The sequence below is a fragment of the Amphiura filiformis genome, chromosome 1, assembly GCF_039555335.1.
Source record: "Amphiura filiformis chromosome 1, Afil_fr2py, whole genome shotgun sequence".
In the NCBI taxonomy this organism is placed as follows: Eukaryota; Metazoa; Echinodermata; class Ophiuroidea; order Amphilepidida; family Amphiuridae; genus Amphiura; species Amphiura filiformis.
In genome coordinates, this window is record NC_092628.1 from 57,855,238 (window position 1) to 57,999,416 (window position 144,179).

The 144,179-nt window shown below is 36.1% G+C and overlaps 4 protein-coding genes and 1 long non-coding RNA gene across 5 annotated transcripts; 2 read left to right on the top strand and 3 right to left on the bottom strand.

Moving 5' to 3' along the window:
- Window positions 1–8,785: 8,785 nt before the first annotated feature.
- On the top strand, window positions 8,786–80,477 carry LOC140149652 (tyrosine-protein kinase SYK-like). Its single transcript, XM_072171735.1, has 17 exons — window positions 8,786–8,885; window positions 31,923–32,881; window positions 44,392–44,555; window positions 50,454–50,592; window positions 51,488–51,575; window positions 53,335–53,433; window positions 58,557–58,687; window positions 62,703–62,838; window positions 64,313–64,339; window positions 68,755–68,913; window positions 70,131–70,240; window positions 70,628–70,694; window positions 71,109–71,190; window positions 73,222–73,414; window positions 74,242–74,382; window positions 75,000–75,112; window positions 76,570–80,477. The coding sequence occupies exons 2-17, from the start codon at window positions 32,876–32,878 to the stop codon at window positions 76,673–76,675; spliced, it is 1,761 nt and encodes a 586-aa protein (XP_072027836.1). The 5' UTR covers window positions 8,786–8,885; window positions 31,923–32,875; the 3' UTR covers window positions 76,676–80,477.
- An 11,553-nt stretch (window positions 80,478–92,030) lies between these two features.
- On the bottom strand, window positions 92,031–95,443 carry LOC140166628 (medium-chain acyl-CoA ligase ACSF2, mitochondrial-like). The gene is made up of 7 exons (XM_072190129.1): window positions 95,299–95,443; window positions 94,803–94,857; window positions 94,489–94,575; window positions 94,245–94,297; window positions 93,065–93,122; window positions 92,637–92,705; window positions 92,031–92,266 (listed from the first exon to the last, which is right to left on the bottom strand). Exons 1-7 carry the CDS (start codon window positions 95,418–95,420, stop codon window positions 92,216–92,218), a joined length of 495 nt encoding a protein of 164 aa, XP_072046230.1. The 5' UTR covers window positions 95,421–95,443; the 3' UTR covers window positions 92,031–92,215.
- Window positions 95,444–96,051: 608 nt separating this feature from the next.
- LOC140166638 (uncharacterized) lies at window positions 96,052–98,121 on the bottom strand. Its single transcript, XR_011860895.1, has 3 exons — window positions 98,028–98,121; window positions 97,210–97,280; window positions 96,052–96,152 (listed from the first exon to the last, which is right to left on the bottom strand). It is a non-coding gene; the product is annotated as an uncharacterized lncRNA (long non-coding RNA).
- Window positions 98,122–105,473: 7,352 nt separating this feature from the next.
- Window positions 105,474–110,323, bottom strand: LOC140161926 (medium-chain acyl-CoA ligase ACSF2, mitochondrial-like). The gene is made up of 7 exons (XM_072185224.1): window positions 110,113–110,323; window positions 108,324–108,452; window positions 107,178–107,231; window positions 106,780–106,892; window positions 106,431–106,481; window positions 106,110–106,227; window positions 105,474–105,500 (listed from the first exon to the last, which is right to left on the bottom strand). The coding sequence occupies exons 1-7, from the start codon at window positions 110,284–110,286 to the stop codon at window positions 105,474–105,476; spliced, it is 666 nt and encodes a 221-aa protein (XP_072041325.1). The 5' UTR covers window positions 110,287–110,323.
- Window positions 110,324–134,978: 24,655 nt separating this feature from the next.
- Window positions 134,979–142,829, top strand: LOC140161937 (protein sidekick-like). The gene is made up of 8 exons (XM_072185234.1): window positions 134,979–135,042; window positions 135,423–135,782; window positions 136,409–136,726; window positions 137,253–137,561; window positions 139,029–139,316; window positions 140,077–140,190; window positions 140,714–140,840; window positions 141,552–142,829. The coding sequence occupies exons 1-8, from the start codon at window positions 134,979–134,981 to the stop codon at window positions 141,862–141,864; spliced, it is 1,893 nt and encodes a 630-aa protein (XP_072041335.1). The 3' UTR covers window positions 141,865–142,829.
- The last annotated feature ends 1,350 nt before the right edge of the window (window positions 142,830–144,179 follow it).

Sequence of the window (144,179 nt, forward strand, 5' to 3'; positions counted from 1 at the left end):
AATCACTTGGTGAAAGATGTATTGTTCCATTCCACTCGCCGTTCCGGCTCGTGGAATGGAACAATCCATCTTTCACCTCGTGATTATATTTCGACCATCACACTCATAGACAGTTAATATTTGTATACTATGACTTTTCAAGTAATACTATCTACTGCTGACATAGACATTGATAGTATGCTGGTATTGTTATCTACTGCTGATAAAGGTCTTGATGCCATACTGGTATAATTGATATCTACTGCTGATAGAGACATCGGGCCATGTGTCAAAAGTTGGGACCCTCTTTCGTGACATACTTTTTTCATTCCTGTAAAGAATAGATGATTACACTGACTTACACCTAAAGTCAATATTCAGGGCGTACTAGAAGATAATACAGGGTGAAACAGTTAACTTTTAAATAAGAACACATGGTATAGTTTGGGAATGCCTATTTCTTTTCAGAACCAATTTAAATATATATATTTCACAATCTGAGGTGGTCAAAATCAAACAGGGCTTGAAAATGCCCACCAGAAAATATATATGTATAGTGATGCTTGCCTTTTACTGTACAGGGTGATCAAAATGTTCTTTGTCATTATACTAAATTAATAAGTCAAAAATATTAATGGGCAAGTGGACTACGGAGAAGTTTACCTCTGCTGCTGAGGCATCGGTGATTTACTAGTATATTAATGCTAATATTAACTATGTACTGATGATAGAGTCATTGATGACATAGGCCTACTGGTATTTCTATCTATATCTATCTATCTACTGCTGATGATGACTGACCATGCTTACTAGTATATACTAATATTGCTATCTACTGCTGATAGTGGCATTGATGACATACTGGTATTGCTGCCTACTGCTGATGGAGGCATCGATGATTTACTAGGAAATACTAATGCTATCTACTGATAATAGAGGTATTGATGGCATACTGGAATTGCTATCTATCTACTACTGATAGAGGCATCTATTATAGAGACATTGGTGACATTTTGAATACTATTATTGCTATCTTCCACTGGTGGGTACATCGATGACTTACTAGTATAATAATTATACTAATATTGCTGTTATTGCTATCTACCGCTGATAGAAGCATCGATGACTTACTAGCGTATACTAATATTGCTATCTACTGCTGATAGATACTGGTATTGCTATCTGCTGCTGATTTACTAGTATATATACTAATATTGCTATCTACTGCTGATAGAGGCATTGATGACAGGCCCGTACGCAGGATTTCATGGGGGGGGGGGGGTGCTGATTTTGAAAAAGTGGACTTTTTTCCAAGGGGGGGGGGCAATGTTATGAAAAGTGGACTTTCTTCCCAAAATTTGGACCTTTTTGTACAAAAAGGCGTAAAAACTGTGAAAAATTATGAAATTTTGAGACTTTTTGTATACTTTTCCAAATTTTTTTTGGGGGGGTGCGTCGCACGGGCCTGATTGATGATATCATGGTATATAATTGCTCTTTGCTGCTGATAGAGGCATCGGTGACTATTTCACTATGCAATATCTACTGCTGATAGAGGCATTGATGACATACTGGTACTGCTATCTACTGCTGATAGAGGCATTGATGACTTTTACACTAATACCGTAAACGTTCGCCTAATGGCGCTATGGGCTCCCTTGACATTACTGGAATTTTAGACACAAACAAAGAGTGCCCTCCCATAAAAAATCTCGCCAGCAAATAAGGGCACATACCCTTAATTCTTGTTGGGATTTTTAGAGGAGGAGCTCTCCATTTGTACATGAAATTTACCCCAAGGCAAAGGAGCTCAGGTACGCCATTATAGGCGAACGTTTACGGTATTGCTATAATACTGCTGGTATGAGGTATTGATGATATACTGGTATTGCGCTCAACTGCTGATAGAGGCAACGATGACTTTATACTAATAGATCTATCAGCAGTAGATACGAGAGGTACCGGTATTGATTACATAATGGTATTCACCTACTGCTGATAGATGCATGACATACTATTGCTATCTGCTGCTGATTTACTAGTATATACTAATATCGCTATCTACTGCTGATAGTGGCATTGATGACATACCGGTAATGCTGCCTACTGCTGATGGAGGCATCGATGACTTACTATGATGGCATACTGATATTGCTATCTACTGCTGATAGTGGCATTGATGGCATATACTAGTATTGATATCTACTGCTGATAGAGGCTTCGATGACTTAATACTATATAGGAAATACTAATATTGCTATCTACTGATAAAAGAGTATAGATTGCATACTGGTATTGCTATCTATCTACTGCTGATAGATGCATCTATATTATAGAGGCATTGATGGCATAGGCCCTACTAGATACTGGTATTGCTATCTACTGCTGGTGGATGCATCGATGACTTACTAGTACATACTAATATTGCTGTCATTGCTATCTACTACTGATAGAGGCACTGGTGACATACCATTATTGCTATCTACTGATGATAGAGGCACCGATGACTTACTAATATATGTGACCCGTTCTGACAAAACCAGGAACAAGTCGCATTTTTGACATTTCATTATTTGAATATAATTGTAAGCACTAGACAATAAGCTTTAAAATAACACCAAAATAGCATCAATACTTTTCAAAATATGGATAATTTTGTAAATGATACCTTGATATTTTTCGCAAATTGATATGATCTGAGTAATTGACCAATTAGTTTCCTGCCTTACACAGGATTGAATAAGGATTATCATAGTTCAACTGTTATTTATTGATTAAATAAAACCTCTTTTTAATTATTACACACTTAAAAATAGGTAGTCAAAAATATCAACCCTTTTACGGGGTCAATTTTATTTAACCCTATTCGTGGTTAAAACAACCACGGTCGGGGTCATTTTCAGTAGTTTGACATCATATTAAATTGACCCTTAATATAATCATTTTTCGACCCACGTTCCGGGTCATTTTCTAACCGGGACCCCTGAATATAGTAATTTCAACCACGTAATGGGTCGTTTTCTAATCTTGACCCCTGAATATAGTCATTTTTGACACTAATAGGGTTATTTTTCAACTGACTATACTGGGGGTCAAATCAATTTTTGACCCTAAATATAGTCATTTTTAACCATAATTTGGATCAATTTTTTCACTAGATCTTCGGTGTATAGTTGACCCTAAAAATGGGTTCAAAATGACTACATTAGAGTCGTTTTTGACTACCTATTTTTAAGTGTGTACTTTCAAGGATTTCAAAGTCCACTGTATCCCACAGTCAAATACCATAAAATTAAGAATTCCAACATTTGATTTTTGTTTTATTAAATTGTCATCTCAAAAACATGTCTGGCGACCTCTTCCGGGTTTTGTTGGAGCTGGTCCTATAATACTAATAGTAATGTTGCACTGCTGATAGAGTCATTGATTACATACTGGTATTGTTATTATATCTGCTGCTGATCATGGCATACCAGTATTTTTGCTATCTACTGCTGATAGAGGCATCGATGACTTACTAGTAGTATACTAATAGTAGGCCCAATGTTGCTATATACAGAGAGTCATTGTTGACATACTGGTATTACTATATATCTACTGCTGATAGAGGCATATATGACTTAATTACTATCTACTGCTGATAGAGGCACTGATAACTTACTACGGTATATATTGCTATACCTAAACTGCTGATAGTGGCATTGATGACATACCGTAAAATGGGGTAACTTTGACCACTTTTCAGAGTTTTTAAACCACTGCTTCCAAACAAAACCAATTATATTTCTAATTAACTCTTTTTTTATGACATTAGGGTTCCCCACTACACTTTGATGTTGAAAAAGGTTTTTTAATAATTTTGCAAAGGTGCCCTTGGGGTTAAAAATAGCATGACCAAAGTTACCCCGCATTTGGGGCAACTTTGGTCAGAGTATTACATTCCATGAAGGAAAAAAAATCAGAAAAATTGATCTTCGCTGTATATGGGCAAGTTGTTGTTTTTTGTGACATTTTACCCCTTGTAAAATTAATCAAGCACACATCCTGGCTCACAAATATCGATTTTTATTTTTTCTGAAAAAAATGTAAAAAAATGCTCATTTTTGGTCAAAAATCCTGAGTTTTTCATAAATTTTGAGGAAATTGGACATGATCGACTATTATTTCTTCCAAATATATTTCTCAACAAATTAACACCAAATATGACTAAAAACAATATTGCTGTACGAAAATATGACCATTTCAAAAAATATATTTGGCCGACCAAAGTTACCCCACTGACCGAAGTTACCCCATTTTACGGTACTTGCTGCCTACTGCTGATGGAGGCTTCATTGACTTACTAGGAAATATACTGATAATAGAGGTATTGATGGCATACTGGTATTGCTATCCATCTACTGCCGATAGAGGCATCTATTATTGAGGCATTGATGACATAAGCTGACATACTGGATACTGGTATTGCTAAATCACGCTGATGGATGCCTTACTAGTATATATATACTGTTATTGCTATCTACTGCTGATATTGGCATTGATGACATACCAGTATTGCTATCTACTGCTGATAGAGGCATCGATGACTTACTAGTAGGCCTATACTAGGCTATAATAGTAATGTTGCTATCTACTGCTGATAGTCATTGATGACATACTGATATTGCTCTTTAACGCTGATAAAGGCATCGATGACTTACTAGCGTATATAATAATGTTGCTATCTACTGCTGATAGAGGCATTAATGACATCCTGGTATATTATTGGTCTCTGCTGCTGATAGAGGCATCGATGACTTACTAGTATAATTATAGTATTTTATAACATTCGGCAGCGAATAACCAAATTAAAATTCTATACCGAAATGGTGTAGGCTTAAATTGAAGGGTTTAAAAATTACAGAAAAGGAACATTTACTACCCTCTGTCATGATTTTGAGGTATTGATGATATACTGGTATTGCTCTCAACTGCTGATAGAGGCAACGATGACTATATACTAATATTCCTACCTACTGCTGATGATATAGAGGCATTGATGACATACTGGTGTATAGCTATCTACTGCTGATAGGGCATCGATGATTTACTACACACTTAAAAATAGGTAGTCAAAAATGACCCAAAAGTAGTCATTTTTGACCCCATATGCAGGGTCAACTATGCACCAAACCCATTGAAGTCATTTTTGACCCGGTACATGAAGTCAAATATTTGACCCAAATTGTAGTTAAAAATAACTACATTTAGGGTCAAAAAATGATTTACCCCTAACAGAGTCAGTTGAAAAATAACCCTATTAGTGTCAAAAATGACTTTATCCGGGGGTCATTATTAGAAAATTACCCTTAACGTAGTTGAAATGACTACATTCAGGAGTCCCGGTTTGAAAATGACCCCGGAACGTGGGTCAAAAATTGACTATATTTGGGGTCATTTAAATATGACCCATTTAGGGGTCAATTTAATATGATGTCAACAACTGAAAATGACCCCTATGGTGGTCAAATTTGACTTCATCAGGGTTATTTCAAATTGACCCCCTAAATTAGTCAATATGATGACTACCTATTTTTAAGTTCCGGGGTCATTTTAAACCGGAACCCCTGAATGTAGTCATTTCAACTACGTTAGGGGTAATTTTCTAATAATGACCCCCGGATATAGTCATTTTTTGAAGGGTTATTTTTCAACTGACTCTGTTAGGGGTGAAATCATTTTTTGACCCTAAATGTAGTCATTTTAACTACGTTTGGGTCAAATCATTTGACTTCATGTACCGGGTCAAAAATGACTTCAATGGGTTTGGTGCATAGTTGACCCTGCATATGGGTCAAAAATGACTAGGCCCCTAAGGGTCATTTTTGACTACCTATTTTTAAGTGTGTATGACTTACAAGTAATATTATATTATTACACCATATAAATATTTATTAGATAATCTAAACATCATTTGGTTTATTATACGGTATTCTGATAGAGGCATTGATGGCATACTGGTGCTATCTACTGCTGATGGAGGCATTGATGACATACTGGTATTGCTACTGCTGATGGAGGCATCGATGATAATTATACTGGTATTGCTAATATCTACTGCTGATAGAGGCATTGATGACATACTGGTATTGCTACTGCTGATGGAGGCATCGATGATAATTATACTGGTATTGCTAATATCTACTGCTGATGGAGGCATTGATGACATACTGGTATTGCTACTGTTGATGGAGGCATCGATGATAATTATACTGGTATTGCTAATATCTACTGCTGATGGAGGCATTGATGACATACTGGTATTGCTACTGTTGATGGAGGCATCGATGATAATTATACTGGTATTGCTAATATCTACTGCTGATAGAGGCATTGATGACATACTCAGTGAAATTCCTATCTACTGCTGATAGAGGCATTGATGACGTACTAGTATATTGATGTTGATTGATTTCTCATCAGAAAATATAATTACGAGGTATAGATTTAAAAAAAATTAAAGCCATAAAATGTGTTTGATCAATTTTTTGCAAACCTGATTTTTAGGCATATATTATGTTTACGTATGCCCTTATAGTAGGATTCAACCAAATTTTACTTTTAAGACAACAGAGCCAGTATATTTATGTATCAAGTGAAAGTCATGATCTCCAAGTTATAGCCTATAGAACGCCACAGGTAAGCGTCTAAGATAGTAAGTGAATTTTCTTTCATTTTACTTTATTAGTTTGACTTAATATGATCAAAAAATTCCCTGACAGCTGTTACTAATGATGTTTTGTAATATTAGGCAAAGAAATTTGACCTAAATCGTATAGGCCTATGCCTATGGGAGAACAGAGAGATTGCCTACTCTGTCATGATTCGGACCGATGTTCCTTTCAACAGGAAAGTTGAGAAAGACATGATTATTATTATTATTATTATTATTTATTTTTTTGAGTCTACCCAAAGATTCGCCTGTCGTGTTATTCTTCAGTCTTGGAACCTCTCCCATGAGGACCTTCTCTTGGATTCCGACCTGCCTCTTCTTAGTAAGCGTCGTGATGTTGCTTCTCTGTGTCACTTATTTAAAATCTTTGCCATGCAATCTTTGTTCTTCTCCTAACCCTTTCCAGCCTCATCCCAGACCCGGTCTTCGAAACCTCAATTCCCGCGCTGTTCAAGTTCCTTTCCGCCGGCTTTCATTGTCCCAGAGATCATTTTATCCGTTTGCCTCCTCCATCTGGAATTATCTCCCTGAGGCTATTGTCAATGCTTCTTCCCTCCAGGCTTCCAATTGGCCATCCATGCAGTCCCACCTCTCTAACCAGTTCTCATAATTTATTTTTTGTTTTATTTTTATTCTGTATTGATTATATGTATTTTCTAGTAATGTTTTGATTTTAATGTAAGGGCAATCCTTCAATTTATTGTGTAGTCAATATTGGATCTGCCTGGCCTTGTGCCAAATGATATAAATAAATAAATAAATAAAAAAAGAAATGAAATTTGACGGTGCGGCAGATAATGCCTGTGAATTTTAGGCCTAGGTTTGAAAAAAAATTAACCAAACGAAAATAAATTATATGATGGCTTTCAATTTGCCGACATTGGCCTGTGGATCAGAGTCGCATTTAACAAGTGTTCCTTTTTCTTTTCCTCCTCCTTTTTTTTATCTCTCTGTCAAAACCTTCATTCTTTTTTCTTCTTTTTTCCCCTTTTTTTTGGTTATAGGCCTAAATAGGGCCATTGATATGCGGGCTTTTTTCATTCATGGCTGTTTGAAGCGATCATGACATTTGGGTATTTCCCTCTATTGAATCTTCTTGTAATTTACATGTAGAATAACAATCCTTCTTTTATTGGAGGGCGTGCTCCTCTGCATCCAGAAAAAGAAAACCTGCAAAAAGCAAAAGCCAGAAAAAAATTACTGGGCAAGCAATTTCCTGGTACCCGGTCACGTGACTTGGCTGTTGCCAAATTTTCGAACTCAAATTAGCCAAATTTACTGGATTTTCAATCACGGAACAGGCTCTTTACACGGTTGTGATTTTTATATTGAGTAGATTCAGTTTAGATAAAACGAAATAGACACTCAAGTAGATAAATAAGCAAATAAGTAATTATAAAATAAATGAGTATGTGAAATATTAAATAAGTGGACGAATAAATGAATGTTATAATAAAACAAAAAACTTCAAGTAAATGAGTGGGCTGTTTTTTCATTCTGTGTGAAATGAATGAAACGTTTAATATTCCTTGAGTCATACTTTGAACATAGTACAAGCAAGACAGACCCGTGGGGGGGGGGGGTGCTGATTTTGACCTGATTTGTTTGCTTGCTATGCTAGCAAAGTCTGACATTTTGGGACTTTTTTGTATAGGCCTACTTTTCCAAATTTGGGGGGGGGGGACCCTCCCCCTGCGTACGGGCCTAAATATAGAGCTCTTAGTAAGGAATATGTTTAATGAAATATGCTCAATGTAAGGCTGCGTGTGGGCCGGATCCCCGGGCCGGATCGGAGGAGTGGCCTCGGGATCCCGGGAGTGGAAGGTGATTTGAAAAAAAAACCCACAGCTACAGCATCAACAACAGTATAAAAATTGGATTCAATTGTGATCGTCCAGATATAACACTCTGTGAAAGTTTTTTAAGGCCTATAATAAAATAGTAAAAATACACACTGGCCTATGTGAATACACTAGCACTTCCAGCCTTTGCACTGGGTTACGCCCATGCAGTGATTTTTACTGGCGTATTTAGTGGCAAGCGAATGACTACAAGCTGGCAACCTAGTTAAATTGTACATCACTTCCGCAATGTACATTATTTAGGCTGACGGCTGTTTTGCTACAAACGGGAAAAAATAGATTTTTATTAATTACCAAATCGTTGCAATTTTTTTGTGATATATACCATAAAGGTGAGTTTTTGTGCATGCTATGCCAGTCAATGCATTCATTTGTAAGGCAGATATCCGCCATTTTAAGGCTTTTTTTCGCCGGTGTTTGGTGGATAAATTTGCACTGCACTGCACTGATAAGGCGTAAAATCCTCGCATTGTCTGCGGGAAAATAAATGTAAATACACTAATTTCTGGACCCGGAAATAAAATCATCGAGGTTTATATGGTATATTATTACAAGCTGATTTTAATGCATGATCTTGGTATTTTCCACGACCTAGCGTCTGTTAGTTAAGAAGATTTTGAGGTGAAATTAATATTCTCTTCCTGGTCTGAAATTGGTGTATTTGTATGCATATTACATTTTGTATTATGACATGGATAGGTTGAATGGTTGTGACCTTATTTTCTTGCAAGATATCCAACATGCATTATGAATGATGCAGTGTTAGTGTAGTTAACAAAATCTACCATCATTAAAAGTTATCCCCATCAAATGTATGTTATTCTCGGGGTTATTCTAATTTCTATGTGCCGGGTAAGTGTATGTGTGTAACATGGTAAATTTAGATCATAAAGATGTGTTGTGTGTGGGTTTACATGTAACATAAACATGGTCATACATGATGGTCATGGTTTACCTACGACTATGTGCATAACGTTATAAGGGAGGGTGGTGCAATAAATATGTGTACCGGGGTGGTGAATTATAGGGGGCAAGCATTTTGGCAGGTCAAAAGGGGGGTCAAGCAATTTTTGGCAGGTTGAAAGGGGGGAGGGCAAGCCATTTTGGGCACCGTTTCTGTAAAATACGCTCTAAAAGAAGGTGGGTGTACATTGTAGGATAACGTTAGGAACATGTTAATGCAAAATTTCCTGCTCGCTGCGCTCGCAATATGATAAGAAATATTTGTAAGGGGGGGCAAAGATTTTTGCTACATTGAAAGGGGGGTGCAAATGTTTTTTGGCATGGCCAAAGGGGAGGGGGGCAAGCAATTTTGAGAATTTACCACCCCGGGGTACACATAATTATTGCACCACCCCTAATTGAAATACTCGTATTAAATAGAATGTACCGTACATGCATGTACCCACCTAATCACATTCATGACCATGCATGTCATTTCGGACGTTGCCAGGTGGTATGTGCCGTGCATTCTCTAAATTCAATAAATTTCTATCGTCAACCGTGTAATTGAATGCCAGGATTATTTTGAAATTTTAAAATGCTTGAAATATCACAAACAAATAGGCCTATGTTAATAAATAATATAAATACAAGCTATACCGTTGGGGTTCGATAATGAACCCCATAAAACTAACCGAGTATATGGAAAATGCCATAAATTTTCCAGCCCTGAGTACCGCCCTACAAAAATGCATCGACCTCGTGTATGAAATTAAATGTACGCATGCGCCCTTTTGTGCCGATCGCCGTGATTGGGAAACCCCGCACAGGCGCACAATTGCTATTTTTAGACACAGAAATTCCCTCTGAGCCCTGAAGCAACACAAACAAAGTTAGACTCTACCATCAAATTATTGGCTAAATACGTACCGTAGTAATATTGAAGGGCCTGTAGCCCTGTAGTGGAGGCTAACGGTAACACTTTTGCTGCCTTCCGTTATATCATTCATCCCATTACGCACTATGTAATACTTGATCAAAACTGTCGGTGGGAACCACGAACATGACAAACCAGGAAGTAGGATTGAGAATTCTGCCTGGGCAATTTGCGTGTACACATATTTTCTATGGGTTCACATCAACTTCAGGCCAAGTTGCCCTAGATTTCCCGCTGGCAGTAAAAGCTTCCCGGTAATAAGATTACCGAATTACCCACTTTTTCCCGCTGTGCTGGGAGGAAAAGCCGACGATCAATTGAAAATTTGGACCTTTTGAAGATATGGATTTTTTCGCAAAAGACCTAATGTTTTGTGTTTGTTTTGGGGAAAAAATCCATATCTACAATACGAAAGGTCAAAATTTTCAATTGATCGTCGGCTTTTCATCCCACCTACATACACTTTAAGTACATATCATCAGATTTATAAAGTTTACAGTACGGTAGCCTACTGTATCAAAAATATAAATTTTTAATCATTTGCCATAAAATGTGTATTACATGTACATTGCGAATTTCAAAAAATCTAAATTATTTGATATCAGAAGGTCATTCTTCGTACCGGTATTCAGAATGCAATTCGATTTGTCTGATGTGCTCTAATGTCACATAATAAATACTGTCCAAATGTTCATACCACATCCCTTAAGCGTATGAGCACAGGGTTCGAATTTGTTAAAAAAATTTGTGTGACAACATGTACAAGTAGGACCATGCAATCATGATATGTATTTGCTACACTGCCATCTGCCGATGCATGCATATTTTAGTTTGACTTTGAGCTCTTGAGGTTCAGACTTTCAGTGCACGTGTGTAGAATTGGTACTTGAGAAATCTAGCCATAAATTTGCTCACTGATAGCTTCACAATACATTTAAGGCTATCGAAAGCGATGAAACATGACATCATGTAAAGCAATGGAAGTTCGAAATTAAACGGCTGTTCACAACAGGCGATCGCATCTAAATGTTGTTAAAATTGCACTTCAGCTTAATCTTAGAATGTTCAATAGGAAACGTTGCTCTTAAAGGAGTATTAATTTCGTGATCCTAGCATCCTCTTTTTTGACATTTTTCAGTAGATATCCAAAAGTTGCCATGCCTAATTATTGGCCCCAAATAGTTCTACCTACAGCCACAAAGAAACTGTTTGAAATGCTTAGCAAATGATGAAAATATACATTTCTGTATAATTTTGGGACAAAATAGCTGTCTCATTTGACCTTTGTGAACTTTGCAAATGATATATCACTGCCAGCAATAACATAAAAACACATTTTGACAGTTCAGAAGTAATGTTTGAAACATGATTGTTCAAAATTGAGAACCATGTAAGATTGCAACTGTTTCATTAATTGTACCATTTCTTCAAATTTATGTTGAAAATTCCGTCAAAAAATGTCCTCTCCGAATTCAGGCTCGTAATCCATAGTTAAAATTGACCCAAGACTAAAATTAGATTTTCTTGAAAAACACTAATTAATATATCTAGTACTAGTAGTACAAACTCATAATAAACACTAAGTCCACTCACACTTACTTTCCATACGTATCATATGTTTGAAAGTTGGAAGTCAGGGTTCCGTCAAAATGTGTCCTCTCTGAAAAATTGGACATACAGAAACATGTACATCATAGACACATTTCTGGCATACATGTAACTTGAAAATCTGAACACTTGACGCCTAATTTTTTTACAGATTTCCTATTTGACCCATCTACAACTCAAAAAGAAATAACTTGAGGGAAAACTAAACACTTCATTTTTCACCCCCAGTGAGACAATCTGTGTTCCCTGATTGTAAAACAACCCATCAACAGAATATTTAACATGCATCATGTATGGAACTTAACTTTTTTTGTCACTCGCCATCGCCAATCGGGCGAGGTCATAAAATTTACCGGTCCCGCAGTCAAAACAAAATTTTACCCATCCAATAATTGCGATCGCCATAACAGAGCTGAGTCACAGTCGTGTTTCCAACATTTCCTGGGCAGCGCACATGATGACGGTTAGGTCTGAAAACAATTACCAATCAGGCAAGTTTTACTCCAGAGCTTCGTCCATATTCTACTTCGGTAAAAGGTCACCCCACGTAAAGTCAGTGTGTAAACAAAAGTTACGCATGACCCCACAATGAAAAGTTCCATTATTTTCTGAATGGTTGAAATTAAAGGTCAAAGTTTATGTTGTCAATTTGGGGGGGGGGTCCCTATAACAAGTAAAATCTTTTGAGATTTAACCGAAATCAGCCACTGTTGATCAAGTAATTTTCAACACAGTTTACTTTGTCTCAATGAGCGTAAGCAAAACTTCGCTTTGAGCAGCTGGTTTCAATAAGCTTATACTTCAAACTGATAGTGCCTGTTACATTATTTTGTTATATTTAAGCTTTTTGATATAATTATCAATACTTTTGTCATTTCTATGTGAGATTTTATGCATGATTTTGTCTTTAATCATGTTTTCTGGACTACCAAAGTTGGTTGATCAACGTGAAATGTTACGAACGGGTGTTATTTTGTAAGTTTCACATGAACTGACACGCCAGCTTTTCACACATTCCTGATGGCCTCTGTGACTCGGCGTACATAGGGAGAGTGATATCATATGCCCCTTGGGGCAGTCAGTCCGTTGTTTGGGTTTGGGATGATGTTGCTTGCTGAAAGGGAAACTCCACGCACAGTTGGTGTAACTGTAACCACAGATGGCAAGCGATTTCTGTTTGTGGTACATTTCCCATTCCAGTTGTCCACTGTCAGAGGATAGGGTTTTGGCATGGTGGGTCAAAGTTCTGATAACCCCTAATTTGTGTTCAAATGGCTGGTGACTCGCAAAGTTAAGATATTGATCTGTGTGTGTGCACTTTATGTACACACCAAAGGATAGGGAGCCGACGGCGTCTGCGTTGTGGGAGATGGCCGATGGGAGTATATAACATGGAAGTGGAGTTTTAGACTCATCATGTTCAACGGTGAATTTGATTGAGTCGTGAATGGAGTTCAGATGGTGAGTAAAATTGTCAACCTGAGAACGCTCAATAATCACCATGGTGTTCTCGACATATCTCCCAAAATAACGGGATGGGTTATGAGAGGAAGCGATGCCTTTTTCCTCAAAGTTGGCGATTATGGGATTCGCCTGTGGATCCATCGCATCTCCCTCTCGTTGGATGTAGTATTTTCTATCATAAAAGTAATACACGGTCTTTAAGGCAAGTGCTGAGTAAGTCTGTAACTTTTTGAGGGTTGAGGTCAGCAGTCCTAGAATCGAAAGTGTCATTGGCTGTGAGCAGATCATTGACAATCAGTGAATCACCAAGCTTTCTTCCACCGGTACACTGGTGAATAAAGTGCAATTACGTTGTATGAGACAAGACATTTGCTAGTACTAAGTTTGAAAGTCCAGTGTAGAAATTAAGTGGTAATCCGGGCATCCTGACACCCAGATTTGCCATCAGACAACCAGAAATTCACTGCAGGTTATCCGTCGGACACCCACACTTTTTTTCACCTTCGTGCAGTATTAAAATGCTAAAAAGATTTAGTCTGTAATTAGTCCCGATAATTTATTAAGCTTACGAAAAATCACATTGCTTTCCAGTTCTGTCTAGTCTTCGTACTCCTCATAGCTTTCAAGTTTCAAACCACCGGCCACCGCATCCCCAGATACTTAGCAAGGGCTCAAGTGTGCGCTGTGTGGCCTTCTTTTAGTCCAAACTAGTACTTTGACTTCGTTATTGTGTTATTATCATGTTGACCTTTGGCCTGTGAGAAAGGGACTTCCCGCAAGTTGACCTATCTATATCCACTGAACATTGCCTTTCATACATGATACACTTGTTTTGAACTGTGCCTTTGGAGTTGTGACATATTGGTATGGTAACAAAAACGTTGTTGCTGGGTCGCGGGCTTGGACACGTGCATGAGCTGCTCAGTGGAAAATCAAAATGTTGAGGCAACTGTCCATAAGCACCTTCATTGGTGGGCACAATGAGTACCGCCAGTGATGATGAGGCTTCGACATCAGCCAAAAAAAGAGCCAATGATCGTCTTTATGACCAGAACAAAAGAGGTTTTGGCGGATATAAAAAAAACGTATACGGATTACCAAAAACTCTGGCGGATGACCAGATTTCATGACCTGGTCATCCGCCAGATAACCTGATTTTTTTTTCTTAATTTGTACACTGACTGAGACAGTTTATTGACAAGTTCTTCACTGTTCTTTAGATCTGTCTACTGGACAAGAGGAGACAAGATATTGGCTACATATTGGCCTTGTTGTAGGTAATAGGCCCTCTACTTGCAATGATTGGTCACAGAGGGCAGGCTGGCGTGTGCACCTTTGGGAAGCCGTAGAACTTCCAGCACAACCACGGTAGTAGGAATAGGATACAACTGTTTGTGACATTTTAAGTCAATAGCCTCCTCCTCTTAAAATAGTTTTTAGTTGCTCTACTAGTTTTATATTTAGCTGTGGTTCCTTGCTTTTTATGTAGCAATAAAAGGACTAAAATGCAATTGTTCAGAATGCTAATTTTTGTGCTGACATCATTAAAATTGTGGGTTACTAATAGATTGGCTAAAATGTAATTAGAAAACTTGTTTCATGCTTACCTGATGCCACATAAAATGACACTAGTAATAATTAGTGCATGCAAAATATCAATAAATCAGACACATGTGTACGTACATGTATGTAAGTTATTGAGAATTAAGTATGCTACTATAGTTTTCGGCAAGGTTCTTCAGCGGTCCGCTGATTTGGGGCTGAATAAAACGTAAACATAGAAGTGGAGTTTTGATTGAATCACGTCATCATCACATCGGCGCCTCATTCGCTGATCAAGCTGCGTAGTATCATGTGATCTAGTTCTTTTTACACAATTTGTATGATAGGGCTTGGCCGCTTGTCAAAAGTACCAAAGATACGAAAATGGGAACTATAATGTTTGTGGCATATCCCCAATGGTTATTTTCCCAGGCTATAAAGTGCAAGTTGGGCTTTGCAGCTTAATACAGGGGTGTGAGAGTTCAGTTTTTAAGCTGATTTCAGCTTTTTTATTGCCAAAATGTATGTGTTTTCTTTTATTTTCACCAATATTTGGCATTTTTGCCCTGAATTGACGATGTTTTTCTGCTTTTTAGTAATTTTCCTCTTTTTTGTCTGAATTCAAGTTGAATTAAAAAAAACCCAGTATATTGACCTGATAATTAGAGTAAATTTGATGTCCGAGTATTAATTATAATTATATAATCAAATTGGTAGGATTTTGTTGTCCCATTCAATCCCATGTGGTAAACCATATGGTTGATTCCTTAATAAACAATGTCATTTTGGATAATAGGAGCTATGGTTTTTCTGTCATTTTTTACCAATTGCATGGTTTTTCTGTAATTTTTAACCAATTGCATGAAGTAAGTCTAGGGGATGATAATTACGGATAACAGTAGAGTCGGTTAAAAATTGTCTGGTACCGTATCTAATAACAAACAAGTTGCAGATCTATGATACTCATGATTGGCCCTTTCCCAACCCTTACCATGTATTAGAAGAGCAATGTTCCAAATGACAGGTAAGTCTGACAAATTGACCTAATCCTTGGGTGTGACTTAAGGTTTTGCTTGATAATTACACTCAGACACTAAATGGTTGGCCTGCAAGACTAAAATAGCCCTGTTCTCTATCAGCAAGTTATTATGAATGACATGACCAACCCATAACACCTCTTCTCAGGGAAGTATTAAATTTCCTATTTTCTTTACATGCAGAGAGTGAGCTTATAATAGGGGGCCTTTTTAAGCAAAATAAAGATAATGTTTTTTTCCACCAAAATATTTTATTAAAAAAAATTAAGTACCGTATTGCTGTTATAAACAGAACAATATTCTTACACAAAGCTTGGACTACATTGTATACATTTCTATTGTAGCCAAATTTGGGACTGTGTGTAGTACGATATATGTACACAAAGTTTCTGTAGAAATAATGGTGTCCTTAATATGGACCTATAATTTGTGCCCTGGTCACATAAAGGGGCATTATAAGATTTCATCAAAATTGTACATTCAATGTTGGTAAAAGTCCAGTTTTAATGTAGACAATTGTTTGTCCAAATATATACTAATCAGTGTCTGAAATATAGTTTGAGCTTTTCAAATTCAGTCAGTGTCTTTGTGTAAGATTTTGTAATAAAGATCTGGAATGTAATTCCACAAAACAGTTCAATTCGCTGCCAATTCATAGTACATGTTAGTACCGGTATACAAATATTAACTGTCTGTGAGTGTGATGGTTGAAATATAATCACAAGGTGAAAGATGGATTGTAAATACAATACATCTTTCACCGAGTGATTATATTTCGACCATTACACAAATTTAAGACAGTTAATATTTGTATTATATCACTCATACATGTATTTAAATTCTATATTACCGGATACATTTGTTCCATTTTAAGCGCCCATACCCCAATAAGCGCCCACCCAGGGTATTTTCAATTTGCTAAAGGGTACAATCAATGTTGAAATGACTGATAGACGTTGATACAGTGAAATAGCTTGAGGATTTGAAGTCCTGTGTAAACTTGCAATACATTGACTGCATCAGAAAAGCTACTAGAACGTCTCGGGACCCTATTCACAAATAAACGGCCCTTACAAAAAAATTAGGTAAACCGGGTAAAAAATAAGCACCCACCCAAAATGACTTTGTAAAGCGCCCTGGGCACATATTGGAATGAATACGGTACTAAAATACTATTTAAGGTAGTAATTTTCATCAACATATAACACCATGTTTTGCCATGATATACTTCACATTCTGGGTCCACCCATAACTAAATTAAGCGAGTCTAAGTGTCGGCGACGGCTTGGCGCAGGCGCACTCTGGCGCAGCACTATGATGGCAAAATCTATCACACGGAGATGCTGATGGTAAAAATGATAAATGGTTATCAACCAATGAACTGTCTAGAATATACATTTTGGTACAAAAATGATCAATTCGTCAAATGTTTTTCAGGGCTAAAGTTAAAAGCAAATTTGTTTCTGGACACATAGCAGATTGGGACTTTTTTATGATTTTGCTGAATAATGAATAACATTTCTTTTAAAAAAAGGGAGCATTTGTATGCATGATTTTGTGAACTCAGATTACAAGAGCTAGGAATAGCTAGGAATGAATACCAGACTCATTCTCAAGTGAAGGTCATTTCAGATCATCCCAAAGTCACGTCACATGGTTTAGGACTACAGATAACTTTCCCAACCATGCATGTGATATGGGGATGATTTGAAGTGACCACCACTTGAGATTAGTCTAGTATTCATTCCTAGATTATATCAAAAGAGACATACATTAGCAGCCGACAGGTGCATCCTTTTGATATGGATGTAAACATATTCAAGTCTTGGGTGAAGTAACTATATGGTATCATGTCCAAAATGTCATACCGTACCAAGTAAAGGTAAACTACATGTATCATGTCCGAAATGTCATACCAAGCAAACCCAAAGGCACACTGAGTGCAAGATAATTTTCCATACCCTATCGTGCCTGAACCGAATAACAAACTAGAGCTGTTGTGGCTAAAGAGCCACAAATATCAGGTGTGGATTTGATGACCTCTGCATGACCTTTGCCCTCAACCATTATTACAAACACTTTACTTTCTTCTCACATTTAGGTGGTTTTTCTGACAATGGTAACTATAGAGGGCAATTTAACTGGATGACCTGACCGATTACTCCTACTAACATCCAGATCACCTTTTAGACCTCAACCCTTGCAAGCATCTTATTACTTTTAAACCACTGGTCCTTCTGAACAACTTTCTATAGTAATTGGAAGGTAATTTGGACAAATGTGACACATCACATCAAAATCAACCACTTGTCTTCAAAAATGAAAATGGAGATTTAAAAAAAACCCTAGGATAATCTGCTATATTTAGGTTGTCCGAAGGAAAAGACCTTATAGACCAGGTTAAAACTGAGCTAAGTACCACTTGGAGAACCAGAAATTCTCATATGGTTTATCTGGACCAGTTTTGCATGGGGAACAATAATTTGTTGGGTAAAAAGCCCGTATCCTGAGAACTTTTCCGTGAGGGCGCTTTTTTCAAAATGGCCGCCAAAATCCAATGTATATGGTTAAATTAGTCACTTTAGGGCATATTTAACCAGATTTTGAATTTTTATTGATAGCAATAATGTACTACTAAGTCTGGTTATTAATATGAAGGTGACAGGAGTCACAGCTGAGGGCGCTTTTTTTCAAAATGGCCACCAAAATCAATGAAAAACATATATATGGTTAAATTAGCCACATTAGGGGCATATTTAACCAGATTTTGGTTTTTATTGATAGCAATAATGTATAATAAGTCAGGTTATTAATATGAAGGTAACATGAGTTCACAGCTGAGGGCGCTTTTTTTTCAAAATGGCCGCCAAAATGAATGAAAAACATATATATGGTTAAATTAGTCACTTTAGGGGGCATATTTAAACAGATTTTGGACTTTTATTGATGGCAATAATGTACTACTAAGTCAGGTTATTAATATGAAGGTAACGGGAGGTCACAGCTGTGGGCGCTTTTTTTTTCAAAATGGCCGCCAAAATCAATGAAAAGCATATATATTGTTAAATTAGTCACTTAAGTGGTATACTTCATCAGATTTTGGATGTTGTTATTGATAGCGGTAAAGCCTTACTAGGTCAGATTATTAATACTGAGGTAATAGGATGTCACAGGCGAGGGTGTTTTTTTTTCAAAATGGCCGACAAAATTGAACTGGAAAGTATGATATCAACAAAAAGCGTCATAAAATGTTACTAAAGTTGAAAAAAGTAATAGTTGTCTTTGCCTTTTGAAGTTATAATGAAGTACTTCAGGGTGGTATATGTAGATTCTGATTTAAAATGGCTGCAATGATGACTACCAGAATTGCCTTTATGTATTAAATAAGACCCCAAAAAGGCAACTTGTAGGCCCTACACTAGAATGCCGCAAAAGTGTTGCTTACAGTGTTATAAATTGTCCGTTTTTGCATGATGCATTTATCTTTGTTTTAATCCTCATGATCACTCAAATCGCTATTATCTGAAAAACCTTCATAGTCATTCTCTACCAATAGTTCTTGGACGTCCTCAGGCATTACCGTTTCAACCCACTTAGGTTCCATATTTTCGTTCCACCCATTGTGTTTCCACCATCGTATACAGTGACATCTGCTGCTCTCCACTCTCTTGCAATGAAATTTGCGCAAAGGATATGCAGCGCCAGCGCCTGCTTACATGGTGGTAGTAAAGATATATCTGCAATATTTTTATCTTTTGAAAACTTTCGATCAAAGATATCATATCTTGCTTCATTGACATCTTTGTCCTTCATTCCGTATAGAAGTGAAACGTTCTCCTCTAGCTCTTTGCATAAACTTTCTGACGGAAAATCCAATGCCTTCCTGTATTTGCCAGTGTTTGTGTCCAGAATTACTCTGTCTCCATCATGAATGAAATGGGATAAAGCAATGACTGCAATGTCTATGTCTCCCGCATGTGAACGGATGATTGCTATACCCTCGTTGTTATTCCTCACTGAATGCTTTGCATGCAAGATGACCTTTGTGTAATCTTCTTCCTGATTACTGCTAAGATCGGGAATCAAAATAGCATCTTGTTTTGTGACACGAAGGCCTTTAAATTGAGCGATATTGACTTAACAGCAGCTCAGAAGTCATCCCTGATTGGATTTCATGCATTCACTGGCAATGATTACAACTCAGCTTTTTTCGCAAGGGGAAGCGTTAGTGCTGGAAGCTTCTGGAGTCAAAGCCAAATTTTGTGGACACATTCTGCAACATTGGAGTATTAGATTTTCCGATAGAAAGTTTATGCAAAGAGCTAAAGGAGAACGTTTCACTTCTATACGGAGTGAAGGGCAAAGATGTCAACGAAGCAAGATACGATATCTTTGATCGAACGTTTTCAAAAGATAAAAAGATTGCAGATATATCCTTACTACCGCCATGTAAGCAGGCGCTGGCGCTTCATATCCTTCACGCAAAAAGTCACAGACAGCTATTACTTTTTTCAACTTAAGTAACATTTCCTGGACGCTTTTCGTTGATATCATACTTTCCTTCAATTTTGTCGGCCATTTTGAAAAAAGCACCCTTGCCTGTGACATCATATTACCTCCGTATTAATAATCTTGTAATGACCTAGTAATGCTTTACCGCTATCAATAACATAACAACATCCAAAATCTGATGAAGTATACCACTTAAGTGACTAATTTAAAAATATGCTTTTCATTGATTTTGGCGGCCATTTTGAAAAAAGCGCCCACAGCTGTGACCTCCTGTTACATTCATATTAATAACCCGACTTAGTAGTACATTATTGCTATCAATAAAAATCCACAATCTGGTTAAATATGCCCTAAAGTGACTAATTTAACCATATATATTGGATTTTGTGCCATTTTGAAAAAAGCGCCTCACGGAAAAGTTCTCAGGTTTCGTGCTTTTTACCCAACAAATTCTTGTTCCCCATGCAAAACTGGTCCAGATAAACCATATGAGAATTTCTGGTTCTCCAAGTGGTACTTAGCTCAGTTTTAACCTGGTCTATTATGGCTTCTTGAGTTGTGTGTCCGTCAATGTGTGGGGTTGTGTTTGTCCATCTGTCAACAATTTTGTAAGGCTTTTTGGTCTCATGAATAGTTCAAATCCTATTGCAACCAAACTTGGGTCATAACTGCACTATGGGAACCCTCATCTATTGGTGGTGTTCAAGGTCATAAAGAGGTCAAAGGTCATTTGAGATCAACTTGTAAATAGGCTGAAAATACAAAATCTGGTCTCACATGAACAGTTTACATGCACTTACAACCAAACTTGAGGCAAAGCTGCATTATGGGAGATTTCATGTAATGGTGGTGTTCAAGGTCATACTGAAGTCAAAGGTCATTTGAGGTCAACTTGTAAATGGGTTGATCAGCCCGGCTGAAAATACAAAATGTAGTCTCACATGAACAGTTCGCATCCAATTGCAACCAAACTTAGCAAAAGCTGCATTATTGAAGCTTTCATTTATTGGTAGTGTTCAAGGTCACATTCTGTGATACTGAGATCAAAGGTCATTTGAGGTCAACTTGTAAATTGGCTGAAAAAAAAAAAGGGTTTCATAACAATGCACAAAGATGTTTCACATGATATTTATGTGTAGTGTTCACTACCCATATCTACGAACGACCTATCCGGGACCGCCATCCCTATTGTTAGCTTTAAATGACACCTTATAAGGGTGGTGCCCGGGCACGTTGTCCCCTGCCCCTAGTTATGCCACTGGTAATCACCACGGTAGGCACGAATATCATTATCAGGCATGCATGTGAGTGATGTGACCCCAGATGATCTCTGAATGACCTTTGACCTTGTCCAGTACACATAGTCACATGCTACTCCAAAATTGTCATTTTCCTGAGCAATTTTGTAGCCAAAGGGATCATTTTTACCCAAGCCAATGTAAACAATGCATAACTCTTTAAAAGGTAGCTGTTCTAAGGACCAATTTTGGTAATCATAACACATTGTTTGACAGAATAACCCCAATACCGACTCTTGCTTGACCTTCAATTTGTCCCCAGTCTGAATACATCAGTAAAGAGCTCAGGTCATGTAGCATGTAATTTGGAGTAGAAATATCATTTTTAATAAAAATTCACAAAATGACCCCTGTAACCCCAACGTGACCCTTGACCCAATCTGTGTTCACCCTATATAAACCTTGGTCCAGCGATTCTAACCAGGTGATCATCATACTAGCATGTAAGATTTTTATAAATTGTAAGAAGTAGCATTTCAAAGATTTTTATTTACATGACCTCTAATACCCCACATGACCTTTGACCCCTATTTGTTAACATCACAAAATATTCATCCATCATTTTAGTGTGGCATATATTTCAGCCCATGAACCAGATTTGCATGGGCAGTTTGTTGTACAAGTTATTGGGTAGGCAGGCACTTATAGGGGCATGTGCAGTTAATGGAACAAATCTGGTACATCTACTTGCTTCACCTGGCTGATACACTTCCTCAACACAATTTGATAATTGCAAATAAGCGAAGCAATTGACAGCCTGTTTGTAAACTGAACACTTGCAGATCCATTTGCACGAAAACCCTGAAAGGCTGGGAAATCTTGAATTTCCTATTTACCTTGATGCAGCATGCAAAATTTGACCTTTTTAAAAAGTGGATGGGAATAGACTGTAATTAAATTGTAACCAATAGACCTGTACTACTATGTTCATACAATAGCTCATGAAATCTATTGAGATCGTAACTTTCAATTTTTTTTATTAAAAGCAGTTCCGGGCTTGGATAGCAACGTTTGCACAGTATTTTTTCTGGGACATGAGATCACATCAGACATATTGAATTGCATTCTAAATACGAGGAATATCCTTCTGATATCAAATAATTTTGATTTTTTGAAATTCTCGATATACCAGTTAGTAAAATAAATTTGTTATTTTGATATTTAACCGTCTTCAAGTAAACTGAATTAATCTAATGATATGTTTTTTAACTGTATGTAGCTGGGAGGAAAAGCCAGCGGTCATTTAAAAATTTTGATCTTTGGTATTGAATTAGGTAGTGAGGTACATATTTTCCCCAAAAGACCTAAAAGTTTTAGCCCATTGTTCAAAAATGATATTAAATGGTAGTGTAATGATGTGTCTCCTGCCAAATTTTGGGATTCAAGTATGTATCTAAGGCTTGTGAGTTTGTTTGTTTAGTTCCAATGCGATTCTTAGCCAGTTTTCAGTGGTGATCTGACCACCCTCCATGGCACTGATACCTAGCCAATTTTCAGTGCAGATCTGACTGCGACTATGTCCCACCCTCTTTGTGTTAATGATTCTTAGCCAATTTTCAGTGCCAGTCTGACCCACCCTCCTGAAAATGATACTGATTTTTTGCCAATATTCAGTTCTGATATGTCCCACCCTCTGTGGCACTTTATAGCCAATTTTCAGTGCGGATTTGACTGTGACTGACAATCCCTGGCCAACGCTCCATGGCCCTCCCTCCATGTTAATGATTCTTAGCCAATTTACAGTACCGTACTGATCTAACCCACCCTCCCTGTCATGATATATGACCATGGGCTACCCTCTATAGCACTGATTCGTAACCAATTTTCAATGCAGATCTGACTGCAACTGACCCTTCATGGCCCACCATTTGCTAGCCAATTTTCTATATGCCGACCTGACCTATGTCCATACAGTAAAGTTTGTTCGGCTAATATAAGGCGGAAATTATTCGGTTTTTATTACTGCGCGCGTCAATCAAGTCCCAACCCACACTCGCGAAAATTCACATAAGCTTGCGCCAGGCTCGCATTACGCAACGCACAACTAGCGTAAGCATTGCGCCCAGCTGCGTGCATGCCATTCTATATCAATACATGGTGTTATGAGTCTTATATTTTCCGCCTTATATAAACTGAACAAACTTTAGTATCGGACATGTACAAAATTAAACTTTCCATACACAGTACTATAACACAGTACAAAATGAAGAAATGATCTTGCGCAAGTGACTGCTAGTCTATCTTTTTCATGATGCTTTCAGGCTATATACATGCGCGTGTCAATCAAGTCCCAACCCACACTCGCGAAAATTCACATAAGCTTGCGCCAGGCTCGCATTACGCAATGCACAACTAGCGTAAGCATTGCGCCCAGCTGCGTGCATGCCATTCTATATCAATACATGGTGTTATGAGTCTTATATTTTCCGCCTTTATATTTAAACCGAACAAACTTTAGTATCGGACATGTACAAAATTAAACTTTCCATACACAGTACTAAATACACAGTACCCTTCATGGCCTTCACCGCACTGATTCTAGCCAATTTTCAGTGTAGATGTGACTCCAGACCCTCCATGGCACTAATTGTATCTTAATTTTCAGTTCCGATCTGACCCACTCGTTATGGCAGTAATTTCTTAATTTTCAGTGCTGAGTTGACCCAGCCTTGTCATTGATTCTAGCCAACTTTCAGCGGCAAATCTGTTAAGTTGAGAATAGAATAGTTATCTTCCAAGTTACATGGTTACATCATACATGTCCATCCATGAGTATTATGATAACAATCTTTCTCAATTTGCTTTTGGCCATGTCTGTGTGAAATATCTTGATATAATTTTCAATTACAAGTTTACAAGCCTGCGGTCACTGCTAAATCTGCCATTGATCTTCCCCACCCATCCCTAGTCCCATCGAGTTAGGTTATCCTAATAGTTCGGAAGCTTTCAAGGCACACACATGCACCAAGCCATGACGGTAACGCTTGACATGCATACGACCCACTCACTGCCTTGGCAAGGATTAACTTGCAAGATCATTTCATGATACTGTATCACCCTCCTCAGGGAGTTATTCTACATGTATATTGTATACAATGTTGTAGAAATGTCAGAATAATCAATGATCCTGCATCTTATTCCCACTCTCCCTTAACCCCTATAAACCTTAAAGGAACTTTGTGCGATCTGCTGAGGACCAAACAAATTCGTAAAATTTTCTGAAGTCACTTAAAAATGGTTGATGAATTGGGGAAATACACTTCAACCATTTTCTTTGCAAAAGTATCAACAAAAATCACATCCCCTTTGAAATCACATCCCCTATTGGATTTGCTCCTAATTTGTTATGCCCAGCCCAGGGATAAAGGATTAAGATTTATCTCTCTAAAAACATACTGTCTAGCCGACTCACTTCATAGGTTAGTTAAAATACATTGGAAAATATTCTAAAAGTGCACAAATAATGAACATATGTATGGGCAATAATGTAGTTTGGGATTTGGATCGATCCTTGAATGTTCTTTCCAAACTAGGAAGCATGATTCCTTTTACATAGTAATGTGCTTGTAATTAGTGTTTGCAACATGGAAGAGGTTTAATATTGTTGCTGACTATCAGCACATATAAGAGCAGAGCTAATCCATGCTGGATGCTTAAGAGTTCGCAAAAAGGACTTGTGCTTCCTATTTTACCTACCAGTACCATTCAAAACGGTGTTTTTTTTGGCCAATTTTAATTTCTTTTTGCAAATTTTGAGAGACCCTGGACCTAAGCCAAGTGCTGCAATCATTCATGGTTGATTTTTTTTTTTTAATTGGAAAAAACAGATTTGTAACTTGTGTTTATTTCAGAATCTATTGAAGATATAGAAATGTGTACACTACAAATGCATTTTTAGATCTTTAATAGATAATGAAGTGACCACAAGTTATGTGGACATACATGTACATGTACGTGTAGGCCTATACTCTAATTTTTTTCTAACGTTGCAATTTTCAAAAGGGTCTGATGCAAAAGGGTCTGATATTCAACTTGGTCCACACTCCACATGTTTACACAATAATATTCCCTTTTTGATATACATGTAATGTATGTATCTCATATTGTACACTATGAGCATGCACAAGCCTCAAGGTGACATTGCACAGATTAATTGAAAAAAATAATGATTAAACCTTAGAATTGCAAGCTTGTTTAAAACCAAATTTCTTCCAGGATAGATAATTTGACATACATATTTTTCTGACGGCAATGTGTGTAGAGTTGTCTGTCAGCAGCAATTTTTAAAGTGGTACCCAAAGGCAGAGGATGTTATGATAGATATGTATGATCCAACTACCCTGCTGAAATGTCAAAAATCTCTACTAAGATCATGAAATAACTTTTAACACATCCGTAGCTTTAATGCTCTTGCAACTAATAAGCCTTTTATGGTATTTATCCCCCTCCACTAAATTTTCAAACGTTGATGTGGTCAAGCCATCAAATACATGTAGAGGTTTGTAAGTTGATCTCAAGAAAAGTCCAATTGTAGTTGAAATGTGTGGGCTTAATATTGGTGCAATTTAAATCTTCAGAATATTGAGGTGTCAACAAGGGTGATTTTAAGCGGGCGACGGGCGCCGTTTGGCCCCCAGTAACCATGCCAAAGTGGCCCCTGGTTCAAGCTCTCTTATTTTCACCCTTGGGTGTCAAAGGTCACATGTGTCAGATCATAGGCTATTGAGGATAGCTAATCAAATAGGCTCTTTAACCTCTATTTCTTCCAGGATAGATAATTTAAGATTTTTCACAATACCCTTAAAAGAGTTTGATCAACTTCCAAAAATGGCAGTCGGTATGGCTGATCATCTCCGTCAACCATTTTGGAAGTGATCTCTACCCCCACTAAAGACAGTCTGTTGAATACTCTCTCCAAAGTGAAAAGGGCGAGATGGCCGAGTGGTTAAGGCGTTGCGCTGCCGGCCGGGAGATACGATCGACGAGGGTTCGAGCCTTGGGCTTGCCTTAGGTGAAAATTAAGTTCAATTATTTAATTTCAGAATTTAATTGAAGGATTTCTTCTCGCCCCCATACACTGCTTAGCACGTGCAGATATAGGTAGTGTATGTGCTTCGTCCGTGATTCGGAAGTCACGTAAAGCCGTTGGTCCCGTGTTCAGGAAGAGTCAAACCCTGTGAACGTTAAGTGTCGGAGCTATTCGAAAAGAGAAGGGGGACCATCCCCAGTTCTGATATCTGCAATCAATCCTAGGTTCCAGGATCGTGCATAGGTTAAAAAAACTGCACGTTAAGCCCGTGCGACAATACTCAATTTGAGGTATGCACGTATATAGGAAGAAGAAGAAGAAGAAAAGGGTGTACTACGTACACTTCCTTGCACCAGATTCTAACTTCCATTTTATATAATTCAAATGCAAGTCTGCTGGGTTACAATTATTAACATTCAATATACATACATACGTCTCTATGTGTGGATCTCAATTAAGGGAACAACCACAGCTGTGTGCATCCTGTATGTCCAAGGTACAAAGTAGCCTATTGTTAATTACTAACATAAACATATGACATGTGTATATAGTTTTCAGAAACTCCTTTCGCACTGGTCGACCCTGCTCTGCATCGTGATTATCGCGTAAAAAGTCACAAGTGGGTCATGCAATGCTATGCAGCTTGTTTGGCAAACGAGGTGCAGATATTTCATGGATATGATTCAATAAGCCTGAATCAGAACAATACATGTACTTCCATATTAACGCTGTACTACATATACATACAGCTATACATACTAAAATCGGCATTTAAGAAAGCTGATGAACAGTATCTGTTATTATGGCAATATATCTGGTATTATGGCAATATATCGCAAGTTAATTGGCATTTAGGATTAGAAAATGAATTTTAAATATTTTTAGGAAGCTCTATATTGCTGGACCCATCTACATGTAGAAGAGCAAATGATACTTACTCTATCATTCACTTTTGCTATTTTTTCCATTAAATGTAATGGACATTTCAAAATACCAAGAAGGTATAACCCTGTGTGGTATCAAATGAAAGAGGAAAGAATAAAAATATTTCCTCAACCAGGGATCACACTGCGCCTAAGACTGGTCAATATTCACATTTTGGATCATTCTCGAATTAAATAGCTCACATCTAAACAAGGTTTGACCCATCAAGTGGTGTCAAATGAAAGAAAAACAGGTAAAGAGTACAATTACCGTATTTGTTCAATTAACTGCCCAAAGTCATTTTGGGTGGGCGCTTATTTTTTACATTGACAATGCGTAAAAAAGGTGCAAAATATTCATCCATCATCATCAGTGTATCATACATGTATGTTTCAGACCATGATTCTGATTTTATTACATGGGCAGTTAATAAACTAACATCACACTTGTTGTAAAGTCACTTGATGGGCGTTTATAGGGGCATGGTGGTTAATGGAATAAATACGGTACAGTATTAGCCAGTTGCAGCACCTTTGTGTAGCTGGCTCCAGTTTTATGACTCTGCAACTCCCGCTCTAGTTAGTTTGTGTGACACTTTGTGGGCACTTGAGCCTTTTGTTTAAAATAAAATAATAAAAATAAATGTTGGCATTTATGCAGCACCTGTCACATGTATCAAAGCGCTTTACATTTACTCCGCTGGCGCTGTCGTTATACTTAACTGCCATACAATGCCCAAGGCATGCTCAGAACATTGGGTGATATTCATAACAGCTTCCCATTTCACCCCTGGATAGAGAGAGGCAAGTGAAGTAAAGCACCTCGCCCTAGTGCACAACAGGATGGCACACCTGGGACTCAAACTCACAATCCTGTGATTGAGAGATAGATCTAGATAGAGAGATAGAGCCTGTACCGCTGCACCACCTTCAAGAGATTGGGAGATTAGTGTTGAGGAGTGGGAGCAGCAATGGAATTGGGACTGTATTACTTAAAGGCCAACTTTTAAAACTTGCATCTTGCAGACAATCCTCTTGAGGCGGTACAAGCCTTTTGGGTAACCAGAAAGAACTACCGTACAGTTTTTAACGCCATTATATTAGGCTTTAAATGCTGCTATCAAGACATCTGTGGTGTTGGCACCAATTGTGGATACTTCAGATGGGATCTGCAAGTCATGCAGATATAGGTATTCATGTTCCTTTGGATCCACTAGCACCATAAAAAAGGTGGCTGGCTACATGTTTCATGCACACAACATTTTAACCCCAATCGCTCAATTTAGTTCGCAATATACAATGTTACATACATGTACCTAAAAATACCCCAGAGTAAATTGCTGGACCTCTCAAGAGGGTTCAATAGAGCAGGTGTCCTGTGGCCTAGTTGTACAGCAATACCCTAAGGCTAGTAACAGCCCCATGGGGAAACTCTAGGTTTGCAGTGAATGGGGACTATATCACCCTGATTATAGAGCTGTACGCCTCATTGTACCTAAGATTGGCGTGATTCTCTGGGGGAATTTCTTGGTCACAGTGAATAGGTGATGGCCTTGTTGTATGCTGGCACTGTCATATTTGGATAATTTAGTGGCATTGAGCATGAAATCATCTGCCTACAGGGCATGTTTGTGTATCATTGGTTTGTTGTGTTGTTACCTGTATGCATCAGGGTTTAAATGAAGCTGTTTAAAAATATGTTTGAATCTTGAATCTTGAATCTAGGATGTCTCTGGTCATAATAGATGAAGAATGGATCTAGATGTGCCAACATTTTATAAATGGGTTATTCTAGTTATATACCCCTATGGAAGACATGAACTTTATAATCTTCCACACAGGTAGTGTGAATTTCAAATACGCTTACCTGAATGGGTGACTGCATTTGGAATCTACCCCCCCCCCTTTCCCTTATGTGGGAGATTAAGGTGATGTCTTCCATAGGGAGTTTGTGGGTTTCAGCTGTTGATGACATTTTTAAAAATGAACAAAATGTTAAACTGCAGAATTTGAAAGTTCCAATGAACTTGAACATCTTCACCATGATATCATGTGAGAATGTGTTTATGTGTACAAAATGTATGAAGCAACCCCATCTGTAAAAAGATCTATCTCCCTCGTTCCTTTCTTCCCTCCCTCCTCCCCTCCATTCCTCTGATCTTAAACCATCCCTCCTCTGATCCTTCCACATCCACCTTATATCCCTTCTTCCTTTCTTTTGTTAGTCCAACTAGTATGACCTGTTTTTTTTGTGTTAATATTCTTAGTCACAAATTATTTACTCAATTTCTAATCAAGCAAGAAATGCAAACTGCGAACAGGATTCATCTTCCTTTTCTTGCATGATCTGAGATTGAGTAGATGTCCATCACTATGAAAAGAGCAGATTCATCTAGTTGGACTCTCTCTTCTCTTTCCCCTCTTTCTCCCAGTGTAAGATTGCTCCTGCCACTTCACTGTTTCACTCAATTTTCTCTTTTCACCTATATGCAAGACATGTGCCTTTTCATTTAAAAAAACTGAAGTCAACTGTACTTTTTAAGAAACATAAATAATTGAAACAAAAATACCTTTTACATCATTGAGATGAAATTGGCAGCAACCAGAAACCCCCGGCAGAAACCAAGTGTTTTATGAAATGTTAAAAGGACTTTGTGATCCTATCACAGATTTGACTTGAATCATACAATCAGTTGATAAAACTTTTAATGCCAGCAATATGCATGCAGATGGTTCAATCAATGTAGCAAAGTCAGCTGCTAGAAAGGTCGCTAGATTTCACATTAGACTGATGTGCCTGGGAGATTTCCTTGAGCCATTTGAAGGGGAATACCTATTTCCTATGTTGGTATTGGATGGCAACCCTTGAAATTGAATGTTTCCTGAATAAGTGATTATAAGCAAATGCCTGGCCGGGATTGACCCCTAATGCTAAACTCTTGCTATATATTATGATTTGACATGATATGTGGAGATAGGATAGGAACCTTGTCCTGTTCACGGATCTGCCTTTCTGTTCTTCAATTGATGAGGTGTTGCAATAAGTCAGATTGGATCAAGTAGTTTGTGTTTATTGGAAAAGAAGCCTGCAATATATGTTACGCATGTCATTTTTATTTTTGAATGAATTCTTTGTAATATTACACAGTATGTTTTTTAAGGTGAATAAATCAAATCAGGTTTGCTTGAATTCTCTCAGCAGATATAAGGACACCAACGAATGATTTAATGAATACATTGCAGTGGGTTAAACTTGATCAAAGATGGCATAATACTCTATTAATGACTGTTTTCAAATGTTTAAAGAATGAATATCCATCATACTTATCTTCTCAATTTGATTTTGTTCATGATAACCATAATCATATAACTAGAAATCATACTTCTAATACATTGATTGTACCAAAATTTAAATCAAATTCAGGTCAACGTACGTTTCACGTCAGGGCAGCCTATGCATGGAATTCTTTGCCACCGACAGTAAGAGCTCAGATGGAAAATATGACTTTAGGCCAATTTCAGTCAAAAATTAAAGAAATTTAGGCCTGTCTTTATCTACATTTTGTTTATTTGCTTGCTTGATTTTTGTATTTATATAATTATTGTATTTCTGTATTTTAAATCATGGTATTTATAATTATCTTGTAGTTGATGATACTTATTTGTAATACTAGTATATTGTAAATACATTATTAATACTGTATATGCTATTTTTGTTGCTATAACATGTATACAATGAGGGCCTGCTTGAAAAGCAGTGCTTGTCACTGAAGCAGTATTACCCTCAATAAAGAAAGAATAAATAAATAAAAAAAAATAAATAAATCTAGGTATGTAATTCAATTAATATGTATCCCAAGAGAATGTGAGTTATGTTTGCAGTTGATCCTATTAAAGATCACATACATGTAGATGCCTTTCTGGTCTTTGATCATGTAAGAAGTTTGTTATCAGATCATATTCTGCATGATTGCAAATCTGCCCTGAAAATAGACTTGCTGTTTAATGAGATATCTTATTGTCCCATTACATCTGTTGATGAAGCTTAATGTTTCTGTTTTTTTTTTATTTCCTCAGATTAAATCTACTGGCTGGTAACAATGCAGAACATCACCATTGCAAGTATGAAGTGAGACCTGTGTTTAAACAGTCTTTCCTGCCAGTCACGTCAATATTGAATGACCCAGATTGGAAAGTAACAAGCATGCAGTCTCTACCATGCACATTGCCTTAGTGAGCTGGATGAACTGTGGAAGTGAACTGCACCACCTACATTTTGTTGTATGGCCTAGGGATGGGAAGAACTACTGAAGCCTAGCTCATAAGGCTCTCTTTCCACTTCAAGATTCATGGGGGGATACGCCTGTGTGAATTTGGTTCATTCTTTCAGTGGATGCTTGCTAGGAACAACCTGTCTCGTAGATCCTGGTGGTAGTGAAGCCACAAGAGGGACGTGGTACCATAGACTTGTATTTCATTCTTGGATCTACAAAATGTAAAGAGTTAACTACATTGTGTAGTGGAACGGCGACAAGCCACACATACCAAACTGTTACACTGCTATGTTTGTTTTTGAATTGGGGACGTCAATGTGTAGAGAAGCAGTAGCATCATGAGTCGAGCATCGCGTTCTTGCATCGACCCTTGCTCTGTCCGGTATTATCATGGACGAATCACAAGGGAGGAGGCGGAAACTAGACTCCGCAGAGCTGGGTGCATGCAAGGCTTGTTCCTGTTGAGAGAGAGCGCAGGGAAAGAAGGAGTTACGCACTGTCACTATGTTTTGAAGGAAAATTTACCATTATGCCATTGAGAGGCAACATGGGGACGGTATGGTAGCCATCAAAGATGGCAAGCGATTTGTGGGACCTGTAGAGCTAGCTAAACATTATGAAACCCAGGAGGATGGGTTATTGTGCAGACTAAGAGAATCATGTACACTACGGCAAGGAGAGGAAGCTAGGCCATATAAGGGCATGTCATATATGGGCATGGAGGACTAAATTATCAAGGTAGCCAAAAAGCAGGGAATGACGGTGAGTAGTTTTGCAAGTTCTTCTAATTGTGTGTGTATTTGTGTGTGTGTGTGGTGGGGCAGGGGTAAAATCCATCAAACAAGGAGGAAAGTGTGTTCTCACACTTGGGTCAGTCCATATCAAAACAGATTGAGTGTACACCCACCCTCTTGGATTTTGCTCTCCTTTGGCTCAGGGTACCTTTCATGGACCCCTAGGTGAGGTCACAAGAAAAAATTCAAATTCAATTTCGTTTCGAATGGCGGGCCATCTAAGTTTGGCGACCTTGACCAAAATTGGGAATTTAAGGTGTCCAAATGACAAAGCGCTCTCTTTGAGAGGCATTTTCTTCTTAATTAAATCAGTTGTGACCCTCTTTTTGAATGTGGTCACTCACTGGCTGTGTCTGAAATGCCTAATGTCAAAAAAGATTGATTTTGGAATTTCGTTGGGATTTCAGGGGGGGTCAAAATCAGCACTTCGTACTGTTCAATCAAATTATCTTTGATTTTGAAGGACCCATGATAATGTCACAGTGCACTTATAGGTCCTAATTATGTTCAGAATGGATTAACCATGTGCCAATGTCTATGAGCAATTCAAAAAAGAGAAATTTCTAGACCCCTACAGAATTTTAGGCCCCCCTAAAGTGGTTCAGCCACAAATGGCGCTTAAAATCGGCAAATTTTGACACCTAATAATTTTAGGTGTACACCAGATATGAATTTCTAGTCTTTTGCATCTGAAAGAATGTAGTCTAATGTTACTAGGAACATAAGATTTGTTTTGTATTTTTTGTGTTTTGATACTAAGTTGATGGTCCCAAAAATCCCAATTTTTGACTAATTACAGGTTATGGGTAGCCTACAAAATGTCAATTTCAACATACCCTTTTTTCTATTTTTGATCACTTTATAGCAAATTGTCTTATTTATCCCGTTATTACACATTTAACAACGTCCGATTTTGGTGTCTAACTATGTTTTCTTGCATGAGAAATACAACTACGCAACTTAAAAAACTGTACAAGGAACCAATGACCTCCTTATTACAATATGGATGCTTTTGGCAGCCATGTTGCAAAAGAGGGTCATCGGTTCCTTGTATAGTTTATTAATTTGCTTAGTTATATTTCTCATGCAAGAAAACATATATAATAAATTACCAAAATCAGACGTTGTTAACTATGGTCAGAATTCAAAAAAGGTCGTTGACCTATGAACATTTTTTCGTCATAGCGCCTCCTGAAAGGTCTGACTCATAACAAACTATACATTTTGGAATCCTCATGACCATACGAGTAATTTGATATATTACTTGACATAATTGGGAGCATTCTGAAAATTTGACCCCATAACCTGTACTTTGCATGTGCATCGTTGCCAGGAAGTGCATTTTTGACCCCCTTAAAGATCCATACAGAGGATTAGAAAGTAGTTTTTTCTTATTACTTGACTCAAGAGCAAGTTGAAATATCAGGATAAATAATACAAATGGCTATAAAGTGATCAAAAATATAAAAAAATATCATACTAAAATTGGCATTTTGTACCGTATCCTGTATGCATAGTATGTTAGGCAAAATGACTATTTTGAAAGCGCCAACTTAATACTAAAACACAAAATACAAAACAAATCCTATGTTCCTAGTAACATTCAACTACATTCTTTCAGATGAAAAAGACTAGAAATTCATATCTGGTGTACACCTAAAGTTATTAGGGGTCAAAATTTGCTGATTTTAAGTGCCATTTGTGGCTGAACCACTTTAGGGGTTGCCTAAAATTCTGTAGGGGTCTAGAAATTTCTCTTTTTTTGAATTGCTCATAGACATTGGCATAATTAGGACCTATACATGTAAGTGCACTGTGACATTATCATGGGTCCTTCAAAATCAAGATAATTTGATTGAACAGTACGAAGTGCTGATTTTGACCCCTCTGAAATCCCAAACGAAATTCAAATCTATCTTTTTGGCATTAGGTATTTCAGACACAGCCAGTGAGTGACCACATTCAAAAAGAGGATCACAACTGATTCAATTAAGAAGAAAGTGCCCTCAAAGAGAGCACTTTGTCATTTGGACCCCTTAAATTCCCAATTTTGGTTGAGGTCGCCAAACTTTGATTGCCCGCCATTCGCAAACTAAATGGAATTTGAATTTTTTCTTGTGACCTCACCTAGGGATCCATGAAAGGTACCCTGAGCCAAAGGAGAGCAAAATCCAAGAGGGTGGGTGTACACTCAATCTGTTTTGATATGGACTGACCCACTTGCAAGTCCACAGATCCATAGAGACCTCAGTCTGATGACCATGTTCTTGTTTCATGTTCAATCAGGGATATCAATTCTTCCAGATAGTTGATTATACCCTTACCCTACCAATATCAACTGATCAGATTATATCCTTCCCCAACTACAGGCCCACCCGTAATATTAAGTTGCTCATCATACCTTTACCTCCTAATACATTTTCTTCCCTAATTATTAAGGAGCTGTGCAATAATAATGAGGCCGGGGGGGGGGGATAAAAATTTCCGAACGACCCGCCAAAAATTGTTTGCCCCCTCTCAGCCTGCCAAAAATCGCTACCCCCTCATGCCCGCCAAAAAAAAAATCTTTGCCCCCTTTTACACATGCCAAAATTTTGGGATCCCAATTTGCAAACCTTAATGTTCTAGATGTGACACGATCTGGTCCATGGGGGCTAAAGGAGGCATTTTTGAAACTTGAGTTCCTGTAATTATTACATTCTACATGTACATGTACATACAATAGGCTATCATTTACTGAAAACACCAAAGGTCTAGCATATTTGGTTCTAAAGTTATGAAGTTTTTTGATATCTATTTTTTTATATATTTTACTGTTTTTTAACTCCATATTTTTACCTTTATCTCAGTTTCAAATTGGCCGCCTTTGGCCCCCATGGACCAGATCGTGTCACATGTTTCGAGTGCAGCAAGCAGGAAAATTTGCATGTATTAAAGCGTTTCCGTACAGTTTTCATAAGCCTTTTAGAGCGTTTTATTTAAAAGGCGCACTATGAATGTGTGCCAAAAATCGCTTCCCCCCCCCCCTCGGCCCACCAAAAATTGTTTGCCCCCCTCTCGGCCACCAAAAAATCTTTGCCCCCCTCCCCTTTACACATGCCAAATTTTTGGGATCGCAATTTGCAAACCTTAAATGGTCTAAATGTGTCGAGTGCAGCAAGCAGTTTTCGTAAGCCTTTTTATAGCGTTTTATTTAAAAGGCGCACCATGAATTTTGGCTCCAATTTGCGTTTTTTGACATTTTTGAAAAAATATAATTTTTTTTCGCAGATTTGGAGAGTCCCTGGACCTAACATCAAGTGCTACCATCATATAAAAAAAAAAAAAAAAAAAAAAAAAAAGATACAAAAAAATTACAAGTTTGTATCCAAATAGGACCAATTTGTAACTTGTGTTTTTTTATTTTTAATTTTCTTATTTTTTTTTTTTTTTTCCCTATTTTTTAAAATGATGGTTGCACTTGATGTTAGGTCCAGGGACTGTCCAAATCCACAAAAAAATTTTTTTAAATCACACAAAAAAAAAGAAAGACATTTTTTTATTTTTTTTATTTTTTTTTTAGATTTTATGCTTTTTTGGCGGAAATCACGGATTTTTGTGTTTTTGGGAAATCGGTGCATTTTTTGGCCTCCAAAATTGCGTAATCTTAGCAGGCCTAATACGTACTTTATGGTACGTACTACAGGTCTGCAATCAGTGGCAGCACTATGGGGAAAGGGGGATTCGTCCCCCCAAATATTTTTCTTGCCCCCTCCCCTGTTTGCCTCCCACCCCACTTTTAAAGCCTTGTCAGCCTTAAAAACCAAATCTTTTTACAGTAACTTTACGCAAAAATTTGGTGATTTTGCTATCCCTGAAATTCACTTTGTCCCCCCTCCAATAACCCAAAAAAATTCCTGGCACTTGCCTGCAAAATAAAATCATGTAGATGTATTGTAAGTTCGATTTCATCTTGCGTTTTAAAAAAATGACCAAAAAATAACTTAACATACATTTTGTAATCCTGTACATTGTACATTTTGATACTTGTAGTACATCATCTATGAATTTGCACCAGAAACTTGTGCAGTTATTGTGCATGTGTACAGGGCTGTATACATTTGTAGGTCCGGTATAGGTCTAAAATATTTCGGCAGCCAAAGACAAATTGGGGCAGCCAAAATTGGCACATATCCAAAAACAATAAAATTTTGCAGATCTTCATTTCAAATGGCACATTCTTATTTTTAAAATCTTAAGAACCAGTACAATCTTATGGAACACAGAAAAATATTACGGAATGGAGTAAAAGCGGAAAACACAGAAAATGTGGATCAAAGACAAACTTTGCAAAATTGTGAATAATTTTGAATAATGTACAGCATACATTCAGCAATTTGTATGTATTTCACAGTATCTGGACAGTACAAACCATGAATACAAATAATCATAACATTTGGATGAAATATTAATAAATCCCTTGCAATGTCAAACAATGATTGCAGCCACTCCATGCCCGTAATCATAGCATGATTTGCGATTTAGAAACAAGTTAACCAGTTGAAACCAGCTTGCAAGATGCAACATGATGGGAAAGGCCTGTGACAAACAAGTGTCACATGACTTGGGAGGGGAAACCACTAGATGCTGACATTATTTCTTTTGTATTGCAAGTGTGTCCCACAACAAGCGTATGATTTTATAAAACTACACAAGTACGCATGATTTGAAAAAAAAAAGAAGCTGGAATCACGCCACGCTAAAGTTTTAAGCAGCTTGTCGCTAAAGGTTGTAGCTTCTTCGAAGTACCCACAAACCCCCACCAGTGTTGCACCGGCAGGATACAGCCAGTAGGTATTAATAATATGGGTACCCATATGATGACAGCCTATATGACGGAGATGACTCGGTTAGCTTTGGACACAGCATTGGATGTACAAGACATTTTTTATGCCTAGCATTATCAGCTTGCACTACTTGATTTTTGTTACATTTGCACACTTCACTGTATTACATGTACATGTAGTCTATGGCATAAAATTGCTACACATTTCCAAAATTGCATAGCAAAGTGGTCAAAATTGAGTATTTTGCTGCGAGATACCGGCTATGGCCAACGCAACACTGTTTGGACAGTCAGAGAGAAGGGCACCACAGAGGGTGCATGAGCATTGTGCCTATTTTCAGTAGCATGCAGCCTATTCCATCCATTGGGAGTTGTTCGGCTAGTACAATTGGGTTGCCCGATTAGATCTCAGATGACTATTTATTCTAGTCAATCACCTATTGATCCCAGTAATTCGACTCTAGATCGATTAATACAGTCCATTCAGCCATTATGAATGGACAGCTTTGGGTAAGCGACCATGCAAGTGGACAGCATCCGACACAACCCTGTATTCTCAGTCAGCCAAGGGCTCCCCCAGTGGATGGGACAGTTAGTGTGTTTCTGTAGCAGTCAGGGTATAGCTACGCTGGCCAGCCGGCACTACTAATGATGGCTGACCGACACATGCACACAAAAATTTTTTTTCATCATTTAAAAAAGAAAGAGCGAAAAAACCCCAACATTTTTAGGGGGTGATACCCCAGTAGCCTATTCCTTGATCCTTCACATTTATTAGAAAGACTGCCCAGAGGCTATGCTCTAATTCATGAATTGGATAGTAAATTTAGCTGGCACTCGGCTTGAGCTAGTTGGTAGCAGTACAGGGGGGTAGAGGGCGTTAGTCTGACACGCCACTAGTCCGACACTCCGTTAGTCCGACACGCCACTAGTCCGAATCTGAAATGCACTGCACCAGTCCGACACGCCGCTAGTCTGAATCTAAGATACACTCTGCCAGTTCGACAAGCCGCAAGTCCGAAAATGAAAACCACTGCGCTAGTCCGAAACTGAAAACCACTGCGGAGGCTGATCGGTTTAATCACGGACGGACATTTTCAAAATTGATAGAAAAACAGCCTGGTAAAAAACAACTGCTGACGTTTACTTCATTGTTTTATGTTTTATGATGAAGAGTATCATTAGCCCTATTGAAAATTTAAAAAAATTGGCAGGTATGATTTGTTACTAAAAATAGAACGAAAGAAATGTTTGCGTCACGGATGGATGAGATAGCAATAGGTTCCCCTACTTTTCAGTACTCTTTTGTCATTTCTATCTAATCAATACTTACCAATACTTTCCAGGACAATAGTAGCCAAGATACATGGTTTGATTACCTGATAAACAGATATTGGAAACAAGCTTCATCTTTTGCAGGAGAATGTGACAAATTTTGTCATGGACGGACACTTTTGAGTGTCACGGACGGACACAAATGCTAACCAGAGGAGCAACTTTTAAAATTGTCATTTATTTACCCCTTACATGTAGTTGAAGCAGCTCCAGTAACTGCACATTGCCATGGAAAAATTATCTTGCAACTCCAAACTTTTTCTGAGTTATGACAGCAAATTAAATATCCATATTTGTCACGGACGGACAAATGTGTGTGTTTAAATTTTCCTCAAGAGTTGATCAACAAGGGACCCTTAATTCTTCAGATAGTCTATCATAGACCCCCCTAAAGTTGCTCCATATGGCCGAAGTCTGTGTAAAGAACTTCACTCCACCAAGTACCATATCTAACAGCCCCAAATAATCAACAGTAAAAGTGAAATAGACCCCCTGAAATTGCCCCAAAATGACTGTGTACCAATATTGAAGGTAATTCACAGTCCTCATAGAGTAATGTATCATTATCAGTAGTGAATCAAGCAACAATGAAAGTGAACTAAAGGCATCTGTTGCTTTATATATGTTTAACTAGTTAATGTTAGTAGCTATGCAAAGATCAAGAGATTGTACATCTTTAAAATAGACCCCCCTGAAATTCTCCCAAAATGGCCAGGGACCAATATTCCTGACACAAAGTACCACTTTCAGTAGTGAATAAAGTAACAATGAAAGTGAACTGAAGGCATCTTTTGCTGTATATATGTTCTACCAATTAATGTTTGTTGCTTTGCAAAGATTGAGCATCAAGAGATTGGTCACCTTTCAAATAGACTCCCCGAAATTAAAATGTCCGTCCGTGACACTTATTTTGTCTGTCCGTGACAAATTTTAAATTGAAGATTTATCTTTTAAATTAATGGTGCCTTTGTTAAAGATCATTCCTGCATGGGAAAGGGCATAAATGAGATTGATACTTAATCTACATGTAGCTATATCTCACCAAACTTGAAAATGTAACATTAACTTGAAAATGTTGCTATTTGAATTGGCCATATATGTCCGTCTGTGACACACATTACTTACACCCCTTCGGCAATAATGGGTTGTTCCAGAATACTGGATGGATGCATTTTCAACTTATTTTTTCATAGTTCCAGTTAATAGAGATATTGACCAAAACTGTGAGGTATGTTTCAATATCAATATTAGAAATTTAATTTTTCAGACCAATGCCAACTCTAAACCGATCGGCCTCTGCGCTAGTCTAAATTTGGAAAAACTCAGTCCGACACTGCACTAGTCCGAATCTAAAAAAACACTGCGCTAGTCCCAAACTTTCTTTTTTTAAAAACTTGTACAATTTCAGACTTACTGAAAAATTTGATGGACAACCAAAAACATTTCCTTTGTTGTCTTACGGATAAAGCCTTTTTTTCATTATTCTAAAGTGTTCCCTGCTGTCCCCGGTCCCAGGGTGTTTTTGCTCTTTTGCCATGCATAAAACAATGTAAAGTTGGAAATTGCAAGACTTTATGCAAACCAACTGTGTTCTAAATTATTCTTGCCCCTAAAATCAATGATACAGACACATTGAAGATCCATGCCTTTATGTTGCACTTTTTACAAAGGTTTCTTAGGGGGAAAAGAGTGCTTTTATTTTTAAATTATTTTTTGGAGACACATTCAATTTATATGATTTTATTTGGTTTCATTAAAATACACACTAAATTTGTATAATTGTTTTTGGAAATTGTATATTTCGATATTTCCCAAGGTATACAATGTACATTTTGTACACACACATTTTTACTGCATCATGGCAGATGTGTAATAATCCGTACATGTATCTGTGAAATAAATTTCACAGTATGTATGACAATTTATCAAATCTAAACATTTATTTCTTGAAAATAATTCATTGTGTATACTGGAAATTTGTTATCCCACAAATGTCCGATTTTGTAACCCTTTCAATACGAATAGCAAATTCTTTGTTTTGATTAGAAAATTAGCATAAATATAGCAGGTAATTCATTCATCCAGAGGTCTAGATGAAACATCGTTTTTTAAAAGGTCATCGCAGAACACCGCATGCTCTGTGCATGGAACAAGATCCCAGATGTCCTCAAGTTCCTTATATCAATTTGTATTTAGCCCACAGAGGTTGAGAATCAGCCAAGTTGACAGCTCAAATGCACACAGCAATTTGTACATGTTATGACTCGATCCTCGTTATGCAGCATGTACAGAGAGCTACATTTGTGTGTGCAGCGTACTAAATAGTGCATGTACACTGCACATTGGGGCTTTTGTAACCGGTATTATCAGTGTCATCAATTGAGGATGCCATGTACGAAAGATAAATGCAGGGATACTTCTGATCAAGAATTTATAGCACCATTGCATCAATTTTCCATTGAATTTGAGAATCAGATACTGTATATTTTACTGACTTAATGCGCAGATACCATTAAATATTTGTAGATTGCTAATTTTATTTAAACAAAAAAATGTTTGTGTAAAAATAATTTCAAATTGCAGGCAATTTTTCTTCAATGTTATTTAAAATATTATTTCCATTTAAAATTTCTTTTGAAAAGATCTGTTCACACTTAACATTCAGATATAGGCTAGGTTTCGAACATAAACAAAACTATAATTATGATATTTTTAAAACAGCAGTGATATATGTAAGTGTCCCTACAATATAAATTTGTTCTGCCAGACATGTTTAGTTATATCTGCAGATGTTCATTGAATCCAGCAATAGATGAAAATGAATTCAGGGATTAAAATTACTGTTTTTGCTGGGCTAAATTACATTTTGGTGTTCCGGACCTCTGAATTAAAAACACATTTGGTACATTGTACAACCTTAACAATTAGAAAAAAAATTGCAGTGAATAAAATAATTGACCAGTCATTTTTAAAATTGTAATTTAACCAATGTTGGAGGATATACAAACTTGAGATAATCTAGAAGATTTAGCACAAAGATCTGTATATAATTTGTCATTTTCATCATTAATGATATCTGTCAACACTCACCAAATGACCCTTGTATTGAAAACAACCAAATTCACAAGTTACCTAGAAGCAGGGACCCGTAGTTCTTTCTGAATTAGTGATGAAACACATTCAAATTGTAATTGCGTAGAATGTCTGGCAGTGTGCGCATCATTTGTGGTGCAACACATCATTCGTAGTGATGGCACACCAAATAGTTGCAGAGTTTAACAAAATATTAATTGCTATGTAAATTGAATAGAATTAGAAATGTATGTGCAAACATAGGCCAACTGGGCAGTTCTAGGTCTTTAATAAATCCATGAGCTTTTGGGGAGGGGGCTGTGCTCCTGGACCCTTGCCAGGGGGATTCCACTCGCTTCACTCTCAGAGTGGCACCTGAAAAATTACATACTGGTGCTCAAGTTGAAATAACTTGATAATTGGGATGTTGGGGTTTGGGCAGCTCTTGGCCACAATTCCATGAGCTTTTGTGGGTACCGTCCTCCTGGACCCCTGTCAGGGCATTGCCTCAAAACCCCACTAGAGGTCCTAAGGTGGCCCCTGGGCCCCAGTTAGTCGTTCCACTGACATCCACTGAAATTACATCACATTGCTCAGTTCAGAAGGTCTGATGTAGAAATTTAAATGATTTGATGTTGTTTGGGTATGTTAAAGCTAATTTATAAATATAATACATCACAGTGGCCGAGCGGAACGGGCTAGGACTCATAATCTGAAGGTTGCGGGTTCGAGCCCCTGCGAAGCCATCGTGTTGTGCCCTTGAGTAAGGCACTTTATCTCGATTACTCCTCTCCACCCAGGTGTGAAATGGGGAGCTGTTATGAATTCTGTCCATTGAGCGCCGCCCAAAGGTATGAGCATGCCTTGGGCATTGTATGGCTGCTGACATATTCTAATGACGGCGGAATAAATGTAAAGCGCTTTGGTACATGTTCACATGTGAAAGGCGCTGCATAAATACCAACATTTATGTGGACATACCCATTGTCTATACGATGCATAAAATAGTAATAAACCCGATCTGAGTCAGAATGCACAAAAAATGAGTTTAATGTCTTTCATACAGTAGTACATGGAGCTAGCAGACACTATTGTTACAAACTTGGTCTACAATTTAAACTTCAATACAGTGTAGGCCTTGTAAGAGACAGAAGGTTTATGAGGTCTGTGGGAACAAAGGGAAGGTACATCAGATCACAGATGCAATTGATGAGCAGATGTGATGTGATCAATCAAATCATGTCTTTTGTCACACAATTTAATGTTCAATATTTTATTCAATGTTCTTCTTCATACATTTTGTAGGTGTAGGCAACACTGCTGAAATTGTGTTTTTTTTTGTACCTAATAAAAATGTCTTTGGCCCTTCTTTACTAGTGCATTATATACATGTAGGGGGAAATTTAATTTTGTGTGTTTTTGTTATAGCCTACTTTTCATAGAGTGGTATGATACATGAGTCCCTGAGCGCTAAAGGATGCAATGTGCAAAATGGGCTATGAAAAGAAAGATGTGGTCTTTGGATGACCAATGACTCAATGTACATAATGTAGGAGGTCATTTTGGTGGCAATTAACATTTACCATACTACAAACTGCAAAGATAGCCTTCTCTACTAATAGTGTACTACATGTTTTAAGAAAGCCGCACAAAATGCAAAATCTTACAAACCTTTTTTCATCTAGACTTCATGATGATACCTTAGATCTTGTATCACATTTACACTGGTACAAAAAATGTACTTTTAAAAATGATTTGATTTGGGAAGCAAGGTCTCTATATATACCGTGTTCATTCCAATACGTGCCCAGGGCGCTTAACAAAGTCATTTTGGGTGGGCGCTTATTTTTTACCTGGAGTACTTCACAAGGGGTGTTTATTAGAGACGAATTCACATACGTTATAAAAGGGTCCCGAGATGTTCTGGTAGCTTTTCAGATGCAGAAAATGTATTGCAAATTTACACAGGACTTGTAGTCCTCCAGCTATTTCACTGTATCGACGTCTATCTGTCACTTCAACATTAATGGTAGTATATATGTTACCCTTTAGGAAATTAAAAATACACTGGGTGGGCACTTATTGGGGGCATGGGCGCTTATTGGAACAAATACGGTAATAAGAATATTTAAGTCAGTGTATAGCTGATGATAGCTGATACCAGTTGTGTGTTTGCCACAGCCTCTGCAATGGGATTTAATTATATTGTTGAATTTATTGAGTTTTGTTTTTGTTTACCATTACAGCAACACCAAATCCAGAAAGCCATGTCACAACAACATCGAGAGCAGTTCGTAAAGCTGATGAAGAGCCTTATGCACAAAGAACAGCCCTGGTTTCATGGGATCCTGGACAGGGAAGAAGCTGAACAGAGAATTATCAAATCAGGCCTTCAAGAAGGCAAATTTTTGTAAGTGTATGGTCATGTATGTAAATGTGTGTACACCTGCAGACGAGAAAGCAACTAAAAAAGGATTTTCAGGGGGGGGGCTCTTAAATGGGATGTGAAATTTGCCCCAAGACAAAGGAGCTCATGTGTGCCATTAACCTAACAGGACCAAGTACTACAAAATACTACTTGATATATGCACTGTTCGTGCGTGTATCCCATATGGTGTGATGACGCAATCGCCCTAAGTGATATATAGGCATGGTTTCGCTGGCCAGCGAAGCCCAATTCCCGTGGCAAGGTGTCGCCGACCCAGTGCTTGGCATGCGAGGGGTCTCGGGTTCGAATCCCACCCAGAGCAAACAACTTCTTTCTTTCTTTTCTCTCTTTATTCCTTCCTTCTTTCCATTCCCGTCGCGAAAAAGCCATGAGGGGGTTAGGTTACCACTATCGAAACTCAGTATAGGCTCAATTAACCCTAACAGGACCAAGTACTACAAAATACTACTTGATATATGCGCTGTTCGTGCGTGCATCCCACGTGGTGTGATGACGCAATCGCCCTAAGTGATATATAGGCACGGTTTCACTGGCTAGCGAAGCCCAAGACCCGTGGCAAGGTGTCACCGACCCAGTGCTTGGCATGCAAGGGGTCTCGGGTTCGAATCCCACCCAGAGCAAACAACTTGTTTCTTTCTTTTCTCTCTTTATTCCTTCCTTCTTTCCCTTCCCGTCGCGAAAAAGCCATGAGGGGGTTAGGGTTAGGTGAATCTTTACGGTATATACATAATTATGTGTGCCAACAAGATCCCCAAAACTTTTTGCTGGAAAATTAAGTTAATGGAGGTCTTTAGTATTTCAAACTTGTTCGGATTTGGGATCTTATGGCACAGCCTGTTATGAGGATTCAAAGTTTACACAAGGGCACGCTTCATCAAAACTAGTATTTCGCACACCATCATGATCCCAACCTTTTGTTTTTGTAATATAACCTATTACTATAGGGTTAGGATTAGGGCTTAGGTTATAGGATGGGGTTTGGACAAAGTTTAGGGTTTGGGTTTATAACTAATAAACAATTGGTTTTTTTTCGGACTAATGACCCTTCAGACTATCGACCTGTAAGCATTAAGTGTGTTTATACATTGTCTATCGGCAGGAGCTATAGGCTCCTCAATACAAGTTGCATAGTGTGCAATGGATCCGACCGGGGGGCCACTCAACTTAAATTTTGGTAGGGGTGTGTGGCACGGAGGGCCGAACTTTGGGAACTAAGAACTGATTTTTGGGCAAAATAGGGGCTTGATGAACTGAAATTTCAACATTTGTGTGGGGTTCTGTGAACTAAATTGGGCCAAATTATAGGGTTTGGAGCTAAAGAAATTCAAATTTTTTTTCCAAATTTGAGGCAAAAAGCTACAATTTGCAAAGTTTGAGGCTCAATGAACTGGTGTACATATATGATGCAAATGTGGGTCTTCAGGAACTGCCGGAGAACCTGAAAAAGGGACCATTGACCGCTGCACATAACCATACCACCTTAAAATGTGAGTGACCCCACGTCCCCGGGGTCTGACCCCCACCCTTTTTATTTTTGCTCCACCCTTTTTATCAGTGTCCTTTATACTGAAAATTGCCATATCCCACCCTTTTTACAACAATCATCTTGTAAAAGATGAACAAGTTTTTTTAATATTTCAATGTTTATAATTTTTATTCATTTCAGCAAACAAATTAAGAAAATCAGCAACAAATCACAAAAAGGCAGCAAAAATTAGAAATACAAAAGAGATGAACAAGTTTTGATATACCCTACGCCTGCTTTATACAAATAAGAAATATAGTTAGTTTTTTTTAGAGAACCCTATTAGAGCAATGGCCTATAAACTTGTACAACTTCAAGACTAGACTGGTAAAAGCAACATCAAATGTGTTTTGATCATGGAAAAAGCCATACAAGTTTTTGCTCAAAAATTTTAATACCAAAGTGATGTTCCCTTTGAGAAATTGACAAATCCATTATATGTCACTCTCATCCTTTATATAATGCCACCCTTGTAAATGAAAAAGTGAGACCCCTGGCCTTTCTCCAGTTTTTAGAATGTGAAAGGGGCATGTTTTTCTAATGCATGGACTACACACTATGAATTGGCTTGTCATTTTTATAAACATGATAAAACAATAGTACAAACAAATAGAACAAATACAATCAAAAGTTTCAAACATTTTACACAATTACAATCTTTTCAACATACGTAGATACATGTTGAAATGTTTCAAGTGTAGCCGTTTAGTAATATATTTTTTAATTTATAAAATCTGAACACCTTCATACTGATTTCAAGAGCCAGTCTTCTAACACAACCATGGTGAATACATTTGATTATAGTAAATGAAATGTTAATGATTCTAATGTAAAATATCATTGTATTTATTCCCACATACATGTGGTTAGGAAAAGACAACATTGTTGGCTTTGATTAAGTTAGCCAACAGGCCTGCCATATGAAAGGACAACAAACGTAACATGCTGCAATTAATGAACTTATAATTGCATCAACATCCAAAGCGATTTCCAGGAATCCTGCCTTGTGGTTTTATTTGTTGATCGCTATGACATGTGTCACACTGAGTGACCTGGTATATTTTCACATTTAGAATTTTTTTGATTTTCTCATCAGATGTTGCATCATTCTATTCACTCTCACAAGCTTATTGATTTCATATCATTTGGAGAATCCATCCACAAATAAAATATGCAAATGTATAGGCCTAATTAATTCCTAGGTATTAAAAGAATATTAGGTTCAAAATGCAGATGTGCCATCTGTCCCAGATGTATTATTCAGATGAAGAGTTCGAATGCAAAAGATGATATTCGCAATTTTCAAATTTGTTTTGCATTTTTAAAAGGCCACCACACCAATATCTGCCCTGTAACGCTAGCTTTTTAATTGACACCCTTTATGTATGTAATTTCTAAATGAAATGTATATTTTTTAAACTGAACGAAAATAGCACTTTTATGGGTTTTTTTGTATTATTTTTATTTGATGAGTTAAATTTGCTGTCTCAAATCAAGAGAATTGGATATCACCTTTTTTCTCTGAACTTTACAAATGGTAGTAATTTTTTTTTGGACAAACACTCCTGTCATGCTTTATGGTTAAAATAGTATTTAAAGTTGGAGGCAAGTTTAGAGTTTGGGTTCAGGTATACACCTTAACATTTTTTGATGTTTGATATTTTAAAGCAATTTTACAACAGTTGGGAATTTGTTTAATGATGCATACATTTTACATGGCATTCTTTTGGTTAATTTATTAATTAAGAAAGATGGAATTCATGTTTTCCTGTTTTGTTAAAAAACATGCTTTTATAAAAGCTTTTAGGTATTTTTCACTTAAGAGACCTGTATACATGCTTGTAAATGGAATTCTACGGTATTGTAACATTTCAATAAAAAATAAGATTTGTAATTTCTTTTCCACAAAATATTAATTTTCACTGTCAGATATGTCCCCTTTTAGTTTTGTGCTGAACAAATGAGGTAAAACAAAGAAAAATACTATTTAATTTTAGTGTTGTGAACATCTTGTATAAAGTACAGTGTTATGAACATTCATTTATAAAATTGATGAACTTGTTTACGGATGTTATGAACATTATTTACATATTTGGCTAATATTTTGATTGTATGAATTAAACAACAGGGCATTATTGTTTTATTAAATATTGCAGATAAAGCCTTGATTTTTGCAATTATGTAAAAATCAGAATTTTTACAAAATTAATATTGAGGGCATCATCATCAGCATATTTACAATATTGCTTTTATTATTATCACTAATAATTAATAGAGCATGTTTGGCTATCATTAGTTTCGTTAAAAAATAAACATCACATAAAATTGAAACAACAATTGTTTTAGGCTTCAATCACAGGGGATTTTTGCACCAATATGCATGGACTATAAATAAATTGCCACAAAAATGCACTTTATCCCTAGCAGCATACATTGACCATTAGTATCATTGAAATCAAAAAATTGCATTGCACAGTGCTCATCTACATGTATCTGAATATCAAAAATTAAACATGATGAAATTTGCAATGCCTGTATCTCACATTGGGCCATCAGTATGAGTTGAAAATAAAATGACACAAAAATAACTGTTTTATGGACTGCTGAAAATAAAACTTGATGAAAATTGCAGGATAACAATAGCTTTGTTATTGTCCATGGTTGGACCATCAATGTATTTGCCTATGTGTCATCACAGGGCATTGTATTGTCAGAGAGATCTATTATAAGAGATAGGGATGTCAAAATCAGATAGGAATTATTGCAAGATATATAATGTTTAATGACACTGAAAAAATGATATTAATAATTGCACTTTTTGTATTGGGTTAGAAGGCATAAAAACAGGTGGTCCATTTGGTAGGAATTATGGGTGTTATTTGTTCAGTATTTTATAAATAATAATATTAATATTATTTTTATTATTATTATCATGTTTTTATTTTATTGAGAGAGAAAAAAGGTAACACATTACAAAGTAACCATATTGGAAAATCACCCCCACATTTTGACAAATTTGAGTCAACAATTATGCTACCCATGAAAGCCAAAACAGTTTGTCCTTTGGCCTGCTTGGATGGTATACATGGTCAAATATTAACTGTATGAGCTTGATGGATGAAATTGAAATATAATCACAAGATGAAAGATGAATTGTTCCATTCCACAAGCCAGAACAGCAAGTGGAATGGAACAATACATATTTTACCAAGTGATCATATCATATTTTGTTCATTTCGAAAATTTAAAGCAATATTATTTGTTTTATTTCACACATTCATAAATTCAATAACATTTCAAGAATGTTTCTTATTTTACAACACTACATACATGTACATCCAAGTTCTACTGTGACCTAATTAATTTTAACCAGAGTTCACGTATGTGTGATAATAATATTAGACGATGGCTACTATTGCTAATTTTAATAGAAAGTGATATATTTTGCAGATTTCCTTTTACAAAGCATACTGCGAACTGTGCAGCGTGTATTATTTTTCTTAAAGTCCTATGCACATGCTTGACGTCATGCGTGTTTATGTGATGATTAACGCTGAAAAGCAACCTTGCAAAACATTATAGTACCTTTAATCGTGAGATTTTCCATGTACCGTATTTCTCGAATAGTCGCCCCTTCAAATAAAGGCTCAACCACTTTTTTCAACAAAGATGTTTCAAAAATGCTGATATTTCCATGCTATCTTGTGTAGTAAACTTACCAAGTTGCACACATGATCAATAATAGCGTTGATAATCGGCGAACATCTGGAAGTGAACTAGAAGTCAGTGTTCTTAAGTTCATAGTTCAGCATTTCAGCGTGAGTTTTAAGCTTACCTGAATAATCGTTCTAAAAATGACCTCTTATAAACGCCCCACTTTTGGAAAATGCAATGCCCCCGGGGGTGTCTATTCGAGGAAATACAGTAAATGTGTAGTTTATCACCAATCATCACTTGTTATCACAGGCACTTGCTATTTAAAATAAAATTTGCATATAAGACGTGTTTCCAATTATTATTATAATCAATATTGATCTTAAGATATTGATTGTCCATTCATACTTGCCCGGATGTGCGATCGCGGGGTAGGGAAAACAAAGGAAATTCATGTTTTTTATTGATGTTACTTGTTAGTTATTGTTGTTATTTTGATGAAATAAGAATCGGAAAAATGTTCTGGTATGTATGAACGGTCGGCCCCTTGGGCGTAAACAACCGAGTAGTCAAGAAAATATATGAATGAACCCCTAATTCATACCAAAACTCAAAAGTTATTTCAAATAACTTGCATAATAACTAACCAACTTGTGTGTGTTTTTTGTTTCCTTGCACAGAGTTAGAGAACGGAAGGAGGTTGGCAGCTTTGCCTTATCATTATGCTTTCAGAATTCTGTATACCATTATAGAATAGATAAAGACTGTACAGGACAACTATCAATCAAAGATGGACCCAAATTTGACACATTACTCATGGTAAGATTGATTGATTGAGTAGAATGAAAGGAAAATGTTGTGACTGGAATGAAAAAAGAGACAAGTCTCACTGCATGCAATATAATAGGTAGATCCAGGATTTGATCCAAATAAAAAAATTGTTGGGCCTGAGAGACCAAAATTACCTATTATTTACCAGAGATGCCAGTTTTCAGGTTTTAACCTGAATTCAGGCTTTTTGTGAGTTCAAATTCCCGTGTTTTTATTTATTTTCAGCCTGTTTTGGGGCTTTTTGGCCTGCATTCACACACTTTTCAGGTTTTTTGAGTGAAACTGACTGGCAACTCTGATTTACTCATAAAGCATTATTTTGCGAACTCTTGCAGATTTGATAGGCCAACCCCCTTTACACACCCTAATATGCCCTGATTTGAGGTGTTTTTTTTTATAGAACAATAGTTTTTAATAAATGAGTGAACCACCAGACTTCATCAGGCAGGTGACCAGTCCAGTGGGTCAGTTGCCTGATGAAGTCTGATGGTTCCAGTCGCAACGTAGCAAAGTTTTATTTCCAAAACCTTAATAGTTTTTAATGTATAATTACCTAGCTGGCTTTTCAGTGTCATTTTGTTCAATTCAGTTTGTTGTATGTTCTTTTAAGCCACAGAAATTTGAAAACAAGTGATTTCCCAATTTTTGTCTGTCATTGGACATGGATTAGAGAATGCACAATTTTTTAAAGGCAAAGAAAAATTTTCAGTTACATTTTCAGCAAGGTAGTCAATCAGTGGCTGTAGAAATGATATATTTTATTGTGATCTATATGTTTCTGGTGAAATAATTGAGTAACGTCTAAATGATACATCACATTAGAAAATTGAATCATAGCAAACGAACAAATTCATAACTTTTGTTTGCTTCCTACCTATTACAGATGGTTGACCATTATGAACAGAAGAAAGATGGGCTTTTATGCACTCTTGGAGGACCCTGCTCTGATCCTCGTAGAAGGAGACATTCAGGTGAGCCTTCAGGGCAACAGTTTATTTGTAGGTCTGCAAACAAAATAGAAAATGAGTATTTCATGAATGCTCTTTAAGAATTATTGTTGATGTTAAAGTCTGTCCAAACCTGTAAGTGACACGATCCAGTATAGGTGAGTTGTTTCTATAGGGACATTATTTTGCCCTCAATGAGCGACACTCAAACATGGTGGAGTCGGGAATATCTCTTTGGAAAATACTGGGGAAATGAAAGTCCAATTTTGATTGATTTTTTGGCACATGTATCCTGTCAAATAGGAGAAATTTTGAAATTAAAATTAAATTAAAAATTGATACCATCGAATTTGAAAAAATAAGAAAAACTCATTTATGTTGATTGCCTCACACAACATAATCCACTCAAGCCAAAGTTGGGAAATATGAACTTGGGATATATAGGCAAAAACAAGGGTACAGAAATGGACATCTAAAATAATTAGCATAAAAAGCATTGGCGTAGCTATCTTTGATATTTTGAGTTTTAGTGGTGATTGGGGCAAGAGTTGAGGTATACCCAGTGATGCTGTAAATTATAATGATCCTTTGAAATTGGCCAATCAGCACCTGACTTCCATGTTTGTTGATAGGACCTGCTCACTGTCTAAGGCTTTGAAAATAGGAAACTTGAATTTTGAACTTTGTTTCAAAGTATTCATATTTCCAGACTTCCAAGAACATGCTTCAAGACCCACGTCAACAAGCATTTTGGTAACACTATAACAAATAATGAACAGGTGATTGCCTCTTCGATCATCCACTGAATTTTATTGATTGCTGCCTCAAAATGCTTGCTGAGAAGGGGCTACAGCAAGAATTTCAAATGAATGAAGACCATGTGATGAACGCCCACATTCCTCAACAGTAACAATATGCCCAGGTTATTGGACATGTCCTGGGCGCAGCGGACACATGCAATTATGCGTTCGTCTAAAATGACGCATTGTGTTCATTCATTTAAAATTGTGACGGTAAGTACATGTACATCCACATACCCTGTAAGGATCACTCCATATATTCTAATTCTGTATAATATTCATTATTGCAGAAATATATTAAAAGTATGTGCTGAATTGGCACATTAGTTAAGTTTGTTAACAACCTCATCTAGCCTTAAAATCATTGCCATCTTTGTACTAGTATGCATGTTTGTACTCAATCAAGCAAAGAGAAAATTAATTATGGCCTGCCTGTCAAACATTTTGGTGAAATTCAGATATTTGGTATTGTTATTAAACCAATTTCACAAAAGATTTAATGGAACAGAATATCTCAAATTCTAAGAGATTCTAGTGTATGTTGCTAAAAAGAAACTGAATTTGATCGGAAGAATTTGATCAGAAGTGTCCTATGTCAAAGATACATTCTTTCTGGTTGTAAGGTGCAATCCTGTGATCAATGACAACCACACAGTACATGCAGCTTTGCAAAAATGAAAATGTCTTGTGTGAGAATAAACTATGACCATTAATTAGAGTTTCAATCATTGAACATGTAACATGTGTCATTTGAAATGGGCAATAACTGGAGAAGAGCAGAAGTCTTATACAGGCATGATAGTTATTTACCAAGATCAGGTTTTAATTGATTGATTCTTGCTTTGCTTGATTGCAGTTGCCATTCCCTGCTTGCTTATTAGCTTGCTTGCTTGCTTGCTTTTTACATCCATAGTTAAATCCTCTTATTCCATAATGACAAAACCATTGCTTTGAATTCCCTCCTATGTACCTAACTATTCAAGATATGGGTCCATCATCTCATCAAATGAACGGCAACAAATCATCATCGGAAGGTAACCTAGGAGCACTGCGCAAGTCTGATTCTGAGTATACCCATAAACGTAAGCCATGATTGATTCATAAAAGGCTTCACACCAAATTATACAAAGTCATTTACATCTGATGTAATCAATCGGGACAGGGTATTCCCTCTCATTGGTGGGTCAAGCTACAGGTTCATCGGGATAAAGGATAAACATGGGCTTTCCATATGGAATTTAAAACTGTACATCAGATGTAAAGTGCTTTTCTATTTCTTTGTCTTGGACAAGTTTCATTTCACCGTGGGAGGCAGATGTACAATTGCAAGGAATAAATAAGTTATTATTTGTCTGGATTCAAACTGGTGACCTTTGTGCAACAAAGGGTGCTAGTATAGATAAGTCTAAGCTCCATGCATTAATCCACAGAGAGCTTGTCCTACATATATTCCTAGCAGATCATAAGCAAGAAGTTTTGTGAAGGTCTGTGATTCAAATCCAGTCACATAATTGTGGATCTACTTATTCTTTGTATGTTAGTTCATAGGCCTCCTAAAGGAGAGTGGATTGGTCATTTAATGAACCAAAACAACTTTCATTTTGAAGGAATGTGGCATGTCATGCATCCGAGTGACATATATTTTGTCATTTTGTACGAACAAAATACTAATATTTAGATATCCTAACCAGAAGGGTCTGAGAAATACTGCATGTCAAATGAGTCTGCAATCTTACTACAACGCTGTCCTATAAGCAATTTGACCTAAAACAAATTATCTTCATAGGTCCAGCATAATAAACAAGAATGTTCAATGACCAATCAATCTTTCTTATAGCCAAAATAACAATTTCTCGATCATGAGAGGATGTACCTTCTGCGTTAGCGTACTTTTCATAAGAATAACACGATCGCCTGACCTGCATGACCGAACCTTGACCTTGCCTAGCAACGACCGTGTGATTGGTCAATTCTCAAAAGCTGTGTTTGCGCCGTAAGTGCCGGTATTTGCGTAGTACGCTCGGCGCAAATAACTGTGCATACCCGAGTTGGCTCTCGTGATTGAGAATTTAATATTTTGGCTATAACATTCAAAACCTTGCTAAATACTTTTTTACTTTTTCTGCATTTTCTTGCGTATAGAAATTATCGGTAATTCTGATTTACCCAGATAAAAAGTGTTTGATAAAATTTTGCACCACAAATTGATTCTAAACCACAACATTTCATACTTTGATTTGATTGCAATTTTCCTTCCACAAAGCTACCTCACAAATCTGGCACAATGGTCTGGCTTTGAATGAGGTTCAAAAAGCATCTTGCCACCTGCCAACAACCATTAGCCATACAAACAGATGGGCTGGATACCTAAATGGGATGCCAAAAGTGAACTAGAGTGCAAAAGCTATAAAAATGATCCTCCTAAAAGACCTAATGTTTATTAAAAACAACTTTGAATTCTTTCTGGAACTTATGCGAAAAAAATTTTGGGATGTTTATACCATTTTATGGCCTTCATGATTGTGATATTCTTAGAGAGTTTTCTTCAAGGTGTTCAGGTAATTTGGTTCCCCCATATATAGTAGTTCTTGTGAAAGATTTGATTTTGATACCCTCCAGAGGAGTCCCCATTTTACCATTTATAGTTCCAAATGTTTACGCATGTGAGAGCATGAAAAGTCAACCAAATTCCATAACTCTGCCCCATACCTTAAGTTGAAACTCTTGAAACACAGAGAAAACTCAAGTCCAAAGCTACAAGAGCTACAAGAATATTGTTAAGAAAGAGTCAAGGTCAAAGATAGAATGAATAAATTTGAAATGGTTGCTGAAGCAGCATGGCATGTTTAGAAGCAGACTTATGCAGTGCACTACATTTGAATTTGATAACTTGGCACTCTACTGACTGAACATATCACCTGGTGTATGGTTTGACTAACTTTACTTCCAGTGGTAACAGAATGAGAAGAATAACGTGCAGTGATGGTAATATGTGACCATCCACCACAAATGAGCTATCTGATGTCAACATTTTCACTTTTTGAGATATTGGACAGTCAACTTTTCCTCAAAATAAGCTTTACATTGACATAGTCTGTATATCTACCTCATGTCACCGGCACTAGTTTTAAAGTTTAGCGTGTTCTGCATTAGCTTAGCGTTACTTGGTGCATGTACATAATTTTACGCGAGCAATCAACGTGCCGCGTATGTATATGCAAGAAACTATGCAAGCCAATGCAGCACACGCTGAACATCAAAGCTAGTGCCTGTGACTCAAGGTAGATATACAGACTATAGATTACACATCCCTGTTGCTTGTTTACAGGGTACTGAAAATCAGTAGAAGCATTGGGAAATTCTTTCTATTGTTTTCTGAGAGGTTCTGTGGACCATATCTCAAAACAAGCTCTACCTAAATTACAGCCCATTGCGGTGGATGGTCACATGTACTTGACAATGTCAATGGAAGCTTGCTCTATCACAGAAGCATTCAACGAGTGCATGGGAACACTTGAAATTTAAAATATTGGGGGTAGGGAGTACATTCCGTTATATTTGCTTGTTGCACGTGGCCCTGGGATAATAAGTGAACCTTAGCATTGTGTTCTGTTATGCTTGTTTAAGCCTTTCCTTATCTGCCATTATTGTAATGCTTGTTTCTAGTCAACCCTTATGCTATGTAACGCTTTTTTCTAGTCAACCCATTCCTTATATATATCAATTACTCTTTATTCCCAACACATTCACAGGGAAAGGTATGGGTAATGCTTGTTTCTAAGCTATTTGCTTATGCTATGTAATGCTTGTTTCTAGGCTATTTGCTCATGCCATATAATGCTTGTTTCTAGTCTACCCTCTCCTTATGCTATGTAATGCTTGCTTCCAGTCTACCCTTTAATGATTGTTTCTAGTCTACCCTTTCCTTATACTATGTTTATAATGCTTGCTTCCAGTCTACCCTTTAACGCTTGTTTCTTGTCTACCCTTTCCTTATGCTATGCAATGCTTGTTTCTAGTATACCTTTTCCTTATGCTATGCAATGCTTGTTTCTAGTGTATCCTTTTCAAATAATATCTTGAAAGGTCAGTGCATCTCTGATCAACTTGTATACAACCTTGATTCCAGCTTTTTTTTATTTGCATGGTGCTAATTGTTGATCCAATTCTTTAAGATATTAACAGTTAATTTCATTTTCAACATTTTGTTCAGTATAACTATGATTCCAGCATTTTAGTTGGCTAACTGTTTGATTGATTATTCAACCACAGTCTTAACCTTTCATCTATATAGTTGGAAATTAATTTGTTTGGAACATTATGCCAACTGACAAAAATCTAAAAAAGTGGAAAAGTCAAATTTCCCATTTTACCATTTGCAAAAAGGTTGTGGAATATTAATAGCATGTTTCTTTATGAAAGTGTGTTGGTACAAGAATACACATAAGTATCAACTAAAATTGTAAGCATCTTGCTATGACCTCACTCCTGTTATTTTGTTGCATTGCATTTTGTGCATACAGCTTATCTACATTGCCCATCTGATCACCTTATTTGAGATCATAATTTTATTTTAAAACATAGGAGGCAGCTTCATAAGAGTGTTTTGACAAATCAACACTAATGAACAGCATTCCAGTACATTATTTTGGATACTGTTAGAAAATAACAGCTCCCAACAGTCATGCTTTTCAGCACAGTATTTATTCAGATTATCAGTTATGTAGCACCACATGATATCTCTGTATGATGCTGCTTGCTGTAGCTCTGGATCTCTAACTTTCAGTTCTGAAACATAAGTCCCAAAAACACCACTTTATATGTTATTATTAATCCAAGCAAAATTCTCAACAGGACCACCCAATTTAGATGGCAAATAGCTTAATTACTGTGTATATGTGATGCTGCCTCCTATGTGTACATTGTACGAACTAAAATCTAGGTTGCCTAAGTTGAGTGATTTTGTTTTTTAATTGTTTTTTTTTTCATGGTTCACTTAAACCATCTAAACTTTAATTCATAGTGATACTAATAAGTAAAACACTAAAGTCGCTTGTCCCTGCATTTGTTGCTCCATGCTACCACTTAACAGATACCAATCAAATTTCATTGTATTTCATGACAGTGACAGTGCAAACTTAACTGTATACGGTACTAATTTTTCAACTTTTTTTGATGAGCTCTCTGTGTTGATATAATGGTATTAATTAACAGATTTTGTTTTAATTTTTTGTTTTTTTGTTTCATTCATTTTCACTTCATATTGCAGTAACCATTGAGGTGTGGTATTATTATTTGTTTTGTTTTAACCATGTCTGCTTTTATCAATCCCCTTGCTTTCAATTCATTCATACTAAAAGGACCAACCAGTCCCGACCCATCACAGGATCCAACGACTCCGTTGGTACCGTCGGCGGTAAGCATATCATGCATGGCAATATTCACAAGTTGTAGGGATAATGTTCTGAATCTGCTCTAGCTCTGATATGTATAAGTATGTTCATGTGTGGTTTCATTTCATTGGGAATATGGTAGAATGTGTTTTGTATGTTATTCTTGCATTCTCCTGATGATGCAATTTGCCATAAGAGAAGAATAATGTGCTCAGTTGCTGGGTATAGAGTTAACAGCCACAATGGCAAAATCAGTCATCTACCAATTTCATTTGTAAGAATGTCACTTGGTCAAGTAATATAGAGACTTCATATTTTTCATAATTTGAAGAGCTATGTTTAGCTGAATATTCTATTAAATTTATACTTGAAATTTGTAATATAGCAACATTTGAAAGTTGCATTCATTTCAATAGATTGATTCACAAATTGAACAAACCATAAAACATTTTTGAGATTCCTGGATTTTATACATGAATGACATACTTCTTCACATACTCCCCCCAGCTTTATATACTTTCCCAGAAAATAGTACTCATTTGATTGGAGAATAGAAAATTTTATAGCAATGATTAAGGTAACGTCTCATTCGTTTTAAGTTGTTTTATTTCCATCATAATCTAATCCAAGAAAAGTCATGAATGATCACACTAACAATAAACATATGAGAGCCAGACCATGTATTCACAGAACAGTCTATCCTACATCTTTATTGCACAGTGGTATTTCTCTCTAGGTGGTTGCTGTGTATAACATAGTCTGTATTTTTGTATGATTTCTTATTTCTTGTATATATGTGTGTGTGTATATAGCGGCCTTTGCTCGTGGACCAACAACGTACCATCACAACAATGTGGAATTCAATCCAATTGAAGGCAGATTAGACAGATTACCTAACAGAACTCCACCTTCCCCACCCTATATAGGTGCATCCCAACATGATGTAAGTTCATATCAACATTATACACACTCATTCATATTAGCTCATTTTGACATCATACATACATGCTTTTAGGCAAATAAACAAACCAAGTTTGATTCCTGTAGACAGACATTGCCTTTTGAAGTGTGATTAACAACTTCAGGAATGCTTGTCTGGGTGTCTTCAAGAAGAGCTTTCAAAGAGCTGTTTGCATCAATGTCAAACAGCAAAAAAGGACAACAGCTCATTATTTTAAATTTGTTCAGAACAGGTTAACTTAAAGACACAATTTTGTGCAGTTGAACCAATTTTGTTCAGAACAGGTTATAAAGACTCAATTTTGTGCAGTTTTTGTTTATCACTGAAACCAAAGTGAAGAGAATATCATGCATCTAATATACGGTACATAGAATTCAAGCAGTTTTATCAGTTTATACAAGAAACAGCGTATACTGACTGAAACATTGATGGACTAAATTCACATCAACATGTAGACTACTAGGAAAGCCAATATGTGACATGATCAAGGGAAATGAGTCGGATGTCGCTAATATTGATTTTGAGATATTGGCAAAGAAAGTGTTAAAATTCTTTTGTTTTATATTGTTTTCAGCGATTGATAAATTGACATAACTTTGCAAAAAAACGACGTATCAAACTCATTTTCGACCAGGGTCGACATGTGATTCATTCCACTTGATCATGTCACATATTGTGATAATTTTCGGATATACATACAGTTTTCTACTTATTTTAAAAGGATTCCAATTACAAAAGTACAATTAAATTACAATAATTTAGCTTTTGGTAAGGGAGATTTGTTCCTTTGATCTGCTTGCTCAATATAATATGATGTGCTGTAAAGATTGATTCCACTGCACTGGCTACCAATAAGGAAACATTCTATGTTACCATCAGTATATACTGAAATACTGATGAAGCAAATGTTTGCTGACAATGGCCATTACAGCAACAAGTATTATATAAATATTTGTAAGAAAAATAACATGAAATAATGCAATTGGTATTTCCCATAAGCCTTTAAAACATTTTACTTGGTATATCCCGATGCCGACAGGTAGGTAAAAAAATGAACGGGTCAAAAGTTTTTGCATGGTAATAAACAGACACAACGCAACTCCTACTTTAAAGGTTACAAAGTGAGGGACTAGCTGTAAACTATTCTCCCTAATTAAAATATAGTAAGCACCCCTGTAAACTGATCTTACTTGCATCAGTTAAGCTCCCCCTTTAATTGCAGTTTAAACTTGGAAAATTAATGTGAATGCTATTTAATCGCCAAAAAATATCTTGGCACAGAGTTGCAATAGAAGTTCTTTGGGTATTATTGCTATTTTCTGTCCTATTTCACTTACGTTAAAATGGCAAAACTTTAAAAATATACCGTTTTGAATATGGTAATTATTATGCGTCCATTTTGATACTTATATTCCTAATGCACTAATTAGCTTGGATACGGTACTTGGGTTATTGCCATGTGTACCTTATGTGTAACAGATATCCATGATAGAGAATGTAAGTTACTCAAGAAGGTCTATAGTATTTACCAAAATGTTGAAAAAGAACAACCCGGTGTATGTAGGCCTATATTGCAAGGAAGAGTTTAAAATCTTGAGCGTGTATTTTCAGGTTACACATATATGCAAGGGTTTGTTGTCACTTTACTCTTTCTGATCTTTAATACTTAAATGACAAGAAATTTGAATCTTGATGGATAAAAACAAATATAATTGTTCATTTATTTTGCTGGCTCATACACTTTGTAATCTTTACATAGAGGAGTATAATAGTGGTTGTGCATTCATCTTAATATTTCTGCATGATAACAAACAGTGTCACGATAGTGGCAGTATTTCTTCAGAACTACTAGCTCTTATTGAACTCAAGTGCATGCTGTTGGTTTTGGTTAATGTAATGATTATAACATTGTACATAGTAGCCTTTGTTTTCAAATAGCTTGTCTTTTGCAAGTTGTAATATATGTAGTAATATTGGTGTCTTTGTGTGTGTTATTTAATTACTTTCCCACCAGAGGAAGTGCTGTTGTCTTTGCTTTGCCATGGTACAATTTAATCTTGAATAATTAGGAATATTTAATAATTCAAAATTAAATCCAGCAGTTGGATTCAACTTTCATCTGTTATCCTCAGAATAATTTTGCTTTTTTAAAGCACATACTTTATAGATGTATGAGGAATTAATTTTGAGCTTATATTAGTTGCAGAGTCCTGACTTGCATTTAATACTATAAATCACTCAATTGTAGATGGCTACATATGACAAAGGCTCAGTTATTTAACAAAAGCATATGTAAATTGAAACATGAGACATTTTCCCACACAATGGCTAAACATTTTTCAAAAGTATGGTCAACAGAAATTGACAAAATAAAGAACCTTGTATTTCTCGAACTTGGAAGACTTTTTGATTATACAGACTGTAGTTGCTCTCATGCAACCCTGGCAAATTATATGCCATATTCAAGTTAGATTAAAGAGCAATATAAATATGGGCATAACCAAATTAAACTTTGCAAGTTTGTTTTCTGTTTGTAGGAATAATTCATATTCCAAAGATCAAACTCAAAATATTACTTAAGATATCACATACTTGGCAATCCTGTCGGAAGTGTCGTATTTAAAATTTTACATTTTCTCTGAAATCTTTGATAACATCTGTACTATTCAAGCACTGGTTTTCCTTCTGTTTCATATCCAACGATCTATTGAGAGCACTTCAAAACAAGAATGGTTATTATTTATATGCATGATAATTGGTGTGAGGTTTCTCGTTCTTGATTTGTGAGTTATAATGTTAACAAGTTGTGCATCACTGCACCTACAATTCTGAGAAGTAAGATAAATTAATGTGGCAATAGTGTAACATGATACTTTGTATTCCCAGCAGTAGCCTTGGCAATATATCAGTTGGAGCAAATCCAGTAACATTCAAATATGAATATTGATCTATTAATGATAAGAAAAATTAATACATTTTGATATTTGCTGAAGGAAAGATAACAATCAGCTGTCATGTTCTGTAATATTTACATAGTGCAATGCAAGAAATGTTAAAATATATACTAGGCTATTACCCGACCTTGGCAGTTTGTAGATGCATAGAGTTAGGGTTTGATGGTTGGTAGACATTTCCACAAAGTATTTGTATGTTGTGGCCATTGGTGGATTAAGTTGCTAATGATGCTAGGGTAGTAAATTTAAAACATTTAAATTTGAAAAAAATCTTCCACTAAAGAATAAAAGTCCCCATAGGTCTGCACAGTCAACAAAGTTTCCATTTAGAGTACTTATTAATGGCCCACCCTGCCTCAATATAACAAGCGAACTTGTTGGTTATCTGGGACCCATTCAGTTACTTGGGTGTTAATAAAAGAGATTGACCATGGTGGAGTAAGAAAGCATACCCCCAGAGTTGGACCCCAGAGTTGGGTCCCCAAAGTTGAGTCCCCAGGGTAATCACCCACCAACAAATGCAAACTTGCTCTAGCTTGGACCAAGTCACCTGCCTACCATGCAAACTGTCAGCAGTGGCGTAGGTAGGGGGAAAGGGAGGGCACATGCCCTGGACGCTGCCCTAGAAGGGTGCCAAATTGACCAATTCAGCACCCCTAGTCAAAATTTGTGCAAGCTTTAATTGTGCACATACTTAAATTATTTGAAAGACTGTTTTAAGATCGCAATTCAAATTGATCATAACCAAGGTGGTTGTATTTCGGCTTCAGGAATGGGGGAGGGGGGATTCTGTATCCTTTCCCTAAGGTGCTACAACCCCTAACTATGCCACTGCCTGTCAGGTCCATGGACATGGGCAGGCACTCTCAGACCAATTCAATCACAGACAGCGTATTATTAAATAATATTGTTTCAATAATGGTTTGTAAAAGGTGTGATGTATGTATATAAAAATATCAATTATAATTTACAGTTAAGATTTATGAATCAAATTTCTGTTCTTAAAGTAAATTTCATGCTACCTCAATATTTCTTACATATAGCCTCAGTTGTACCCGCCGTTACCTTCAGAAGGAGCAGTTGGAGGAACACCACCTGTATTGCCACCTGGCAGAACCAAGCAACAAGCTTCAAATTTGAGAGACATCTTAGATAGAGATTGGGGTGATGAACCAACAGGTAAGGATCTTTACCAGTGTCACATTGGGCTATTCCATTTAAAATCCATACTACCCCTGTGGAAGATTTAGCTAAACTCTTCTACGGAGGGAGTATGAGTTTTGAATAGAATAGAATAGAATAGACAATTGAGTAGCTTCCATTTGAAATACTCACTCCAGTTGTGGAAGATATAGGTAAAACCATACTACAGGGGGAGTATGAGTTTCAGAATGATTGACACTGACCAATTGCATTTGAAAAACATACTCCTCCTGTAGACGATATTTCCAAAATCTTCCACAGGGGTAAGGTGGATTTTGGATGGGATAGCCCATTGCTGGTATAAATGTATGTAAGTAACTAAAGAAATATTGTCAGTCAATTCAGATAATTTATGCTTTGTTCATTTTATTTTTAAAAAGACGGTCCATATGACTACAAACAACACATACACATACAGTTTGTTAGCCCCCTCTTGAAAACTAAATTAGAACATACATGCATTGTACTAAGCATGTACGCAGTGTATGGCACATGCATGCAATCTTCTGGACTGTGTTATACACCTTTGTGTTAAGTCATTTTTTAATGAGTCTTTCTATTTTTCATGTACATGTAAAGTCTATGGATATGCAGATAAAAGGAGGGAAGTGGTGCTGTAAATTCATTTCAGGCACATATATTAAAGGTCCATTAAAAAAGAACTGCATACTATTATGCAACAAAATTTACACATAATGCAATTTGAGCAGGTATGAGTATAATTAAATACTTCTTAAGAGAGGGCTATACATGTATATCCAAAACAAAAAATGTCATATACTGTACCTTAGTGGTTATGAAAGATAGGTGAATGATTGGATATATGTAAATTCTGTATCAATCCACAATGTTATGAGTCTTGCCAATTATGAGTTGAACAAAGTATACAAGTGGTGAGTTGAAACTGCATTCCATTTATGATCCTGATGAAGAGATATTGGTGAGATCTCAAAGCAGTAAGATTGCTTTTTTCCCTTCAAATTTTGGCGATTTAAAAAAAATGTAAACATACTGTCTCATGTTGATACATACCTGATTCTTCATCACTTCTTGCATGTGTACAATGTATATTGTCTATAGCACAAAGCACAAAAATGTAAAATGTCACCATGTGAAGGCTGGTTTTCACAAATCACATCATATTTGTTCACTTTTATGTTTCTTGTATGTTCAAATATACAGCTACTGCTTTCGTACAACTTTCATAAGTACCGTGATCTATTGTTATAGATGAAAAAGATGTCACATTGATAACCTGTAATAATGCAAGAGCAGAAACTTTTTCAAAAAATTCCAAAATAAAGCATGTTTCATAATTAGTTCAGTGCATTCACATATAGTTACTTTGTAAAGTAGTGGTATTCCTCAAGGTTGTTGTTTTAGGTCCTTGTAAGATGTATGCATGATATTTGTCTGACGTTAAATTGTTGTTATTTTGTATTATTTACAGAACCAGCAACACCTACTATTCCAGAACGTATGCATTTCCATATTTATTTTTGCATAACACTAACAAACAACTAATAACTAACAGCTACTGTAACTTTTTCTTGCATTTGACTGCCAACAAGCAGATGAATATATGATTGATAAAATGCAATGGTACTTGGACTATAAATTGGAAGCATTTTGGAAAACACTTTTTTTAACTTGGCAAAATACCTTGACAATTGCAAAAGTAGACATTTAAATTTTTACATCTTGACATAGATTAGAGATTCAGAAAATAGAAACAGATATTATTACCAAACAAAAAAACATCACATCATTATCAAGAAAACACTTTATTCACATGCATGTTTTTTACAAACTAACTGGCTTAGAAGAATTGTTGTAGCTATAGAACTAACTCAAAATTAACATGTATAACAACTACAGGGTGTTAATGTTGCAATAAAAAGGACCTGTGTAATGTGGCAGCCTCATTTGTTTGTGCAAGGAGTTCTTACATCCTGATTGACTTGATTTGTGGAAACTGAAGGTTCTGATTCAAAGCTTCATAGGTTTGCAAAAATGCAACTATACCATAAATACTAGGGTTGCACAGCTTTGTTAGTAGTCAATTTTTCGGCACCAACTAGTCACAAATATACGACCTGCTGGAGGTCACAATCTGAATAAAAGCTAAAGGTAGCTTAGTGTTCGAAATGGGCTATTCCAATACATACACCCCATATGGAAAATAGGGTTTACCTGAATGGATGACTTTGTTTGAAATCTGTATCTCCTGTGTGGGAGATAAAGGTCATGTCTTCCATTGGGGGTATGTATTTCAACTGCAATAGCCCATTGGAATATATACATGATAGTAATAATAACCAGACTTATAGGGCCAAAGCAAAGGCATCAAGGCACTTTACAGAACAAGATGTGTCCATATGGACATTTGGTTTCCTTGAGACAATAGCATCCCTGTGTGATACATGTAAGATCAAAGTTAGTTTACAAAGGCAGTCACTTTGTGCCGCATTGCACACGTACAGATGCGCAACCTTTGATCATGTGCGTATTACATGCGGATGCTACTGTCTTGAGAAAGGCAAGGAATAGTTCAGTTTTTACGTAATTCTTAAAAAGGAGGGCATAGCTAATTCAATGACTGCACTTTTAACCAATCAGATGACAGGAATCTATATATGAGGTATATAATTTTTTCTATAACACAATAGATAGTTAACTGTCACCCGGTCATATTCAAAAGCTATGACAGCTGTTAATAGATGTGACAATGGCTATAGTGGATTTAGTCGTGCAAGCTTACATAATACCATAAAAATGTTTCTGTTAGAAGGTGCCATTATGTGGTTTTGTAACTAACCACTATAAAATGTATTCCAATTGAATAACCTAAATACTTAATCAGAAGTCTACATCTCAGGTACACTCCTGAAGGGAAGCAATTATACACAATAAAACAATAATTGATTGAGGAAGCTCATATCAAACCCATAATTTCCTTCTCCATATGGATCTCAAAGTGGCATCAAATTTGGTTCTCATTCGTGTAATTCAATCTAGGTTAGGATTCCAAGCATATTCACAGGTGTATGGGTACCATAAGAGCATGCAGATGTTGACAGATTTCACATACTTTGTTCCTGAAAGGAAACTTAACACATCAAATAAATCTTATACTATAGTCTATATCTACCTCGAGTCACCGGCACTAGCTTTGAAGTTCAGCATGTTCTGCATTAGCTTAGTGTTACTTGGTGCGTGTACATATATGAGATCAACTGCCGCATATGTACACGCAAGAAACCACTCTAAGCCAACGCATCACATGCTAAACTTCAAAGCTAGTCCTGGTGACTCAAGGTAGATAGACTATAGGATGTAGTTTGCATGCTATCTGGTGGAAAGCTAGCTACATTTATGCACCAAATAATGCAGTAAAATGCCAGCTTTGACAAAGTAACTCACATATTCATTACTTGCCCTTTTACCATTGTAACAACTTGCATTTGCACCTGGGCACAATGGGAGAACAATGCCAGTGCATTGAAAGGTTAACCCAGGTTAAATAAGAATGAAATAAATAAATAAATAAATTTGGAGACTTTATAGGTGATGGATAAAATCCCTGTTCTACTGGCGGAAGGACTTGCCATGTAGGGTCGGTCAGCCCCAATTTTTTTTTTCTAAAAGAAGCTTAAGACCCTAAAAAGCCATGAAAGCTTGAAAAAGCTGAAAAATTCAAACATTTTTTGAAAATGTTCTGAAATTTTGTAACAAATTTTAGTCAAAATCAAGTTTTGAGCAAAAAACAGCTATTTTAATTTCATAAAGCTGAAAAGAATCCCCACAACACAAAGTTTTGGTTGGTCGGTTTGGTCCCGTAAAACAGGGTTTTTTCCTCGTCACCTTAGCTGAATTTTAAATACTAACTATACTAATGTTACATTTGCAAAAGCAATTTCAGCACATTTGCTTCAATACCTTCTTTTTTTCAGAAACACCAAAGCAAAGAGTTTGATCTGCTGAAGTCTTTGCTCAAAGAGTTTGATCTACTAAAATTTTTGCTCAAAGAGTTTGATCTACTAAAATTTTTGCTCAAAGAGTTTGATCTACCAAAGTCTTCGCGCAAAGAGTTTGATATACCAAAGTCTTTGCTCAAAGAGCAATTTGTTGTCTTTAAAGAAAGCTAGTCAGAACTCATCCAATATCTACTAAAATTTTTGCTCAAAGAGTTTGATCTACCAAAGTCTTCGCGCAAAGAGTTTGATATACCAAAGTCTTTGCTCAAAGAGCAATTTGTTGTTAAAAGAAAGCTAGTCAGAACTCATCCAATATTGCATTTCAAGATGTCACAAACAGGAAAATCCAAATTTCAAATAAATCTAGAACACTAGATATCCACATCATTTGGATTGTTTGGATATGCCCATAGGAATTGATTTGAGACAATGGATTGTGCTGATGTGGAAAAGCAACTTGTTGCATCTACCAATACAAGTATATTATCATCTACAAAAAGCAGTTGTATCTGTGTGACCAAACCTGTGATGTGGTCAAGCACATGGGTCTTTTGTTGAGCAATAAAATTGAAATTTTTCATTCCACAATAAGTATTTTCGCCCGATTACAGGAAACAATGTTCTGATAAGTGAACTGAAAAAGTGAAAGTAACATGTTTTGGCCATACTAATTTAACAAAATGACTCACTTCTAAAGGGGCACTACTTCATGATCCAAAGCCTCATTGCCTAACTTACTCCAAAAAAGTTGAGAATGTTATACCTTCACACACCTACAATCCGCATCAAAAATGAGTTGAGACACTTACGGAAAATGTCCACTATATTTTGGCCTTATTTTCGTTATTTCATTAATACATGCTGAAAAGGAGGTTTCTTACAACACACTCGCAAATTCAAGGTTCACAAGTTTTTTTTGTATATCTATTGAAGCATACCCTAAAAAGAGGATGCTAAAATAATGGAATGCCCCTTTAATCCTTACCAGCTGCACTAACTTTATTAATTAACAAATGCATTGTGGGAAAAATGTGTTCATGATACTAATTTCATTTTATCTAATGTATATTGGATTCTAATGCAATCATTCCATATATGTGGTGTGATCAAGGAAAATCAGTCTGAAGTCGGGCATATTCAATTTTCAGTTTTTACATGATTGTATATTAAGGCATTTGCAAAGCTACATTTTGCAGAAAACCCCATAGAAATTGAACATTTAGTTCCAAAGATATGAACAGTTGAAGTGTTTCCAAAAGAAAAGTCCGCAAAAGAAATTATTTCCTTTGCTTGGCTGTATCTGAAAATCAATATTTCAGACTTCTGACTGATTTTGCTTGGTTGCATCACATAATGGAATTTTTCTTTTCCTGTAACCACATGAGCTTTTGTATGTATTTGATACCAAATGTGGAGCTGGTTAAGTATTGGATTAGGCACATTGCATAAATCAGATTGTTATATAGTCGTCCACATTTTAATATAATTTTATTATTAAATTAAGAAGGCAGTCTAAATGCGCCAATTGGATGTAACAAAACTGAAATTGAATCTGACAGTCCATTCACCTTATCCATTGAATAATATTTCCACAATGCCTACATCCTTTATTTGCGATCCTTATTAGTTGTGTCTTGCATTGTCTTATAGGAGGAATTATTTTAGCCAGCTTCTTAATTTGATTGCTGAGACACATGAGCAAGTAAGCGATAGTAGAAAATAATCAAGAAGTAACTTGTGTCATGCCCTGGAATGGCTCTCAATCCGGAAATGCTGAGGGTGCTGGTTGGATCTCCACCGTTTCTGATTTTGTTTCACTCTCTTAAGTTTATTATAATGTCTTTGTTCAAGTTTCCTTTTCCATTTAGATAACATTTTTAACCATGAATTCCACAATTTTCTTTGCCAATTTCAGAGGAGCCAAGTCCTAGGAAAAATGGCAACCCACCACCTATTGATGACAACAGAGAGTACCCAGCACGGAATGCCCAGGAAGATATATATAACGAAGTAGCAAAGTCAAAGCAAACTAAGAAACTAGATTATCGTAATCTAGACTTAGCAGAACCTATTGGTAAGTTGTTAGGTCACTTATTAACTATGAGAATATACGGGCCCCAATTTAGTGTTCTGTTAAATTTGATCAGCATCCCTCCAGAAAATGGAGCAGAACCTTTCTTATCCCGTAAAGCTTCGTCTACAAGCATATAGAGTGTTTTTGATGAAAGCCAAATTAATACCAAACAGCCGTAAATATGTCAATACAACAAATAGGTCTTACAATAATACTTGTTTGTAAACCAATTGTATCTGTAATTTATTTGCTTAAACTCCATAATGTTATAATTTTGTTTATGGTGTGCACCTTGATTAATTGAGCTTTCATCAAAAACACCCTATATGCTTGTAGATGAGGTTTTACGGTATGTCATCATATCATTGGACAAGATCCTTATATCAACGCTTGTAGCTAAAACTGGTTTTATCCACTTCAAGGGTATTTATATTTGTTCCTCCCCTTTGGCATAAACTTGGACATGGTCAGGTGTCCATGGCCTAGGGATTTTTTTTTCAGAAACAATCAAATGTTTAAACATATAAAACAAACAAAAGCCCTCTATATTAAGTATATAATTGTGTGATAAATGGATTTTTCATCAGATGCATGTTGATGCATTTCATAGTTATCAAAAAGGATATTTTAGTAAATTATCTTTCCCCTCAATCAGATTTGTAGATTTCTAATGATTACCCTTGTATAGTGAGTGTTTTCATCTCTTCAATTAACAAGCTAGAAACAACATATCATTGCTAATATTTGTTGGGAATTCACACTAACAGGACACAACTCAATTACACAGATGTGTAACTTTGTGGACTATACTTAATGTGACTGGTGACTGGAAGTCTGCACTGGAACAGAACAGTGTCATTTGCAGTGGTAACAGCTGCTTAATGAAAATGGGGAATGAATTACAGCTGTTGTTGACTGGACTTAATGATGGCAATTGATCAACTTGTAGAGTGTTAAGCTTTTAACAAAAATGGAACAATATAAAATCAAATCACAGAAAATCAGTGAATGTGTGCTAATGGGACCAAATGAAGCGGATGTTGTCCAGTGCCAATTTGCAGCAGATGATAATATATATATGCATGATGGTTATATAGTATTGTAATTTCATCTTTTTCTAAGAGTTTATATCTTGGTATATTACCTTAGTACAATCCTAATTGTTCTGTATCCATTATTTGTTAAAATAATAATTATTGTTTTGTCTTGTTTCATAGGCAAAGGCAACTTTGGCTCAGTGTTAAAAGGAACTTATAAAATGCAAGGTCGCTTAATCCCCGTAGCTGTCAAGACACTCAAGACAGAAAGCGGTATACCCAATTCAAAGGTAAGCAACAAGTTCAACCATCTTGTGAGGAGGGGCATATTTATGCATTTGTATCTGAGAGTGAATTAATTTTTGCATTATTCTGCTGTAACATGCAAAGCATTTCATTTCAACCTTGCAAAGTATCAAAATATTTAAAAAACCCATGAATTTAAAGTTTGTATTAGAGACAAGTATGAATTTCATTGCTCACTCACTATCCTAGAATGGGGAAACAAGAAAACCATAAAAAATTCTTGTGTGATAGTTTCATGTTTGGACAACTTCAAATAATCTTCTATTTGTCTTCAATTTTCAAATAAACAAAGTGTCAAGTGCCATTGTGAAAGATTGTTTCATATTCCAAGAAGTAACATGATATAACAATATGTTTTGTTTTTCTTTCAGCCTGAGATTATCAAAGAAGCTGAAATCATGGCAGGTTTAGATCATCCACATATTGTGAGAATGATAGGTAAGAATTCAAAAAACAATACAAATGGAGACTGAAATCTATGTACACATAAAAAATGACATAAGTACATCTTCAAGGCTGAAATTTTGAGACGCAACCCATCGAACGGGATCGATGTTTTAAAATCGCCCTGATTTGAACCCATGTTACTATATTATTGACTAAACCATTATCTCTAAAAAGCCTAAATTTGTTTGTTTACTTAGTGACAAAATGAAGAAAATTTCCACTGTAATATTTGTCTGTGAATGGACCTTTTTCCCATAGAAAATTAAGATGGAAAAAGATAACAAGTTTGAGAGGGCCATGGCAACCATTCCCATGGTAAAGATTGCTCTTGTGTAGTCTGCTAGATTTCTGTTCTTTGTGGAGTGTATTTTGAATCTAATGATTGGTATCTATTTTTTCTTACAGGTATCTGTGAAGGTGCAGAAATGATGTTAGTTTTAGAACTTGCCGAATTAGGTCCACTTCACAAATATTTAAAGAAGCATACGTAAGTTACCAACGTGTTATTCTATAATTGTTAATTAAAAGTAAGATGGCTTTGTATTAAACATAACCTGTATAATTCTGGAACAAAATAGCCTTTGATCAGTTCTTACTTTATTTTTGCCCTTTAATGCCATTTTGATGTGCAGTTCAAAATGAAAGTATGGAGCCAATAGTAATATATTAATGCAGCTCTTGAAAATAATTAAAATGAATGATTTTAAGACATACTGAAATAAAAAACAAAAGCTTATATGTGACGTGTCATGCAGGCCTGTGAAATCTCCGCTACAGAGCGGAAATCTGCTTTTTTCTGACCGATTTCAATTTCCCCTTTTCAAAACTGAAAAGTGTGTCTGTGTACTTCTGATAGCATTACATGTGTGTCGCAATAAAAACAACTGGGAAATGAGATTAACGATGCTTGAAAGGTCATGAACCCGGCCCATACCCGGGTCATGAAACGCAGGTCATATCGTTATGAATTCGGCAGACGGCTGAATCCAAATTCGGCTTTTGGTAAATTCATTTTACGCATGCATTACATTTGAATTAGAGAACAAGGGATCAATGTTGTACATAATAGAGGGCAGCATATCAATTTTTTAACGGAGAGCAGATCATAACAGCATAATAAGTAATCAAAAGAGGGCGACATACAGGGTTAGCTAATGGTGTATCGCAGTGCGGTCAACGACGATAACCGTTAAAAAATCGATATGCTGCCCTCTATAGGTAAAGCACAGATCCCTTGTTCTCTAATTCAAAAATAATGCATGCGTAAAATGAATTTACCAAAAGCCGAATCTGGATTCGGCCGTCTGCCGAATTCATAACGATATATAACATCATCGCGATATTCTTTGATTCCTCGTTCTTACTCATTGTGTAATATGTTTGTTTGGGAACTGCACCCATCGGAATGAGTTTAAAATGTCGTTGTGGTACCTGTGGGGAAAATACGTGATTGTTCGTAAGCGATTTTCAATCCGAACCATCCATCGGAAGTTTCACATTTGATTTCATAAAAATCATATGGAATTAAGAGAAGATACATCATGGCTACCATAAAATGTAATTTTGTCGAGCGACACTCACATTTAGGCCATGAAATGGAAGCTTATAATCTTCAATTTATTGATGGTGAAATACGCGCGGTATAGCATTGAATTTGTACTGTAGTTTGGTAGGTAAATTTTCCGATTTTTTTCGAAACCCACTGGTTGGTAAATTTTCCGCTTTTTTTTTAAAGCCATTTCACAGGCCTGGTCATGTCAAAAGCAGACACTTTAGGGCAGGATCGTAAATGGAGAAATAGCCAAAAATCTGCCCGGGGGTGAATTTTTCACAATTTGGGTTTGTTGCGAATTTGTGATATTATTGATGTTAAAAATATTGTCTGATAGTTTCAGACCAGAATATAACTGGCATCTTGTATTTTTTTTTAGACACGTTTCAAGGTAAATCCTAATCTCAACATTGTCAATAATATTTTTAAAGGCCGATATCTCAATTTCCAATTTTATAATACCATAACTTACGATCTCAATATCTTCGCTTAGGAATGCCCTATTTCATTGGGGCAAACAGCGTTGTGGAGCAAAATATCTCTATATTTAAGATATTAAAAACCTCAAAATTGATAACCTGCCCAAAAGTGTCTGCTTTTGACATGACACGTCACATATAAATAAAAATATACTTACCATTTATAAGAAGTGTCTAATGTCAGAAGCTACAGAACTCCAAAATAACCAAGCCACAGGTATAGTTAGCATGTATTACTAATGCTTGAATAGGGTTTTACATAATTGTCATGAAAGTATATCATTGCTGTCCTCATATTAGAAATTTATCTCTTTAAGGTTGGTATACATCACTGAATGGTAAGGTTGCTGCAAACTTGATGTATGGATGCATAAGGGGAAGGGAGAAAACAATCAGTAGCTTGTATTTCTTATTTGTCAAATTGCATAGTAGGTATATTTTTTGCAATGTTTTGATGGTACTTGCATACTTCTTCTTTTCCCTACAGTGACATGAGTATAAGGAATGTGCTAGAGCTTATGCTCCAGGTTGCTAGAGGCATGCAGTACCTCGAAGAGGAAGCCAATTTTGTACATAGAGATTTAGCTGCCAGAAATGTGCTGCTTGTTGACGAGACTTTTGCCAAGATAAGTGACTTTGGGATGTCCAAGGCATTGGGGCTGGATAGCCAGTACTATGTGGTAAGTGAAATCATGGCAACATAGTCTAAAGTTGATCCTGAGGTATTGGGTAATAGTGAATATGCTAACACAGTTTAGGGAAGTATTATCAATTACGATTATACATTAGAGTTCCCTGTGCTTCTCAATGCAATGCAGAACTAAATTGATTTAGAATTTTTTACCTCCCCGTTTTCTTTTATCTTAGTATAATTATGTTCTTATGCAATGGTATATTGTATGTTAACCCCAGACACTTTTCTGATTGGTTGATAACTTGAAATGCTCATTTCAATTGCCAATTCGGACTAGGCTTTAAACTATTTATGGTCAAACTTGCATTTGCAGATGATCTTATTAATACCCTCCTTGATTGGTTCAAATTTGGCACAATCTTCAGTTTGGCCAATCGGCAGGTAGTTCTTATGGGGTTAATTGCCACAATCTTCGCATCCAGCCATATCTCCGTCCTTATCCATTTCTTTGACACCGTGCTCAAACCTGCAATGCTCCGAATCCAAGATTAAGGCATCCTTGGTGTCAAAATGTTGTCCACTAGCTTAATTATTTGCAAAGTTAAATAGTGTGCAGAATATGAGCTAATTCCTTCAGTGACATGTAGTCAAAATGAAGCCATAACCAAGGGGAAAAGGTAGCGGGCCCACTAATTCATAAGTTCTTGCTCTATGCTGATGAGGCAACCAACATCACTGACATTGGCCCAAATTATTTTGAACTTAACAAACATTGTTGTTGGTTTCCCCGTTTACTTTGATGTTAATGTTAAAATGTGAATTTTAAAATAATTTGTTAACACTGTTAATATGTACTGTTTGTATTCCCACCAGGCTGAAACTGCAGGCAAGTGGCCACTCAAGTGGTACGCCCCTGAATGTATATACAGGTTCCGATTCAGCAGTAAAAGTGATGTGTGGAGTTATGGTGTTACACTATGGGAAGCACTATCATATGGCAAGAAGCCTTATGCTGTAAGTAACAAGTTTCCTCTTGGGGGATTGTTTTCAGGATTTCACAGTCCTTGAATTTGAAAACACCTTGTCAAGCCCTTGAAAAGTCCTGGAAATTTGCACAAGGTCCTTGAAAATTGGAATTTTACCTAAAATATAATTTTGACAACATTTGGGGAGTGGAGAGGAGCTGTCACTTTCGTTAATACGTGCCGCATGGAGAGCCACATCATGATTTTTGTTTTGTGATAAGTCCTTGAAAATAATGCGTTCGGACCTTGGAAGTCCTTGAAAAGTCCTTTAATTTTAGGCTTCAAGGTGCTGGAACCCTGGGTTTTAAACACAACAAAGTAAACCAAGACATTTTTGACAGTACGCATTCCAGACATTTCATAATCATTTAATTACAAGTGATGCATACTAGATAATGTATTGCCAAGTACATAAGTGCAAAAGCCTACCGCCAAAAAAGACTTTGTTCAAATTTGTACATGTAATGTTTTTTGTAGAAAGTGATTATTACAGTAAAATAATATACACTGTACATAATACTTTATACTCAAACAGTTCTGTATATTCTGATGTAAAATAAGCCTAAAAGACTAATTTGCAGTATTGTATTGATTTTTCCTTGACAGAACATGAAAGGCCAAGAGCTGATGCAGTATATAGAAAAAGATCAGAGGTTACACAAACCCGAGAGATGTCCTGAAGAAGTCTATGAACTCATGAGAAGTTGCTGGTTATTCAAGTAAGTATCAGCTTAGTATGGGATGGACAACAGGAGCAATCTTTGATACATTGTTTGGCCCTTTAACTTTCTTGTAGAGGATATACCAATCAGAGAAGATGTAAGAAAAGGAGGGAGAACAGAATAATATCCTTGATATAATCCTGTAGGTAATCCTGTCGCATCTGTTCATAGTCATATACTTTCAAGTAGTTAGACATCTACTTGAAAGTAGCCTTTAATCATGTTGATGTGATGTGTGTGTTGCTGATCACGGTTGATTAATCTGCACTCCAGAATTGGGAAATATTCCAATGTTTCTATGGAGAATTCCTTGAAAAGTATGACACGTGTGTGTTAAGTACTTGCTACTGCGATAGGATACCATGTGTGGATACTACAAGAAAGAAAAGTAGTTTTGTAAAAATTCCCACAAAATCTGCCCATTTTGGAACATAAATTAATTAACTTTTAGGATTTTGTTAGAAAAGGGAGGATTGTTGATCATATTTATTTGATCGTTTTATATATACTCCTGTCATTTCCTGCAAATATAATGAAGATATTTTGATAATTGAAAATATTTTCTATCATAAATTGTAGAGGTTGAAAGTGTCAACAGGCGACAGAAATTATAATTTGGCATGGAATTTTTGTCATATTTTATCTGAAATATAACTGGATGTTAGGGTCTGCATGTATGGTATGTATAGTATGATGATATACAGACACTGACCTTTCCCTAAAACCCATCATGGGTTCGAACCCCTTTGTTGTGTTGTATTTTATTGTTAAACCTAGATAGAGTGATTACTTTAAATGAGCAGCTGCACATAATTATATTTTGTTTGAGGATAGCTGGATCAATCTCCTTTTCCTTACATCTTCTCTGATACTAATGAAGTATTTAATCTGGTCATCATCTCTTTTTATAGCCTTAACCAGAATGTAGTATACAAATATTGAATGTTTATGAGTACAATGGTGAGAATATTTTCATGAGGTGAAATATGGACTGTTCCATTCAACGAGGCTTTGTTGAGTTGAATGGAACAGTTTATTTTTCACAGAATTAAAATAGTCTAACCATTGAACGAATAAGAACATTCAATATTTGTTTTATATATCTCGTATATAAATTCCTTTTCTACCACTTAATTTTATTAATCACCAGGAAAGCAAAATAAATTTTAAAAATATGTAAAGCGACACCAACACCTAAATCTGTGAGTCTAGGTGGTCACAGTGTTTGGTATACGCTCGCGTTTGTCAGCGTTGCCAAGGTAGCTGCGGGTGAGTGCTGAGTGCATTGGAAAATGGACTGTTGCACTCGCGCAGAGTGCAATAGTCTTTTTAAAGAAATGGCAAAAATAATCAATTGTAATTGACCAATCAAATGATAAGAACCTTTGTATGAGTTATATGACTTATAATATTGGAAGAGTTTCATATTTTTTGTGTTTTTATTTCTCCAACAGTGCCAACGACAGACCGACATTCAGGGATATCGTTAGACAGATGACAGAAATACTAAGCAAGCTAAGATCAGGAACATTGCGCAACTATCACTATAACTATAAGTAAAGCGATTGGAACAATGAACTAGTGATGGATTGACTTGACTGTGTATGTCCTGGCGTGATCTCTTCCTGCTATCATGCGATGAATGAATGAATGAATGAAAGTGTGCTCTCATTTTTATGCCCCTTCCATAATATTGCTGTTACTTAGCTGGTTACTAGGATAACAAAGTTGGCGAATAGCTGTATACCTGCACACCTGTCAAGGCTTTCAACTCAAGCAGAATCTGGCGGTGTGATCGTAGATCCTCTTTAGATGGCAAACTGATGCTTATGTCATGTAATCTGAGGAAGGCCATGTGGTCAAAGGAAAGGACGTCTTGGACCATCATTACCCAGTGTGCTAAGAAGCAGTGATAGCAAGATGCAGCTGGAAATAGGACAACTCTATATAGATATACTGCTTTCAAATGTGTTATGTTCTCTCTCTTCTTGCAGGATTTAATGTACAAGTGTCCATTTTTACTTTGAAAAAAGACATGTTTTTACACTGCCCATTTTAAAGTGTGTTCTCATCTTTTAAGTATGTTAGATATATTGTCCATAAAATTAAGAGGAGCTTAAGTGAAACTTAAATGTAAGTTTAGAGTCAAGCCTACGGTTTATTTGCTATCACACTGCCAAAACCTTATGTGGCTTTGTCCAAATCTAGTATCATATGTCTCAAAAAGGTGATTTAGTTATAAAAACCTGTCTTAAAAGAAAACCATATTCAAAATATGAATAGAAAGTTGTGCAGATGACAGGTACAATACGATTGTCTGAAACACTTTTTTGAAACTAGAAACGAAGCAAGTCACAGAGCTTCACAGGTAGACTCTCTAAATTATGGTAAATGAATAGCAAAGGTATAATATGTTGATTGTAATGTACTGTGGTATGGGAAACTCACAGAGTACTCAACACTGAGTACTTGTCTTTGTTATCAGCATTTGATCAGAGAATTCAGACCCTATCAAGTTATATGTTGCTCATGGATGAACAAGTAATATACCACCATGCTTCCATCAAACTTTGATTTCAGGTGTATGCTTGTTGGCAATTTATGTATAATGCATTGTGCCAAGAACAGGTGCTAAGGGCTACACATGCCTGAAACCTGGTTATGTGTATGCATTGAAATGCTAATATAACATTCAAGTCTGACCATGAGGGTATTTTTGGTCCCCATGAGTGACTATTCAAGATGGTGTTATCTCATGTAGCATAGCAAGTACTTTCTGTAGTATGAACATGTGGACTGGGAAGCATACCAGGTGAACTTGTTTTTCTTGGTCCGATTTATCCAGTCCGTATTTTCAAACAGTAAGTGTACTTTCAGAAGTGACTGCCGGCAAAGTGATAGTCCTGTGAGTTTCCTTCTTCCACACATAGTGACACTCTGGTAATGTAGATGTGAACTTTTAGACCCAATGGTTGTTTTGCCTTTCTACATGTGTAAGAGCCAATAGGAGTTTCCTTAATGTCATGATAATGTCGCTTGTGTTAATTCCTATCCGTTAAGCTTAAAGCACTCTTTGTCTTTGAATGTCAACTATTTGCTGACATAGTCATGTCTATACTATGTTTGGAATGTGGCTCAGGCTTGCATAATAGACTTTTTCAGCAGCTGATCAGAAATCTGAAAGATTTTGCATGCGATAAACAGAAACACCACAACCAATTGTATACTGGCGTCGGCTCATTCAATGAGCGTGTTTTGTGTTATGATTGTTCACATCAATCATGTACCGAATTGCTCTTTTAAGATAAAGCATGTTAAACACAGCATCCAGTGCGTGGTCGAATATGTGTTCAAATTGCCAGAAATGAATTTGTTGAATATATTTGATGGTCACGAATGATTGGTGTTTTTCGTTAAAATCTTCCTGAAAAGGTCTTTAGAAACGTGATCAAGTTGAAAGTCTTACGTACATCCACTGTGGAGACAATACTTCAGCGAACGTTTGCTGATGTATGTAATATTATCATACCACTAAGGGAAACATCAATGAACACCGCTAACCAGATATATTTCCATATCTAGTCAGTGAGTGTGTATTTAAGCTTTATATCTAGTCAGTGAGAGCGTAATGCGCAATTCGCGTAAACCGGGCATGTGAAATGCACGCTGTACGTAATAGGGGGAACAGTCATCTAATTTTTGTAATATTTTTCTATTTTGCAACAATTAATGTTTAAAAACGTAATTATTTCAATATTTAAAATGACTTAGTGGTATGATAATTTCGTTATTTGGTTCAGCGTCGGTATGGTATGGGAAATAATTGTGCGCTCAGTCTCATACTGGGTTCAGCCTTCGACTTCACCCAGTATGACTCTTCACGCATGATAATTTCCTGTACCATACCTCCGCTTCACCTAATAACTAATAGTATTGTCTAATAATATGGATGAGCTGTGTTGGCAGTAGAATAAATGTAATGAAAACTTTGGTAAATATTTTGACATTTTTATGTAACATTTTGAGAAATGTTGATCTTAGATCTTTGTTGATTGATATCTGTGATAGAGCAAGGATGCAAAGTTACGGAAACATGATCATTGACAAAGATCTGTAATGGAAACATCTCAGAATGTTGCTTCTAATAAGTGGCAGAATGCCTCTATTGGTTTTACCCTATTTTTAATTATAGTCAATATTGTTATTACTAAAGGATTGTGGCAGTGATTTTGGAAGTTGCATAATTATGTGAAAGCAAATTGGGGTTAAAGATGTGAAAGTGTAGCACATTAATATGTGCATTGGTGCTGACTAACTGTATGTGTGAATATGTAAGGTTGAATGATTTGCTTTTTATAAGAGCAGTTGTCACCGTACTCTTTGCTGTTATCGCTTGATATTAGGAAGAGGATACTCGCATGGTGAGCACAAGAGAAAGATGTTAGACTTTCAATATGTTTTGTATGAAAAGACTTCAAATTTCACTATTTGAAAAAAAGAGGTTTATAAAAGGTGCAATTTAATGTTACTTGACGAGTTAACTAATATTGAAAAATATTAGTCTTCAAAGTTAGTTGAAATTTACTTGCATAAATCATGTGATTTCACTGCTTTTGGTACCTCTCGCAAGAAATCACCAAATACGTAAGAAAAATAATGAGGAATCTAACAGGCCTATATATAAAGTATTAAAGAAAATGTAAATTTTTGGCCATTTTCTCTGCTCCACTTAAACATCCATGCAATAAGCTTAAAAATATCTAGATATCTAGGTGTCCCCTTAATCCAGACAACGAAAATGAACTAAGAATAATTTTGTTTCGTAATGCTGGTTTAGTTTGACTGCTGTAGTTAACAACTTGAAGCAGCTTAGACAAGGATTAGGAATGGTAATTTGACCAACGGACGCAGACTGTAAATCGGTTTCCCATTTGATACGGAACAGTGGTGAATGGAAGCATTTTCCTACATTACATATTCATAACTTGCCTAGACATGAGTTATAACAAAGAGTATATTTGTCACAAATTATATTGTGTACATAGTCATGCGATATTGTATATAGAACATAAACTAAGATTAACAGCAGCTCAACATCAAGACTTTTTTGTTTAATTGTTTGTTCATTTTTTTATAAGAAAACTCTGTATCAAATTAAAGTGATGCATTGAGGCGGACAATTCCTCCCTCACTGTGTAATATTGTAATCTTAGACCAGCTTTACATGTATGTAATATTTGTATTACCGGCAGGCAGCTATCATTATCATCATCAGTTGTTTCTTGTGTAATACCAAGGAGCTAAACCCATTTAAGGCAAATAGAGGAATACTCGCTTGACATCACCATTGCTTTTCATGGTCTGTGTTATTTTTATCCAGTGACAAAGGAACAGTTTTGTTGAAAATGTCATCAAAGTACTTGGTTATTTACAAAATGCTGTGGTATTATGTAAATTCTCCTCTGACTGACTGCCCCACCCAACCACCATAACTTAATTCTTACCACGCAGAGTTAAAGCATTGTGATCATTCACTTTTATATATCTCTATATCTGTTTACATCTAGCTCAAATCTAAACATCTTTTGTGTTGTTTAATGTAATCTCTCAAAGCATGAAAATATCCATCAATCTTGAAGAAAAATGCAATTTTATTATTGTTATCTGGAAGAAAATTACAATCAAAAATGGACTTTGGTTATTTATTTTCTTAATTTAGCAGCTCATTAACCAGAACAATTTAGTTTAAGAATGAAATGTATAGAATAGAGAAGGTGGTAAAATACTGTCTGTGAGGGGTCAAAGTGTAGCATTTGGTGAAGTTATGCCCAAAGTGTTTTTTCGAATTCCAAACAGGTAATGCAAATTCCTCTTGTTACCCTTTTATTATAAGTCAGCTGCAACTTTTCAAGAGGAAAAGTCACATGTATGGTGTCGGAGATAAAGTAGTACAAAAATAATAACAAAAGAATGGGCGATGTCAAGTGAGTTATCTATTTGCCATAAAAGGTCCATCTATTATTAGAGACCTTGGTTGAGTTTTAACAACTCTATAGTATGGTTATGAAAACTTTTACATTTTATCTGCCCCCTCCCACCCATTTTAAGTTCAATATGCAAACAGAGATTTGATTTTTAGTTTTAGTAATTACCAAACTTTGTAACAGGATGGTTGAATTGATATCTTAAATGTAGAGATTAATTTCCATGCATAAATATTTATTGCTATTTTAAATTTATTTAAAAAATTGAATAGAAAACATACACATAAAACCAGAGCTTCTTTCCTTGCCTCCTGTTTTCTTCATTTTTCATTAGAAGAATGTCATGACTTTTAGAAACAACACTAGGAACATTTCTTACGTGTACACTAAGCTAAAACATTTTAGAAGAAACATTGTCATTTGTATTAACAATTTTTACTTGATTTGTACCTGAAAGTGTGAGTTGAATTTGAGCTTGTGATTTGGTTATTTGGCTTTCATCATACTGGGAGTTGTTATCACAAAAGAGAGCATCTTGTGCACTATTCTAACATTGCCTCATGTGTCACCATGGTATTTGAATTGCATTCTATTCAAAAAGTCTTGCCATACTGATTTTATTTCTAAATATGTTCTTGCTGAATGAAAGTGTGGTAAGCCAAGTGTTCTGAAGTGTCACAGAAGTGGTGCTTGTTATAGGCAAAATATCTCATTCTTGATCATGAGAGCCAACTTGGGTTCGCACAGTTATTTGCGTCAAGCATACTACGCAAAGCCAGATTTACCAATCACGGTCTTTGGTCGCGCGATTGTGTTGTTTCACAACAAGTACGTTGCCGCAACAGTACGCAGAAGGTACTTCTAATGATCGAGAATTAAATATTTTGCCTATTGTAGTGAACATTCCAGTCATTTTGTGTCTAATGGGAGACAAGCAGCTTCTGACTTTCTGTTTATTTATTATATAAAATGTGATAAGAAAGTAATTTAATAGTCATACTTTCTCATCACATATATGCTGCAAAGTGACACATGAGGACTGAATGCAAGTCAACCTTAATCACACTTCTGGAGTCACAAGGGGCAAAATGACAAGTATGATTTTGCCTTTGTGACAACATCTGCTGGGCAGTGTTCATTAATGTTGTGCATTTCAGGTTTGTCAGGATTGCCATTATGAGCCATGATTACTTGCATTGTTATCCATTACACAATGTGGTAAACCTAGGTGAATGCTTAGAAGGTATTCTCTTTTGTAATAAAAAGTCCAAAACATGGATACAAAATCACTGTCTGGTAGCTAGCATCAACTAACGTGAGAGAGATATCTATTATCTTTGTTTTTTGTTTTTTTAATAGTAACCTAAGATAAATTAGAACAACACAGAAAAGGAAGCGTCTCTTAAAAGAGGGGTTTGTTTTTAAATGTTATTTCTATCAATTAGTGCAATTATGTAGTAAAGGTACCCTATACTTATTGTCTAATAACTTAAAATATCAACAAAAATCATGTCTACCTTGTCTCAGCTAGCTCTTATTTGATTTATGAAATCAAGAAAAAGAGGTTTTTAAATAGCAACTAAATCATGAAACACTGAAATAAACATGGATATAGTTGCAAAAGATGATAATTTTCTACACAAAATGTTTTTAAATCTGTGTTTAAGTAATTGATACAGGGATTGTTACTGTTTTGGCCCTTGTATGACATGAACATGTTCCTAAGTTAAGTTTATACTTACTATGCGGTTTGATGATTTGGCAAATTTGCTTCTGTACTTATGGCACATGTAATGTGCATGACCCTGTACTCACCCATTCTCAAGCCCTGCTATGAGCATTCATTAATATGTCATGGTATATGATTTGACAGCACGCAGCATTGCACAAGTATTATGCACATTTTAACTTTTGTGATGAAACCAATTGACCGTTTCGGTAACTCTCAGAACTCCTTGCGGTTAGACTCGAAGAATGTCGTCATTTGACATCCCTCTAATGCGCACAGCACATCGTTTAGCTAACATCGCTACTGCGCATTGGAAGTTGGTGTGATGTCAAATGACAACATCTTGGATCTAACGCAAGGAATTTTAGGATTTACCAAAAAGGTCAATTCATATGCAAAAAAGGAGACCATTTGTTTTTGCTCATTGTGGGGTTGAGTTATGATTGTGAAGCAAGTATTGACAATTATTTACAGTACCGATACTGTGTAACTCTAAAGCCCACATAATTGCATGATAGACTATGAACAGATTTTTGTTTCAGTATTTTGATTCCATTCCCTTTTTAAATGCAATTTTGATCATGCATATGTTGCTCGGCTTCTTTTGATCTTTGTACTATGGCTTTATTTTCTTATTTGGACATGCGGAAAAAATACCATATGCATATACAATCTGGTTGTGCGTTCCTTTATCCTTTTGCCAACCTTTTTGCACCCCAAAGTTGACTACAAATGATTGAAAGTATAAAGGTATATTAGTACATGTTTTGCCATACAAGGGCCAATTTGTTAAAGGATGTTGAAAATTTACACATAACAGTAGATCAATGAATAGAAAGTCAGTATTAAATGTCAATATAATTGTATGGATCAGTATATACGGTAGTATGAAACACAATGAAATGAAATAGTATTATCCTCTATTGTGAACCAGGGTCTGGATTTACAAGCCTAACATACAAAGATTGGTCTTAGGTCCACACACTCATTTGAGGCTTATTTAGGCTAAGATATATCAAAGTGTCTAAATTGGCCTGAGACTTAGCATAGTGTTGGAATGCATGAATGGCAGGCATCTTGGTGCCTATGTTGACATAAAAACTCAAGCAAGTACTCCAATGTGAATCTAGACCCTGGGGGTTGTAGTCCTAATTATATACTAGGTGTGGCAGACAGCACCAGATTCAAATAAACAATTTCAGTCACAAAATGGATGTGGATGGATCTTTAAAAGTTGTGTACTTGAAAAACATAGCATAAACCACTTTCCACCATTAAATTTGTTTCTTTCATTGTTGTTTCTGTTTGTGCCAAGTTGGTCATTTTATAACTTAATCAGAGTACTGTATAACTCTGGTGTAAACAGGGCAAAAATTGTTGTGACTACAACCAGGATTACAAGACATAATTACACATTGACAGAGACTGTGAAGTCCTCGACAGTAAGTATCCAGATTCAATGTAAAGCAGGGCTAACATAAGGCTAGTGTTTGTAGAATCTTTTCAAAGTAGCCCTAATAATAAAAAAAAATATGTTGAGCTTTGGTGTAAAGCGCGCATTGGGTTTGGGGCTTACGTTTGGTTCAAGGGCCTTGTAGGTTGAAAGACAAAAGTCTTGTGTATTCTTGGACGTACAATTTTTCCCAACTAGTGCAAATGTGACCAAATACTTGAACACCTTTAAATACCATCATTCCATTCTGAATTTTATCATTTCATCTGTATCTTTGTAAGTGTCATTATAAGGGAAGAGATTTGAATATGATGAAGATGTTTCTATGACAACATGATAGTATTAAGATAAAATCCCACAATAATTAATAGGTGCATATAGTACTAAATATCGTGCATGCTGTTATGATATTTAGAATGAAATATTTTGTTATTTATTATTGTGCTTATTTTATGTTTTACAATGGTACAGTTTCAACTTTTAAATTAGTAAGTAATGAACACAGTCACAAATCATGTTGAAGAAAATATTTCATGAATTCACAAATCATGGTTACAAAGAATATTGCAATGTATCAGCTAGTGGGGTTTGTGTAGAAAGCGTGAACTAAAATGTATGCCAAAATCGATAGATAATCAGATACATAAATCTATTATGCAGGTTTCATTGTAGAAAACATGAAGATCATGTTAAATCAACTTGTGGTCTTGGCATTGTATGGTCATACCACAGGGTTATTTCTGTATGCACATTCATCATGCACAGACCGTATGTAATCAGACATACCTACTACCAAAGGCAATTTTAGGTTTCTGAACTGCAATGTATGGTAGCTTGTTTTATTTACAGTATAACTGCAAAAGGGAGTAAGAGTGCCACTTGTTTGTTTTTATCTCCGTATAGTAAGTGCTCAGTGCATGCTTCATGCACTGACCATGTGGAAATGAATATGCTTGCTTACTTAATCTCATTCCACGATTTGGACATACTGAAATCTCTCCCAACATAGAGAGTTCTGTTAAGAGGGAGAACTTAACCAAACAATTGCCCCATGAGATTTAAAACTGTTCTGTCCCTTACTGTTATTCTGAACGTTCCGATGCAATAACAACAACAAAAAAGTTGAAAAAAATCACAAAATTGGAATCTAGATCCACTTGAATTAGTAAAACAGGGTGATTTTTGGACACAAATTTTAGATTTAATTCTCTTTGCTCTGCCAGTATAAAATGCATTAGATGCATAAATGTTTGAACAGTGTCGCACATTAATGGGATTAGGTACAAGCTGCATTACAACCTTTTGCATTCATTTAATAATTAGTGAAAGGTCAGGGAGGTAGGGTATTATATTATACATGTACAAGTATAGAATAGTATAGACCAAAGCAAAGGAAAGCAATGTTCCGAAATGCATTCAGAATAGTGATATATGAAGGAAGAGTCATCTTGAACATATGACATGGTATGATATTAAAGGGCCTATGTGCAATGGCTGAAAACACAGGTTTTAGATGAATTATTATTATGTTGTTTATGTTTTTAAAACACTATATTTTGTTACAAACCATTTACAGTTGTGTTTTTTGTTGATATTGATATGCTTATACAGAAAGGGAGACTTATATCGCAGTTGTGGGGATTTTAACTTATATTTTAGAGTTCTAACACATCACATGGGGTGGTCGTTAAGCAAATAATGCTATGTAGTGTGTACTAAGTAAGCACAGATTGCTTTTACCCAGTAGGTGTACATTAAGTTAATATTAAGATCAACCCAGATGGTTTTCATTGGTGGTATGCACCTACTTTGGGTAAAAATGCATCTCAGTCTCTTATTTGAGTTTTAATATGTATGATTAATTTTGTGATTCAATGCAAGAAGGATATATTGTAATTATTTGAACCATGTTTAAGCAGGGTAACTGATTCATTACTGATTACCAAATAATGATTATTACTGTACTTTTACAGTACAATTTTTCTTAATATTCAAATTTTTGGATCAATATGCTTTTAATATCAAATGATTATATAATTAGTTCCAAATACTACAAATTAGCTTCTTAATAGAGTAAGCTGTGTCAGCAAATGACTCTATGAGATGCCTATCTTGCATTTGAGACAAAATTGATCCTTAAATGTTAAATATAAGAGAAAGATAACAGGTGTCGTGTGACATTTTGCATCTTGGACTATGAAGCGATATATCACATCTTGAGCCAAAACTCATTGTGCAATTTAATACTGCAGGTCTGTATGTAGTACACAATTATATCACTTTGTCAGGTACTATAGAGTACTACACATTCCTTGTGGTTTTCAATGCTAATTTGAGAGTGTATGAAATTATGTACAGGTGTCGTGTGACAAAGTCGGCATATAATTTTATAGATTCTCAAATCATTAAATAACCGTTATAGAACGTTACTGACAAACCTTATGAGCAATGAGACAACAGTGATTCAGTTTTGTAATGAATTATTTGTTACTTATTCAGCAATCGGTGTGCTGACCTTATCAAGCAAATCTTTATTAGTTTGATATTATTTAAAGATTTTTGTACCACAATTTTAAATGCAATTTCATATTTTAAAAGATAAAAACACAAGTGTTTATATACAAATTTGGGGAATATTGTTAAAAAGGAAGATTTGAGGAAATGTTAGTGTCAATATAAAATTTAAAATACATGATATCAAACCACGATATAGTAAAAGTATACCATTTTATTTATGCTTTTCTCCGCTATCATTTAAAGGTTTAATAATGCTTGTCATTTTGTGCTCAGTAAGGTTGACAGTTCAAATTTGACTACTTATTATATTATCAATAATGTGAATTGATTTACTTCAAATGCAAGAGTTTCTTTTGAGGGCTTAAGCCACACTGACACACTGTTGTGTTTAGAAAGTACATCTTTATGACTACTTTCAGCAAAAATTAAGCTTGTTAATTGGTTATTTGTAAAAAGCATTTAATTAAACAGAAGCTAAAATAATGTCGTCTTATAAAAAAGACAGGTGCAATGTGCCTCAAACAGAATTTTGATCAGTGTACCAAGTTGGTGGATGTACTTCTCCTAATTTTAATTTATTTAAAACGTCTGAGACAGCTTAAATGTGTCTAAAGCATGATCATATTTCTGAGAAAAATATTGTAAGCCTCTTCAGTTCAGATATAATCATTACAAATCGCATTAACTCTCTCAGAGTGTGGTAAACATGTTGGTTGTAAGTGGCTAGTAGCCCCAGTCCATCTGAGATGGGAGATGAATACTCTTGCAGGGGTTATACCTATCATCAAGAACAAACTCTTCACAGTTGATAGTAAACACAGCCAAAAAAGAAAGTCTCCAGTAGTTCCATCACCATTTAATCAGATTCGGATGAGTTTATGGCAAAATAATTTATATAATAATTTTCTATACACTTTCCTGCGAAGATTGATACCAAATTTGATATCAAAAGTTTAATCATCATGAGCAAAGAGCCGTTGTTTGGAAATTCGTGCAATTTTAAAATGACAAATTACGAATTGACCACGCAAAAATCAATGCATGGTATCAGCTTATTATGTGGCCTGACGCATGCCCGTACAGGAATCATTGTACCCTTGCCTGCGCACAATTGAAAGAGCGGGGTATTTGATTTGCATTTTGACATGCATGGGCAAACCTTTAACCTGCCGGCCTATTCAGGCGACGTAATTCTTGGCACTCACGCTAGCTCTGCTACGTGATACAATTCCCTATATGTCATTTTTAAAATTGCACGAATTTCCAAACAAATGTTTCTATGCTCACGATGATTAAACTTTTGATATCAAGTTTGGTATCAATCTTCGAAGGAGAGTGTATAGAAAATTATTATATAAATTATTTTGCCATAAACTCATCAGAATCTGATTAAATGGGGATGGAACTACTGGAGACTTTCTTTTTTGGCTGTGTTTATAATAGGTTGTCTTATACATCTGATGTCGGTACAACTTAAGCATGCTTATTATTAGGCCAGACACCTCATGTGATATTTTCTATTCTTACTTACTTACTCTAACTGCAGGGACAGTACAACCCTGTTATGACAAAATGATTTCATGTAGTATATACTTATCAATCACCATACATTCCTCTCAGTGCCATTGTTTAGTCATTACAAGGAGTTTATAGGATTTGAAATTAAGTAACATATTCAATTGTAGCTAAAGTAGAATTCAAACTGACAATCTGCTGATTGTGAGGTCCAAATTGTGCGCTTGGCAATACAATCTATTTAGCCTGATAATGACTGAACTGACATTGTGATTATCAATATCTTAGCCTGGTCCTGTTGACACATGGCATTTGGATCATAGATAGAGTTTTCATAAATCACAAAGCTAAAGTATGTGTAATTGGGATTTTGCATTTTAATCATTTTTGAATATACACCATTTGTTGCGCGATTCTCTCAATTTTTCAAGGTAACCAAAATGGGGAACTGCAAATTATATACCATATGGAATATCTGTGTTACAACACACTTTGAACACTTCTAGGGTTCATTGGATGTCAAGTGTAGTATAATATTCCAATTGTTTGTGGACATTTTGGGTACTATATAATATTCCAACTTGTCCATGTAACATCTTTTCTTTAGCATCCATGGTTATACAGAATCTCAAGGATTTATACCATGGAATGAAAAAAGTGGGATGGAGCTATCATAAATATACCTGGGAGTGAGTTTTAGTATTTTTGTCAAAATATATTCAAATAGTCCTCTTATACCAATAAAAATGTGTATGAAAAATGACAAACTCTGATAAAGAATGTATGGTGTTTGGAAGGTGCATTTTAATTGACACTTTTGTCATAGCAGGGTGCAAATTGTAAAGCTTGTAATCTGTTTATGTGTCTTGTTTCTGGTTTTGTTTGGTAGACCTTGTGAATGTAAAATATTAACTATAACAAAAATCATGTCACAGTTTTTAAGAAATTGAAAGATAAAACAGTGTTTGTTTTTTCTCTGTATTTGTGCAACTTGTATAAATATGGATATACTATTAACTGTACAGTGGGGCTTAAAAGTTTGCCAGATAATTTGGCCCAGGATATAAGTGTAGCCACTGCTGAATATGCAGTACTGCATTCTGGGTAATAATTGCTATGGCAACAACACAATCCAGGAATTGAATAAATTGACAAAATAAGACTATCACATTTTATAAGGTGTATTTCTTGTGTTTAATATTTGTAGTATGAAATGATAGGAGTTCATGCTATATCATTACCAGTTTGACAGAGTGCGGAATGCAGATTTGTCTCTTTGTTAAATTCATGTTATGTATGACTTCTTTTGAATTATAAATAAGGGACCACACAAGATAGAGCAGCATATCAATTGCGTAATGGCCGAGTGGTTAAGGCGTTGCGCTGTCAGCCGGGAGATACAATCGGTGAGAGTTCTAGCCTTGGGCTTGTCTTATTAGGTGGAAATTCTCTTCCCTCCCAAAAGGTTCCTATATGGTCGGAAATCCTTCAATTAAGTTCAGTTACATCACAGAATTTAATTGTAGAATTTCTTCTCGCCCCCATACACTGCTTAGCATGTGCAGATAAGTGGTGTATATATGTGCGATGTCCGTGGTTCGGAAGTCATGTAAAGCCGTTGGTCCCGTGTTCAGGAGGATTTATCCCTGTGCACATTAAAGTGTCAGAGCTATTCGAAAAGAGAAGGGGGACCATCCCCGGTTCTGATATCTGCACTCAACCCTCTAGGTTCAAGAGGACAAGATGGGCGCAATATAATGTAAGTTGTCTACCCATAAATCCAGTAGAACTAGAACGATGGAATGTATTTATTCAGTGTGATAAGTGAGTGAAAGAGGGCAACAGAGGGCTAATCAATGGTTCAGTACTGCATTGCTGATACCTGTTCTAATAATTCAATAGAATACATGGCGTAAGATGAATTTAACAAAGGGACAGGTCTGTATTCGGCACTCTAAACTCATAATAGTATGAACTACAGCATGGAGTCTTGAAAGCAGTTGTGCTCATAATCTTTTTTAAGGCCCATTCATAAACTGCATTTCCCAAATTGGCATCTGATACAATTTCCCAAAATGTGGCTATGGTTTTGCTGGAATGGCAGAATGATGCAAATGAGATATGCATATGTAACTGCCATGCAAGACCCAGATGGAATCATTGGCATTTGCATAATTGTCATATTTTACTAAAATCCTAATCCAAAATTTACAGCAGTTTAATGCAACTCAGGAGGTCACACAGCGATATTTCATCTATTGACCATGTACCAAATTATTATTTCTCTACTGGACTCGAACCCAAGACTGCATTGTACTTTATTTCAAGGTTGTACCAAGCACGGCCAGAGCATGTTCAAGAGACAATACCAGGCATTTATCATGAGGGCTACCATGCTGGTTTCATGAATACTCGGATTTACTCTTTTGTTCATATTGCTAACAGAGTATTCTTGTGATGAGTTTATAAAAATCGCTCAAAGAACTTTAGTTTAACTGATACCACGAGGTATATTTACATTCCATGCTATTATTCGGTACTTAACTGCAAACTGAAACTCGCTTCTATTAACCTCTACTTGTTCAAGTATGTCTGTGTACTGTAGTACATCCGAAAGCATGCCGAGGCGTGGAATATGTAGTAAAAGGCAGGTCCGATAAAATCCGAAGAAATGGCCAAATTGATGGTTGAAGGCGGAAAAATCCGCTAAAAGGCGGAAGATGCCATATGCATGCATGTGTGCATTGTACTTGTATACACCCTAGAAAACTTCCAAAATTCTCAACAAAACTCAAAAAATATTCTAAAATTGGAATACAAAATGTCATCATCATATTGGCCTTTGATGAACATTTTAGAAAAATAGCCCTTCGGAAATTGATTGAATCTATTCAAATATTAACCCATTTATTTCCACAATACAGTATGTATTCTTGGGAATATGAGAGTTGTAAAATGATCTTCTACATGAATGGTTTTGTTTTGAAAGTGGTTGTACGGATAGTTTTGCATAGTTTAGTTACTCGGGATGTTTCGGAAATGCCTCAAAATATCGCCGTCAAACATATCCGTATATCAAGAGATGGCGCTATTTTTTGGGTAGGGAAATATCGCTGTGGGTCATCACATGCAGTAAGTTGCAGTGACTTGTAACACTTCACAGCAAGGCAACTTGATTTGGCAATCCAGAGTGTTTGAAGTAACAGGATCAGAAGCAATTTGAGTATTTCTTTTAAGGCAAGTTAAATGTAAAGGGATCGCTGTCAGCCGTTATGGGCCTGGGGGTGTCATGAACACAATTTCCCCCATTTTTTGCCGACAGAATTCGTGAAATAGTTAACCCCAATTTTGTTTGTCCAAAAATCTAACCAGCATAGTCCTTGCATTGCATGCACATTCATGTGCTTGTTAAGAAACATGTGACACCAACATATTTAATGTGATAGGAAAAAATAGAAAGTGTGGGTAATGATGTCATTAATCAGGACATTTTTTTAAATTGATTGTTTTTAAGTAATATAATTACCACCAATTCCTTTTCATTTTTGATATGCAAAAGATTCTACAGAAAGTTGATATATTGCATTTTCTGGGCAATTGCTTAACGGGCTATATATCCATGGGTTTAGTGTATTATTTTGTAATACTTGCAGCATGTCAAAATATCACAGATATGATTGTATAAAATACATGAATAGTTATTAGGAAGGGAGAAAACTGACAGTTGACTAGGAAGGGGGGAAACTAATCAACAAATAAGGATAATTCAATTGTGTGATTGAAAGAACTAAAAATATGGATAATAGTCCCAATTTACAAATCTTTGCAGTCACAGGGTGGCACATATTGATGTAAATGAAATTATTTCCATTGTACCAAATACAGCAGCTGCAACACTCTGTTCACAAATGAAGTTTTTCTATAGCTATTTCTGTCAAGCTCCTCCTTGAAAACTGAAAACAAAAGAGAACAAAATCACTATAATCAAAATATCTAATTCTTGATAATATGAGCCCACTTTGTACGCACAGATATTTGCATTGAGCATACAATGGGATGACCATATTATTATGGAGTAAGTGTGACTGTTGAGAACTGACCAATAAAAATGTTCAGGTCGTTGTAAACTTTGAATTATTAAAATTTAAAACAAAATATGGGTGTGGGACTTCTTTTTGTGAACAAATCAGAAAAACCACTAAATTTGACAAATGTAACCATAGTTTCCTCTCTGATTTTCATCATGTGTATTGGTAAGATGCAGATCAATGAGAATTGTGTGCGTAATGGCTTGGATATGTGATGCAACAAAATGATACTCACTTTACCCGTCTCTGTTGTTGGAAATTGGTCTACCAAGATGACATATTTAGGCATCAGCAAAGCATACACCTGCAATCAATTCATAAATACAGTGCTTGATATTATTGAAATAGACATTTCCATCTTAGGCAGGTCCATCCCAGGAAAAGAGCTACTTGAATCTTGGATTTAAGTAAAAATTGAGGTTGCTCCTGGGCTTATTTTACTTCTTTCATCCAAAGTAACATACATGCCAAGTATGTTTTTGGTAGGAAAAAGCAGTAGTTTTGTTTTCCTGGGATGGATCTGCCTATCTTGACAGCTTCACATTTGATCATCTTGGGCCCATATTTTGAACATGTATAAAGTTTAAAATATTATTTTGGTCCTTTGTCAATAATTGCTTGTCAATGTTATACTTTATAAACCACCGATATGTATTAAATTACCTTTCCGCGGCAAAATTCCTTCACATCATCTTCAGTTACCTTACTACCATCCTGCAGTCTGGAAATAGAAACAAAGAGAAAGTGGAAACGCAGTTTTCAAAGGTTTGGTAATGAACTTCAGCTCTGAGACTAAGCTATACCAAGTAAATATTAAATGAAAAGGAATAACAATATGATGTCAGTTTGACACCAATCTGTGAACGCGTCATACCTGCCTGAACTACCTTAATATATAATGACAGAACAGCGCTGTGATCTGTACTCGTCTAAAATACCGTAATTTGCAGTGTATAAGCTGTGCCGCTAATGACCCTTACAACACGAAAATGACATAACTTGTACAACAGCAACGTTTATTAAGCCTCAAGGTCAGCCAAAATGCTGTGTGAGTCACATCTATTGTATTCTAGTGGCAAAAGTCTTGAGTTTTAATAAAATTCCCTTTAAAAGGAAAGCCAGCCTCAATGTAGAAGAGGTCTTGTAATTAGTTTTGGTCAATGTGAAAGGCATTTTTAGGATCACGGCTTACTACATCCATGTTACATGTACACTGAAACTGCAGAAAACATTAACTCCTAATCTCATGTCAACTCTTTAATTCATTATTGTTCATTATTATGAATTCATTATTGTTCTCTAAATTGTTCTGTTCTGTTTTTTTTTTTTTTTTTTTTTTTTTTTTGTCTTTTCAGCTTTTTACCCACGATATCTCAATTTCCAATTTTTAATACCATAACTTACTTAACTCAATATCTTCGCTTAGGAATGTCCGATTTTATTGGGGAAAACGGCGTTGTGGAGCAAAATAGCTCTTTATGTGAAAGCCTCCAAATTCATAAGCTGTCAAAAGATGTCTGTTTTTGACATGATACGCCACATTTCTTAAAGACCCATTCAGTGATCCCAGCGCAAGAGTAAAAAAAAAATTAAAATTGTTTATAAATTGCTTAAAAGAGAAGGATAGGCCTAAGTCATTCAAATTGTCATTTGGTATTTTTGAAATGCCAAATTTGGCAAAAAAACGAAGAAAACAGCAGTACTGACGAAGTTCAAGCCCCGCCATTCAAATAAGCAAATTTTCAAACATTTTAAATTCTGTGTGATCCAATCATTACTTAAAACGTAAAGTATGGTATGAGAGTAGATTTAATTCCAGCGTTAGATTTGGAATGATACTTACATGATGAAGGCACAGATCTCTTCTCCTGTTCTGTCATCAGGAACACCCGTCACCTACATATACACAAGCAAACAAAGCAGTGAAACAAAGGGGGGCAAAATAGAATTTAAATATTTATTAATTTATCAGGAACTCCCGTCCTGGGCTCAAGTATAAAAGCAGTGAAACAGGGGACAAAATGGAGTTTACATATTTATTAATTTATTGGGCTACAGATAGATAAATAGTATGCCTCGTAACTCACCACGGCTCCTGCAATCTCCTGATGTTGATATAAAACTATTTCAAGCTCCAGCGGGGACAGACTGACAGCCTCTTTGATAATGATATCCTGCAAATTGTTACAATTAAAGAAATCGTTTCAGAGATCCATCACAAAAAAAACTTAATTTTGAAAAACACTTGCATAAACATTTTTGCTGCTAACATTTTTCACGTATCATTTTGAAACTCGAGTTATTCTATTAATTAACAGGTAACAAATATCACAAAGTATTATTAAAAATTGACAGTACTCAATTAAAAACCATGAATTATAATAATAGGGTTCATGCTAACCTTGATTCGTCCTAACATTGTGATGTATCCAGCCGCGTCCATTTTGGCTAAATCTCTGCAAAACATTATACCATTAAGTGTGGCAAATTATATAGTCAATTTTGATATGGGTCTCGATCTCAAGGTATTTTTTACCTGTCATTCATGTCATTGCCAAGTGAATAGCTCATCAAGTTTCCTTGATTTTTTCGGGGGGTCATTAATTGGAAAATTTGCATACAATTTGCATTTATTTGCCCCAAATAAAGTGATTTGTACTTTTGACTAGGGGTAAAAAGTCCAAATGGAGGGGATATGCCCGCCCTTAGCACCAGAACTGCCAGTTTCAGCTTCTCACTTTTCGGTAAAACACCGTTTCATACCGTATAAATTCGGTTTCTTTTTAGCATTTCTGAATGCACAGACTTCCCATTTTATCATCTCATGCATGGCCAAATTAATCTTATATCTTTATGATAATATAGGCATATTTGTTACTTGTATACTTGTCCCTTACCCCGTGTGTAGCCATCCATTGTCATCCTTTGCTTCTTTAGTTTTTTCTTCATCACCCCAATAATACATTAATACAGAAAAGCCACGAAAATGAAGTTCACCCATGGTATCCACTGCAACCATTTGTCCGTTTTCGTCAACAATTTTAACCTGTATCACCATTAATATTAATAAAATAACTGCGATGTTAAAGCGAAACGAAACAATAAGTGGGCGATTAAAGTAGGAAAGGTTCTTATTCTGATCCAAATAATCTGGTACTCATTTAGAAATATCTTGTCTAGTTTGTAAGCCCCCTCGTCTTTGTTCATGGTGTCACGCCCCCTGCTTCTGATCCAAATTGCTTCTTTCAACCAACGTGTTGTTTTGTCAGCTTCTTAGTCAATCATCAACAGATTACTTATAAAGACTTATACAGCTTCTTATTATCTAAATCGTTATATGCTTATACTTCTTTCTTCTAATCGTTCGTTCAAGCAACTATAGTTTGATCAGCTCGTAATCGGCGGGAATTGTTAGGCTTTTACCACTACGCCGAAAAGTAGACCCACGTTGAAAATGACATAGTTGACCTGTCTGGTCTACATTGTGCGTTTAAAAGAAAGTAGATAAAATCATAGGACTTTAATAACTTTTATGATACTTCTTGACAGATGTCACAAGACAATTCTCAAAATAAAATATATTAATATTAATCCGCGATGTCACAAGGCCCGCCGATTACAAACTGATCAAACTATAGCAACCCACCTCCGTTCCTCCAATGGGGTACAAGGCGCCACTTTCCAGAACATGTGGCGGATCAAGAGGATGATTAAAATGTGTCCCCAGCATTTCAGTCATGCCGTAACAGTTCTATGGGGAATACAGCGAAAATATGACGCAGGTGAGAAAAAAAAGATTGCTTTAATACATACATTTTAATTTTAAAGTCTTTGTAAATAAATATCGATCTATTTTTGGAGGTATTGTTCTATTGCTGTATAACTGTAAACATTTTGTCGTATAAAGCAACTCGTTGTTGTGCTGAATTTTAAACTCAACATGTAATCGTGAGTGCGCGCTGGTTTGAATCCGAACGGTCTCATTTTTCTCTCCTTTAATATTATAGTACCAGTTTGTCTGAGCTTCACTTTATGAATTAAAATAATGGTATAATGCATATCGACTATTTTATATGAGACGATAGTTATATGTATCGAGATATGTTTAATAAAGTGTACATCTTTATTTTCTAAATAATTCGTCGCTGTTTTGGCATAGTGTCGTATGACGATTTTTGGGCAAAATGAGTTATATAAACTTTCAAAATCTATGAATGAAACTCTATATATTCACAAAGTTTTGAGACCTAAATGTAATTAGTTAATGAGATATGGCACTAATTAGTATGATACGACATGGTTTTTATGTAAAACCCCCCTAAATCTTCATTCTGTGTTTTGGAATACAGTCGTATCATAGTCGTATCATGATACATCGCCATAGGCCACCGTGTAACTGCAGTTTCCTATTGTTTTGGCATACTGTCGTATCACATGGCGTATCATATATTTTTACATAGGTTGTCAAATTGTGCATATTTTGGCATACTGCCGTATGAGTTTGCAGATTAATTACTACTAATTAGTGAATGAATAAAAAGTTTGTATTAAGTTGAGAACAAAGACACATATATTATTGATTATATTCTTTGATAATAATAAACATATTTTACTTTGGTGCTCTCCAGTGGGTCTTCAAAAATTGGAAAAACTTTAAATGCGATTTTCTCAAAACGGCATTTTTCGTCATACGACAGTATGCCAAAACAGCGACGAATTAAAAGGCTGGTGTTCAATGGTATTGCAGGAAGTGGTAAAACTACTTTATTATTGAAAGTTGTAGGTCTGAGGGTGATTCTGTAGCTTACCGTAACATACTTGGCTATTTTGCGAGCTTTTCGACGTAGGGCATCGGGAATCACACTACCGCTGAGACAAACTGATTTGTAAAGAAATATATATTATACTGGCAAGTAAATCTGGCAGTTTTGGAAATGATAAACTATTCTGTTACTATAATAAACATTACATGAAATTTAAAGATACTTTCACAAATTTGTCACGAAAAAAACAAACAAAATATATAGGCCTGATGTCAACTTGGCAACTTGTTAAAATTTGTAGTGAATACCAAGGCTCGAAATTAATTGTTTAAACGTTAAACTTAAACAAGCAATTAGAATAAACAGATGTTTATAGAATATCAAAGTACAATAATAATGCTAATAATAATAATGCTAATAATAATAAAGGAGTATTTCGTGATCCTAGCATCCTCTTTTTATGACATTTTGTCAGTACATATCCACACAAAAAAGCATATTCCCCAAATTTCAGTTGATTCCGATTTTGCGTTTGCGAGTTATGCATGATCATGTGTATTACACTGCTCCATAGACAATACGTTGTAATTTCGTCCTGGTATACCAGAACGAAAATCAAATTTCACGATATCTTTGCTAAACGAATTAATCTGCAAGAAATTTTTTGTACATAAACATTATGTAGCCAGAGGTTTCCAGTGATATAAAAATCTCAACTTTTTTTGAGAAAAGTGGGGGATGAGGCTGTGGATCACGAAATGCCCTTTAATAATAATAATAATAATAATAATAATAATAATAATAATAATAATAATAATAATAATAATAATAATAATAATAATGGTAATAATGTTTAATCTTACTTGTTCGAATATGAGAAAAGTCGTAACTATCAATATCAGGCATATTGACTAAGTCACTGATTTGATGAATAAAAAATAGTCCATCTGTTACTCTAAAAATGAAAGTAAGAAAATGGTATGTATTATGACAATATAACAAATGAAATAGACTTTCAAAACCAATTAGTAGAAGTCATTTTGAAGCAGATCCTCTAAAATTATGTCTGGTATTTAAGCCAAAATGTAGAATGCCGGGAACATTTTTTTAATCTTTACCCCACCCTCCCCATAACTGACCCCTGATAATGGCATTTTTTGAATGAAAAAATTTGGCAAAAAACAAAGAAAACAGCAGCAGTATTGACGAAGTTGAAGCACCATTATCCCGGATAATTATACTGTGCGTATTCAAATTACAGATTCATATAATGCCTTCTTTTGTCTTAAACGCAGCTTTCGGCTGAACCACCAGCAGGCTATGTTAGCACATCTATGACAATGCCTCATTTCAAATGTTTAGTTTTAGGTTTGGTTTTGGTTTTGGTCACGTGGTTTCCTATTGTCCTGCCTAACCACTTGAATCATAAGATATCGAACTCATTGTTTCTATCTTTTGTTGAAAATTGAACATTTGTGTCAGTCAGTTTCGGTTTTGGTTTCAGTTTCTTATAAGTGGTGTGAGTCGTAAAATTATTTGATTTGAAGTTACCTACTCTAAGTATACAAAAGAAATGTTTAAATTTCGCAGTGCAATATTCACGAGCAGAGAAGTCGAACAAAGCAGTCTACATTTGAAAGCATTGATTTAGTTTGAAAGCATTGACTTGAGACTACTGAAATAGCCTTAGCTTATTTCACTGTGAAAATATATAGACCATCGAAATATTTCCACACACATTACAATAAGCACTTGAAAGATTATACACTTAGACACTTCAGTGATATAAACACTATTATACACAACTCTATTTATGTGCATGTCGCATGACGGAAGATCAATATCATAGAAAGCTGGTTTAAATTGACTTTTATTCAATTTATTTATTGGAGAAGAGAGAGGGAGAGAGAGAAGAGATCGTCAGGGAAAGAGGGTGTGTGTGGGGGAAGGGGGGGTAAGGGTAAGGGAGAAAGAGAAACAGAGGGGAGAGAACATTGGAAGTGGGAAGGGAAGGAGGGGAGAGGGGAGCTCAAGAGTGGGTGGAGTGGAATAATAGGGAAGAGTTGATATCGAGTGTGGGGAGGGGGAGGGAGGAGGATATTTATAGGTGGCGGAGGGAACATAGGTAAGAGGTATGGGTTGTGCTTTTCGGGGAATTATCTAATTCATCATCAAATCATCTACATCATCATGCAACGTTTATATTTCAGACAAATAAACAAAACACCCCACCCCCTCAATATATGCACATGATTTCTACATGTAGGCCTCGTATATAGAACTCGGGTGTAATTATAAGGTGTCATGAAAGTGTGCCACCTACGGAAGAGAGCAACTATCGCCAGCGTTGATAGATATCCGATAATGAAAATGTTAGCACAATAGGCTATTATATACGTATGGTTATAGGCCATTATACTTTTGGTTATATATACCCTCTTGTGTCCTCCCAGCACAATAGTGTTATGATTGCAGACCAGTTCATCTCCACTTTTTAATCCCTTGATTTTTGGTTTCTGAACAAAAGAGAAACCAAAACTAATGATTTGAAATGAGGGAATGACAAGGTACCAAAATCTGAATTTTGATTATAATACCAATGCGGGACCAATGCAGAAAAGGGTGTCTCCGTTACAAGACTTTTCCGGTCTGTCGTGAAGAGACTTATTTATTTCTTAGAATTTCATATTGCAGAAACGGGTGGCACGTTCCGAAATGCACTCAGTAAAATTAAGGAAGGCATATCTTTTTACAAGATCAAAACGGTTGAAATACCTTTCATCTTGAATAGCTTTGGCCATGACCTTGACATCAAATATTGGGTATAAAACCACCGTAGTACAACCTCTTACTAACGGTAGGAATTTGCTGATGTAACATGCCGTTCCTGCAAATGTCATCGTGGTTGCGTAACGGGTAGACTCCTGTAATATACGGTAAAATGAATAAGTCAAATTCAACCAAAAGTGTGCAAACCAAACATTGCGATAGTAATAATATTGATATTAAATTATGTTCAAATTACAAAATGACGTTCCTACAATTACCCATTGTTGATCGAATCCTTCCACATCACATCTGTATGAAGCTGCAGCATAAGCCACATTCAATAAACCCAGGTGACTATGTAATGCTGCCTTCGGTGTACCAGTTGTCCCCTGAAAGTATGACATAGGAGATATATTAACAGTAATCATTTTTTGTCATTCCTATAGTTCCTATATATTCATTCTTTAGCGAGTGTTCCCTGAAATCTTTCATGCTTTTTGCACTCTTTGACATTAACAGATAACATGTGAACCCGTGGACTGTAGGACCGTGCACCTGAGGCTGTAAGTGTAAGCACATCGAACAAACGACCATTCAGTCACGAAACAATTCAAACAACAAGCTAAGTTTACCATTTCTATCCTGCAACCACTATTGCGCAACAACTTCTCTTTCAGATAGGGCAAATACTGTTAACATTACCCCTCACACACACACAGAAAGGCATCGACACGAAACCCTACCCCACCAAACGCACCCCACACTATCCACAAAACTACCCACACCTCTATCCACCCCACCAACATACATACATATTGAGCATTTATAAAGCCCTGCTACAGCAAGAGCGTAGCACTACATATATTGAAATATATATATAAGCAAAATATATACAGAGCAACACATCAATTAGAATGAATTATACAAATGTGTCTTAAGGGGGTACTACACCCATCTCATTTTTTTTCGGGTTTTTTGCATTTTGTGAAGAAATGAGAAAAAAAAATTGGACATAGTGGTATGCAAAATGAAGGGCAAATCTTCTCGTTCTATTGGTGGCATCGGTATCAATGTAGCTTACATGCTTTTGAAGGTAGAAGCCAAAAGGTGTTACATCACGGATGTTTTAAATTCACTTCATTTTGGAAAGCTTGCTATCAACGGATTTCGTTAAAATTTTGGATATGTGTTACTAACGCATTAGAGAAATAATGTTGATATGTAAAATGGGAATAAGTGGTTCCTGATGGCTTCATGAACTTGGTGATTTTCAGTGCTCCACATCTATCAAAAACGAACTGGTTAAAATGCTTCTATTTTCAATGTTGAGCTATACTTTGTATTTTTAACTAGTGACATTATTTCACTGAAACTTAATTAAGCCATAGGTAACAGGTTACCACAACCATACTACAGCAATGTTGAAAAAATTGCATTTCTCGTCACCTATACCCACCATATTTCGTAAGTGCGTTAAGCTTAAATTTGCGATTTTGGTAACTATTTTACCTTTTGTTTTCTAACTCATTTCAACTAGGAACTCCAAAATTGATACAGTGATAGCATATTTTAAGCGGAGTCATATCATTTGTAACTTACCTATGATTGTCGCTATCCAAGGCAAAAAAATCAAATATTGTGTATATTTCCATAGAGTTCTGCACGATATACGGTAGCCGAATTTTGACACACGACAATTTTGACAAGTGTTCACCCACAATCCATTGCGTTATACGAGTTGCCGAGTTTTGGTATATATTTAGGTATTTTTAAGATCGGAGCCATGGGGAAGGAAAAAACAAATATTAGACAAGCCAAGACGGGCCAGGCCGGGGGCACAGGAATTTGGGAAAATTTGGCAGATCGAAGGGGGGAATTTTTGGCTTTGGAATCACGTCACGGGTAGGCCTATGCCTACAGAATAGAAACGCAGTCAAAATCATGAAAAAATTCCTGCACGTTTATCCGGCACGCTCAGGCCTATAACGTAGGCCCTACGCTCGAATTTAGACATTCCCATCTATACAATTTTAAAGGCCTATCCAGTGATACCAGCAAAGTGTGAAAAATTAAAATTGTTTATAAATGTCTAAAAGTGAAGGATAAGTCATTTAAATTGTCATTTAATATTTTTGAAATGTATTTGGCATAGGATCCTAACAGCAGTAGGCCAATTGACAAAGTTGAAGCCCGATATAATGTAGGTGGCCTATCATATGCTTATCCCGGCTAGTAATCAGATTCGTGTAAAATGTCTGATGATTTTTCCCGGGATGAGATTTTGTCTTTAATACTCAGCGTTTGGCTAAACCACTAATAGGCCTACTATAACAACAAACAGGGACAACAAAGGCGATTATAAAGGCCGGGGAAGGGGTAAGATTATAAGAAATTCAGTTGGTAGGCCTACACCATTTGGAAATCCCCCAGTGAGCCCCTTATCATGCTTATTTCATCATCTAATATTTTAATTATATGACTGCCCCGGGCTATAACCTTTAACTTTCATTTTTCCGTGTTACCTTTAAAATGTAGGCCTACGCCTATTATTTTGCGGAATTGTAGGCCTATACTCGTGCTTTTCACCGCTGATTAAGTTTATATTATCGCAACTCGCCATCTGGGGTGGTGAATTTCTTTCCCCATGCCAACAAATCTTTGTCCTCCCCACTTTGACATGCCAACCCCCCTCTATCGACATAGGCCTACCAAAACATTGTCCCCCTAGGCCTACATGGCAACCGGTATTCAATTTTAGGCAGGCCGAGAAGGGGCAAGCAAGTTTTGGCACGTAGGCCTATATTATTGCAAAAGCCAAGTATTAATATACTCCTTTAAAATGCCTCTTCTGGCACAAAAGAAATACTGGTAGCAGAGTGATGCCACGTGCACATGTGCATTGACATTGGCCAATATCTATGGGGTGTAATAGGTCTACTATTATTTATTATTCACTTTTTCTACTCACTTTATTAGGGCCTACCATTTAAAATGTCTAAAATTGCGGAATTGTTAAAATGTCTTAATTTGCGGAAATGAGCAAATTTCTCATACGTCCAGTGCCGTACATAAGGGGGAAATGGGGAAGCTAACCCCCCCCCCCCTTTGGATGCGGTCGCCCTGAAGAATTTTACTAGGGTCTTTTTTGTACTTTTGAGCCTATTTTGTTTCGTTAAAGATTTCCCCCTTGAATGAGGGTTTCCCCTTTCACTCCTTTGCCCCCCCCCCCCTTAAAAAGTCCTAGCTACGCCCATGATCCCCCATGACGCCACTTCACGGGGGGGGGGGGGCACAACATACATTTCTGGTGGGTATGCTCCCCCAGAATTTAGTAGGGTCCGGGGACTAATCTCCCGGGGGTGCTGACGGCGTACCGGGGTAGGCCTACATGCCGAAAAGGGATCATTTTTGGAGCTGCCAATAAATATAAAAGGTGGTCTTTTGGAGCTGCGAATAGTCAAAATTGGGTCTTTCTTGGCTTTCTGGGTGAATAACGCCTGAAAAAAAAGAGACATGTGAAGAATGATCGAGCGATGTAGGTCTTAGAGCTGAAATTGTCAAGTTTCCGTGTTTACGTATGCCTGCGCCTGCGCCTATAGCTCTATTTTGGTCACGGGTCTTTTGGAGCTGAGAAAACAAAAAAATGGAGGGGGGGGTCTTTCCGGGGGAGCATACCCGTATGGTCTTTTGTGTTAAGTTACAACGCTTAAAATTCAATTTTAATAACACGACGGTCACAATCTTGATTTTAACAGGGATTTTACCAAGAGAAGGTGCTAGGCATACATGCTCATGTTTGAATCTGGCAACTTTGAACTTATGCGGTAGTCTTGTAGCCGTCCGGCCCTGTTCAGTTTTATACACGCATTTGAATAGGAATTGTTTTGCGCACTTACCTAATGTTTATGGAGCACATTTTCTTCATTAGTTTGTCAAGTTGATGTCAAATGTTCTATTCTATATTATTTGGCAATAGTGTTTTTTTGCCTATAGTATGTCCAAACATGGTCCAATGTTGTAATTTGTTGTTTTTGATCGCAAAGGTCGGATATTTTTATTCCCGATTTAACTGTGCACCCGCCGGAGGGCTTCGCAAGGGTGCAGAATTCGGCGAAAGTTTGACGGTAATTTTGCCTTTTTTGACACTAAAACACATTCGATCCTTAATTTTATTTCAACAATTTTTTTTACCAAACCTTAAAGAATTATTCTCAAATGTCTGACCTGTGTATTTCCTATTGGTAAGGGAGTGATCGTTATTTATGGCAGGGGGGAATGGGTAAATTTAGGGGGTAACACGAAATTTTTTTGTGGTCTTGAGGGGGGAACCTGAAATTTTTAGTTGAACCAGGAGGGGGGATTGTTAAATTTTAAATGGAGAAAATTGGGAAAACAAGGGGGAACGCGAAAATGTTGAGCGGACGCGAGGGGGGAACGCGAAATTTTTTGTCGAGATTTTTGCCAAAACACCCATTCCCCCCCCTGCCGTAAATAACGATCGGTCCCTAATACAAATTGACGTGTCAGCCCTAAACATACATAGGCAGGTCGTATTTTGGACTGGTAGCAAGTCTAATAATACTGTATGTGAATATCGATGAATGTTAGAAACGGCAGAAACCGGTTGTGACGGAGACTACGTGGTAGCGTCCTTAACAACCAGTCAACTTTAAGACAAATAGGTGAAAAGGGACACTTTCACGATGTTTTTTCATATTTTTTTTTATTTCACATGATCAGTGCATATATCGCCTAGCTTGAAATGATAAAATATTTTTTTAGACCAATCAAACCAATATATGGGTGTAGTACGCCCTTAAGAACCTTCTTAAAAACAGCAAGTGATGTATTGTAAATTCACGGATATTGATTAGTAAACGATTCCACATTCTGGGAGCATTATATAGTAGAAGGCCCCACGCTCAGCAGACTTCAGCAGTTTATATGTATTGTGCTCTGTCCGTCGTGTGGTGTCAGATGCTGAGCGCAGTCCAGCTCTACCAGTACCAGTTTGATTGAGAGTGATACAAGAGGAGATGTAATTAGGAGCCATGTGATTCATATGATTTGTAAACAAATAAAAGTACTTTAAACCAAATTCTTTTTTCCACGGGCAACCAATGCAGTTCTTCCAAACATGGAGTGACATGATCTTGTTTACGGACTTGACATATCATCTTCGCAGCTCAGTTCTGGATGCGTTGAATACGCTGATGTCAGTTTTGTTTGACCCTAGGAGCAGACCATTACCATTTTAGTCGATTTTAGACAAGATGAGGGCACGGATGACAAGATGGTAAGTATCACGTTCAAGATACCTAGAAATCCTAGAAAGGTTTCGAAGATGATATGTCAAGCTACGGCAAAGGTTTGTAGTATGAGCAGAAAATGACATGGACGAATCAAATATAATACCTAAATTGCGGATGTTATCAGATGGATTGATTAACATATCACCAACACACAATGACACAGGGCCCACAAAATGTTTCAGGTGGGACGGAGTGGCTACAAAGAACTCTGTCTTGCTGTCATTGAGCTTAAGCATATTCCTCCTGATCCATTTTCTGAGAGCATCAACACAGCACGACAGGTTATTCAGAGCAGCCACAATAGAAGAAGGGCCCTTGGGGTTAAAATTTGTGTACAATAATTGTATGTCATCTGCATACATGTGAAAATTCAAATCGAATGATCTAACTATACGACCAAGGGGCAGAACATACAAAGTAAAACCAAGTGGTCCTAAAATAGACCCTTGTGGTAAACCAAACTCTAAAGACAGAGGGTCTGAAAGCACACCATTGATTAACACACTGCTTGATCTATTTGAAAGGTATGACCTGACCCACTGAAGAACAGTACCCTGTATACCAAGATCAAATCCAAGCCTGTTAATGAGGATTTCATGGCTGACAGTGTCAAAGGCACTGCTTAAATCTAGCAACACTAGAAAGACACCTTGGCGTTGAGCAAGATTTTTCATGATGTCATCCTTAACTCTCATAACACGATCAGATGATGAACAAATGTATATAGCACAATATACGACGGAGTATACAGCCTTTGCCCTTTGTTGAAATAATGTAAATGCGGTTATTTATAATAAAATGATTGCATTGTACAATAAATAATTCTGCATTTCAATTATTACAATCATAATGGTCGTCACTTACAGATGTATAATACACAAGGCAGGGATCATCCATATCAATAGTCCAGCATATGTCTTCTACGTTTTTTCTCAGATTTTCGCCTCCAAGTTGGAGAAACTCTGTTAAGCTGTATGTTCCACTGAGAGGAAAAAGCAAATAGTGTATACAGTATAGTGTTGTTTCACTAATTTCGATGTAGGTTATTCAGCTGATCAGAAAAGAGTTATTTGATTATATGTTTTTAAAAATCTTCTCATCTGGTTAAAATTGAACTATAGTATAGGTTTTATTAATACTATTTACCATTCTACATACATAACTTACAGGCCTATAATACCATACCTTGCTTTTGTGTTGTTGTCACTGCGTATCACGTACTTTAAATCTGGAAGGCTAGAAAGGAACATTTGTATATATAATAATTACATCATATTAAAATGAGTATTAACGTATTGTTTGATCGTGTCAATCTTATTTATCAAACTATGTTTCAGGTTATTTTATTAGTTTTCAAGAAATTTTCATTTAAAAATCAATAAATAATTAATCAAATAAATAATAATCAATAAGCATTTACGTCATTTTTAAGGGGCACATAAGATCACACTTGGGAAACGGACTTTAACACGATGAAGATGGTCGGAGATGACGCACCAATGACTTAAGGAAAGCGAATTCGACTGGTATTTACCTGCTACAATCTAGATTGGATTTATCGTTAGTTTTCAATGTTGGTATAATTTCACAGGCTTTATCCAATATATCATGTGGAGAACGAGTCAGCAGGAGAACCTTGCAATTCATCTGTATGAAATTATTGAAGTACAACACTGTGAATCTATTCAGGGTGCTTTCGTGGTTCAACTTTATTATAAATGAGATATTGGTTTTTAGTTCTCCTCTACTTGCAGAAGTATAAAGTTACTGAACCTGATCCTGGTTTCTGGTCCAGCGCTAACATTTCAAAACAGTACTTCATAGCCTCAGCATAAAACAAAAGAATAAAAATTGTTTAAGATTAAGAAATGAGAATACTTTAATTTATTTCCTCTGCTTATACGTGTATAGATGTTTACGGATTTGCTTTACCTTCTTCAAGATCTCTTGATTGGTTATTAATGGGAATTCTAATCGCAGTTGCACCTGTAGAAAACAAAAGATGGAAGGTTTCCGCCAAAAACACCTTTTTCTTATTAAACATGATAGACATCAGGGGGGCACTCAACTTTAGAAGTGGCGGGTATGTGCCTACCGGTGTCGCGAAGTAGAGGCCTATCGGTAACAAAGCGTTATTTTAAAAAAGGGGTCATTGGGTACAAACAAAATAAAAAAGGGGTCATTGGGTATAATATTTTGAAAAAAAAGGGGTCATTGAGTATAAGATTTCAAAAAAAGGGTCATCGGGTAGAAAATTTTGAAAAAATGGAGCAAAATTTTGAAAGTTTCGGCATAATTTTGAAAAAATTGAGCAAAATTTGAAAGTTTCGGCATTATTTTCTTGCATTTTGATGATGCTCTTCTAGAAAATCTAGAAAATCTAGAAAAAAAGGGGGTCATTGGGTAGCTGCAACTAAAAAAGGGGGTCATCGGGTATGACTTTAAAAAAGGGGGTCATCGGGTATAGTCGACTTCAAAAGAGGGGGCCTATTGACAGGGGGATAGACACTTTCGTGGGTTAAATAACAGCGAAAATAAATAACCTGTAGAAAACAAAAGATTCGATTAAGTGGATCTGCTTAGGGCCTATATAATACGTATAATAATTGGTATGGGCCTTTTAAAGTTTTTCGTATTGTATATAATAACAATATATTTTCCGTTTCTGTTTACTAATTTGCTATTGTAGCTTCCCATGTTTTGTGGACAAGTTCCTTTGATTAACGTATCACGCGAAAGTATGAAAACCTCTCTTGTGGAACTGTGAAAGATATCAATCTTGACTATTGAAGTTATGGCGGATTCGTTACTGTTTGTTAGAAGCAAATTCTTCTTTTGATTGGATATAGATGTAACGCAATCGAATACAGAAGTAATAATCATCTATGTAGTGTAATATATAATAGAGATGCTCACGCAAGACTAAATATTTAACCATGTTTAATGAGACTGCAGGGTTTAAACTGAAATAAACAATGACCAAAGGTATCAAATGAAACTATCAACACTGCTTAATACTTTTGATGGCATTGGCCTATAATTATGAGATATCATTGAAGCCAAATAGTTGGTACTTACCAGAATGACACCCAGCTGGGCGCATGCAAATGTGGCATAGAGCCATTCTTTATGATTAGCTCCCCATACTGCTAGTCTATCTCCTTTCTCTATGCCAATGGACAGCAGAGAACACGCAAATTGCTGACTCTGTCAACGAAAATAAAACAAAAGGTTGGGGAACAATGAGATGAGAATGGCATCTTCAGAGACAATGACCGAAGTTCTGGTACTCCTTCCAGTATGTACAGCGTGTCCCAAAAGTAACTTAACATTGTGAATTTGCCATATCTCAAATATTTCCTACTTCATACCAAAATGGAGAACATATTCACATATATTGATCTTTTAGAATTATTTTGATACCAAAAACAGCATTATTGATGACCCCTTGACCTTACTGTGCGACTGTACATATGTCAAACCCACAAAAGCAAGCTAATAATTATGTTCTTTGTTCAAGCACATGAATGATGTGCTTCCCTGAACAATAGAGTTGGGTCACTCACTGCACACGCTACATTTAGGTATGAACATTCATGGATTACATGGCCTAGAGTAAGCGTGACTGCTGTTTTAGATTATAATTAGGATATTTTGACAATATAAACTTTCCTTTAAAACAGTTGAAGTGAAGATGAATTTCCTATAAATCAACGGATTCAGATTCTGTGCCTAGACAAAGTCGGACAAACTCACTCAAGCAAAGTTTGGGGAACATTTTAATGTAAATTATGCACCCAGCCGAAATACAATCCAGCAACTAGTGCAGAAATTCCTATCAACTGGATCTGTTCATGATCTACCTCGGGCAGGACGTGGAAGAACAGGAAGATCGGCTACAAACATCGATGTCATACGAAGAGCGGTGGCAAAAAGCCCAACACGATCAGTACGTCGACTTTTAATGGAGAACAACGTACCGCGTACTGACAACTGTTCATCGAATCCTCAGAAAAGATCTTAAGCAGTTTCCATATAAAATCCAGATAAAACAGAAAATGAAGATTACGCATTGAAAACAAACAAACAAGCGATCAAACAAACATAGCAAAATTAAACAAAACAGATTTGAAAACGATAACACGTTATATTGTGTTATCACGTCTCAAATAACGAGACTTTATTTGCGTTTAGTGGGTTTTAAGGTACGATAGATATCCATTAATTTCATGCCAAAGGGTCATAACCACATAGGCATGTTTGGTATCATAACATTTCTAAAAGAATTATCTACATACTGTGCAATTTGTGTAACAACACTATTAACACAACGCGAGTTATGGCTAATTCACAATGTTAAGTTACTTTTGGGACACCCTGTATTATAACACCATACTGGTTTCTTTGGCAATATGGTGTTTTTAAAGCTTGCTTGAAGACACGAAAAAGATCCATTAACGTTTATCAAACGTTTCCTCATAAAATCACCTTATTGCTGTTCGTAGGCTCTGTCCTATAGAGGCCCTGCATGAAATTATCGATTGGCTCCAAACAAAGGATTTGTACCGGTGTCCTTCACCGTAGTTATGGTGGAGTGCAGTCCATTCAATCAAATGTTGTCATCAACCTAATTGATCGTAGTGCAGGGTTATGTGTGTGAGACGAACTGTCGCGGCAGATTGCAATCATGCTTTTGTTGAATGTATTTGAGTAGTCCGCCATATTTACAGGATGATACGTCACATGCAAGGCCTCCATACACACATATGAGTACCACACATTGAAGAAGTCATAATCATATTGCTATATATCTATTGTAACACTGACATCTAGTTTATCATTTTCTCCTGGAATATTTTAACCTTACCTTGTCTTTCATTTCAGCAAAAGTTATCCTTTCGTTATCGGCATAAAACACATACATGTCCTTGTCTTTATACTCATCGGCCGCTTTGTAAAGTTGTTGTCCTACTGTCCGACCTATAAAAGGCAATTTGCCAGGAGCATGCAGGTAACTTCGTGTTAACTTCCGTGCTGACATTTTGATTCACTTGTATTAGATAGATAATACTGGTAGTATGGAGTTTCAACGGGTATTAACGGCAACTGAAAGAAAAAAAAAGTAGCATTACTGTGACTGACTACAGGAGCTTGACTTCCATAGACCTACTTAATCTCAAGGCTTACACAAAATCGATCCTCATTGTCTTATGTATTAAACAAAATACATTCGCTTGAATTATAGCTAATTATAAGCGCAGGAGGTTATACTTAACCAGTTTTCTGGATATTTTGTTATTTTGTAGGATAAGAACCATATATTTACATTGTCAGCTGGCAAATATCTAAATTGTAATTGCTGCCATAAGACAGTGCAGCGAATTCCTCTGACAATTATTCAGTTTTCATTTTGAACATCTAAAATCACAACCTACATAATTATTATAAGTTCATGCCTTATAAATAATTTAAATCACATACATCTATGTCTTATTAACGCTACCAACAACGTCACCAAACACCCAAACTAACGTTATACTAAGACGAACACTACGCTACCACACTCGCTTCTACACTACCAAACCCGGGGGAGGGGGGGGACTCACTAAATATGGGTGACGGGGATGTGCGGCCACATTTACCCCCATTTTTCAACTCGCTCTCACCCAATGACCCCCTTTTATATCTTGACCGAAAAATTTTCCCAGTCTCACTGAATGACCCGCTTTTTTGGTCAGAATTTCCCCAGTCTCACGGAAAGACCCCCTTTTTGGAACCTTCTCACTGAAAGACCACCCGCCCCTTTTTCGGTGTCTAGGCTCTCACCGAAAGACCCCTAGTTTCGAACTGCTGTCCGCACATCCCCGTCACTTCCAAAGTCAAGTGCCCCCCCCCCCCTCCCCGGTATCAAACTCGGAACTAGAATGTTAAAAGCACTTTGAAAGAAAAAGTTGACAGAATACCATTCCCACGTAAAGTAGATGCCATTCACCATTCACGCTTCAGTATCCAACTAGACTTTAGTTTTCGAGGTTTCGCAGCTGCGTTTATATTTATATCTTACAGTTCAGAATAACAAATAATTATATGAGCTATGTCTATGAAATTGGTTTCAATCCACACCTGCCATTTATTTGCTATAATGTTTAGTGTGCAATATGGTTTCTTTCAAATACCGTATTTATATTCATTTGTATTATACGCTCGTATAGGAGCTTATAGGACTATATTAGTAGGGATGACCAATGAACCATCAACTTGATTAGAACACTCCCATAGACATGCAGAGAGCTCAACTGTGCACTGCTTGCACAGACATTTCTAAATTGATCTCATTCTTTTATTTTTCAATATTTTTCTATAAAAATTGGGGAAGTTAATGCCAATTATATTTTGTAACTATCTTGCAAATTACAGCAACATAATTTATTTCATTTTCCTGTAAGTGCGAGTCAAAATTGGTCCATCGCCACAGTGCGCTTTATTGCCAGTGGCTGAGTTCAGCACTGCTCAACAATGGCACAAAATATTCATGTCAATAATTTCAGGTGGAAAACGTAGCCTACTGAGCTGTAATTTGGCAGAGTTGCCAGTAATACCTCTATCATACCCTCTGTAAAAAGGTTAACAAATTGAACAAGTAGATCTCGAGTTACAAGTTAAATCACCAGCTTCCCTTTGGAATTTCCATACTCCTTTCGAATCATGCTAAGAAGACACCTTTCTGAACATAAATGTGAAGTTTCGTGCCCATTCGATGTATTTTTCACCTGATTTCAACCCTAAACGTTTTCTTATATTTAGGCCTATACCATAATACAACTTGCTGCTGGCTATACCTTGTTTAGAACTTTCAAAAGAAGTACCTGAATGTGCAACCATAACTGTTTCAAAATAGCCCGCGAAAGTCATGCAGGTAACTCCGAGGTCATGTATTGAATTGTTTTGAATGAGGAATACTACGGGAACTAGCACCTTTTGTTAGAAGTCACACATGAGCATGATGAGTGAAGTGGATAACCTCTATTGTTGTGAATGAGTCAATGACCTTCAATGACACTTAAGATGTAATTTGCATACACCTACTAATTGGTCATATTAAACCCAATAACATTGAAATTTTTGGTTGTGAAAAAAAGTTTACCTGGACTTAGTGCAATTTTGATTTTGTGCCATATCGGCCATCTTGGATGATTTTTGGCAAAATGTTCTCTAAATGCATGATTTCAATGCCTCGATAAAAAAAAAAATAATTTATGCCATTGACTAGTAAAGTGCCATTTCATAAGAAACCCTTTGATACTTTCACAATATGCTTGTTTCATGTTTGCATATATGTTAAAATAAAGAAATATATAAAGGTAAATATATGTTTATGCCAATTTTGCTCCTAATTGATATTTTTGGACCATGTCATTTTATTTCGTTCCAATGACCGGTCAGAATGGGAAACTTTGAAAATTCATAATTCGAAAAGTTTTTGACCGATTTTGACCATTTAACCACCAAAATACTTCTATTGATGAGCTCTATTCATAAAACAATATTTTGTAGCAATAAGGGCAACATGAAATTTTGATGGTTATCCCTAATATTAGGCATACACTGGATCTACTTAAAACGGCAGCTATAGAATTCGATTTCGTTTGCCGACCTTACTGAAGCTTATCAAAACGTCAACTTAATCGATGACCTAAAGTGTTTTGTCATGACAAGTTCAGCACCATGGTAGTGTTGTCATGTATCACAAGATAAAGAAAAGTTCAAAGTGTAATGCGCTGTGTCATAGAATTTGGTCTCGTAGGATGAGACTAATTTTCGGGGTTTTAGTTTAATAGTACTATACCCTAGTTAAGTGAGCAAATAAATTGATACAATGATATAAAGGCGAATCACATGGGCATAGTAACGGACCGAGTTCTGGCTTGTTTACATAATAGGGAAAGAATAATATCGAATAGCTTACAAACAATTGGCAAACAAGTAAATCAAAAATAAGCGAACATGAAAATTCCAAAAAGAATGTGGAACAAAAGAGTGTGATTTGTGTGCAAGACGGATGAACAACAAAATAATTCTGGAACATATGAAACATATTCTTTAAAAGTAATTGAGTGGGTATGGTTGAGTCGTGGTGTCCAAAATTATCCAATAATATACCGGTAGTACCTTCTTTTTTGTTTTGATGATTAGTTACAGGTGGATTTTATTTGGGCAGCTCTGAAGATAGCATTACATAAGCAGTATAATTATTATAAGAACAGGGGTACTGCTATCTACTAAAGATAACATTACATGAGAACAGAGGTACAGCTATCTACTAAAGATATCATTACATAAGAACAGAGGTACAGCTAACTACTAAAGATAGCATTACATGAGAACAGAGGTACTACTATCTACTAAAGATAGCATTACATAAGCACAGAGGTACTGCTATCTATTAAAGATAGCATTACATAAGAACAGAGGGTACAGCTATCTACTAAAGATAGCATTACATAAGAACAGAGGTACTGCTATCTACTAAAGATAACATTACATGAGAACAGAGGTACAGCTATCTACTAAAGATATCATTACATAAGAACAGAGGTACAGCTAACTACTAAAGATAGCATTACATGAGAACAGAGGTACTACTATCTACTAAAGATAGCATTACATAAGCACAGAGGTACTGCTATCTATTAAAGATAGCATTACATAAGAACAGAGGGTACAGCTATCTACTAAAGATAGCATTACATAAGAACAGAGGTACTGCTATCTACTAAAGATAGCATTACATAAGAACAGAGGTACTGCTATCTACTAAAGATAGCATTACATAAGAACAGAGGTACAGCTATCTACTAAAGATAGCATTACATAAGCACAGAGGTACTGCTATCTACTAAAGATAGCATTACATAAGAACAGAGGGTACAGCTATCTACTAAAGATAGCATTACATAAGAACAGAGGTACTGCTATCTACTAAAGATCTTAGCATTACATAAGAACAGAGGTACTGCTATCTACTAAAGATAGCATTACATAAGAACAGAGGTACAATTACATAAGAACAGAGGTACTGCTATCTACTAAAGATAGCATTACATAAGAACAGAGGTACTGCTATCTACTAAAGATGGCATTACATAAGAACAGAGGTACAGCTATCTACTAAAGATAGCATTACATAAGAACAGAGATACTGCTATCTGCTAAAGATAGCATTACATAAGAACAGAGGTACTGCTATCTACTAAAGATAGCAATACATAAGAACAGAGGTACAGCTATCTACTAAAGATAGCATTACATAAGAACAGAGGTACTGCTATCTACTAAAGATAGCATTACATAAGAACAGAGGTACAGCTATCTACTAAAGGTAGCATTACATAAGAACAGAGGTACTGCTATCTACTAAAGATAGCATTACATAAGAACAGAGGTACTGCTATCTACTAAAGATAGCATTACATAAGAACAGAGGTACTGCTATCTACTAAAGATAGCATTACATAAGAACAGAGGTACTACTATCTACTAAAGATAGCATTACATAAAAACAGAGGTACTGCTATCTACTAAATATACCATTACATAAGAACAGAGGTACTGCTATCTACTAAAGATAGCATTACATAAGAACAGAGGTACTGCTATCTACTAAAGATAGCATTACATAAGAACAGAGGTACTACTATCTACTAAAGATAGCATTACATAAGAACAGAGGTACTGCTATCTACTAAAGATAGCATTACATAAGAACAGAGGTACTGCTATCTACTTAAGATAGCATTACATAAGAACAGAGGTACTGTTATCTACTAAAGATAGCATTACATAAGAACAGAGGTACAGCTATCTTCTGAAAATAGCATTACATAAGAACAGAGGTACAGCTATCTTCTGAAGATAGCATTACATAAGAACAGAGGTACTGCTATCTACTAAAGATAGCATTACATAAGAACACAGGTATATACTGCTATCTACTAAAGATAGCATTACATAAGAACAGAGGTACTGCTATCTACTAAAGATAGCATTACATAAGAACAGAGGTATATACTGCTATCTACTAAAGATAGCATTACATAAGAACAGAGGTACTGCTATCTACTAAAGATAGCATTACATAAGAACAGAGGTACTGCTATCTACTAAAGATAGCATTACATAAGAACAGAGGTACTGCTATCTACTAAAGATAGCATTACATAAGAACAGAGGTACTGCTAAACTACTCAAGATAGTATTACATGAGAAAAAAAGCAATGTTATCATTGAAGATAATATTATATAAGAACAGAAGTACTGATATCTACTGAATATACAGAGTTACTGCTATCTTCTTAAGATAGCATTTCATAGGACCAGAGGTACTGCTATCTAATGAAGGTACCGTAGCATTACATAAGAAAAAAGGTGTTCCTATCTTCTGAAGATACCATTACAAAGGAACAGAGGTAATGCTATCATTGAAGATAACATGACATAAGAACAGGTACTGCTATCATCTGAAGAGAGTACTAGGAAAAAGGTACTGCTATCTTCTGAAAATACCATGACATAAGAACAGATACAGAGGTACTGATATCTTCTGATGATACGAGCACTACATAAGAACAAAGGTACTGCTATCTTTTGCAGTACATTAGAACAGAGGTACTGTTATTTTCTGAAGATAGCATTACATGAGAACAGAGGCACTAAAAAAGATAGCATTGCTTAAAATCAGAGGTACTGCTATCAGAAGATAGCATTACTTAAAATCAGAGGTACTGCTATCTACTAAATATAGTATTACATGAGAAAAGAGGTGCTGCTATCTTCTGAAGATAGTATGTATAAGAACAAAGCTACGGTACTGCTATCTTCTGAAGAGAGCATTACATAAGAACAGAGGCATTGCTATTCATATCGAAAGGTTGGCTACAAAACGATACTCTTATAAATGCATCTATTCACAGTTTCCACCTTGATACACCTGAATACACAAATTTGTCCAAGCACAGAGTGTCTAGCAATGCATTGTCTCTACACATTCTACTTAATCTACTGAAGATATAGCATTACATAAAAACAGAGGTACTGATACCTTCCGACCGAAGATAGCATTACATAAGAACAGCTGTGCTGCTATCTTCAGAAGATAGTTTTACATAAGAACAGAGGTACTGCTATAAGAACAGAGGTACTGCTATCTCCCGAAGATAGCAATACATAAGAACATAGGTGTTGCTATCTTCTGAAGATAGCATTACATAGTAACAGGGGTATACTGCTATCTTCTGAAGATAGCATTGAATTTAACACAGATGTACTTCTATGTAGGCCTACTGAAGATAGCATTGCATAAATGTACTGCTATTGCCTGAATAAGAACAATTAACTATATACTATCTTTTGCGTACAGCATCAAATCTACTTGACTAAAAGAATTGAGTTAAATCAGAGCTGTTGATTTTATTTACCTGCTACCTTTTGCGCACTTCATTGTACCTACTTGACTAAAAGCATTAAGTATAAAACAGAGGATAAAACAGAGGTACTTCTATTTAGTTTTATTTACCAACGAAGAGAAAATGCTGACTAGCAACTCTATAGGACTAGCTAACATTATTTTCATTTTGGACTATATAAACGGATCTTATAGGACTAGCGAACCGTAGGACTAGCGGACCTTAGGTCTAGCGGCCGGCGGTAGACCGAGAAAACATAATCAAAGAACTATTCTCATTAATCTGTCAAAGAATAATCACAATAATAAAATACTAAAGAATAATTTTATATGAAGTATATATCATTATATAATGTTATTAACGTTGTGTCTTGATCTTAATTTAATCGTAAGAATTGAAAGGAATCGCTATGACGAGTAAAGGAAAATGAATAAGTTCCTCCCAACATTAGTGATACAAATATTGACGACAAGATACATACCGTATTAGATACAAAGTGATTTAGTCCACTTTTGACAGTACTTTGTACCTACTTTCTCAAAGTATGTCAAGCTTGTATATGCATTTCTTTTGAAAGTGTAGTTCTTTAATCATAAATGGCGAATCAATTCACAATGCTTATTTTACAAAAATTGGTAAAAATGCATTTTGTCCAAATAATTGAGTCTAATATCGAATGCAATGCAGTGCAAATAAAGAGAGTTTTTGGGTTAATGTTCATTGGTGTATTGTTACAAAAGGCATTAATGTCATATCGGTTACTGTTTGAAATGTGGACTGCATTGTTTTAAGTACGGGCTTTTGAAAAAGCATGCATTGCATTTTTTGCATGTATGCATTTTGTGGAAAATTTCGTTAATGAGTAATAATAACTAAAATAGCACGTCAAATCAGCAAGTGAGAGAGGGTGTTTATTATATCGCTCAGAAATCTTTAAATCTGGAAGTACAACGTCATCGGCCATACAGTTGATCTTAAGGATTTACCTCGCATGGAGATAACTTATTGGATAAATTGTGGTGAAGAATCGTCCGATTTAGAGTTTCCCGTGGACAACATGGACATTCTTCATTGTTATTCAAAGCTGTTCTTGTGACCTTTTTTTCACTACTATACACTTAAATGTCTATGCTATCATATAAATAAAACGTTGAATTAATTTTGTGAAATATAGGTAAAAGCAACTGTCAAATGTGGGTGTCCGTTGTTGAACCACTCTGTGTAATGTTGGTTGACATGTGACAGGGTCTACTGCACAGTATTCGGATTACAGTAAATTGATTTGTCGGGTCTCAAATTTGCAAGTCCAATGATCAAGGTTTAACAAAGGGATATAAGCGGAAATAGAGAGACGAAAAAAACAACAAAAACAATTGCATTGAATATAGCTATACAAACAAACACTGCTAAGTTTTCTAAGCTATAGAAGTTCATATTATTTATTAGGATATATTTCTGTATTACAGCAACCTTCATGTATTAAAAATGATGGCATGTTTGCGTTTCCTAATCGTCGTTGCTTTATGGATTTCTGTCATTCGTCAGACTCAAGGTAAAGTATAACATTATTCAATTTAATTTACTAGATGTATGCATTGCTGTACAATATATCGCAGTATTGCTGCACCGTGTCTTTTATTACTACAATTCGTTTTACTAAATTCTGCAGCAAAAGTAGGAGCAAAAAACTATCAACCCTTTACATATACATGTATACATGAATAGATTTCATACGACAATCGAATATAACGTAAATCATGCTGCTGCACTGCAGCAACATAATAGACACACATCACACCAACCATGAGGTCAATTCCTTGTGTCTTGATAACTGCAACTCCTGTTTCTTTAAAGTATGTTTCAATATCATCATTGCACTTCGACCTTCTAAGCGATTATTTTATTTAAAATCTTTATTGTTTTGACGGCAGGTCAGTGTACAATAACAAACTTTCAAGTGACTCTGGATCCATCATCTCCGTCTTCACAGCTGAGTGTCTCATGGCAATGTGACGCATATAACAATGACTTCGAGATAACACATCAGCTAACCAACAAAGACCAATGTGATACAGGAGATGGTAGTCAGCAGCCTCCATTTGATGTCCAGACTATAGGATATAGTAACTGGGATGATGTGGAAGTAGATATTGGTGGTAGTTCCCGCACGTATTCAACAACGGTGACAGGTTTATTACCTTACTCTACCTACACTGTGACCATACAATCAAGACAAAATAGTCAGTACGGTACCTTACAAAGTATATCTGTCACAACAGGTGAAGCTGGTAAGTGTTGGTTCTCATCTACTCATTGTGATCTTTATGATAGATACAGATACAAAAAGAGGCCCCTCATTGCGCCCTCTTTTTCTCCTATTTCTGAAAAGTTGATCAAATATATTTTGGTACGTATAGAAACCTTGAGTCGTTAGCTTTGATAAACAAAACAATTATATCAATCGGTCCTCATTGCATCAATTGCGTGCGTACCATCCTTGTGCCCCGGATACTTGCGAATGCGTTCAGTAATACGTTTGCGAAGATCTTGGATTTTGCCACAAAGGAAAAAAATCAGTGGTGTGAGGTCTGGTGATCGTGCAGGCCACTCCACAGCATGAGCCATCCCAACCACTCTGTTTGCTATCCGTGGACAGAGTGAAAAACGGGTGCTTTTATTCAAAAGAGCATATCTTCAAAAATTGTGAGCCGATTGAAATAATTGTTTTGGTTTATTAAAGCTAACGATCAAAGGTTTCTTTACATAGCAAAATATATTTAATCAACTTTTCAGAAATAGGAGAAAAAGAGGGCGCAATGAGGGGCCTCTTTTTTTTTTGGGGGGGGGAGACAAGAAAATACAAGAAAGTGACCTTCTGCTGAGCAAATGCAAATAATTAAAAGCAACAAAATTGATGCGAACGTGTGGAGAATTTTTGAATGTAATTTCATTCGATCATTCCGATTTTGATTAATAAAAAGTTTGGTATCATACTGCAGCTAACAAAATTCTCCAAACGTTCATACCAAGTTTGTTGATTTTAATCAGTGTGTTTAAAGTTGTGGCCATTTAAACTAGTGGGACTTATTATTTGATGTGTTTATTTTAATGAGAGAAATAATGATTAAAATAGTTTTATGAAGCTAATATTCAACAAATAATATAACAGTGAAATGGCAAACGTAGTCTTGTATTTATTGATCATTGTTATTACTCATTGAATGCAGCGAGAAGGGAAAATGAAATCTGAATCTGACAAATGAGTTGGTGAAGTCAAATGTAAGACATAAATAATTGATTAGAAACAGAATATTTGAGGAAACAGATAACAAAAATATAACATATGAACGCATTCCGCGGAACATAATACGATACATGTACATGTAATACTGCATCAATCTTTTGTTTCTGTTAATGAACAGTACCAAGCTGGAGACCGGCCATCAGTCCTTATGAAATATCTACAACACATATAGATTATTTTTGGAGTGAGATACGATGTGGCAGCAGACATGGTAACATTACAGGTTATGAATACTCTCTGACGTATCCACACTTTGGTCACCCTGTCAGTGAAGCAGTGTTCACACCAATGACGTTTTTTAACAGACCCGGTGTGCGTGTTACTGGTCTTAGTTGTGGAACACAGTATACATTTAACGTCGCATGGAAGCTCATGGAAGAACAACGCAGGAACAGGAGGAAGAGGCGCTGTAATCTCTTCTACCTCAATCGGTTAGTTTTTATCACATCTGGATCAAAATAATTTGGCAGTGTCAGCGAAGCAGTATGCACACTAATTTGTTTTCAAACATTATAATTTATTTGGTATTTGTTTTTACTGGTCTGGTCTCTGCTGTCACATTTGTGGAAGAGCAATACAGGAACTGGACGAAACGGACAAACGGTGAAAAAATAAGACAAGATTAAAATAGAAATGAAATGTACGAGGAAATACAGTGGCGAGACAAGAAAATACAAGAAAGTGACCTTCTGCTGAGCAAATGCAAATAATTAAAAGCAACAAAATTGATGCGAACGTGTGGAGAATTTTTGAATGTAATTTCATTCGATCATTCCGATTTTGATTGATAAAAAGTTTGGTATCATACTGCAGCTAACAAAATTCTCCAAACGTTCATACCAAGTTTGTTGATTTTAATCAGTGTGTTTAAAGTTGTGGCCATTTAAACTAGTGGGACTTATTATTTGATGTGTTTATTTTAATGAGAGAAATAATGATTAAAATAGTTTTATGAAGCTAATATTCAACAAATAATATATCAGTGAAATGGCAAACGTAGTCTTGTATTTATTGATCCTTGTTATTACTCATTGAATGCAGCGAGAAGGAAAATGAAATCTGAATCTGACAAATGAGTTGGTGAAGTCAAATGTAAGACATAAATAATTGATTAGAAACAGAATATTTGAGGAAACAGATAACAAAAATATAACATATGAACGCATTCCGCGGAACATAATACGATACATGTACATGTAATACTGCATCAATCTTTTGTTTCTGTTAATGAACAGTACCAAGCTGGAGACCGGCCATCAGTCCTTATGAAATATCTACAACACATATAGATTATTTTTGGAGTGAGATACGATGTGGCAGCAGACATGGTAACATTACAGGTTATGAATACTCTCTGACGTATCCACACTTTGGTCACCCTGTCAGTGAAGCAGTGTTCACACCAAGGACGTTTTTTAACAGACCCGGTGTGCGTGTTACTGGTCTTAGTTGTGGAACACAGTATACATTTAACGTCGCATGGAAGCTCATGGAAGAACAACGCAGGAACAGGAGGAAGAGGCGCTGTAATCTCTTCTACCTCAATCGGTTAGTTTTTATCACATCTGGATTAAAATAATTTGGCAGTGTCAGCGAAGCAGTATGCACACTAATTTGTTTTCAAACATTATAATTTATTTGGTATTTGTTTTTACTGGTCTGGTCTCTGCTGTCACATTTGTGGAAGAGCAATACAGGAACTGGACGAAACGGACAAACGGTGAAAAAATAAGACAAGATTAAAATAGAAATGAAATGTACGAGGAAATACAGTGGCGAGACAAGAAAATACAAGAAAGTGACCTTCTGCTGAGCAAATGCAAATAATTAAAAGCAACAAAATTGATGCGAACGTGTGGAGAATTTTTGAATGTAATTTCATTCGATCATTCCGATTTTGATTAATAAAAAGTTTGGTATCATACTGCAGCTAACAAAATTCTCCAAACGTTCATACCAAGTTTGTTGATTTTAATCAGTGTGTTTAAAGTTGTGGCCATTTAAACTAGTGGGACTTATTATTTGATGTGTTTATTTTAATGAGAGAAATGATTAAAATAGTTTTATGAAGCTAATATTCAACAAATAATATAACAGTGAAATGGCAAACGTAGTCTTGTATTTATTGATCCTTGTTATTACTCATTGAATGCAGCGAGAAGGGAAAATGAAATCTGAATCTGACAAATGAGTTGGTGAAGTCAAATGTAAGACATAAATAATTGATTAGAAACAGAATATTTGAGGAAACAGATAACAAAAAATATAACATATGAACGCATTCCGCGGAACATAATACGATACATGTACATGTAATACTGCATCAATCTTTTGTTTCTGTTAATGAACAGTACCAAGCTGGAGACCGGCCATCAGTCCTTATGAAATATCTACAACACATATAGATTATTTTTGGAGTGAGATACGATGTGGCAGCAGACATGGTAACATTACAGGTTATGAATACTCTCTGACGTATCCACACTTTGGTCACCCTGTCAGTGAAGCAGTGTTCACACCAATGACGTTTTTTAACAGACCCGGTGTGCGTGTTACTGGTCTTAGTTGTGGAACACAGTATACATTTAACGTCGCATGGAAGCTCATGGAAGAACAACGCAGGAACAGGAGGAAGAGGCGCTGTAATCTCTTCTACCTCAATCGGTTAGTTTTTATCACATCTGGATCAAAATAATTTGGCAGTGTCAGCGAAGCAGTATGCACACTAATTTGTTTTCAAACATTATAATTTATTTGGTATTTGTTTTTACTGGTCTGGTCTCTGCTGTCACATTTGTGGAAGAGCAATACAGGAACTGGACGAAACGGACAAACGGTGAAAAAATAAGACAAGATTAAAATAGAAATGAAATGTACGAGGAAATACAGTGGCGAGACAAGAAAATACAAGAAAGTGACCTTCTGCTGAGCAAATGCAAATAATTAAAAGCAACAAAATTGATGCGAACGTGTGGAGAATTTTTGAATGTAATTTCATTCGATCATTCCGATTTTGATTAATAGAAAGTGTGGTATCATACTGCAGCTAACAAAATTCTCCAAACGTTCATACCAAGTTTGTTGATTTTAATCAGTGTGTTTAAAGTTGTGGCCATTTAAACTAGTGGGACTTATTATTTGATGTGTTTATTTTAATGAGAGAAATAATGATTAAAATAGTTTTATGAAGCTAATATTCAACAAATAATATATCAGTGAAATGGCAAACGTAGTCTTGTATTTATTGATCCTTGTTATTACTCATTGAATGCAGCGAGAAGGGAAAATGAAATCTGAATCTGACAAATGAGTTGGTGAAGTCAAATGTAAGACATAAATAATTGATTAGAAACAGAATATTTGAGGAAACAGATAACAAAAATATAACATATGAACGCATTCCGCGGAACATAATACGATACATGTACATGTAATACTGCATCAATCTTTTGTTTCTGTTAATGAACAGTACCAAGCTGGAGACCGGCCATCAGTCCTTATGAAATATCTACAACACATATAGATTATTTTTGGAGTGAGATACGATGTGGCAGCAGACATGGTAACATTACAGGTTATGAATACTCTCTGACGTATCCACACTTTGGTCACCCTGTCAGTGAAGCAGTGTTCACACCAATGACGTTTTTTAACAGACCCGGTGTGCGTGTTACTGGTCTTAGTTGTGGAACACAGTATACATTTAACGTCGCATGGAAGCTCATGGAAGAACAACGCAGGAACAGGAGGAAGAGGCGCTGTAATCTCTTCTACCTCAATCGGTTAGTTTTTATCACATCTGGATCAAAATAATTTGGCTGTGTCAGCGAAGCAGTATGCACACTAATTTGTTTTCAAACATTATAATTTATTTGGTATTTGTTTTTACTGGTCTGGTCTCTGCTGTCACATTTGTGGAAGAGCAATACAGGAACTGGACGAAACGGACAAACGGTGAAAAAATAAGACAAGATTAAAATAGAAATGAAATGTACGAGGAAATACAGTGGCGTGTTTTAAAAAGCCAACATAGTCAATGTTCATTTTATTTCTAATTTGCCTTTCAGTTCCACCTGGCAGTGTTCAAAATATGCAAGCTTTCTTAACTTCAACACAAATTACTATAACCTGGATGGAGCCAGCTGAGAGAGGTTGTCCTGTTATAGACACGTATGAGGTGACGTGTGAAGGGAACACCAGACATGAAGATGAGTGTCAGGATCTCTTACCTACACATACCGTCATGGATACATCCAGTAGCCTGTCATATGTGTGTGATGTAGAACCATTTTATTCCTACAATATATTGGTGAAAGCTACAGGTGGTCCAGCTGTGGAATTATCTGAAACACAACATACCCCAGGATCAGGTACAGTTTACCATGTATGAGATGTGAGACATTAATTGGTCTATAGATACGGTAACAGACAAGTAATGGCAAATATTTAGTTCTGCCTTTCACAATTTTAATTTCTCATCTATTTCGTTTAGTGGGCGATGGCTTGTACTGGATATAGGCTTTACCAGGAAAGAAATTAATTCACTAGTTATTTTATGAGGTAATTAACTTCCTTTCATGTCATTAAAAAAACCGTAGATTCACTTCCAAGTTGTTAAAAAACTTATGCATGCTAAAGGTGAAAATGTGATAAAATTGTTTTAGAAAATAATATTCGATGCGTGTGTGTCATGCATCTTTTATTGATTTCAGCACCAAGTGCGCCACCTGGAAATGTCAGAATAACTGCCACCTCAGACACAACCCGCACCATCACATGGGATGAGATTCCTTGCTCTGACAGGAATGGACAGATTCTTGGGTATCGATATGAACTTACTTTACAGAGCGTAGTGATAGACAGCAAGGACGTAACAATGACATCTGTGACCATCACATTAGATACAGCAGACATGTACATCTTCAGTGTTGCAGGAAGAACAGATTCTGGTATAGGACCTTACACTCACAAAACCATTAACACTTTGGTAGGAACAACAAGTAAGTATATCAATCATGAATATCAATAAAAAGTTGTCTTAATGGTTTGTGAATTGTGATGCTATTTGTGAGATAGTCAGGAGCCAGGTTGTGAACAGTCTTGAAAACATACAGGAGAACTTTGAAAATGATGCGTTTGTTAACGGGCAACCAGTGAAGTGTGTCTAATAAGATTGAAGCTGAGTGGCGACGAGGGAGTTGGAAAATTATGCGAGCTGCTTTGTTTTGCAGACGTTGAAGGCGTGTGATGTCACCAGCCTTGCATCCAGCGAGCAGTGCATTGGCGTAGTCCAATTTGGACAAGATAAGGGCTCTCATTGCACAGCTGCAGGTATTTTGGTCAATGTAACGAAATAAAATAAAATTCAGAGACTTGCAAAGAGCAGTTACATGAGATGACATGGTCAATGAAGTGTCAAAGGAGACACCTAGGTTCCTGATGGATGAAGATGGAACAATTTCAGTGGCTCCAATGCACAACGTAGTGTCAGACAGACGAGTTAAGTTATGTGGTGATGCTGCAATGAAGAATTCGGTTTTTGAATTGTTCAGTTTGACATCATACGACAAATTCGATCGTGGGCGACCACAGCAAAGATTTTGACCAACTTCATCAAAAAATGGTTGAAATTTTGGTGAAAATCATAATCTTTTAATGATTTTGCTTTTACAAATATCGTTCATATCTTCCTAATAGAATGCAGGTTGTTGCTGTCCATGGCGTTACCTCGTACACTACTCCAGTCATTTCATGAGTACCGCAAGGCTCTGTCCTATGTCCCTTCTGTTCCTTATCTTTGCTTCTCTAATTTCTCACAGGACAGCCGGTCAATCACATTTCTGACCTGCCCGACTTCCAGAAAGATATTGATGTTATATCCACAACTGGTTCAGTTCCTATGATCATCTGTCTGCCAATGCCGGTAAGACAAAGGCCACAATGATCTCTGCCAAAAAGGAACCATATCCACAGATGCAACTCTTCATGAATAACCAATGAATTGAAAGAGTCAGCTCTGCAAAATTCCTCGGCATTTGGATTAGCCACAACCTCCACGTCGACAATTATGCAAGAAAGCTCTGAAAACAATTGGTCTTCTACAAATGTCTTTTCACAATCCTCTTTAAATCCGCTGTTCTCTCTATACCTGGCTCTTGTTCTTGCCAACACTAAAATATTTGGCTGCTTCATCACCCTATAAAGCAGACGCTGACCAGCGCTTTGCTTTCCGCAAGAATGGAAACTGTCTCACGAGGTTCTTTACTCAAAAATAGACCCCACTCCTCTCCAAAAGTCGTGATCTTCTCACACTGTATCATGTTTACAAGGTTGTCACCGACAATGTTGCTAAATGCCCAACCCTGTCCGCTTTCAACTCTGCTATCAGTGACCATGTGTTTTAGTCAGATCCTCTTTCATCTCATTTTATTGTCTTTTTTCCCTATTTGATGTATTTAGGGCACTTAGTGCTCAGGCACTATTAGGTTCTCGCCTGGTCTTTTGGCCGAATTAATACAAATAGATAAATAAATGGCTAATGTGAAATTTTAGTTGTTTTTTTGTTTTGTTTTTTGTTTTGTTTTTTTTTGCATGCGAAGTCATTTATAAGTCTGAATCTCGCCATTTGAGTCTTTCCATAGGATTCCCGTGAAAGGTTCATAGAAACTTGTGTATTGTGCATAAAAGCATAAATCATTACAATGTATATCATATTTGTATATCGGGCGCGTAGACTCAGAGTTACAAGGTATATAGTTGATTTTGGTGTTGTTGGAGATAATGGTATTTTGAAATTGTCATTTTTCAAACCTTAAAATGATACATAACTAATTTCTTAACAAAACAATAAAACGGCTATATTCCAAAAATACCAAAATGTCAGTAAGAACCTTGTTACTCTGAATTTACTGTTGTGTGTAATTTCTAAGTAACAATAATAAGTAAGTTTGCAATAAATTATTTCAGCTACGTCTACATTTCAAGATCGGACAACTGGTAGGTCTTTTTCTACTACAAAGACCAGTCCTAGAGGAACTTTAACCGTTGGAAGAGAGGAAATGGCCATCACTGCAACTATTGGTATGTATAATGCTTGCAAGTGATTTGTATTGCGAGTGGTAAAACTACTGAAGGGATGGGATCATGATGAGATCGACTGGATATTTATGGCTCACTATAAAAACAGGTTTAGGCTTCATGTTGTTGCAACAAAAGGAAAAGCCTATTCTGGTTAAGCGGCAATGGATGATTATGTGTGGGCGGGTGTAGGACTGTTACAGTAGGTGTGGGTTAGGGGTGCGCGGGGACGTGTGTGGAGTGTGTGTAGTTATCGCCTTCGGTGGTTGTAAATATCTGTACTCTTTTGAACAAATTGAAAGTGAATATTTTTTGTCAGACCCGGTCTTGCGAGAATGAAGGTAGGAATTAAGAAAGTTAAGGATATAGGGCCTACCTACCTTAAGGGGAAGCTGCACCAGGATTGTTGTGAAATAGGGGTATTTTTGTCTTTTTAGGCTTTTTCTAAATTAAAAATCTATAGAATTTGGGCCTTTATTTGCTTTTTATTTGATTCAAATCGGACATTTGGTTCAGAAGTTGCAAGTAATCAAAGGGAACAACGTAATGCGAAAAAGTCGCGAATTGAATTATGTCCTATACTAATATACGTAATGTATTTCCTATGTATTGTATTGTTTTCAAGGGGCGATATTTAAGGAATTTCTGGATAAAAATTAATTTCTGAATAATGTAATATGTTTATTGCATATAAAGAGTGCTAATAATTAGTATAAATGTTATTGTTGACAGAACCATGATTTTATAATATTTGATATGTATATTGCTGCCTAATTAACATATTAAGTGTTTCTAGACTTAAAATGTCATTTTCTGCCAGATGTCGTTTCGCGTCATTTTTTACCTTGTGCGTCACTTTTCTTGGTAATGGTGCATCTGTCTGAGCTTATATTTGGCAGGTATGTTGGACATACCTGTATCTAAAAATTTACAGAAGGAAATTTTGAAAAACATCTGGTAACCATGGAAACAACCCGTTTTCGTAAATTTTCCGCCTTAAAATGCGCAAATTTACCAATTTTAATGCACCGTAGCGTAACCATACAACCTTTTTTGAAAATTCCTCTGTAAATTTTTTTAATTAGACCTAAATTTGTCAAATAAAACAAATTTCAGAAAAAAATACCAAAGAACGACTGAGAAAAATGGCGCGCAACGACATCATGTGAAAATCCAATATGGCCGCCGTTACCATGGCAACCGTTATAATGATGATCATTTTTTTGGCTGGAATCGCGAAGTTTGATCAGCATACACATTCCCACCAATTTACAAGTGCACAGGTCAAATACTTTAGAAAATCACTTTTTTCAGTGCAGCTTCCCCTTAATGGCTACTGGTTTTGCAACCATGGATGCCTCGTTTCGAGGACGTATTCCACGTCCTAAGTATATTCCTTTTGCTGATTAAAATATCATAGGTAAGTGATTGTCGTAAAATTACACTACAAAGCTCATAACGCAGAACAATCCTTGTTAATAATGCAGGTATGGCTGCTCCGAAAGTGAACTCTCTTGGACAATGTTCAATCAACATGCCAGTTATTCTCACCCTTGCTGTGTTGCTTCTTGCTGCTGTAATTACAATTATTATCTTGGGTCTACTTTTGTATAGGTATGTTGACTATTTGAAATCGCAACTTTGGCTTGTTAAGTATGGTACCCCATACAAGTTATAGTGCTAAGTGATGCGCTGCCACTTAGCCTACTTTTCGTGAAATAACTTGTGAAGAAGATCACTCGGCTGTGTCCTGATTTCAATGGGTATAGTCGCAAGGCCTAACCCATATCTCTCATTTACTTGTATGCTTTATCAGCTTGATTTATAAGATGACCAAACCATTAATCAAGACCTTTTTTGAATTCCTCAGGAAATAGCATTAAAGGTTTTATTGTTTAACAAGTATAACATTAATCTTGAATTGATAAATTATTGGGGAATTCATACAAAAAAAGAACATGGGACCGGCTAAAATCTTTAATGTAAAAGTATGACACAAAGACCTAGTTCTTTTGACCACAATCTATTTTATATATCTACAAGTTTAACAGTATAAAGTATCTTTTTTAATCAAGCTTAAGGGTTGACGAGGTATTGTTGGTCGAAGCAATCTAAAAATTGATTTTTGTTATATAGATCAATATATTATTGAAAAGTAACACCTTGATGTTTTGCAAAAGTTCAGTCTACAAATCGTACACTTTGCAAACTTGCTTAATTTATTGTTGTTAATGAGTTATGTACGTTTTACAAAAGTGTTGTTGTTTCAACCCTCTTCACAACGTAACTCAAGAACCGCAGCACCTATAAAAGTATATCTGTGATATTTTAACTCTCCTACACGCTCGCTATGAATTGAGCAATGCAGTTTTTGCCAAAGCTCACAACCATTCGTAAGATGCTGTGAACTACCAAATCACAACAGTTTAAAATAATGAATAACCTTAAAATGTTAATCTCAAGTGAGGTGGATAAATTAGGGGCGAATTGAAATTCTCAAAAATAAAAACACTGAAATGGGGGCAGGCCTTATATATATAGTCTTTAATGTGAAAGTATGACACAAACATTCATCTGAACTCAATGTCTTTCATATATATATATATATATAACTATAACAGTATATATATCAGTAAATTTTATTCATAATTTTGAGAAATGAATCGAATTATCGTAGTTTCTCTTTTTCTCATTTTGTTTCAAAATATACAACAAAGAGCAAGAAATACCAGAGGAGACTCCACAGATTACGAAAATGGAGATGTTGGTAAGGCGAATAACACTATAGTCATGTCGTCATCAGGTAATGTAATGAATACAGCATATCAACCGGACAATGACGACATGGGGTATGAAATCCCTCCGACAGGTGTAAGTCATCAGGTTGGCTCTTCATCTGACTACGAAGTAACCCTATCTGACAGACCTCAATCAGGACAACATTATGAAGATCTGGATCAGAAGAGTATGGACAAAGAGAAAGACCATCAATACCAGTCAGTTGGTGATAAAAGAAATATGCGTAAATGATGCATTGGAACCAACACGCAAACTGCGAAAGAGGAAAACTAAATACTCAGTTTATTTGTGCATAATTATTGCACTGGTTTTGTAATCATTGTAAACTTGAAACTGTTTTTTTTTTTTATCAGCAAATAGAATTTTTTAAATGAGCGGTCAGGAATCGCCTTCAACTTTATCGGGCATTTTGTTTATCATTATCATATCATACTATTTTCATTATTTTCATTATCACTATCACCATCACCATCACCATCACCATCACCATCACCATCACCATTATTATCATTATTATCATTATTTCCTGTGGATATGAATTAGGATGTGGGTGAATGCATGACAGTGAATGTTACAGACCTTACTCAAGGACTCCCAGGTTTTCTTATAAACACTTTCTGGGGCTATTTTCTTGGTATCTCGTTAGGTTACCTTTATAATTTTAACACAGTCAACTGCTCTTGATGGGTTTTGCAATTCCTTGCATGTACATTACTTTTATAATGTCATAATGTATATATAAGGTCGATCTTTATTTTCATAGGTTTGGATAAAGGGGTTATTGAAAAATCGATCAAATAAAATAAAATCATTCAAAACAGATCAGATTAGATCAAATCAAGTCAAATCATGCACTAAATTTGGATCACAACATTCTTTACACGAGAACGTTTGGAGCATGGAAAGTCTGCAATGTTGCACTGCACTGTTGTCAGCACTGTGATTTAGAATGTAACCTCATCCTGTGTTTTCACTTGCGGCAACAAAACTAGTAACACATTTATTTATGTGCAAGAATAAGGCATGTGGGGGTGTTTGGGGTTGGGTGTGTGTTTTTGAGGTGTGCATATTCCTGCCATTATTTTCATCGTTCTTCATGGAAGTTACGTAATAATTACAGATTCATGTTTGCTTTACATTGTACCTTCCTCTTTCTACATGTATATATATCTGCGTGTATTTTATGCAATCAATGAGCTGGTAATAAAAAAAAGGCGTACTACTCAGTTAATTTGTATGAATAAATTAGCAAGAGAAAAATCACGAATATTGCCCATGTACATGATGTAATACCAGTTACTTTACAAATTGGAAACGAGTAAAGATGATAAGAACGCTCAAAAGCCCCCGATACAACGTCAATGTTGGGATTTAAGATATATGTACGAGTATATCAGAAAGAATAGTGCATTTTTAATAGGGTCAATATTTGTGTGATCGCTGGAATTTAACCCTAACACTCCTGTATACTACAAAATACTACTTGATATATGCGCTGTTCGTGCGTGCATCGCACGTGGTGTGATGACGCAATCGCCCTAAGTGATATAGGCACGGTTCGCTGGCCAGCGAAACCCAAGACCCGTGGTCTCGGGTTCGAATCCCACCCAGAGCAAACAACTTCTTTCTTTCTTTTCTCTCTTTATTCTTTCCTTCTTTCCCTTCCCGTCGCCAAAAGCCCTTAGGCGGTTAGGGATATGGAAGTATTACTAGGTTTTATATTCGCATTTCTTGTTAATAAATAATTGTGTGAACGGAATTTTGTGAGTATTAACCCGTGTCTTATATACTGCCGACACCTTCAACAGTCTATTAGGGATCTCGCCTGATTCACACACTTATAGCATTACACAGGGAGTAGTGAGATACTCACCAAGGAGAGGTACGGCTGTCTACTGAAGATAGCATTACACAGTGTGTAGGGAGAGATTCGCTTAGGAGAGGTACTGCTATCTACTGAAAATAGAATTACACAGTGGTGTTATCTACTTAAGATAGAATTACACAGGGAATAGGGAGAGTCTCCCTTAGGAGAGATGCTGTTATCTACTGAAGATTTACATAGGGATTAGGAAGAAACTCACTTAGGATATACGTGTGTACGGCAATCTACTGAAGATAGCAGTACACAGGGAGTAGGGAGAAAATCACATAGGAGAGATGCTGCTATCTATTGAAGATATACATAAGATCAACGGTACTGCTGTCTTCTGAAGATTGCATTACATTAGCACAGAAGTGCTACTATCGTCTGAAAATAGCATGAAATAAGAGCAGAATATTTCCACCTTTTGAAGATATCATAACATAAGAACAGAGGTATTGCTATCTGCTAAAGATATTATTTCATGAGAACAGAGTTACCGCCATCTACTGAAGATATGATTACATAAGTACAGATGTGCTGCTGTCTTCTGAAGATAACATTACTAGTACTGCTATCTACTGAAGATATTATTACGGGTACTGCTGTCTTCTGAAGATAGCGTTACATAAGAACAGAGGTACTTATATCTACTGTAGAGAGCAGTACATAAAAACAAATAAACTGATATCATCTGAAGAAAGCATTACATAAGAACAAAGGTATTGCTATCAGCTGAAGATAGCAATACATAAGAACAGTGGTAGGCCTATTGCTATCTTCTGAAGAGAGCATTACACACTCTAATTTCGTGCTATTCATTGTTTCAATAGAATCCCTACTCATTTATTTTTATCCTGAAACTATTTGTTTTGATGAGATTAGGTATATTATCAAAATGAAAAGTTTACTTTTATTTTAACTAGTAACTAATCAAATAATATTGACAATTGATAATCAATCATTATTTGAACATATTACCCATTTCATTTGGACAAGGTTCTGTTTTTCCCGCTTTTGTTTGTTTGTTTGTTTTATTTCTTCTTTAACCTGGGACACTCAATCAGTTGAAAACACAATTAATCATCTGTTCTTCCTTGAGGCCCAGGGACAAGACAAATGATTGAAATTTAATTTTGTTGTTGTCATTTTTGACAAGACAAACTGCTCAAATTTGATAAGTTTGGTCATTTTTCATCACAAGTTTTGATGAATTTCTTGTCTTTTCTATTATCTGTTATATCCCCATTTCAATAGTTTTCGCTGTCAACTTTGACAAGTTTCTATTCAAAATGAGTGGATCGTTTTAAGAATGCGCAAGAACAGAGGGGTATAGCTATTTTCTGAAGATAGCATTACATAAGAACAGAGGTACTACTATCTACTAAAGATAGCATTACATAAGAACAGAGGTACAGCTATCTACTAAAGATAGCATTACATAAGAACAGAGGTACAGCTATCTACTAAAGATAGCATTACATAAGAACAGAGCTGCTATCTACTAAAGATAGCGCTATCTACTAAAGATAGCATTACATAAGAACAGAGGTACAACTATCTACAAAAGATAGCATTACATAAGAACAGAGGTACAGCTATCTACTAAAGATAGCATTACATAAGAACAGAGGTACTGCTATCTACTAAAGATGGCATTACATAAGAACAGAGGTACTGCTATCTACTAAAGATAGCATTACATAAGAACAGAGGTTCAGCTATCTACTAAAGATGGCATTACATATAAGAACAGAGGTACAGCTATCTATTAAAGATGGCATTACATAAGAACATAGGTACTGCTGCTATCTACTAAAGATGGCATTACATAAGAACAGAGGTACTGCTATCTACTAAAGATAGCATTACATAAGAACAGAGGTACTGCTATCTACTAAAGATAGCATTACATAAGAACAGAGGTACAGCTATCTACTAAAGATAGCATTACATAAGAACAGAGGTACTGCTATCTACTAAAGATGGCATTACATAAGAACAGAGGTACTGCTATCTACTAAAGATAGCATTACATAAGAACAGAGGTTCAGCTATCTACTAAAGATGGCATTACATATAAGAACAGAGGTACAGCTATCTATTAAAGATGGCATTACATAAGAACATAGGTACTGCTGCTATCTACTAAAGATGGCATTACATAAGAACAGAGGTACTGCTATCTACTAAAGATAGCATTACATAAGAACAGAGGTACTGCTATCTACTAAAGATAGCATTACATAAGAACAGAGGTACAGCTATCTACTAAAGATGGCATTACATAAGAACAGAGGTACTGCTATCTACTAAATATGGCATTACATAAGAACAGAGGTACTGCTATCTACTAAAGATGGCATTACATAAGAACAGAGGTACAGCTATCTACTAAAGATGGCATTACATAAGAACAGAGGTACTGCTATCTTCTGTGGATAACATTACATAAGAACAAAGGTAATGCTAGATAGCATTACAAAAGAACAGAGGTACGCTGTCGTCTGAAGATAACATCATATAAGAACAAGGATACTGATATCGCCTGAAAGTAGCATTACATAAGAACAGAGGTTGCGGGCTTTTCAAATCATTATTGCAAGCATGTATAAGTCCATTTTGAATGACAAAGTCTTTAAATCATGACGCAAGAGAGGGTGCAAGTTCATTGCTCAAAACGTTATCAACCAAACAATAACGATTTTAACTTACATAGTTACCTAGCAATCAGATAACTCATTGGATTGGATAAAAATAAATTTGGCTCTTTGGGGCCTTGTAATTCGTTCAATTTACACAGAGTTATCCGTTGATAAAATGGATTTCGCCATTTTTATTCAAATAAGCACGATAAAGCATTGTTGTTATCTTTTTTCAGATTTTAAAAATTTTGAGTTACTTTTTGGAAATATTTAGAAAGTGCTGTCAAGTTATTATGGATTTTCTCGGTTTTTTAACCACTCTGCATATACAATGTTTCGCTGGCATGCGACAAGGTCGACTACACTAACTTGATTGCCAGGTCTCAATCGTGCAAGTTCACTGAACAAGTTTTGACAATGGGATATAAGCGGAAATAGAATGACAAAATAATTACTAGTATGAACGATACATGCAAAATATATTATATAGAGTTGTACAGACAAATGCCGTTACGTTTTCTACGCTGGATATTTTCCTAAAATTTCTTAGCTTATTTTTCAGGTATTCCCCCATTAATAATCATGGCAAGTTTACGTTTCCTAATCGTCATTGTTTTATGGATTTCTGTCATTCGTCAGGCTCAAGGTAAAGTATAACATTATTCAATTTAATTTACTAGATGTGTGCATTGCTATACAATATATCGCAGTACTGCTGCACCGTGTCTTTTATTACTACAATTTGTTTTACTAAATTCTGCAGCAAAAGTAGAAGCAAAAAACTATCAACCCTTTACATATACATGTATACATGAATAGATTTCATACGACAATCGAATATAACGTAAATCATACTGCTGCACTACAGCAACATAATAGACACACATCACACTAAACGTGATGTTAATTCATTGTGTCTTGATAACTGCAACTCCTGTTTCTTTAAAGTATGTTTCAATATCACCATTGCACTTCAATCTTCTAAGCGATTATTTTATTTAAAAATATTTATTGTTTTGATGGTAGGTCAATGTACAATAGGAAACTTTCAAGTGACTCCAGATCCATCTTCGCCATCATCACAGCTGAGTGTCTCATGGGAATGTGACACAGATAATAATGACTTCGAGATAACATATCAGTTAACCAACAGAGACCAATGTGATACAGGAGATGGCAGTCAGCAGCCTCCATTTGATGTCAAGACTACAGGATTTAGTAACTGGGATGATGTGGAAGTGTATATTGGTGGTGGTATCCACATCTATTCAACAACTGTGACAGGTTTATTACCTTACTCTACCTACACTGTGACCATACAATCAAAACGAGGTACATCTGCTTACAGTGCCATACAAAGTACAGATGTCACAACAGGAGAAGCTGGTAAGTGTTGATTATCATCTACACATTGTGATTTCATTGTACCGATATTTAGAAATTTATGTCAACTACATAGTAAACACCTCCAAAAAAGAAAGTACCCATTTTGTTTGAATGGCCCTAACTCTTGAACACTAAGATTAATTAAAAGCACTCTGAATGATATGAACGCATGGAGAAGTTTGTTAAGTGCTTAAAATATGTCACACGTATAAAAACCAATCGGAATGTAATTTCATTCGATCATTCCGATTTCATTTTACACAAGTTTGGTATCAGTTTCCAATTTTGCTGCTTTTAATTATTTGTGCTTAATGTTATTACCATTCAAACTAGTGGTGACTTTACAAATGTGTTTATTTTGACAAGAGAAAGAATGGGTAAAACAGTTAACATTAATCAACAAATGATATACTTGAGATTGATCGTTGTATTACTCATTAAATGCATTGAATATGGAAAATGATATCTGAATCTGAATCTAACAAAGGAGTAAGTGAAGTAAACTGTAAAAAATAAATAATATATGAAAAACGAATAGATGAGAAAAGAATAGAACGCATCCCGCGGAATATATATGTATACGTACAAATGTTACTGCATCGCTCTTTCGTTTCTGTTATGAACAGTACCAAGTGGACGACCGCCTGTCCGTGTATATGATATATCTACAACACATCTAGATTTATATTGGTATGAGATACGATGTGGCTATAGACATGGTAACATCACAGATTATGAATACCGGCTGACGTATTCAAGTGATGGTCAACCTGTCAGTGAAGCAGTGTTCACACCAATGACATTTTCAGACATATTTGGTTCCAGGGGGCCTGGTGTGCGTATTACTGGTCTCAGCTGTGATATACAGTATACATTTAATGTCGCATTGAAGAACAACGCAGGAACAGGAATAAAAGCCGGTATAGTCTTGATTACCTCAAAAGGTTAGTTTTTGTCACATCTGGATCAAAATCCCGATGCCACTGTTAGTGAAGCAGTGTGCACACCAATTTGTTTTCTGGTACGATTTCAGCCGGAGATTTCAACTGTCAGCTGTCACATTTGGAATAGCAATATAGGAACTGGACGAAACGAACAACGGTAAAAAACGGTGTAAAACAACATTAAAATTGAAATAAAATATAACGAGGAAATACAATGACCATGATGAGGTGTTTTACAATTTAAAAGCCAACATAATTCAACGTTCATTTGTGATGTGATCAAGCAAAATCAGTCGGAACTCGGAAATATTGATTTCGAGATATAGCCAAACAAAGAATATATTTTCTTTTGTTTTGAAAACTCTTCAATTGCTCATATCTTTGGAACTGGTTGTTCAATGTGTATGGGGTTTTCTGCAAAATGCAGCTTTGTAAATGCCTCTTACTATCCTATAAGAAACTGTATTTCCGAGTTCCGACTGATTTTGCTTGATCGCATCACATTTATTTTTAATTTGCCTTTCAGTTCTACCTGACAGTGTTCAAAATATGCAGGCTTCTTTAACTGCAACACAAATCACTATAACCTGGACGGAGCCAGTTGAGAGAGGATGTCCTGTTGTAGACACGTATGAGGTGACATGTGAAGGAAACACCAGACATACAGATGAGTGTCAGGATCTCTTACCTACACATACAGTCATGGATACAACCAATAGCCTGTTATATGTGTGTGATGTGGAACCATTCTATTCCTACAACATATCAGTGAAAGCTACAGGTGGTCCAGTCACGGTCACGGAACTATCTGAACCACAGCTTACCCCAGGATCAGGTACAGTATACCATGTATGAGATGTGAGACATTAATTGATCCATAGATATAGATGCTTCACTAGGTTATATGCCCCTTCGAAAATAGACAAGTAATGGCAAATATTTAGTCCTGCCGTTGTATTTAAATTTCATAATTTGAATTTCTCATCTATTTCGTTACACCGAAGGTTGCTATGGAAAGTATGGGCGACGGTTTGCATTGGTTAAGCTCTAGTCAGACGGTCAATCTTTGCCAACATACTTCCATAGGGAATGGCAATGATTAATTGCCTGCATCTGGTTCATAGCAGTTTGAAGACAAATTTGACCGTGTGACTGCCACTGTTTGGTCAATCTTTACACAATTTGGGGTTACAGGAATGTCAAAATAGTTTGCAAGAAAATACAACATGTTCTATTTTTCCTTCAAATTTTACAATACCTAGGGAATCATGAGCCAAGAATGTGGGTAGATTGAGGGATTTTCACAGAAAATTTTGACATAGTCAATATAATATCAGTATCACTGTGTATCAGTATCCAGAAAGAGTACAGAATTATGTTTTGCTGCATGGTATTAAAGTTGCTCGATGTTTAAACTAGTATCATCATGTTTAGAGGTAAAACATTAAACACTACCTATACCTGTAACCTACTTGAGAGGAGGTTCTTTGGAACATCAAAGTGAGGATTATAAAGATAAAGGTACTTTCTATAGCCAAGAAACACTTCTGGAAGGTTCTTAATCATTAGAGGGGGCTTGCCTACCAGAACAATAAAATAAAAATGTGTAGGGCTACTTTAATGGTATAGCAATAGCATTATGCTAAGGGCTATGCGCAAACATATATGTATGAAAAACAATGTAAAGCCTAAAACTACATTGTATAGGCCCCTCTACTTTAAGTTAGATTTTTAACAGAAAGGAAACTGTATACCGTAAAAATCGCATACAGTTGCACAGCTTATTAAAATGTTTTATTTTAACATGTTTATTTTTAATCTATAAATAGGCCTATAATATTAATTTAATTTCACAGAACAAGACATAAAGGCAAAATCAACAGTATGAGTATATAAAGACATAATACAACATGTGGACTATTAAGATTGTCCCTTTCTCTTAATACAGTGGCCCTGCTAATACCACAATAGTTCAAAAACATTTGATGCAAAATTTGATAGTGTGACTGGGTTTGGTTAGGATCATCAAATATCTGTCAAAACGAAATTTGAAGCCAAGTTTGATGTAAAGATTGACCGTGTGACGAGAGCTTTAGGGTTTACCAGGAAAGAAATTTATTCACTAGTTATCTTATTATATGAGGTAATTAACTTCCTTTCATGTCATTAAAAAACGTAGTTTCACTTTCAGGTTGTTATAAAACTTGTACATGCTAAAGGTGAAAATGTTATCAAATTGTTTTATAAAATAATATTCGATATCACAGTGCGTATGTGTAATGCATCCTCTCATCGATTTCAGCACCAAGTGCCCCACCTGGAAATGTCAGAATAACTGCCAGCTCAGACACAACCCTTACCATAACATGGGATGAGATTCCTTGCTCTGATTGGAATGGACATATTCTTGGGTATCGATATGAACTTACTTTACAGAGCGTAGTGATAGACAGCGAGGACGTAACAACGACATCTGTGACCATCACATTAGATACAGCAGACACCTACATCTTCAGTGTTGCAGGAAGAACAGATTCTGGTATAGGACCTTACACTCACAAAACCATTAACACTTTGGTAGGAACAACAAGTAAGTATATCAATCATGAATATCAATAAAAAGTTACATGGCTCAAGACAGATATACAGGAAAGTGTCGGGATAATAATTAGTCCAGGATGGGCGAACAAGGAATATGGACCTTTTCAGGAAGACATCATACGACAAATTCGATCGTGGGCGACCACGGCAAATATTTTGAAAGCTCAGAAAACAATAGGCCTTCTACACAAATCTTTTCACAATCCTCTTCAAATCCGCTGCTCGCTCTCTCTCTATAATATGGCTCTTGTTCTTTCCAACCCTAGAATATATGGCTGCTTCACTTACCACCTTATAAACCAGACGCTAACCAGCCGGATTGAATCCGTTGAATTGGTCGTTTGACCGAATTGTTTGTAAATGTTTTTTTTTTTGCATTTAAGTCATTTATAAGTCTGAATCTCGCCATTTAAGTTTTTCCATAGGATTACCGTGATAAGTTTATAGAAACGTGTGGACTGTCTTTGCAAAACATTTAAATCATAGGCGTAGGCTCAGAATAACGAATTACAAGGCTCAGAATTACAAGGTTTTAAGTTGATTTTTGCGTTGTTGGAGATAATGGTATTTTGAAATTGTAATTTTCAAACCTTATATTGACACATAACTAATTTCTTAACAAAACAATAAAACGGCTATATTTCAGTAACACCAAAATGTCAGTAATAACTCTGTTACTCTGAATTTACTGTTGCGTGTAATTTCTAAGTATATACAATGATAAGTAAGTTTGCAATAAATTATTTCAGCTTCGTCTGCATTTCAAGATCGGACAACTGGTAGGCCTTTTTCTACTTCAAAGACCAGACCAAGAGGAACTTTAACCGTTGGAAGAGAGGAAACGCCCACCACTGCAACTATTGGTATGCATAAGCGATTTCTCAGAGATACTGCAAAAAATCGACTGGATATCTATGGCTCACTTCATGTGAAGGAAATTAAAAGACTATTCCGGTTAAGCGGCTATGGATGATTATGTGTGGTTGGGTGTAGGACTGTTAGAGTAGGTGTGGGTTAGGGGTGCGGGGGTGGGGGTGCGTGTGTGTGGAATATGTGGAGTTATCACCTTTCGTGGTTGTAAATACCAGTGCCTTTTAGGCTTGAAAGTGAATATTTTTTGTCTGACCCGGGCTTACACAGGGTCTTGCGCAGGGTCTTGCGAGAATGAAGGTAGGAAAGTTAAGGACATACCTACCTTATTGGCTTCTGTGTTGTTTGCATCCATTGATGCTTCGATTCTATGACGCATATCTCGCGTCCTCCTAAGTATATAGGCCCTATATTCTGTTGCTAAATATTTTATAAAAATTATATAGGTGAGAGATTGTCGTAAAACAGACACTTCAAAGCTCATTTAACGCAGAACAATCCTTGTTTATAATGCAGGTATGGCTGCTCCGAAAGTGAACTCTCGTGGACAATGTTCAATCAACATGCCAGTTATTCTCACCCTTGCTGTGTTGCTTCTTGCTGCTGTAATTACAATTATTATCCTGGGTCTACTTTTGTATAGGTATGTTGACTAATTGAAATCTCAACTTTGGCCGGTTAAATATGGTACCCTTACATGTTAGAGTGCAAAGTGATGCACCGCCACTCTTCGTGAAATAACTTATGAAGAAGAACACTCTGTTCTGTCCTGGTTCCAACGGGTATCTATATTCGCAAGAGGCGTAAACCATGTCTTTCATACGTGTATGTTTTATTAGCTTCGTATATAAGATGACTAAACCTTCAATCAAAACTTTTTGACTTCCTCAGGAAATAGCATTAAAGTTTTTATTGTTTAAAATTTTTAAAAATAATCTTGAGCCGAATAAATTATTGCGGGAATTCATACAAAAATGAGACCGGCTAAAGTCTTTACTGTGAAAGTATGACACAAACTTCTTGGGAACACAATTTATTTTATATCTCCACAAGTATGTAACAGTATAAAATCTAATAGTAAAAAAAAAAACAAGCTCAATGTTAATCTCAAGTAGGTGAATAAATTATTGGGCGAATTGAAATTCTCAAAAATAAAAGAACTGAAATGGGGCCGGTTTTAGTCTTTAATGTGAAAGTACGACACAAAATTCATTTGAACTCGATGTCTTTAATATCTCCACTTGCAACTATAACAGTATAATTATATCATGAAACTTTATTCAATATTTTGAGAAATAACTCGAATTATCGTAGTTTCCCTTTTTCTCATTTTATTTTGAAATATATAACAAAGAGCAAAAAGTACCAAAGGAGACTCCACAAATTACGAAAATGGAGATATCGGTAAGGCGAATAACACTATAGCCACGTCGTCATCAGGTAATGTAATGAATACAGCATATCAACCAGACAATGACGATATGGGGTATGAAATCCCTCCTACAGGTGTAAGTCATCAGGTTGGCTCTTCATCTGACTACGAAGTAACCCTACCTGACAGACCTCAATCAGGACAACATTATGAAGATCTGGATCAGAAGAGTATGGAGAAAGAGAAAGACCACCAATACCAGTCACTTGGTGATAAAAGAAATATGCGTAAATGATGCATTGGAACCAGCACGCAAACTGCGAAAGAGAAACAACTAAATACCCAGTTTATTTAAAAAACTGGGTTTTTTTAATCATTGTAAACTTGGAAAAAAATCGTTTTATTATCAAACAAATAGATGTAAAAAATGAGCGGTCAGGAATCGCCTTTAGCTTTATCGGGCATTCTTTTATCATTATATCAAAACATTTTCATTATCACTATCACCATCACTATTAGTATCACTAGACTCATTACTATCATTATTATTTCTTGTGGGTATGGATACGGATGTAGATGGATGCATGAGTGTGAACGTTACATACCTGACTCAAGGTCCCCCGATTTTCTTGCAAACACTTTCTAGGGCCATTTCCTTGGTACTTCGTTGGATTACCTTTATTCAATTTATGCAATTCTTTGCATGTACTTTTATCATGTCATAATATATAATGTCTTTATTTTCATAGTTTGGATAAACTGATTATTGAACAATCGATCATATCAAATCAAATCAAATCAAATCAAATCAATCAAAGCATCCAAAACAGATCAGATTAGATCAAATCAAATCTGATATCTGTGATGTACATCGTGCACTAATTTGGATCACAACATTCTTTTCACAAGAACGTCCGGAGTGTGGAAAGTCTACATTGTTTGCATTATTGTCGGAAGTGACGATAATGCGATTTAGAATGGACAGTAACCTCACTGATGTATTTTCACTTGCGGCAACAGTAGGCCTACTAGTAACACATTTTATTTGTGTGTAAAAATAAGGCATGTGCGTCTGTTTGTGGGGTGTGGGTTGGTTGGGGTGGTAGTGTTTTTGAGGTGTGCATATTCCTGCTTTTTTTTCATTGTAACTGTATGGAAGTTGTGCAATTATTACAGAATCATGATTGCTTTACATTGTACCTTCCTCTTTCTACATTGTATATATATTTGCCAATTTTTGTGTATTTTATGCAATCAATAAACTTGTTACCAAAAACAAAATGGCGTATTACTCATATAGTTAATATGTGTGAAAAATCCCCGGGGGGGCACATCAAAAAATTTTGGTGGGTATGCTCCCCCGGAATTTTGAGGTGGTGGTAAAAGGGGGTCTTTCGGAGCTGCGAACCGGGCTGTGAACAAGTAAAATGGGGTCTTTTGGAGCTGCGAAAAGTCAAAATCAAGGGTCTTTCTTGGCTTTTTGGTTGAAAATCGCCTGAAAAAACAAGAAATATGAGGAATGAGCAATTTTGGGGTCTTTTAGAGCTGAAATTATCAAAATCGAGGGTCTTTCGGAGCGTTATTTTGGTCAAATATAGGGGGTCTTTCGGAGCTGCGAAACCCAAAAAGGGGGTCTTTCCGGGGAGCATACCCGTATGGTAATTTGTGTTGATTTCCCCCCCCCCCGGGGAAAAATCACGAATGCGGAGATACCCAACCCTTATATGCATGTATGCATATATGCATGTATGTACTGGACGTATTAAATTTTGCATGCAAAAGATTGCAAAATATTGCCCATAATATAATACCAGTTGCATAACAAATTGGAAACCGGTAAAGATGAAAAGAACACTCATAAGCCCCCCCCCCCACCCCCAATGTTGAGATTAAAGATTCCTGTACGAGTATAGTGCATTTTTAATAGGATCAAAATTTGCGTGATCGCAGGAATATATGGAAGTATTAGTATTACCTACTAGGTTTTATAAACGCATTTCTTGTTAATAATAATTGTGTGCACGGAATATTGTGAGTATTAACCCATGCCTTATATACTGCCAACACCTTCAACAGTCTATTAGGGATCTCCCTGATTCACACATATATAGCATTACACAGGGAGTAGTGAGAGTCTCACTCAGGATATGTACTACTATCTACACAGCGAATAGGGAGAGACTCACTAACTATTTGTTTTGATGAGATATATTGTTCATTATGATTAGGAATATTACCAAAATGAATAGTTTACTTTTTATCTGAACTATATAGTCAAATTGACAAGATCTGCGACTCATTGTTTGAGCATATTACCCATTTCATTTTGACAAGATTCTGTTATGTCCCGCTCTGACAAGACAAATTATTGAAATTTGATTATTTATGTCATTTTTGACAAGACAAACTACTCAGAGTTGATACGTTTGGTCATTTTTGACAAGTTTTGATGAGTTTATTGTCATTTCTGTTATCTGTTATGTCCCCATCTGAATAGTTGACGTTGTCAAATTTGACAAGTTTTCTATCCAAAATGAGTAGATCGATTTAAGAATGCATAAGAACAGGTATAGCTATTTAGCTATTTTCTGAAGATAGTATTACATAATA

Coding starts and splice junctions, on each gene's coding strand:
- LOC140149652 (XM_072171735.1), top strand. Junction 53,434..58,556: donor TTCTGAGTATACCCATAAAC/GTAAGCCATGAT, acceptor GTGTGTATATAG/CGGCCTTTGCTCGTGGACCA. Junction 73,415..74,241: donor TGGATAGCCAGTACTATGTG/GTAAGTGAAATC, acceptor TATTCCCACCAG/GCTGAAACTGCAGGCAAGTG.
- LOC140166628 (XM_072190129.1), bottom strand. CDS start 95,420: ATGGTTGCAGTGGATACCATGGGTGAACTTCATTTTCGTGGCTTTTCT. Junction 94,858..95,298: donor AATGGATGGCTACACACGGG/GTAAGGGACAAG, acceptor AATGTTTTGCAG/AGATTTAGCCAAAATGGACG. Junction 94,298..94,488: donor AGGAGATTGCAGGAGCCGTG/GTGAGTTACGAG, acceptor GTGTATATGTAG/GTGACGGGTGTTCCTGATGA.
- LOC140161926 (XM_072185224.1), bottom strand. CDS start 110,286: ATGTCAGCACGGAAGTTAACACGAAGTTACCTGCATGCTCCTGGCAAA. Junction 106,893..107,177: donor ATCAAGAGATCTTGAAGAAG/GTAAAGCAAATC, acceptor AATTTCATACAG/ATGAATTGCAAGGTTCTCCT. Junction 106,482..106,779: donor TCCAATCTAGATTGTAGCAG/GTAAATACCAGT, acceptor GTTCCTTTCTAG/CCTTCCAGATTTAAAGTACG.
- LOC140161937 (XM_072185234.1), top strand. CDS start 134,979: ATGGCAAGTTTACGTTTCCTAATCGTCATTGTTTTATGGATTTCTGTC. Junction 137,562..139,028: donor ACAGCTTACCCCAGGATCAG/GTACAGTATACC, acceptor CATCGATTTCAG/CACCAAGTGCCCCACCTGGA. Junction 139,317..140,076: donor CACTTTGGTAGGAACAACAA/GTAAGTATATCA, acceptor AAATTATTTCAG/CTTCGTCTGCATTTCAAGAT.